The following is a 115,830-nucleotide window of genomic DNA, read 5'->3' as shown; positions in this document are numbered from 1 at the left end:
ATTTGAGAAACACTGCTGAATGTGATGTTAGTTATTAAGGTTTCTTCTGTCTCGTCTGGCCGTTTATATTCAAAATGTCAAAAGTAGGACTACAGTGCAGGGAAAAAAAGGCCATTGTGACTCGCTTTTGTCTGAAAATGTGTCATAAAATCTTTTTCATTGAAATGCAGCCGACGCGAATGGGCCTTTAGTGCATTAATTCACTTTTAGTCGAGGCATGCACTTACCAAAACTTTCCTATAATTAATAGCAATCAGTGATTTGTCATTTTCTCTTCATTTTAAGACTAATTTACAACATTATGCTGTGATTAAAAAAGTCTCAAGTTGAGGTAACGAAACGAAAATATACAAAATGACTTCTAAGACGAACAAAACACACGCACAAAAATAATAAGACACAGAAACATAGGAAAATTACTCCAAAAACACAAAATACACAAAAGGATAATGAAAAAAATACACTAAATGACATCCAAACAATCGGCAAAATATAAAAAATCATGACAAAATCACACAAAACCACTTCCAAAATGACAACAAAAATATCAAAACAATCTATGCAACAAAATGCACAAAAACAGCACAAAATTACAGGGAAAACACACAAAAATAGTACAAATACACAAAAATAGTACAAATACACAAAATGACTTCCAAAGTGACAACAAAAATAACACAATACACAAAAACACTCCAAACACATACTAAATTACAGAGAAATACTGGAACACAAAATTATACCAAAATAACAAGAAATTATACAAAATGACACCAAAAATGAAAAAGAAATACTTAAAAATAAATAAATAACATAGAAATGATGGAGAAGTAAACAAAAATAACAGAAGAAAATGGAAACATAAAAATACACAAAAGGATAATAAAAACGACGACAAAACAATATAACAAATATAAAAAATGTTAAGGAAATTACATAACATCACTTCCAAAATGACCACAAAAATATCAGAATAATCTATACAACAAAATACAAAAAAATGACTCAACAAAAATATACAAAATTACAGGAAAAAAATGGTAAAAATGCACTAAAAAAATTCAGAAATGACAACAAAAATAACAGAAAAATCTACACAACACAATACACAAACATATCCAAAAACTTATAAAATTAGAGAAATACTGGCAAGGCAAATGCATTTGTATAGCACATTTCATACACAAGGCAACTCATTGTGCTTTACATGATCAAAAAGTGCAACAGAAAACATTCAACAGTAAAATCAGCAGCAAAAACATTTAAATGGTACAAAAAATTATACAAAAAATAACAAGAAATTATACAAAATGACACAAAAAAAGCACAAAAAAACAGAAATACTTAAAAATAGCAGAAAAATACACAAAACAACTCAAAATAACATACAAAATAATGGATAAATAAACAAATAATTACATAAAAATATACTAAATGACTCCAAACACACAGAAAATGAGCAGAAATAAAGACACAAAGCTCAGATTGGTCAAATTAAAGAAAAGTTTCAAGATGAGGTTTTAGTTTTCACTTTTGTCAAAAATGATATCACCAAAAACCTGAATTACGTAAATTAATAATATTGTAAAACACTTAAATCTGGACAAGAAGTTGAAATCTTTTAATGAAATGCATAATCATGGAGGCTGCAGTGAAACAGAAAGCAGGCGCTGAGTCATAACCGTCTCTCACACACACACACACACACACACACACACACACACACACACACACACACACACACACACACGTGAGTCACAGAATGAACATGCACTCACCTGTAAGAGGCTTTAAACCAGCAAACATTAGTTTTGTCCCAAATAATCATCTTTGGAACGAGTCAAATGACATTTACACAACGTTTAAACAGAATCATTGTATATTTTAAGTTAAAGTTTGTTCCCAATGTTAAAACACAGGAAGTATTATGTATTTTTTATGGTTTACGCTGCAGTTTATGATGCCCAATTTAGATTTTTTTTGTTAAATCCGATCTTTTTATGTTATGTTGTCATTCACATTACAAAAGACAACAGACAACTGAAACACATAAAATGAAAGATTAATATACAAAAATAACAACACAAACACAAAAAATAGCAAAAAAAAATACACAAAATGACTAAAATTACACACAAAGCAAAAACACTCAAAATAACTGCAAAAATGACACAAAACAAAAACACAAATATTATGAGATTAACATACAAATCAACAACAGAAACAGACCAAATGAGAGATTAATATAAAAAATGACAACACAAATGCACAAAAATACACAAATTTGCTTTAAAAATACACAAGATAACTATAAAATATGCTGAACCAAAATAAAAATACACAATACAGAAGTTTTCATCCAGGAAACATTTGATATGGTCAGTTTTTTTTTATCCCAAATGATCTGCTTTGGAACTCGTTAAAAGACATTTACACAATGTTTAAACAGAATAATTGTATATTTTACGTTACATTTTGTTCCCAATGTTAACACTCAGGAAGTAATATGTATTTTATTTTGTGGTTCACACTGCAGTTTATGATGACCAATTTGAATTTGTATTGTTAAATCTTATCGTTTCATGTTAGTCGTTCACATTACAAAAACAAATGTGACTTCTCATGTATTTGTGAAGAGACCCACATGCACACAAAACACGACGTCACATGTCGCAGTGTTTGTGGAAGTAAAGATGTCCCCCATAGCGCCCTTTATCACGACTCTATTTTGGCTTGAATGAGTGGTCTCCGCCCATATATTTACAGTTCTAAAGCATTTTCTTTTCCTTCATCCATCATTGCTTTTCACGTCCGTCTGTTTTGTCAAAAATTGTGATGTTTGTCGCCTTTTGATGACGTATAGACAGATGTGTAGAGATTACTGAGTACCCAAAGTAAAAGTCACTAATTACTTTCACTTTTTGTCCATTTTTGGTAATAAATCTTACCACGGTTCCCTATAGAGTAAACGTCTCAGGTATAAACTTAAAAAGCAATTTAAATTTAAATGTTGCACAAATGGAACTTCATTTATTTTCCACGATAGGCATCTGTATAAAATAAAAGGTTTGTCAAAGTGTACAATTTTTGTTTAATCAAAATAAAATTGGGGAATTCTATTCAAAAAAATAAAAAAAAATTATGTATATTAAGTATAGCGTAATTTATAAAACTCTAAAACTGAAGAAATAATATATTAAAAAAAAAAACAGCATTTGGTGCATTACACTTGATCTGGATGCATCTGATTGTTGTCTGGTTATTTCATTTTTCTGTAGATTGACAATATCTGTTGATCATTTTAAGACAAAAGTGATAATTTACTCAGTAATGGTTGGGTGTAGAAATGTAAAAAAAACCCCACTTTATTTCATTTAAAATCTACTTAAAAACAAATCAAATTACTGATTTAGAAATATACTCTAAAAAGTACAAGTACCTGTAAAAGCATCTTAATTACAGTAACGTGACTACTTCATTACATTCACCTCTGACTGCTGCTCTATTTATATTCTACTTTTCATGTTGTCACGCTGTTCTCAATTTTTATTCACGTTCCCCAAACACAATTTGCGTATCCTGGGGGAACACGTACCCTACTTTGGGAACCTGTGAGCTAAGACCTTTAACCTTTGTCAACACATTTCAACCTTTTTAATGCTTATTGTAAATGTTCAGCTGTTGCTAGGTTAATGCTTAGTTAATGCTAGGGTAATACCAATGCTATTGCTAGGCTATTGCTAATGCTAGGCTAATGTTAACGTTAGGCTAATGCTAATGCTAGGCCGATATTAGGCTAATGCTAGGTTAATGTTAACTTTAGGATAATGCTAATGTTAGGCTAACATTAATGTTAGGCTAATGCTATTGCTAGGCTATTGTTATTGCTAGGCTAATGTTAACGTTAAACTAATGTTAACGTTAAACTAATGTTAACGCTAGGCCGATGTTAGGCTAATGCTAGGTTAATGTTAACTTTAGGCTAATGCTAACGTTAGGCGAATATTAATGTTAGGCTAATGCTATTGCTAGGCTATTGCTAATGCTAGGCTAATGTTAACGTTTGGTTAATGCTAATGCTAGGCCGTTGTTAGGCTAATGCTCGGTTAATGTTGACTTTAGGATAATGCTAACGTTAGGCTAAGCTTTCCCTTAAATATCCAAATATCTCACAAACTAAAGGTTTATTTTATTTTTTATATTTCTGTTTTGGTTTTAAGTCAGTAAAACAAAATAACCACACCGTTTATTTGTTATTTTGATTTGGTTTTAAAACGGAATAACCACGAACACGGGAAAAGCTTCCTCTTCTTTTTTCTTTTTTCTTTTTCTTCTTCTTCTTCTTCTTCTTCTTCTTCTTCTTCTTCTTCTTCTTCTTCTTCTTCTTCTTCTTCTTCTTCTTCTTCTTCTTCTTCTTCTTCTTCTTCTTCTTCTTCTTCTTCTTCTTCTTCTTCTTCTTCTTCTTCTTCTTCTTCTTCTCTTCTTCTTCTTCTTCTTCTTCTTCTTCTTCTTCTTCTTCTTCTTCTTCTTCTTCTTCTTCTTCTTCTTCTAGCATGATACATTTAACAGCACGTGTGAGTGTGCGAGGCTGCTCGCGTGTGTGGGTGTTGCAGGAGCAATAAAAGCTTTTTCGGTGTAACATCCTGTGTGTGCTTTTAGCTCATTAGCATGCTAATCATCCACACTATGAGGAGGTCTTCATCCAGCTGTGCTTCAGCAGCGTCTGGTGCTACACTGGATCAAATGACCACTTTTAAAACAACATGCCAGGGCACAGGTTTTGATAAATCCATGTTACAGCAGAGCATGAATTACATAATGGTGCAGAAAAAAAAACAAAAAAAAAAAACTTGCACCTGAGATACTTTTCCACGCACACACACGCGCACACACAAATTATTCATGCATTTCCATACATATGACATGTTCTCCAATTCTCACTAAAATATTTACAAAGACGTATAATGTTGCTGAATGGATGAATGTAATACACTGAATATCTGATTTAGACAGTTTTATACATTTCTATGTAGAATAATTCGGATTTTATTTTGAAGTTTAAATCAATCACTGAGGGGAAAAAGCCCAAACTAGTGACATATCTTCATCATCAGTGACATTTCCCAAAACTCATTAAAAGCAAGTTTGGAACAACAGGCTGCCTCATTAGCACGAGTGACCAGTTTAATTCATTTTTAGTTTTCAAAAAAATCAGAATTGATTCATTTTTTTTTCCCCCACAGCAAATTAATTAACAGCAAGTTCAAAGAATTTGATCCCGAATCCAATTTTGAAAATGTCAATCAGTTTCCCACCGTCATCAGCTTTATTAGAAACACGCTGTAAAAGCACAATGTGGGATGAAGTATCTCAACTTGAAACAAATGTGAGTTCCAGTGCAATTAAAATGTGCATGGAAGGCCTAACATATGGTATGTTTAGCCAAAGGGTTAATAAAATGCTCGCCACAGTAAATAAATCAATAATCTGTGATTTATTTTTATTTTTCCTGCATAAAAATTTGGGTTTTATTATTTCACTTACTATAGCTATATTTTATTATTCCAAACCCTCACTTTTCACCTGTTAATTTGGAAAATCTGAACTTACAAAGTAACTCTACTGTAGTGCAAGGTTTGTGTTTAACAATACAGTTTGTTCAATAAATGCATAATACTAATACAAGCTTCCTGAAGTGTGAAAACATTTACTACGAAAGCTAAACGTCAATTGTCATTTGTTAGGAATATATAACCGTGTGATGTCATCAACCCACAATGCTTTGCGAGTCTCGAACTTGCTGTAAGTCCCATTTTTAAAAGTTTTTAAGACTTATTTTTGCTATATTCACAGCAGGGTTTATTTTAGTAAATTTAGAAGTGAATGATTGCTTTTTAGTCATTTTGTCAAATTTGAATTTGATTGAAAGAGTGAAATGTGAAAAGCTTCGTGTGTTTAACATGATTGGCTCTAGTACCCCCTTTCTCTTATTTCTGAACCCAGAATTCTGTGAAAAACACCTATAGATCATAATGATGGAATGAATGAGTGATAATACACATTTTAAAGAATCTCATTTAGTAAATGAGTCTAAAACAGTATTTAGTGCCTCCTGAATAGATTTATTTTTATAGTTTTTATCATTTATGGTCATTTTGGTGTCATTTTGTTGTTGTTTGTCTGTTGTTCTTTCAATATATTTCTCTTATTTTGTGTGTTTTTGACATATTTTGTTCTTTTTATATTCAGTATTTTTTTTCTCTTATTTTGTGTGTTTTTGACATATTTTGTTCTTTTTATATTCAGTATTTTTTTTCTCTTATTTTGTGTTTTTTGTTATTTTTTTTGCTCTCACCTAGTGTCTTGTCGTTTTGTGTGTTGCTGGAAACTGTTTTTCCCTCTTAGTGCGTGTGTTTTTAGTATAGTTTTGTGTATTTTCTTGTTTGTCAGTTTTAATTATTCAATACATATTCTCTTATTTTGAGTGTTTTTTTTTTGTTGTTTTGTGATCGAGTTGCTGGTAATATCTAGTATTATTTCAATTTTTAACTAAAAATAAACATTATAAAACACCATATTTTCAACGCTTTCATTTGTAAATGTTCCCCTCTCTCTCTCTCAAGTACCCCCTGTAGTGGTATACGTACCCCCATTTGAGAAACACTGATTTAAAGTACTAAATCTCCACATGGGCTACCATGTATTATATCATTGAATCACTAAAACAGTCGGTTTGTGTGTGTGTGTGTTACTATAGTGTGTGTGTTACTATACTATGCTGTATGTTTTTGTTTACAGCCTGTATTTTTCTACATGGGGGGTAAAGGGATAAGTGTTCCTTAGCTCACATCAGTGCTCCTATTGCATTGTGGGGGAGCAAAGGATATGGGCGTTAGGTGGAGTCAGGGCGTTGAACGTGAATGCTGACGAGGATTGTTTATTTTTTATTAATTATTATTATTTTTATTATTGCAAAAATATTTACCCACCGTCATTAGGACAGCGGTTCTCAATCTTGGAGTCGTGAGACACTGTGAGGGGGTCGCCAGGTGCCTTTAATAAACTAAGAATATTTATTCAACAATCCGAGCCAAATTTTGCTTATTTTTACCCTTTTTTTCTGTAACTACACCAAACATGTCATATTTTAACCCATTTTCATCCCTTTTTCTTGCCATATTTTTGCTCCTTTTAATGCATTTTTTGTTGTTGCATTATTACTCCTATTTCTGCACATTTTTTCCACTTTCAAGACATTTTCAGCACTTATAAACCCTTTCCACCATTTTTCACACCTAATGTCTCATTTGTTGACCCATTTTTGTCACTTTTAATCTCTTTTCACCATTATTCATGCTTATTTTTGCCATTTTAACCACATTCACCAAGCTAATTTTTTGCCAGTTTAAACTAATTATTCCTACTTTTCTGCTACTTTCAAGCTAATATTGACACTTTGAACCCTTTTTTTAAATCACTTTTTCTGTCCATTTTTGGCCACTCTAATTTGCAACTTTTAACCAATTTCTGTGGTTTTCAAAATCCCATTTCACCACCTTTTTTACCATTTTTAGTCACTTTTAATCCATTTTATTTCTGATTCAAACTAACATTTACATCTTTAAGATGAATATATACTATGGCACAAATAATAATAAACTTTCTGGATAAAAGTGGATATTATACAGATAAATAAATTAATGTGGTTATCACAGATTTATAGAACAATGGACCATCATTTTGCTGACTTTATGGATGGACCCCACAAATCTCTCCTTTTTCTACCCTTCAGGTACAGTGGGGGTCCCCGGTCTCTGGGGCCTTTATTTTAGGGGTCGTGGCCTAAAAAGGTTGAGAACCACTACGTTAGGCTACTGAGTAGAAAACAAGTGGCCACATAATTGAATACAGTGTTCCTGACTCAGTTGTCGGCGCTGCAACAGGGGACCATATGACAACAACAAGCCTGGTCGTTTCCATGGCAACAACTGCACCATCGCTAAGGCAACAGCTGCAGAGTGCTACAACAAGCAGAAACCTTGGATGTGCGTTTCCTCCCGTTCCCCCCCCCCCTCCTGTTTTTGGCGCACAGCGGTTCCGTGCTCTCGTGTTGATCCGGTTCGTCTTTAAGTCGTTCTCGCCGCGCCTCCTGCTGTCTTTCTTTTCTGTGATGCATATGTAATTCACACTCTCCTCCTGAACACATTCTCTCTCGGTCTAATTCCCTCTGTCTCCACACACACACACACACACACACACACACACACACCCACCCACCCACTCTCTCTCTCTCCATCACCGATCCCCTCCCTCGGTCCTTCATCTCCATCCTCCACCGTTTTGCTGTCTTCTTCTCGCTTTTCTTTTCTCCTTTCCCTTCCACAGTGTGACTCCTTCCCCTCTTTTTTTTTTTTAATGCCACCACCACCACCACTACTTTCCATTTTCATCCCCCCCTTTCATCTCCTTTCCTTTCCTATTCACCCCATCTTCTGTTTTTTATTCGCCCTATGGAGAGACATAGAGAATTTGGGATGCTCTCACCCCGTTTCCCTCTCTAACCTTCAACCCCTCAACCCACGACCACCCTCACTCTGCTTTCTCTCGTTTCTTTGCTAACTCTCTCTGTTTCCCTCTGGCCCTCCCCCTTCCCTTTTTATGCCCCCCCCTGCACCCCCCACCCTCTCTCCCTCCATCCTGTCCTTCCCTTGCTGGTTCAGTTAGTCAAAGAAGAGACTCACGGAAGGAGAGAAAAGGGGGGAAAGGCAGGACGAGAGTGAGAGAGCAGGAGTGGGGCAGGCTGGGGAGAGGGGTGTGGGGTCTCAGCCTTCTCTCTTGGGGGGTTGGGGGGGTTGAGATATATACCCCAATATTTTGTCCTAAGTACCATGGACTGCCTCTGCATTGTGACTACAAAGGTAAGCCAATCTGTTGTTCCTACTCCAGGTGTGTGTGTGTGTGTGTGTGTGTGTGTGTGTGTGTGTGTGTGTGTGTGTGTGTGTGTGTGTGTGTGTGTGTGTGTGTGTGTGTGTGTGTGTGTGTGTGTGTGTGTGTGTGTGTGTGTGTGTGTGTGTGTGTGTGTGTGTGTGTGTGTGTGTGTGTGTGTGTGTGTGTGTGCGTGAGATTTGCCACAACTGTTTCATCACCACAGCGACGAAACAAGCTACAACATCTTCAACGTATCGTGTTGCATATTTATTCCGACACGCGACCGTCGGGTTCTTTTTAGGGGTTCGTACTGGATGTGTGTCCTGCTTTGTGAGTGGATGACCTGCGTGGATGGAGTATAAAACAGCCCCAAAGAGAACTACTACTGATGCTGCTCAGGTTGCATGGACGGCGGTGGGGGTGGGGGGTGTCAAGCCTTGCTCGAGATGATGCTGGACATGTCAGAATGTGAGAATCCACAGTGGCTCAATACACCAACTATTTTTTATTTCCCTCATCCAAACGAGCACAGCAGGGGCAGGAAGTGATGACAAGCGAGTGGGAAACACACACACATGACGAAGAAGAAGAAGAAGAAGATGACTTAGACTTATAAGGTATTTGCCAAGCAGACATGAGAGCAGCTGGCCCCCAGTGTTACATAAATTTGTGCTTAACTCTGGCACATTACCTTCATTTGCTTATCACGCTCTCCGTTTCCGTAGCAACAGAGATTATTGGTCAGTTAAACATAGATAAGTGGGTGCAGTCACATTAGAGAGAGAGAAAGAAGAGAAAGAGAGAGAGATGCACAGCAGAGGTTCAGAGACGAGAGAAACCCATAGTTTGTGTTGCATGATGGAAATGAAGCGAGTCACACAATAATCACACCTTCCCCCCCGATGACATCACTTCCTGCACAGGTGCTCGTTAGCTCTTTTTTTTTTTACACCTGTTTTATTCATCCAACACAAAACTGTGCAATGATCAATTCACAGGATGTTTGAGACGAGATCATGATGACCTCATTGGCTTTTCAAGTGAATCTATTCAGACATTGGCTGTGTTGCAAATGTGCCACCCCATACTATTTAATACAAACTCAATGAGTACATACTGTCGACTATACACTGTAAGTATGATTAGAATGATGAGCGTTCCCACTGAAATATACTTCCGAGTTTCCCAAAATGCATTTGGAACCTACAAAGACAAAAATCACACTGAGGATAAATACCTCTGTTGATTCTGCACCTTTACTTTGAAAGTTCTGAAAACATTTTAAGCGAGAAAGTGACCAAGTAGAATATCAACATGTGCTCTGTTGATCCATAAAACTCATGTCTATACATTTAATTCCCACATTTCAGAGGTTTTCAGAGACCCACCATTGTGCTACTGACAAAACTTCCTGTTAACTTCAAAACAAGAGCCCTATTTACAAAAGTGTTCAAAACTGATGGAAGACAAGAGATGCTTTTGTTTTGAAAAGGGGATGTTTGATTAGTCGGTCCCAGGATCAGTTTCATTCCACTCACAATGCATCATTGGGTGGTTGAGTATGACTAATGTGCCCGCCGTACATACCCGATATAGTATACATGCGGGTATTTCTCACGTACTCAGACTTAGTGTGAGTAGTACATTAGTATGACATTTACAACACAGCCAAAGTAAGAAAGGACTTAAGGGTACTGAGGCAAGAAGTGTTGGGAAAAAAAGTCTGACTTTGGTTGAAGTTCACTGTGCATCTTTGAAAGAGGAATTGGACGTTGGTACAGGTTCAACAGCTGCTCGACTGCATCAACAACAAAAAACGCGTGTATAAAGAAAATATTCATAGACCAAACACTAAATCGGTGTGCTTAATGCTGCATGCCTCATACTGTGAGTAAAATATGTTTAAAGAATGAAGCTTAATCTGTACATTAGTGGTGAAACATGGTGAAGATACTATGATTTAATCTCTTGACATTGTTGGGTTCTGGTTCTTCAGTGAATAATTCATTAAAATGATGATATCACAGACTGAGAGATTGAAATCTCTTCTCTGTATTGTGATCACAGGAAAAAGACCCATTAAAAAATAAATGGTTCTGAAATAAAGTATAGGCCAGGAACTGAAATGTTTCAGTTTTTACTAAATCCGGCCCAAACTGAATGTCCATAAAATCTAACTAATATATATTTTATTTTTAAATTGGTTTTGGAATACAAAGCAAAATATTAAATCTAAATACATTTTGTTGTATTTTCTACCAATTGATGATAAAATATCATTAAAATGCTTAGTTTTTAGTAAAACAGTATCAAAATGTCTGCTTTCACCAGGAAGTTCGACTCACATTAACATGTGGACCAACGTAAACCTGTTTGGTCGTGATGTAGTTCTGAACACCACATTTTGAAGGTCTCAGTCGATGGTCGATGGTCTCTACTGATCTTCAGTAGAGACCATCACTGATCTGCTATTCTTCAACTTCATTGCTGTAACAATAAGTAGAAACACTGAACTATTCCTGATGAATTCATGTTGTAGTTCAACTTCGAACATTTTAATTCTGAACTTATCAATGGCTTTTAAATACAAGAATTTGGTTTTTGCAAGAATTTAGTTGAAATTTGGTTGAAATTTTTGCATGTTTTGCTTTAAAATACTTGCAGACACATCAAATGTATTTAAAGGAAAACTAAAATTAGAGAGAGCGAATAATGCACTTTAACTGTTGAACCTTGTCATGGTTTTTCAAAATTGATTTTTATGATCTTGACTGGGTCTGGACACCTAAAAGGTCTCGTCTTGGGTAATGTGTGTGGTGTGTCACAGATTTCAGATGGGCTTTTACATTTGAAATGAAATGGAAAATAATCAGAAACCATCTAATTACAGTGGATAAATGTGTGTATTTTGGTAGCACTTTAAATATACAAGGAGAGCTTCAAACATGTGAGACATTAGGTTATCCACTCATCTTGTGGACTTACTATGTTTTGGCCGTGGCATGTCCCTTTAAATGTGAAGTATTAAACTTTAATAGCAGTTGGCTGCATTGCAGGTGAGGAGTGTGGCTTGGCTTCATGTAGCAGATGATGGGTAAGTAGCTCCCTGAGCGAGCTGCTCGGTGACTCCCACATACTGAATAACAAGTTATGTGAACAGCGTTGCTTCCTTGTGTAAGGTCGTGCACAAAGTTTCGCTGTGTGGGTGAAGCCACAGACGAGTAACTGATGGCGCTGCGAAGTGCAGCCAATTGATTCACAAGCACTCGTGTGCTCAGTGATAACGGCGAGTTCATGCTTCACCTTTATTGTCCTTAAAAGTTCAGATAAATCCTACAGGAGACATGGCCAAGTATCTGGTTAGATTGAGTAAGTTAGAGAATCAGATCCTTACTTACACCTCCAATTAAAATGCTTTTCTCTTAGTGTTATCTTCTTTTTTTTCTTCCAACTTAGAGCTTCAAATAAACAGAACAACTAAAGAAATGGAAGTATGTTTTGGTCTAGCTTTGTTCAGGATTTATCTCCATTGCTGTGTGGAAGTACTTTGAAATTGATCATATAACTTGTGTTTAAGTTTATCTACAATTTTCATTATGTAAAGCCGTGGTTCCCGAACTTTTCAGTCCCGTACCCCTTCAGACATTCAACCTGAAGCCATGTACCCCCTACTCCTGCACACTTCAGAAATATAATGTAATGTCATATACAATTTAGCCCTACAGTGAAAAGTGTCCCTGAATTGTACCTATCCTGTTGAGGAATTAATGAAAAAAAAAAAAAAAATCATGATAATCTGCAAGCAAACAATAAAACATCTTATTCAGAATTATTTGATTTATTTAAATAATTAGCCAACTGACATTTTCGATAAGAAACAAGTTGAGTCTAAACAAGTTTTAAATCGTTCTCCACATAAAGTTTTGTTCTGTATTTCTTTTCATGTTTGTCAAAGCTGAAAATTGTCTTTTACACAAATACGTGGTTGCAGAGGGTAGCACGTTTGGCTAGCACAAAGCAATGTTGGTCTTGTCATATTTGCGCTTTTTTTAAATGCAATGTTTTTCTGTGACCACTAGAGGGCAGTCTAACTGAGGCCAATGTTTGATTTGAGGCAATGCATGGAGGCTCCTGACTGCTGCTCTATTTATATTTTAGTTTCCAATGTTGTCACGCTGTTTTTTACTTTTTATTCACGTACCCCCATGACATTGTGCATACCCCTGGGGGTACCCGTACCCCACTTTGGGAACATAGGATGTAAAGCGCATTGAATTGCCTTGTGTATGAAACACCCTATGCAATTACATTTGCCTTGCCTTAAAATAATCAACAGAAAATTTGCATTTTGGATCAGGTGATGGTCACCACCTGGTGGACCTCCATCTGCTGTAATCTTCTGTGCATCAAACCTACTAAATTACAGATTTCTTGTCGTGGAATCACGTTCATCAACAGTGTTTGGCCTAAGGATGTGGGTGCTAATAGAGTTGGGCCAAGTAAAGATGGCGATCCTGGTTATGTGTGGTCACACGTGGTCTGGATCTTCATCCATCATGAGGTGGGACTGAGTCACAGCACCTGGTCCTAATCCTATGATGGTGGTGTCGTGAACATCGAGACGTCGGCAACGTTCTGAGCCATCAAACCACCATCAAGCACACTAATGGCGCGTATTCTGAGGGTGCCTTTATACCTGTTTAGTTGTGGACTTGACCTAACGCCTTGAGGGCGCCGATTAGCAACTTCTAGGCAGAGAAACAGAAACCCAAAGAGGCTCTCAACTATGGGTCAAAGTGAGCATTTGAGTACGCAGAAACTTCTTCCTTCTCCTTTTGTTCTTTCACAACAAGCAACAAGTTGTCATGCTTTTGGTGGTTTTAAAGTCCTGTTTAGCGCTATCGCCAGTTATTCCTGATCACCCACAACGCCAGGCGCTTTACCTCATCACTGATACTTCCTGTGTTTGACCCGCTCTGAGAGGGTTTGCGTTCATGGCACTCGAGGTGGACTATCCGAGCAAAGGAATCCGAGATCCTTCGGTGTGAATGCACACTAAGATTTTGAGTAAAGCGTGACATTGTAAATATGCAGTAAACATTAAAAGTTAATAGGGATGTAACGATTCACTGAACTCCCGATACGATTTGATTCACAATACTGGGTTCACGATACGATTCGCTCACGATTTATTTTACAAAATGGGACTGTAGACATATGATGACTGAAAAATATTCCTTTATTTTTTTTTGGGTTCAAAACTATAAAAAAAACTACTGTTTTCCTTTTTTTTTTTCATTGTCAAAATAATCACTTGATAAACTATTCAAAACAATACAATTTAACTAAAAATAAATCTTGAATTAAATAAATAAAGGAATAATACAAATGAAGAAGAAGCCTATTAATTTAAATTCTGGTTCTATAGTAAACAATGCAAAACTGCATAATAGTTTTTCTTTTTAAAAGTGCAACTGAAAATGTATTTTGTGCCTTAACAATTGGACTTCAAAAAAAAATATTGCGCTGTATTTAGGTCAGCTATTTGTTTGGACCAGCAGAGGGCGCTGGTAACCCAGTGGTCGGTTGGCATGCAGATATCTTGCAGTGAAGAAGAGATGCTATACTAGCAGACAGAGCTAATAGAAAAACGTGATTTCTACAGATATTCATGTAATATTACAGATATTCTTTCAGTGCTAAAGGGGTAAGGAATCATTTATGAATATGTTTAAGAGTAGAAGGCGGCCAGAAAGAAAGTAGTAGCAGATTCCGCCCGCCGCCGACACTTCTGGATAGCGCCCTCTGCTGGTTACAAAAAGTACTATGATTCAATTTTCAAAGTATCGATGTGAACAGTGATACCTATGAATCGATTTTTCACTGCCATACGATTAATCGTCACATCCCTAAAAGTTAGCATTTGTTTTTATAGACCCCAAATACGTAATTTTGTTGTTCAGAGACAACCCTTTTTTTCTTTAAAGATCCACATTACAAATGAAGCATTTGGTCTTCTTGAGGTAATGGCGGTGAACCTCTATGAGTCAGTCATTGAATACTGTACTAGAGATTGTAATTTCAATTCATTCTGTTGTGAAGGTTTTTCTGTCCAGGGTAAATACGCACAGGGTTAGAGCTCCTTACGTACATACGATCCACAAACGTAGTTCATTTGAGCTTGATGAGAGTGATCAGGTGTGTATTGTGAGGCAGGGCAGAGTGTCTATGACTGTATAAAGGTTTGGATGAATAAATGGTCAAATCTGCTCCGTGACCCTGGAATATTTTTCTGTCTTTTACAAGTTTGAAAGAAAATATTCACCATACTATTTAACAACTCTACTGCTTATGTAATGTTCTGCATCTTCCTACACTCATACCTCAGAATAAAAAAAACTAACAAGTTGCAATGTATGATGGCAATGAATAAAGTATTTTACTCCATAATTAAAAAAAAGAATTTTTTTTTTTACTTCCACAGCGTCTGATTTTTTCAACTACTTCAGACCTATCCATAGATATAACATGATTTATACATTTCAAACCTTTTATGCAGTGTTTCCAAAAATGAGGGCCAAAGTGAAATATTTGTAACGAAAATATTATGGCCTTGACCCTGTCAGTAATTGATAGCAGAATTGAATTTAATGCATTTATTATCCCCCGCCACAAAGTGTGAAGGGGGATATAGGTTTGAGCTCCATGCGTCCGTCCGTCCGTCCGAGTTAAAGGGGTCAGCCTTTCTCAGAAACCCTTTAAGATACGATGACCAAATTTAGTGTATGGGTTCAGGGTATCAATTCCTTAATGGAGTATGAAAATGAGAAGCGCGAAAATATTTTTTTTTGAGTTATTGCCCTTTTTCGTTTTTTTTTTTTTTTTTTTTTTTTTATACTCTGTTCGAGGTATCTTCAAAGGGGACAGCTTTTCTTAGAAATTGTTTAAGATACCATAACTAAATTCAGTGTGTGGCTTTAGGGTATCAATGCCTTGATGGAGTTCAAAAATGAGAAGCGCGCAAATATTTTCTCTTGAGTTATTGCCCTTATTTGTTTTTTTTTAATCTGTTTGAGGTATCTTCAAATGAGATAGTTTTTCTTAGAAACCGTTTAAGATACGATAACCAAATTAGGTGTGTGGCTTCAGGGTATCATTACCTTGGAGTTCAAAAATGAGAAGTGTGCAATTATATTTTCTTGAGTTATTGCCCTTGTGCCATTTTTTTTTTGTTTAACTCTGTTTGAGGTGTCTTCAAAGGGGACAGCTTTTCTTAGAAACTGTTTAAGATAGGTAGTCATTTTAGATTCTGATGTGATAATATTTTCTTAGGTATACATCTAAGTTCTTAGATTTAGGACATTGAGGAAAAGGTTGTGAGTTATAATGACAACCAATGTGACGAGGGATGTTGATGACTGTCTTATTTTTGGCACAAAGACAGTTTTAAAGAAAAAATTACACTTGTACACCTTATATATTTTGCAAGATAAGAAATCCGGTCCTTCACTGAAATTTCCCTTTAACTTTTTGCGATGGTCTCTGGTTGGTAGGTGGTCATTACACCTAAAACATATTTTCCCCTTTATTTTAAAGGTAGAAGCTTAGATCTTTTAGGTGTTATTGAAAAAGCATTATGTCATGATTACAGTATATAAATATATTTGGTTACAATGGGAGTCAATGGGGCAAAGTTGGTCACAACGTTACCAAGTGTCAATATGATGCATATCTCCTTTGCTATACATTTCCTATACACAGGACTTGGGAATTAAGCAAAGAAAAATGTAAAAACAATAGTGGCAAAGTTTCATACAGCTAGCCTTTAAAATGACTAGAATATTGAGAGGCAAACAATATTTTTGCCTAAATGGTCACAAAGATGCTTCGAGCAGTGGAGACAAGAGTGAACCGCTGTGGAAGCTGTGTTGCCAGGTTGGGTTTAGAGTGTACGGTATAGGCTACATATTTGACAGTTTATGAATTAACAGCTTTTCTGGCAACGCAGAGCAGATTGCATCATGTGGGAAGTGATTCAAACAAACAGCGATGCATTGCTGAATTGAAAACAGAAGCTACTCATTCATGGACTTAAAATTAATGTATTCATTACTAAATGGCTTGATTAGCGCTCTGTTGGTCAATTTAAACTAAGGGTTTGAAATGCGAAATGAGCCTTTGGTTGATAGCTTTAGCAATACTTGAGCTAGCATCAGCCGGCTCATAAAAAAAGATTGAAAAAAACAGTTTTTAACGCCAAAGTATAAAGATGTTATGTGATTTGTGCAGAAAATAACTATTTTGAATGTGAAAAGTATTATATTTAGGAGGAAAAAAAGAAAAAAAACCTCAACCCTGTGTTGTTCACACCAACTGCTAAGTTAAATTCTGTGCTATTTTTAAACTGTACTTGGCAAATCTTTCTGATTCTGAGAATCCATATTATGTTAAGGTTTCGTTTATTCAGACAACTTTTTTCAGGAAATTCACTTTGAATTCCAGACATGTTTCGACTGTCAATTGCCAGTCTTCCTCAGAGGCGTAGGCTTATTGCTTTAATATGTCCTTGACTTCTGCGTAATAATTCCAGCAAGTTATTTCCCTGTACTTTCAGCAAAACACATTTTATTTGAGGAAAAAATATTATTGTAGCTGAATGAAACTTTTCATTAAAACTGAAATATTTGAAGGCACAGTTTGTTGGTTTGTTTACGTACAGCTTGACCTCTCAGTTATTTTAAGTTTTGGGTTAATATTTTTCAGTCACTAGCTATGAATCATCCAAAAGTGTCCTTACATAAGACTTACAGCTGGAATATTAGGGCATATCAGCTTAAGGAGACGTCACAGGGTTTATATTTGGTGGTGAGGTCGGATACACCTTTGTCTCCATGTACGGCACTGAGTAAACGCCTGTTTGGTTTGTGGATGTGAGGACTGTAAGTGATTATATTGAAAGCACCTCCTCCTGTGGGAAAGGAGAGCATCCACTCCTCTGTTCTGCTCTCATATTCCCTCTTCCAGAAATATTTTGGTCCCTTACGTCTCCTTTTCCCCTCCATAATCCCTCTCCTCTCTGCTCATTTCTTTCCTGCAGCCCTTCCTTTCTGCCCTCTCCTTCACTTCCTTCCTTGGTTAGTGCTTCTTCATAATGAATTATACATCGGACAAGATGTAGTCAAAGTCAGCAGTCCTGTGTGCACATTACTAGTTCAATGTGTAGCGACATGGTCCAACATGAACATGCTTTTTCTCTCAAATGGGCTTTTGCACTCACATTTGTCATTATTTTTTTGTGCCAGCAGCAGCAGCAGCAGCAGCCATTCCTACAGTTCAATATCTATGAATATTTATATCTTGTCAGGCTGTGTTATTCTGTGAAGCTTAAAGGTCTGCCGCATCTTTCCTCAGCTCCGAGAGTCTCCAAAATGGAGTTGAGCTAAAACTCCATCTCTCAGTTTAACTCCTCCATCCTTGCCTTCCACACTCTGTGTGTGTGTGTGTGTGTGTGTGTGTGTGAGTGACATGCAGTAGTACAGTATGCGCACTGCGTAAGGATTAGTGATCCAGTGGCCAGCTCTCCCATGATCTTCTCCACTCAAGGGCACGAGTGTCCGTCAGGCGTTGGTGTGCAGCCACGGAGACATTGATCCTGCCAAGCTGCTCGCAGGGCACAGTGATCGCACTGAGCAGCTTTGCCCCAGTGTCACAGCCTGATGCCCCACCCCCCGCCATTAATGTCCAAATCAGGGTTAAACTCTACAAGTTCCCACATTTTACTACTGAAGCAAAATGTACCACTAGTTAGCATCATATGCTAATAGGCAAATATAGGCTTAGGGTTGGTTTTAGACAATATTCCAACCAATCAGGGAGCTGGATTTGGTTATAATCCCTCCTACTTCATTTACATTAGCTCTACTAGTACTACTAGTGAATATTATGGTTTTACTAGCATCACTAGTGGAATAAACAGTCTACTTTTAGGTACTAGTAAACAAAGATTTGGCGTTACTAGTGTGTGAGTAGACGTTACTAGTAAAGCAAAATCCTTTACTAAAAGACAACTTTGTGTTACTACTACTAAAGCTTTGTAAGCAATATATTTTAAGTTTACTGGTATTAATAGTACTACCGGCACTTTTATGCACTAGTGAAATGTAATCGCGCACTAATAAACCAAAGTTAAGTACGTGTAGTAATAATGATAATAATAATAATAATGGCTTAGATTTATATAGCGCATTTTTCGAGGCGCGTTACAGAAGGTACAGAAACCATTATTCATTCACACCAGTCACTAACATCAGTCATACCAGTGGTGGTACAGAAGCGTGGTTGCCATTTTGCACCTACGGCCCCTCTGACCATTAGGTTCTACTAATACTACTAGTTAGATTTTGAGTTTACTAGTAGCACTAGTAAACAAAAATGTTTTACTAAAGGTATTTGGCACTGTAGTGCTTGAGTATATCTTACTACTAAAGCAAAATCAACTACTAGGCAATTTTGTTTTACTAGTAGCACTACTTTAGCTTAGTTTTTACTGGTAACATATTGCGTCTACTAGTACACTCCCTAGTACAGGGGTCTGTAACCTTTACTCTCAAAGGAGCCATTTTGCCTCATCTCGCCTGGATTAAAATCCTTCCGGAGCCGAAAAATGATCTGCTCAATGAAGATAATACTCGCCACAGCTGCAAGGAATGTTGATGATTTGTAGATGTTGTAGGAGGTGAACTAGGAAGGTGGATGAGTTATGGCACAATGTGATTTATTTTTAGATTAATTAACTAATTTATCATCATTTTATTTGTAGTTATTTTTACTCATCAATCAATACCCTCTGGAAAAATTATTTATTTATTTTTTAAAGCTACAGGGAGCCATTGCAAAAGAGTCAAAGAGCCACATGAGGCTCCAGAGCCGCAGGTTGCAGACCCCTGCCCTAGTAGTACTATTAGGCTTAGACTAGAAGAAGATTGTGTACTTGTACACCGTAAACCATTACTAGTAAAACAATGTTTTATGTACATTGTACCAATGTACCAAACTAGCCACGGTACCACTGAGCGACAGTGGCTCAGTGGCAGAGTAGGTCGTTTAATAACGGAAGAGTTAGGGGTTTGAATCCTGCTCTATCCAAGTCATTGACCACAGTTACATGATTTTTTTTAATTCTGTTCTGAATTCGTTATTCCGAGAGGAAAGGAGATAGGAACCAATCACTGGTAAATAAAGCCCAGTAAAACTCCGGAAAACAATAACCACTAATAAATATTTGCTCCCTGGTAAAGTTAGTAGCTCTAATAACCAATAAAATTATAAACTTGGTGATATTACAGCCTGTGCAGCAGTATAGGAACGCATTTACTCCGTCTCCGGGTTTTAGTGTCACCCGTCCGGTGAATCCAGCTCCGTTTGCTGATCTTCTTGTGTGTAATAAGTCCATGTGTCCGTGTTAATTTCCGCACGTTTATGCCTCCGTCCATCCACTCTTTTCAATAGATTCATGTCTTTTAAGGCTATTATTAGTATTATGATGTCGACTCTAGTTCGGGCGGCCATGTTGGACTACGTCGTCACCAAACGCATCATTGCCGCAAGTCGCGCACGTTAAGTGTTATCTCTTTACATGAAAGAGGAATTATTTAATACGGAATTAAAAATGGAATAAACCATCGACCTATTTCGGAATTAAGTGTTTACAAGGTCAGGTTAAAGAGGAATTAACTATTAGTCCGCTTTAAAGAGGAATTAAAGCTCCCATGTAAACGAGGCCATTGTGCCCCTGGGCAAGGCACTTTACCCAAATTGCCTCGTATGAATTGTGCATGAATGTTGGTGGTGGTCAGAGGGGCCGTAGGCACAAAATGGCAGCCACGCTTCTGTACCAGCACTGGTATGACTGATGTTAGTGACTGGTGTGAATGAATAATGGTTTCTGTTCCTTCTGTAATAGTAACACAAAGTTGTCTTTTAGTAAAGGCTTTTGCTTCACTAGTAACGTCTACTCACACACTAGTAACGCCAAATCTTTGTTTACTAGTACACTCAAAAATAGACTGTTTATTCCACTAGTGATGCTAGTAAAACCGTAATATTCACTAATAGTACTAGTAGAGCTAATGTAAATAAAGTAGGAGGGATTATAACCAGATCCAGCTCCCTGATTGGTTGTAAAAATGTTCTAAAGCCAATGACAAGCCTGGGTTGGCTTTCCCCACCCCCTTATTAGCATATACGTCTTACTAGTAGTACTAGTGACACGTGTTGCTTCACTAGTAAAGTGTACTCTTGCACTAGTAAACCATAATTGAGTACATGTGAAGTTTAACTAAGGTTTATATCACATTTATCATCAAATATGTTACCTTGTACTGAGGGACTCTTTAAAACATTTCTTGGAAGCATTATGATTTCATTTTTGTGCATTTTAAGAAATAATTGATCAATTTTTGTGTAATGTTGATTTATTTGCGTCATTTTTTACGTGTTGCATTACTCAACCACGCAATAAAACCGTGCTCTCGAAAGAAAGTCACACACCTACGGCATGTTTTAGCTTCTTTTAACTTGGAAATTATTACTAAATATGCCCTAAACAGGCACATTTCTCATTTTATCATACTTTTCCCCATGCTTTCATTAGGTATCTCTATAATAAACAGTGTTATCTGATGCACTGAACTTGTTTTTTTTTTTAACTATAATCTTTGGTAAAGTTTCATCATTCTGAGGAAAAAAAGAACTCTTCCTATTTAATGTCATCTGTTCATTGAAAGAAAACATTTATGTAACATGATAAACACGACAGCATGTGTGTCATCCACCTGTGACGCCTGTTTACAAGGCCGTGTGCTTGTCAGTATCACTGTGCGTCTTGGAATTGTCCATATGACAGGTGACAAATTGGATCCATCATGGCTTGTTTAAGGCTGGAGTCTCTGTCGGCTCACATCCACGATGAAAGATAATGGTGAAACACGAGCCGGCACAGGGATGGATGAGATGAACATCACGTTGTGGCTTTAATTAGACAGAAAAAGTTGCGTATATTCACAGGAATGATGACGACTTGGTAAACTTCAGGATATATTTAACCTGCGGAGGCTCAGTCATGGAAAATAATCACAGAAACAATCATGTTTAGTATGGAATTGCTAATAGAATCAATGCAAACAGCGAGTCTATTTTTGCATCAGCTCCACAAATGGGATTAGAATGTGTTGTGTATGTGTCAACCCAGCCTTTCAAAATAAAACAAACTAACACGTTTTGGCTAGATTGAGATATAAAAAGAAACCCAAGCACCATTCCATTTTAGAGTAATACTAGATCATCCCAAGATGTCATCCACAAAGTTTTGGACCAATCTGATGTGGCATGTCAAAATAAAAGCCCCCCAAAGTAGCATATCTGGGGTTTAATCAACATAACTTCAAATAATGATCACAAAAAATCCTTCTGATATTACAAAAACAATCATGTTTAGCATGAAATTGCTAATAGAATCAATACAAACTGCTATTCTTTTATTTTATCAGCTCTAGAAATGGGATTAGAGTGTCCTAACATTAAACCAGCCTTTCAAAATAAAACAAACTAATATGTTTTGGCTAGATTGAGATTTGAAAAAGCAAAACAAACAAAACCCCAAGCACCATTCCACTTCATACTAATACTAGATCATCCCAAGATGTCACCCACAAAGTTTTGGACCTGTCTGATGTGGCATTTCAAAATAAAAGCCCCCCAAAGTAGCAAATCTGGGTGTAATTCCTATAACTGAAAAAATATATATTTTTAAAAATCCCCCTGCTCGTACAGCACCATTCCTCTTAAAACTAATAGTAGATCATCCCTGGATGTCATCCATAAATGTTAGGCCAATCTGAGCTAGCATTTCAAAATAAAAAAAACCCCAAAGTCGCACATCTGGGGTTTAATCAATATAACTTCAAAAATGATTAAAAAAAATCCCTAATATTGCAAAAACGTTTATGTTTAGCATGAAATTGCTAATAGAATCAGTACAAACAGCTATTCTGATTGTGTCCGCTCCACAATTGGGATTACAGTTTCTTAACATCAATCCATACTTTCAAAATAAAAGACCTGTATATAATATATATATATATATATATATATGGTGTGCCATTTCAAAATAAAAACCAGGGTAATTGAGAGCATAATTTTAATCGACTTTCAGGCTAAAAATATAATTGTAATTTTAATTGTAATTGCAAAAAAAGCCAGTCACTGTCATCATAATTGACTTGTAATTGAAGATGTTATTGTAATTGATAAAAGCCCCCCAAAGTAGCATATCTGGGGTGTAATTCCTATAACTTCTAATATTACAGCACCCTTCCACTTCAACCTAATACTAGATCATCCCAGCATGTCACCCACAACATTTTAGACCAATCTGATGTAGCATTTCAAAATAAAACTCCCCCAAAGTAGCATATCCCTTGTGATATTACAAAAACAATCATGTTTAGCATGACATTGCTAATAGAATCATTGCAAACAGCTATTCTATTATTGTATCAGCTCCACAAATGGGATCAGAATTTCTTGGAAAGCTGTTGTAAGTTTGTTGAACACACAGCACACAACGACCCCTTGTGGTAGTTGATCAAACTACAGCACAGGAGCTTAAAATAGATGTACTGTACACATTTTTATTTCCAGACCCATCAATTCAAGCATTTGGAGCACATCATACGTCGCCTGCTGATTGCTCACTGCACAGACTCCTCTGTGTTCCTTTATTATTAATAGAAAGCAGGCATCTGAAGGCTTGAGTCAGTTATTCATGAGCACCCCCCCCCCACTGTCACATGTTTGCTGTATCCATCCTAACCTTCAGTCCAGCACCGAGCACATGGCTGCGAGGCGGCTGAAAGGGAACAGTCACGTCTGAATTAAAGCGTGTGTGTGTGTGTGTGTGTGTGTGTGTGTGTGTGTGTGTGTGTGTGTGTGTGTGTGTGTGTGTGTGTGTGTGTGTGTGTGTGTGTGTGTGTGTGTGTGTGTGTGTGTGTGTGTGTGTGTGTGTGTGTGTGTGTGTGTGTGTGTGTGTGTGTGTGTGTGGCCTGTACAGACATGGGCGGGCGGGAACAAACGCCCGAATGTGTCACCGAGACCTGCACGGTAATTCACATGTAGGTATGGATGGTGCAGCATTTTTATTTGTTTTATTGTGTGTGTGTGTGTGTGTGTGTGTGTGTGGTTTGTTTTTCTCTAGCCTTTTTTTTTTTTTGTCTTCATGTTCTTCTTATAGGTGATTTCAGTTGCTTAGCAACCACGCAATCAGGGCCCCGATTGTTGCCATGACAACATGGCAGGGGTATCATCATGGAGAGAATAGAGAAGAAAGGAGTGAGAGAGAGGAGAGGAAACAGGAGAGATAGAGATGGAGAGAGAGAGAGAGAGAGAGAGCATCCATTGAGCAGTGTTGATCATGTGGAGCCACAGTGAGCAGGTAGGAGGAGGATGACCTCGGTGTAGGCGGCTGCACAAACGCACACACTCTCTTTGCGCTCTCGCTCTTGTGTGGCTGAGTTTTTGCAGGTTGCACTAGTGGACGCCCGAAACAGAACTCCGGAAGTGGATTAGGCCCAATTTTGATGGAGGGAATAATTTTGGTGCAAATCAAGAATTAAGTCAAGATTAAAGTTGAAATTTTGCAAATAAAGTTGAAAAATAATGTAGAGATTAAAGTCAATATGTCAAGAGTGAAGTCGAAATGTCAGAAACACAGTCGAAATGTCTAGAATAAAGTTGAAAATGTCGAGATTAAAGTTGAAATGTTGAGATTAAAGTCAAAAAGCTTGAGAATACAGTCGAAATGTCAAGAATAAAGTCAAATGTTAAGATTAATATTGAAATTTTCAGAATAAAGTTAAAATATAATGCCAAGATTAAAGTCGAAATGTCGAGAATAATCGAAATATAATGTTGAGATTAAAGTAAAAAAGATTTGATTAAAGTTGAAATTTTTAGAATATAGTCAAAATGTTGAGATTATAATTGATATTTTAAGAATAAAGGTGAAATATAATGGCAAGATTAAAGTAAAAACAAATGAAATTATTCTCAACATTTAGACTTTAAAGTTGAAACTTTGAGAATATTGTTGAAATGTCGACAATAGTCGAAATGTAATGTTGAGTTTAAAGTCGAAAAGACGAGTTCAAAATTGAAATGTCGAAAATGTCAAGATTGAATATTTGAGAATGAAGTTGAAATATGTGATTAAACTCGAAATGTTGTGAAGAAAGTACAATTGAGACTAAAATTGAAATTTCGAGATTAAAGTAAAAGATGAGATTGTTCTCGACATTTTGACTTTAAAGTCAAAATGTCGAGAATAAAGTTGAAATATAATGTTGTGATAAAAGTCAGAAAGACGAGATTAAAGTAGAAATTTTGAGAAGAAAAAATGATATGGTGAAAGTCAAAGGTTTGCGAATAAAGTCAAATCTACGGAAGCTGACTAGGACCAATTCACCTTATGATAACAAACATCAGATCGTGGCCATCTACAAGATGCTGTGTATTGATTAATGTGTTAAACTATACTTTAAAGTTGGGTTTCATAACAAAGATTATTTCTCTTTTAGCTCATAAACACAGCGTTGTAATCGATTTTAAAGACTTTGAAGATGTTTTGCCAAAAACTGAATCTGTTCAGAAGGAAAAACCAGTGAAGTTAAGAAGTTATTTTGAGTTTGTTTTCGAAATTTTTTCTACAATCTTGTCTTTTCAACTTTAATCTCGACATATTTCAACTCTGTTCTCAACATTTTGACTTTATTCTTGATTTTGCCCAAAATTATTTTCTCCATCAAAATTGGTCCTAATCCTCTTCCGTACTAACAGACTTTGGCTCCAGATGGGAACGCCGTAACGGGCTCCAGTCGTCATTAGACGGACGCTGGAGGCACTTTGGGGCTTAACCTCTGCAGGTGTCACAGCACATCCATCACCCAATGGGCAATGTGGCCAATCTCACTGGGTAATGGTGCGTTTCTTCTGTTTATTCTCTCTACCCGCTTAACACAACCTTATAGCACAAAGAGACAAGGCCTTGGACGACATAGTGACAAAACTACACATAAAGAAGTCCATTATATTAATCTATGGGCAGGAAACATGAGGGAACAGAAACACGTCAACGCCTAAAGAAAGTGTAGATCACAATGTAGAGATGTGAGTCACGGTTTGCATGTTCTCCTTTTGTGTACATTGCTTTTGTTCAAGTTGTTTCCTGTGTGTGTGTGCGTGTGCGTGAGAGAGATAGGCAGGCATTTGCACACAGTCAGCTGGGATTGTTGAATGAATGAACTGATGATTTAATCCAGTGGTTCTCAACCTTTACAGCCCGCGACCCCCCAAAATAAAAGTGCCCGAGACCAGGGTACCCCATATATTCATCTTAAAGATGAAAATCATTGATTTAATCAGAAATAAATTGGTTAAGTGACTAAAAATGGTGGAAAAGGTGGTGAAATGGGTTTTTCAAAAACCACAGAAATTGGTTAAAAGTTGCAAATGAGAGTGGCCAAAAATGGAAAGAAAAAGTGGTAAAAAGGGTTCAAAATGTCAATTTGGCTTAAAAGTATCAGAAAAAAGTATGAAAAACTACTTTAAACTGGCAAATAATGGGTTAATGTGGTTAAATTGGCAAAAAAATAAAAATTAAGCATTAATTATGGTGAAGAGGTTAAAAGTGATAAAAATGGGTCAACACACTGTATGACACGAGGTGGGGAAAAGTGTTGGAAAGGGTTTATTAGTGCTGAAAATGTCTTGAAAGTGGAACAAATGTGCTGAATGGGCATTGAAATTTGATGGGGAAGTGTCAGAAATGGGAGTAATGTAGCAAAAATGTGTGAAAAGCAGCAAAAATATGGCAAGAAAAAGTGATGAGAATAGGTTAAAATATGGAAGGTTTGATGTAGTTGCAGAAAAAGGGTAAAAATAAGCAAAAATGTGCTGAACTTCTTCATAAAATATTCAAGTTTCTTGAAGGCATCCCACGACTTCCTCCCAGTGTTTCCATGTTCAATTACAACTAAATTGATTGTTGACCTGCCTTTTTTCCAATTACAATTAAAATTATTATTTTTCCCCTGAATTCAATAACAATTACATTCTCAATTACTGATGTTCAAATTAAATTATCGCAATTACTGAGCCTTTAATAAATAACCCCATTAAATGTAAATGTGACCTTCCTCTTGTGTTAGCTTTCTGTTAGCATCTCTTGTTATAATGTTTTATCCCTTTATACCTCATTAGGCTTCCTAATCTATTAGCATTTTGGTATTAATGTTTGTGTTGTGGGCATATTTTCTGTCATTCAGTGTACTTCTCAATTTCAATTTCGTTAAAAAAACAAACAGAAAAAGATAAAATGATGCTCAAGAGAACTGAAAAGTCATAGGAAAACTTGATATGAAACATATTTTATTTAACTTTATATGTATAAGCTATAAAACTGTCACATGGTTCCCCATTTGTTTCCCCAGTTTTTATACAATTTCCATGACATGTACAATTACAAAGTCAATTATATTAACTTAATTACAATTTGATTAGGATTACAACAGCAACAGATGTTTTCAATCACAGTTTACACTATAATTGTAATTAATTATCAATTACGCGACGTTTTCCACCACCAGTGAGTGAGAGAGTGGTAGTGGAGACGCACACACACTCCTCCTCAATTAACTGATATAGTATACATTTCTTCTTCTTCTTCTTCTGTTTATTCTGTGCACTTGTTTGGCAACGTTCTTCCAAAAAAACAAGATGTCACCTAAAACGAGCACATCAAAGGCAGCCAAGTATTTCTGAGAGACGTTTGACATAGTTATCTCTCCATTATGCAAGCATGAGAGTATATTTACATATTTGTTTCTCTGCTCGAGCATCTGTGGCAATGAAACACTCACAAAGTGCAGTAGAGGCAATCAAGCAGAAGTGTTTTAGAATAGCTACTGCCTATTGGTTCACGCAAAGATGGGAATATTCTTAACATTTCCTGGCTTTATTATGGTCATTTCTAGCAAGATTCTTTTTTTTTTTTTTTTAATCTTTTTTTGGGATATTTATTAATTCAAAATTAAGACAGAAAGAATCTTGCTGGAATTATTATGCAGAAGTCAAGGAGACATCAAAGGAAACATCAAAGCGATCAGCAGACACCTCGAAACACAGTGGAAACCATAACATATTATTATGGTCAGTTTCACTTCTTTTCTTCTCCATCATAAACACCTGCTTCTTAAAATTAAGTTTCACAATTATGAAAAAAATCAATTACTCTCTTCTTCAAACAAAAGCATCGAAAACCATCAGTGATGAACTTGAATGTAACACCTTCTGTCTGCAGCTTAGTAACCATCACACCTGACGATGCCTTCATGAATTTAATTGTATTTGGCGATTGAAAATTTCCAAATACTTACATAGTTATTGTAGGAGTTATTCTTCTTCTTTCGTAACTCCTTTGTTGTGGAACTCCTCCGAGGCTATTAATGCAGCACTAATGACACGTCTGTCATCTCATAGGGACAATGTCGAAGATGTGCAGTCGACCTTTGTTGGAGCCAAAATGTCAAGGTCGTGTCAGGTGTCAAAAAACAAATATTCCATATCAATATTCCATACCTCTACAAGCATTTATTGTACAAGTTTGATGCTTACATTTATGAAAAGCTCATCTCAAGTGGAGTATTTTATTTCATTGTACCAAAGCTGTACGACCTACCAGTAAAAAGATTGGTAGGGGTCAAAATTCATGACATCTAAAAAAAAAAATCCTTTTTTCCTATAACTTGGCCATAAATTGAAATACAGTGCTCAGACTGGTACCATTGAACAACATTTCCTTTCAATGTGTGACCTACCAGTAAAAAGATTGGTTGGGGTCAAAGTTCATGATGTCACAAAAAAACAAAAACGTATTTTTTTTCCCACTATAACTTGACCACCAATTGAGATCCAGTGTTCAAACTGGTACCATTGAACAACATTTCCTTTCAATGTGTGACCACGACTTTCACTCAAGGTCATATTTCAGGTCAAGGTCAGTCTTCTGTTATAACTTGTCATTTTTGCCAATTTTCAATTACCAAATACGTATTCGCCTTGTGAATACAGGTCTTGCCTTGTTGACTTTGTAATTGTAATTGGTATGGAAATTCTATAAAAACTGTCAATTGCAATTTAATTAAGTGCAAAATTTTGGGAACCATGTTGCAGTTTTATGTCTTACACATACATAGGGAAATATTGTTAAAATATGTTTCAAGATCATTTTACCTTTAACTTTTATTTATTTATTTATTTTTAATATGGGGTACACTTACAGAGAAAAGGCTTAGATACCCCCACCAAAATTATTAATACTTGAATTGATTAGGAAGACAAGGTAACCAAGAGATGAAAAACAAATTGGATGATACATTATATATTTTAGTGTATTTTACAGCTGATTTAAGGGTCAAAACTAACCCGTTAGCGTAAGGGATGCTAACAGAAAGCTAACACAAGAGGAAGGCTATGATTTAAAGGCTTATTTATTAAAGGTTCCGTCATTGTGATTAATTGAATTTGAACTTTAGTAATTGAGAACATTATTGTAATTGACTTTCAGGGGGAGAATAATAAATGTCATTTGAATTATAATTGGAGAAAACGCAGGTCAACGTAATTGTGACCTGCGTGAACATGGATAATTGGAGATGTACGCTAAATTATGACACCTTTGGAGCTATGTTGGCATTTTTTGGGTTAGGTGGAGAGATCTAGTGGGGTTAGGGTGACGAAGGACACTTAATGACAGCCTTCATGACACCTTATGGATGCTCATGGCAACGTAATGTCAGTATTTATACATAAAACTTGTAGTAAAGTGTTCTCGGTAGGTGTAATGAATTTCAGGGGAAAATAATAATTGGAAAAAAGCCAGGTCAACGTAACTGTAAATTGAGTTGTGATTGCACATGGATAATTGGAGATGTAATTGTAATTGAAACATGTAATTGACCCCAACCCTGGTGTGTGTAGCTAGAATAAACGGAAGATATATAGTATACTATAGCAGTTCATTGGAGGAGTGTCTGCCTGTGTGTGTCTGTGCTCCCACTCCCACTCTCTCTCTCTATCTTACTGGTGGTGGTGGAAAACATCATTTTTATGAGTCACGTCTCCAAAGCTCCTCCAGTTCTCACCGCCGTCTTTAACATTAAGATATACCCATCGTCAACAACTCTGGCTTCCAGGAAAACTCTCTCTCTCTCTCTCTCTCTCTCTCTCTCTCTCTCTCTCTCTGTGTCTTCCTCTGGTGTGGCTCTATCCTCCTCCTCCCTCCCTCTCTCTCTCTTTTTTATTTCCCCCTACCCATCCTTCTCTCTCTCTCTCTCTCTCTGTCACTCCCTCTCCTGTACTGCGGGTGTCTGGGAGCTTGTTTTTCCTCTGTCTCTTGCTCATGAAGGGCCGCACTAAGCTCCCTTCTCTCTGCCCGTGTGTGGTAGGTAAATTCCCCTCTCTGTCTGTCTGTCTGTCTGTCTGTGTGTCGTGTCTCTGATGTGTGTGTTTTTTTTTGCATGTCAGCTGAGCTCAAAGTCTGCTATAGATAGTTGCTCTGGTCCTCACAAGGAAAGGAAAGGTCTGTCTGTGTTTCTGCGTCTGCCTGATGCATCAAACGTGCTCGTCCTGAGTGCGTTTTGTCATTGATTGATCAGAAATCTTATTGATGAGGGATGTTGAAGCTTGCTTTGACCGTGTATTTTGAATAAGTGCGTGTGTACCTCACCCTGTCACACGTGCAGGGGCTAAAAGTGCCGTCGACTTGTTGAATAAAGCACAACAGACTGATCTGTGTGACGACTTGTCACGAGTTGCAGCAATCTGCATTGTTTGTCGTCATGTTTTTCATTTATTTTGCCACTAATAATAATAATAATCATCATATGAATCAGTGGTTTCCAAACTTTTCACCTCTCGTACCCCTTCAAACATTTAACCTGAACCCATGTACCCCCACTCCTGCACACTTAATAAAACATAATAACGTAATGTCATATACAGTGTCGCCCTACAGGGAAATGTGTCCCTGAATTTAATCTATCCTGTTGACAAATAATATATGATGATAAAAAATTACAGCGGTGACAAGGAACAACTCTTACATTTTAAAAATGAGCTCGTTACTTTTCAGACCTTAAAGATGACGTCGCGACGTAAAAAGATGCAAACCGCTGCATTTTGCATTTATTTTGATAGTTTTTTGCTTTTTTCCTGTTGGGCAGGTCCCTTAGTTTTATAGTAAACATTTTCAAGTTTTTAAAACTGTTAAACTCTGGCTTTTATTGAGCTTTTCCTTTTTATTTTCTTGACATTTTATTCACAAAATGTATTTATACTGAGTTCTAAATTCTCCAGGTGTTCAAAGGTAACAGATTAAACTTGTTTTCATGTACCAGTGTTCTAGAAGATATTAACAAATAAATGATGTGGAATTTGGTTTAAAAAAAAAAACAACCTTGTGTTATTATTGAAGGGACATTTGTTTTACTTTTAAATGTTTAACTTAAGTGCATTTAGTAGCATTTACTTTTTTACTTTTACTCAAGTAAGGGAGCAACTTCAATACTTTTACTTTTACCAGAGTCATTTTTTATTAAAGTATCGATACATTTACTTGACTACTGAAGACTAGTACTTTTGTCTGGTTATTTCATTTTTTGATCATTTACTCAGTAAGGGTTGGGTGTAGAAATATTAAAAAAAAATACTTTACATCATTTAAAACAGATTTAGAAATAGTATACTCAAAGAAGTACATCAATTACAGTAATGTGAGTACTTGTAATCCATTACTTTCACCTCTGCTCCTGACTGCTGCTGTATTTATATTCTAGTTTTCAATCATGTCACGCTGTTCTTAAATACCAAATAACACAACTTGCGTACCCCTAGGGGTACCCGTACCCCATTTTGGGAATCTATGATATAAATCCCTCTTTTCATTTGACATCTGAGTCTTTGTTAAACATTCATTGCTCATTTACAGTTTAAAAATGTTCCAATTTCTTTAAATTCTGAGAGAAATAATGCAAAGAAGCAGCAGAAGTCATCCTTACTTAAAATAAATAATAAAAAAAAAAAATCAATCTTTAATCAGGAAGAGGAATAATGAGGCTTGGCTGACGCTGTTTGGAGAGTTTTGGTGCCAAGAGGCCACTTAATCCTGCTTCACAGCTCCAAAGTGTTCCACTCAAGTGCCCGTCCCCGTGTGTAGGTTAAGTTTAAAGGTTTTCAACCAGAATAAAAAAAAAAATCTGCCTTTTGACGTATTCAGTTCACGTTTTGCCCTCCTGACACAAAATACCTTCACGTTTTCTTTGAAACACTGATTTAAACATTGATTTTAATGCATCTTTAAGCTGAGGCTTGTTAGTATAAGTAAACATTAAACTATAAGAAGTGTGACAAAAAAAAAAGAGATTGTAATGAATCATAAACGCCAAGTGATATAGTGTTCCATGCTGAGTCATTTATTTGTAGTTTGTTTACTTAATAAAAGTAATAAAAATCATTTTTAATAGAATAGAATATCCTGTTATTGTCCTTGAACAGGGTACAACAAAATTTGAGTGCAACTCCAAGGTGCCAGTGAGAGAAAAAAATAAAAATATGTATATAAAACACAGCAAAAACAATAAAAATTTAAAAATGACACAATAATATGTACCGACAAATACCCAGATAAATACACAGATTGCAGCTTGAATGTACAGATCTACAATAGCAGCAATATGTTTTATTGCACAAGATCAATATGATCAGTATATGTGAGCGGATTTGTTTATTACAGTGATAGCTCTGGGAAAGAAGCTACTGTATCCCTGAGTCTGTTTGTCCTGGTTTTGTGTGACCTGTACCGTCGGCCCGATGGTAACAGGTCACACAAGTGGTTACTGGGGTGGGAGGAGTCCTTGATGATGTTGCCTGCTCTGCTGAGGTAGCGAGAGTTAGCAATGTCGTCCAGGCTGGGCAGGGAGCAGCCAGTGATCTTCTGGGCTGTGCAGATGACCCTCTGCAGCGCTCTCCTGTCTGCTGCTGTGCACCCTGCACACCACGCTGTAATGCAGTACGTCAGGATGCTCTCTGTGGTGGCTCTGTAGAAGGTCACCAGCAGCCTCTCCTCCAGGTTGTTCTTCCTGAGCACTCTCAGGAAATGGAGACGCTGTTGAGCCTTCCTCACCACCGCTGTGGTATTTGCAGTCCAGGAGAGATCATCGGAGATCTGCACGCCCAGGAACCTCATGGTGTGGACCCTCTCCACTTGGTCTCCGTGGGTATAGAGAGGGGCTGGGTCCGCTCGGCTCTTCCTGAAGTCCATAATCAGTTCTTTTGTTTTTGTGGTGTTCAGTTGGAGGTTGTTAACGGAACACCACGTAGTCAGTCTGCGGACCTCATCTCTGTAGGCAGACTCATCCCCCCCTGAGATGAGCCCGACCACGGTGGTGTCATCTGCAAACTTTATAATGGAGTTTGATAGATGAGTCGGGGAGCAGTCGGATGTGTAGAGCGTGAACAGGAGGGGGCTCAAAACACATCCTTGTGGAGAGCCAGTGCTGAGTGAGATGGTGCTGGACATGTGGGGGCCGAGTCTGACAGATTGTGGGCGGTTTGTCAGAAAATCTTTGATCCAGAGGCAGATGGGGGTGGAGACCCCCAGGTGACTTAGTTTCTGGACCAGGATATCTGGGACAATGTGGTTAAATGCTGAGCTGAAGTCCAGGAAGAGCATCCTGACGTAGCTTCCCTGATGCTCCAGATGACTCAGCGCAGTGTGGAGCGCTATGGTGATAGCGTCCTCGGTGGATCGGTTTGCCCTGTAGGCAAACTGGTGGGGGTCCAGAGTGGGAGGCGAACGGGACCGGATGTGCTGACAGACCAGTCTCTCAAAGCACTTCATGACTATAAAGACAAAGTATATTTTAATAAATCAAAGATTATTTGCTCAATAAAAGGTAGAAAATTAACAGTTTGTTTAAATCTCCACTGTAAACACGCTCTTATTGACACTGTTGGAAAAGTTTCCCGCATTGCATTGTGGGATGTGGGGTCCTGTAGATGGATGCATAGAAGCGTTTTTTTTTTTTTACTAAATGCTTTCAGTGATTTCTTGTCTTTGGCCCCAAAACCTCTGATGATTTCTGGTGTTTTCATGGAAAGTTGCAGCAAAAACGATGGTGTTGGAAAAATCAGAATGTGAGCAGATATGACTGGGAATACTGGGAACAAACTACAACAAAAATGTAGTCGTCAACCAATCACTGTGCTTCTTGTCTGGAGGAGAAAGTAAAAATGACAGAAAACATCATGTCAATGAAAGTCAACAATATTTGCAGGGACTCAAAGACTCATTTGTTAAACTGTTAAAAAAAAAAAATAATTTTTACAAAATCCTTAAAATTTCCTCACATTTTGACATATTTCCCTTAATTGAATAGAAATTGGTTACAAAATCAAGGAAATTTAAAGTGAAGACCCTGTTGTGACTGATATTTATCACTTATTGCTTGGATATGGTCGGTTTCTTACATATTTTGTTTTTTATGTATACGTAAAAGTGCAAACAAGGGTAAAATAATGTTGAAATTACTCATTTTCCCGCATTAAATCTATGGCCCACTTCAGATGAAACTGTTCCATATTTGGCCCCTGAACTAAAATGCGTATGACGCCCCTGTATTAAGTGATTAATCTACTGTAATATTAATTTTTCTGTTTACAATGACACAATTTGTTCATTTTTGTCTCTGTGTTTCTCCCTCTTTCACACAGAGGCATAAGCTCTTCCAACTTGTTAGCAGCCTTAGCACAGGCTTTGTTTTTAGCATGTCTTAAGCCTTAAGCTAAGCAGTACCAAGCTGAAGTGTGCACGCTAAAACGTGCACGCTAAAACGTGCAGGCTAAAACGTGCACGCTAAAACGCTCGTGACTTTCTGAGCCAAACACCTAGAAATGACCTGTGGCCGTGGGCAGCATTTCATTAGATACGACTCTAATAAATGAATTAATGTATCTTTTCTACTCGTTCTATTAAAAGCAACTAATGAACATCTAAACTTGGTCCAACGCTACAAACCCATCATTTTAAACGCTTTAAAACAATGGTTCACAACCCTTTTTGGATCCTGACCCCATTTGGATTTCACTCATTTCTGGTGACCCCCAAAGATGTTTTTTTTTCTTTCTAGAAATACAGTATATAATTATATATATATAAATATATATATATATTTATCATGAATAACTCAGATTATTCTATACTGTATTTTATTTGAACTTGATTTATATTCGAGAAAGTGAAAGTATAGAATACAGTTGTTTAAGAGAGTGTGTAGTGTTTTAAATAAAATAATTTATTGATAATAGGAATTTAGTACTTAGAAAAAAAAAAAAATATATATATATATATATATATATATACATATATATATATAATCAGTAATTAATTTTGTATTTTACTGTGAGGCTTTTTGTGTATTTTTGCTGTCAATTCATACATTTCTGTGTTATTTTTGTATATTTCTATTTGTCTTGTGCAACTTTTGTTTAATTTTGTATATTTCTGTTGACATTTTATTTATGTTAGTGCTATTTTTGTTGTCTTTTCATGTTTTTTTTTATATAATTTTATTTTTTTAGTATTTATGTTAAAAATGTATAAATTGCTGTTATTTTTGTATATTTCTAGTTGTTGTTTTTGTTATTTTTGTAGTTCTTTTGTGTTTTGTTCCTTGATTTTGTCTGTTTCTTTAAACAATGTTGTGTGTTTTTGTTAATTCATACATTACTCTGTTATTTTTGTTTATTTTTAGTCGTCTTGTGCAACTTTTGGGTAATTTTGTGTTTTTCAGTTCACATTTTAGATTTATTTTGTTATAATTGGGTATGTTGTCCTTTTCTCTAGTTTTACAAATTTTCAGACATTTAGTGTATTTTTCTTATTTTCTACATTTCTGTCATTTTTGTGTTTTATATTTTTGTGTTTGCTTCTTTTAATCATTGTATCCATTTACTTTGGGGGCCACACTGAGCTCATAATGATAAAATGAGCAATATATATATTTTTAATGAGTAATTACTAGACATTTCAGGTGACCCCACATGGGGTCACGACTCCAAGGTTGAAAAACACGGCTTTACAGTGAGATGTGTTGACCAAATGTTTATAAGGCAGTTGATTGTGTTGATTTGTGCGTGAATGCTGTCAGGGTGTCGACAACAGAGGAAGTGACACAATAAAAGGCGGTGTTTGGAACCAACAATCAGAGCTTTTATTGTGGTAATTAAAGCCTGAGTGTCAGTGTTGTGACACTTGTTATCACATACATTACCATAAGCATCATCTCCACTTAAATGTCATTTTCACTCAGTATTAGGACATCAGATGTTGTGTATATATGATGCAACGTTTAGTAATTCTCAGCCCACAGAATGCATTTCCCAGCGATGATCGTTTAGTCCAAAGGTTCTCAACCTTGGGTTTGAGACACTGGGAGGGGGTCGCCAGATGCCAGATTCCAGAACAATTTGAGAACATCTTTACTTGTTTTTTTTTTTACCCTTTTTCTGCAACGACACCAAACGTTCAATATATAAACCTATTTTCATCACTTTTTCTTTCCATATTTTTTTCCTTTTAACACATTTTTGCTACATTATTCCCACTTCTCCTTCAAATTTAAATGCCTTTTCTGCACATTTTTTCCACTTTGAAGACATTTTCAACATTTATAAACCCTTTCCATCACTTTTCCTATTTAATGTCACATATACTGACTCATTATTGTCACTTTTAGCCTCTTTTCACCATATTTCATGCTCAAAAAAAAAAAAATGAAATTGTGTACAGACTGTTTGACCAAAGAGACAAGCTTTGATGTAAATTTTCTGTGTACAAAACAGGGGACGGGACTTGGATAAGCAAACTGCTTCTCTCGTCTCCTTTTTCGGCATGTACAAAAAAAAAAACAAAAAAAAAGAATAACAAAACTTCTGTGAATGCAACCATGTCGGAAATAAACTGAATAAATAAATAAATAAATAAATAAATAAATAAATAATTTGCCAGTTTAAAGTAAATGTTCCAATATTGACACTTTGAACCCTTTATGCCTTTTTTCTGTAACTACACCAAACTATTTTCATCACTTTTTCTTGCCATATTTTTGCTCTTTTGAGCACATTTTTGCTACTATATTCCCATTGCTGCCACTTCTCTATCTATATATTAATGACTTTTTTGCATATTTTCCCTTATAAACCCTTTCCACTTTTTTTCCCACCTAGTGTCACATATGTTGACACATTATTGTCACTTTAACCTCTTTTCACCATATTTCATGCTTATTTTTTTTACCAATTTAAGCACATTCACGAGTTGTCATGCCCATAATTTGCCAGTTTAATCTAATTATTCCTATTTTTAAGCCAAATATTGACACTTTAAACCCTTTTTACCTTCTGTTTTTGTCCCCTTCTATTTGCAGCTTTTTGTAACTTTCTGTGGTTTTTAGAATCCCGTTGCACCAACTTTTGCACTATTTTTGGTCACTTTTAGGTTAAGCCCATTTTATTTCTGATTAAAACAAGGATTTACATGTTTAAGATGACTATATACTATGGAGCAAATAGTACTGAACTTCCTGGATAACAGTGGATATTATTCAGATGAATAAATAAATGTGGTTATCACAGATTCATAGAACAATGGACCATTTTACTGACTTTATGGTTGGACCCCAAAAATCTCTCCCCTTTATTCCCCCTTATAGATGGTCCTGTCTCCACATGACTGTTCTTCAATGTTCATGTCTGTGTTCAACCACCTTCACCTACAGTGGGGGTCCCCGCTCTCTGGGACCTTTATTTTGAAGGTGGCGTAGCTGAAAAGGTTGAGAACCACTGGTTTAGTCAAATAAAATCCAACAATTAAATGTAGCGTCTAATAATAGATGGACCTGCACTCCCACAGCAGGGCAGAGATAGAAAGCCTGAGTTTAAACTGTAACTGCAGCATCATCCACACCTACTGAAATAGCTGTGTGAGCTTTCCTCTCACAGTTGTCACAGGAACTAAAGCAAACCTTATCGACACCATGGAAACGAGACATGAGACGCACTTGAAAGCACAAATATATTAAAACATTAATACAATAAAGTAGATGTGGTAACTACTCTGTTTGAACTATCAATACCTGTTTTTCTGCCTGAAGTTTAATAAATCTCTGAAGTTCTGCAGCGGTATCTGCAACAATATTGATAGGTTACGTAAAGGTAAAAACTACACACATAAAATTACAGAAATATAACCAAAAAAAAAGTCAAAAATGTATACGAAACCACAACAAAAATGCACAAAATTAAATTAACATAGGGCAGGATGTATAAATCAGACTCCATAGTGACACCACGGTGGTTAGTGTAACTGTAGTCATCAGCTGTGTAGGACCAGAGCACAGCTGATACTGTGACTAGATGATGGACATGTGACGGCACCGGACGGGTCGGGTTCTGACAGATATTTAGAACTGGTGGTCGTGTTGGGTCACATGGTGTTGTTTGCACGCAGCGTTCTTCATTTCCTGCTGCAGCTGCTGTAGTCCTGAAGAATAGGATTCACAGTGGAGGACAATTAGAAAGGAAAACACTGTGGAAACATTCATTTTTCTACACAATAACATGGATTACCTTGATCTCTGATACATGGATTATGTAAATAGATCTGATGGGTCTCTTGCGTGCACTGCGCCCCTTTTTATGTGTGACGTTCGCTTGTTGCCCGTGCACTGATCTGATGTTGACATTGGTTGTTTTATAAAATCGGTGTTTACCACTAAAATAAACGTAAATGTGTCATTTCTATGAGAAAAAATGAGGTTTTTTCACTGTTGGGTCGGACTCAGACGAGAAAATGCTTCCTGATCAGCTCTCTAACTGTGACAGTTATTTATTTACTGATCGTTCATATGACTGTTTACTGTAAGACCTGTGCACATGCCTCTGCGTACGTCTGTGGAACCAAACAGTACTTTAGTCCACAGTGCTTGTTTTCTTTTAGTCTCCAAGTCGTCGTCTTCTCATTCTTTCATATGTCCGGTATTGGGACGCCTCTCCAAGCCGTCGAGAACGCGCACCAGCGTCATTTGACTTCACGTCTGCAGAACTGCGTGGGAAATTTGCATCCAGAACAGCAGAACAAAATGTATCACACAATCTGTTCAATGCAATAGGGAGAAATGTGTGTGGGCTGGTCATCTTTGGTTTTTAGCATTAAAAGTCCTATGCTCCTTTAACTGAAAAACAAACAAGACGAATACAAGTACACACAAATAAGAGTTAAGTATGACTAGTGTGCCCACTGTGCATACTTTAAAAAAATGTAGTATACATACATCCTGGTATTTCTCACGTACTTAATCTTTCCATACTATGTAATGTGAATGCACTACATACTAATTTTTACATCAGACGTAGTATGTTAGTATATGACATTTATAACAGCCTTGGCTTGGCTTTTTGAGTGTATTATTAAAATTTATATAAAGGTTATACACTATAATCAGTTTGACATCTCATTGGCTGATGTTAAACTTCAAAGGAGGGTGCATTTCCAACTTGTGTCTGATAGTTAGGACTGGGAATGGAGTGCTTGCATAATGACTAGCTAGTGGCTATAGCGAGCATGCTACATTAGCACCTCCACCTACAGACTCCAACTGTAGTGATAAAAGCAAAGCCTGAGGAGGCTAAACGGACCTTTGTCGAGCTCTTATTCATGTATAAAGCTGAAATTTCCCAAAGGTTAACCACAAAGGTGACGCTCAGCTACAAAAGCAGCAATAATACACCAAGAAGAATTAAGCCTGAAGCTAATTCTGGCGCATTTGCATGATAAGCTTTCACTGCTTTTAAACACAGAGGAATACAAAGAGAAAATGAAAGGATATTAAAAGGATCCTCCACTGTTTTTATAAATGTGGCCTAAAACCTTTAAAATGTCCTTATTAGAAGATCTATGCCTAACAAAAAGCATTCTTTTGCACCATATTTGTTTTATTAACTTTTAAAAATGGGACTACTTTACAGTTTTAGAGCCTGTGTTCCTCCATCTTGAAATTTAGCAGCTTTTTCAGTCAAAATGGCAACTTGTGCTGCTTTTGTTTGCTCTAAAAAACAGGAAAAGTTAAAGATGCCGATGCAAACTTTTTTTGTTTCTTCGAAAAAGGAGAAAAACAATGTGACCGCAGGCGGCGACAATTCCAACTTTGTGGTTTGGTCATAGACAATGAAGCAGAGAAGAAGAGCTCTCCTAAAGGAAAACGTGCGCTGACACGCTCTGGTGGCTGACATTACAGAGTAAATCACGGACTCCAACACTAAACACTTCTATTCTCAGGCTTTGTGTGTTTTTGCTGCTGTTTTGGAAATTCTTTGGTCCTTCTGTATATTTTGTGGTTTTTGGGAGGAATATTTTGTTCTAGTTTTGCATAATTTTCTGGTATTTTTGTGTACATTTGTAGTGGTTTTGTGTGTTTTTAAACCAAATTTGTTTATTATTGTTGTCTTTTTTCACATTTTTATTTAATTTTGTATGGTTTTTTTTGTATTGCTGTGTATTCTTGTTGGTGGTTTGTATGTTTTTTTTTTTTTTTTCCAACATTCTGTGTATTTTTGTTGTTTTGTGATTTTAGTGTAAATTTGTGTGTACTTTTGTTGTTATTTTTTTCAAATTTTCTGGTTATTTGTGTTTATTTTTGGTGATTTTGTGTGTCTTTGAAGCAAATGTGTGTACTTCTGTCGTCTTTTTGTTGTTGTTGCATTTTTCTGGTATTTTGTATGTTTTTTATTCATGTCATTTTGAGTTTTCTTTTTTTTTGTACTGCTGTTTTGCTTTTGTTTTTTGCTGATTTTGTTTGTTTTTTTTTCTGTCACAATACAAAAGGACTTCTATTCTCAGAGTTTGTGTGTCTTCAACAGTCTGTGATTTAGTCGCTAACTTCAGCCACCAGCTTTATTCTCTACTACCAAACCACAGAGTTGGAGCTGTCGCTTCCTGCGATCACAGATTTTTCTCTGGTCACAACTGTTTTTATTCTCTTTTGATAAACATAGGGTTACATCGACATCTTTAACATTTGCTGATTTTTTTAGAGCAGGGGTGTCAAACTTATTTTTGCTCAGTGGCCAAATATATAATTTGCGTTTGTTACAGCCACAGAAAAAAAATCACAGATAAAAGAATAAAAACGTTTAACAAAGAGGAAAGAAAGAATTAAACGTTAAATAGGTGTATAATTAAGTAAAAGACTGTCAAAAATAGGGATCAGATACACACATTACAGGAGTAAAAAATAAAGTAGGATAGATAATACTAATAATACAAATATGGTACAGATATTTACGACAATCAAGCTGTGAGATTACAGTGATGCATTATACTTTGCTTAGAAAACTATTTAAAAACAACTATAGATCATAATGATGGAATCAATGAGTGATAACACATTCTCATTTTGTAAATAAATAGATGAAACAGTATTTAGTGCCTCCTGAATAGATTTATTGTTATAGTTTTATCATTTACAGTGATCTCCCTCCTGATGTGTGACCAAGACTGACTCTTGTATTTTCAGTTCATGTTCTAATCGAGATCATTTCTATCATTATTTTGTTTTTGCATTTTTGTGTCATTTTGTATATTTCGTTGTTTTATCTCTTTCATTATTCAACGTATTTTTCTTCTGTTTGCATGTTTTTGTTGTTTTATTGAGTTACTGGTAATATTTAGTGTGACTATCATTTTTAACGGTTTTGGCTCCCGGGCCTTAATAATAATGATATTAATACTAATAATTGTGCATTTTATTTTGATAAGAAAAAGATAAAAACAAACATTAAAATATACAATGACACGTGATTTAGAGCACCCAGTAGTAGCACAAGTTGTTATTTTTCACTTAAAAATCTGTTAAATGATCTAAAAATCAGGCTGAATGTTTCACTCCAATAGAAAACAATGGGATGTTTACAGGCAGTGGGGCCGTGTGACATCATCAATCACATGATTTCAAAATGGAGGAACACAGGCTCAAAAACTGTAAAGTAAACCCATTTTTAAAAGTGATAATTAAACAAATATGGTGTGAAATAATGTGTTTTGTTACATAAAGATCTTCTAAAAAGTACATTTCAAAGGTTTTAGGCCATATTTGTAAAAACTGAGGAGGATCCCTTTAATCACAAATTAATTTCACCAGCGTGTCAGAATTGAGATTCTTTTGGTTTTCCTCCACAATAATTTGTCAAATTTTGCATCTTTTTACTGGTTTGTCTTCTCAGCCACTGGTGGTAATGGGATTCCAGTGCTAACGGGAAGAATGGATATAACTAGTGTTTCCCACAGGAAACAAAAGTCCTTTAAAAAAATCCAAAAAAAAAAAATCACAAAACACCTATAAGAATATACAACGACAAAAATAAACTAATTTAATTCAAAAACACACAAAACCACTACAAATGTACACAAACTTACCAGAAAATGATGCAAAACGAGCACAAAAATACACAAAATATTCACGGAAAAAATGAATGACCAAAATAATCAAAAACAGCAACAAAAACACACAAACCCTGAGAATAGAAGTCGTTTAGTGTTGGAGGCCGTGATTTACTCTGTAACTTCAGCCATCCAGGGCGTGTCAGCGCATAGTTTAAGGAAGAGTAAAGGTCCCTTAGGAGACCTCTTCTTCTCTGCTTCATTGTCGACTACCAAACCGCAAAGTTGGAACTGTCGCCCCCTGCGTGCACAGGTTTTCTCCAGTCACAACCGTTTTTTTGGTAAACAAAAGAGGTTTACATCGGCATCTTTAACATTTACTGATTATTTGGAGCAACCGAAATCAGCACAAGTTCTTATTTTGACCTAAAAAGCTGCTAAATGATCTAAAAAGCTGTGTCGAGTGTGTCCCACATCCTTTTGGATTTGGTTTTGCGACACCTTTTTGGCAACTATCATCAAAAACTGCCTTTTTCTATTCTTTTCCTTGTGATGGTAAAAAAACCAAAGGGGTGTGCGTGTGTGCGCGTGTGTGTGTGTGTGTGTGTGTGTGTGTGTGTGTGTGTGTGTGTGCGTGTGTGTGTGTTTTCCTGGTGTCGCCTGTCATGGTAACAGCACTGGACACCTGCTTTGTGCACACAGTCCACATCTGACACATCCACCCATGTCATACAATATAGAAAGTGACCAGAGAGCGGCAGACTAGGACGGGTTTGTTAGGGATCTACCACCCCCTGCAGATGTTGTCATGGAAACACTCTTTTGGGGTTTCCTTTCTCTCTCTCTCTCTCTCACACAAACACACACAATGCACCATGGTTTATCTTTCCATGTGACTGTCACTCTTACATAACGCTGTAGTAAAAGGAAAACGCCACTGACAGTGTACGTTACCCATAGAAATGAGCCTGTGACACTGTTGGACCAGAGACCTCCTATTACAGGGGGCCCAGAAAAATGTGATTGTCTGATCCGAGGGCCACATTATCAACATTCATGTTAGCATTCAGACAGACCCGTCGCATCACTGACAGTTTCATACTCAATAAAATATATGCAGAGGCACTGATTTGATAATTGGCACCAATAGGAGCACATACACGTTTTTTAACAAGTGGCTTTTAAAAAGAATACGTTTTACTACAATAGATGTTGCAGTTTACCCAGGATACACACACACACACACACGCTCTTGCGCGCACACACCAACATTCTTGCGGGCGCACATTAACGCTGTTGGGGGCACACACCAACATTCTTGCGGGCGCACACCAACGCTCTTGGGGGCACACGCCAACATTCTTGCGGGCGCACATTAACACTCTTGGGGGCACACACCAACATTCTTGCGGGCGCACACCAACGCTCTTGGGGGCACACGCCAACATTCTTGCGGGCGCACATTAACACTCTTGAGGGCACACGCCAACATTCTTGCGCACACACACCAACATTCTTGCGGGCGCACATTAACGCTGTTGGGGGCACATGCCAACATTCTTGCGGGCGCACATTAACGCTCTTGGGGGCACACACCAACATTCTTGCGGGCGCACACCAACGCTCTTGGGGGCACACGCCAACATTCTTGCGGGCGCACATTAACACTCTTGAGGGCACACGCCAACATTCTTGCGCACACACACCAACATTCTTGCGGGCGCACATTAACGCTCTTGGGGGCACACGCCAACATTCTTGCGGGCGCACATTAACACTCTTGGGGGCACACGCCAACATTCTTGCGGGCGCACATTAACGCTCTTGAGGGCACACGCCAACATTCTTGCGCACACACACCAACATTCTTGCGCGCACACGCCAACATTTTTGCGCACACACACCAACACTTTTTCGAGCACTCCAACACTCTTACGCACACACACCTACACTTTTGCGCATGCACCGACACTCATCACAATTGGGTTGGCACAATGCTTGTGCTGGGTGGGCCACGCCCCCCATCGCCCACCAGTAGCGACGGCCCTGCCTGCATTTAGAATAAAAATCAATCTGAGCATTAATACAAGAAAGAACAAATGGTTTTGTCTTTGTCTTTTTTTTTTGACATTTCGTGTTTTTCAATTTATTTTGTTTATATTCTTGTCAATAGGGAGAATTTTTGTTGCCATTTTGTGTTTTTCTAGTCATTGTTTTTTTTTTTTGTTACATTTCTTGTGTTATTGTTGTATTTTTAGATATAGAAGCTTCTTTGTCATTGCACTGAAAACAATGCAACATATTGTTGGCAGCAGTCCATCGTCATACAGCAGAAATATTAAAATACTTTTCAAAATATGTGCTCATTAATAGAAGTAAATAGTAATAAATAAAGACAAGTGTTAAAAGTAGCGACTAAAAGGCACAAGCCTCTTAAAACACATTATATTTGTCTTTGCTCTCTTAATGTCAGTGTATTATTTGTGTCATTTTATAATGTTTAAGTGGTTGTTTAGTGTGTCTTTGTCATTTTGTGTACTTTTGTTGACATTTTGTGCATTTTGCTGCTGTTTTTCTGGAGTTTTGTGTGTTGCGTTTGCTTTCATGTAACTTCCAAACTCATGAATTACAATTTGGTTTTGAGGGTCTCCAGTTGCCTATGTCTGCATTTCACTGATGACAGACACATTCAGAGCTCTGCTAGAATCTGTTAGAACCTCCACAGCATTTATCACAGTGTGATTGTGTCTGATATTTTTTAATTTAATTTTGTATATTTTTGTGGGGTTTTTTTTCCACATTTCTCTTTAATTTTGTGTTTTTCGCATCACTGTGTATTTTTGCTGCTGTTTTGTATATTTTTCTGTCATTCTGTATATTCTTCTTGTTCTGTTTTTTTTTTGTTTTGTTTTGTTTTTGGAGGTTTTTTGCGTCAAATTTTTTGGGGTATAATTTTTGTTTTGTTTTTATGTTTTTGGAATTTATTTTTGTTTTGTGTAATTTTTGTGTATATTTGGTGTGGTTTTGTGTTTCTAAAGCAAATGTGTGCATTTTTGTACTTTTTTTTTTTTTGTGCATTTTTCTGTTATTTTGTATGTTTTTTTCATGTCATTTTAAGTTCTTTTGTTGTTGTTTTTGTACTTTACATGTAACTAAATTGGACCCAGGGCCCTACGTGGCCCCTGGGGGACCAGGTGCCCATGTCTGCTCTTTAATGTATCTAAGTTCCAATATATGCTTTACATTCATTTAACCAATTACTCAAACTCATTTAATCTCAGGATTAACAACTAATTGCACATCACAAAATTAGCTATGATTGAGTTTAGATTACCATTGTATAGTCTTTAATTTTTAACAAATACGTGAAATAATAATTTTAATAATTTTAGTCTCAGTTACCGTCTTTCCTGCTTTGGTTTGCTTTTACACTAAGACACGTGTCAAAGTCAAGGCTTTGGGGCCAAATCTGGCCCTTTAGATCATTCAATTCGGACTGCAGAAGAAAATAAAAATGACTGAGAAAAACGTAATAATTCTTTCATGAGAAATAATTCAAATTTCAATATCTCCCAACCTCGAAATTTACAAATTCAATGAAACTCCAAAGTATTTGCAGGGGCTCAATATTTTCCCGTGCTTTTATCACACGACTACAGTCATTTTTAATCACGATTGTCAAAAGAACGCTTCGGTTTTCAAAAAATAATCACAAAATCAAGGTTTTTTAAATAATTGCTTGTCAATTATACATAAAAATGTTAAAATAGTTCTTTAAATCTGCAGCCCATTGATACCAAACTATTCCATATTTAGCCATTGAACTAAAATGAGTTGGACAGCCCTACTGTATGACGTCTGAATGGATTTGTTGGATAAAAAGTGTTGATAATTTTGATGGAACAAGTCTCGACTAAAAGTAATTTCCCTGATATGTATTTGTTGAGAAGTAGAATAATTCAGCAGGGACATGGAAGTGCAAATCAATAATGCATCAAGATGCCAGATAAAATTAGTCTTTTAGATAGAAATATGTTTTTTATTTTTGGAGTACTTTTAAACCTAATTAATTCATGCTAAAGGATTTTTGTGTTTTTATTGCTAATGACATTTCCTGTCCCTGTAGTAACCACCATGCGCTTAACAGACTCATGCCATCAGTTTTAAAGGAAAAAACACCAACAAAAGTGTGTGACTGAGTCTTTTAGGGTTTTTTGTTAAACATTATGAGCATCAAAACAAGTTTATAATCACTTTATATGAAAATATATGTAAACTTGCAAATAAACGTCATACTTTTCTGCCATTTGAGCTGAATTGTAGCATAAAATTATGATAAATGGAAGATTTCATGCTGAAAAATTGAGATTGAGAATAAAATACAAAACTAGTAACCAAAAAACTATGCTTGACTACTAATTAGCCAAAAATATGTAATTTGTTAATGTGTTTCCATTCTTCTTTAATTAGGTTTGTAGTAAAAATAAATACATTCAATAGTTAAAAATGAACCAATCAGGGTTTCTTATACAGCGTTTAGGGGAACAAAGCATCCAAAGGTGTTCAATCCCTTTCTTTCTAGATGCTCTGCTGTTGTCATGGTAACAGAGCCTCTGTGATAATGACCCTGTCCTGACCTCAGGCTCAGTTCACGCTGACTTTAATCAAAACGTTCACTGCAGGATGAAGATGGAGAAAAAAACTTGCTTAACATTTGACTGCATTCTTTATTATTATTATTATTATTATTATTATTATTATTATTCTCTCTTAAACCAGCCATTGAGCACTCTTACTGTCTGTTTTTGATACTGAATAGATAACTGGACTTGAGTATCACAGAAATTATTCAGAAAATATTTAAAATGACAGAAAAATCTACAAAATGCCAATAAAAATTCACTGAATTACGGAAAAATAAACAAACGTACTCAAATAACACACAAAATGACATCAAAAAATCAACAAAAATATAGAAAAATTCTTGAAAAACACACTAAATGATAATGAAAAGTAGACTATTCGCCTCAAGGACTGCGTTTGGACAAACCTGATTTAAAAGAACCACCAAAATGAGCATTAATAAGGGAAAAAAATGACTTTACTTTACTCTTACTGCATATTTTGATACTAAATATATCACTGGACTCAAGTATCACAGACCCTCAGAACAAATACACAAAAACAACTCCAGAAATATGTAAAATGGCAAAATAAAATACACTAAATGACAGAAAAATACACAAAATGACAGAAAAATACACAAAATGAAAACATAATAAACAGATCTATTCAAATAACAAAAAAATACCCAACAAAAAATTACAAAAGTACAAAAAAAACATATCAAAAGTCACTAAATGATAACAAACACAGATTATTGTTGTCCATGACTGCGTTTGGACAAACCTGGTGTAGAATAAAGACCAAGACGAGCATTAATAAGGGAAATAATGAAGGGTTTTGTCTCCTTTTGTTGTCATCTAAGACTTTTTCATCTCATTTCGTGTGTTTTAGGAGTATTTTTGCTGTTTCTTTGTGTATATTTTTTCTAATTCTGTTTATTTTGTGTACTTCTTTTTGTTCTGTATGTTTTTTGCAGTCATTTCACTTCGCAGGGGGGGGCACACAAAGTCAAACCAGGGGGCCACATTTAGATGGAACGAGTGACGCATTATTACATTTTAAAAGTAAATTTGTATCATTTGTGCAAATCTGACCAAAGTTGCAAATCAAATCATGTAAACATTTACATGATTTAATGTTTTATATTTCTTTTGTCAGATTAAAATGAACAAACGATATTTGGTGAATGTGTTTTAGCACACTGCAGGTTTTCCTGGTATATCCCCACAGTCTGGGGGGGGATGACGTAACGCTGACGTCACACACGCAGCTCTGAGCCCTGCACCGCAGTAGGTCCTGAGATGAATGCACAATATTCAAATGTTGATTAACCTGGTTCTCTCACTCCACCCTGTGGGCTCAGCATGTCAGCACAGCTACACACACACACACACACCATACTATTATATTTAATAACTACTGTTATTTGTTTTTATCTTCCGTCTGCGTTAACTCCTCCTACACTGTTTGTCCCATTTTGAAAATGACAAAAAGTAGAGTTTTTAATTTGCATTTAAAGGCGTTTAATACAAGAGTTTCTCTCAGATCTGCAGACAGAGCGTTTCATTTACTAGGGGTGTAAAAAAAAAAAAAACAGCCTCTCCTGCCTTGGAACGTACTGTATATATGCAAACTCCACTACCTGTAGTTCTATCTGGTATATAACTTATTCACATACTGTATATATCATGTATTGAGGAGCAAAGGCCATTCTGTGCCTTGGAAACCAGTATTAAAATGTTAAAATCAATCCTGCTTAGTAGTGGATGCCAGTGGAGAGATCTGAGGACAGGGGTGATGTGTTGAAATGTTTTACATCTAGTCAGGAATCTAGCAGCAGCGTTCTGACTCAGCAGTAAATCAACTATTACAGTAGTCCAGTCGACTTCAACTTGTTGAACAAGTTCTTCAGATGATAAAATACACATTTTGTGATTTGATTGATGTGGCTTTAGGAATTCAAATCGTTGTCCAGTATCACTCCAATATTTAGTTTTGATTTTGATTGATAGTTTGAGTTTAAAGAGATTAAATTGAGATGAGCAGCGACTTTTTGTCTTTGAGTTTTTGGACCAAAAATGATCATTTCTGTTTTGTTTTTGTTGAGCTGAATAAAATGATCTGACATCCAAACATTTAGTCATCTAGACACTGAGTAAAGGACTTTATAGAGTACTTGTAATACATTACTTTCATCCTCAGTGATGTCACTCTTAGAAAAATCAAAGAATTCTTCAGATTTTACGATTTTTCTTCAAATTTTTCCTTGTTAGGATAAAAGTACTTTTAAGAAGCCTAAAAGTGTCTTAAATAGACAGAAACAAAGAGGACGGCGAGAAATTCTCTGTATGTTTAACGACAGTAATTAATATATTATATTTATTATTATTATTATTATAGTGTTTCTGGTTTATTTTCACACCATCCACCAAGTTGTATTGTTTTAAACTTTAACTGGCAATGAAATGATTCTGATTCTGAAGTTTCTCACGCTGCTAAACGTAATCGTCAACCTTGTATTGCTGCGTGACTTGTGCACTGCCTTCTATTGCAGCAGGTAACAGCGCTTCACACAGGAGAGGGAACGATGCGTTCAGGGCCAGTAATCACAGTAATCACTGACAGCTGTGTCTGCTCCACCATTTATATCAAATACATAAAGCGATAAAATTACCAACGTGGACGGTTTACGACGTTGAGTAAATCAATATAATAATCGACATGTGAACGAGGTAAAAAAAAAAATAATAATAAGCTGTGTACAAGTTAATTTAATTTTGCTGAATTATTATTATTATTATTTTTTTTTAAAATAAAATAAAAAATATAAAAATTTTGCTGAATTCAATTAATTTCATGATTACACATTTCTTAATGCAGTCCAGTTGATTTTATTCTGCATTTATTACGAGGAGCACAGAGACAACCAATCACAGCTCTTTGCAACGGGGTCAACCCCACCTCCTCACTAAGATCAAAGTTTCTGTCCCTCTTTGCTCAGAGTTGCTCTCAGAAACTTCCTGAATGACTGTTTAAGCTAAGATTCCTTGCTAGGAATGCCGAGGCTAAGTTAGGAGTTCTCTTCATGAATACAGGCACCGTGGACAGCTCCTCGTGCACTTCTGTGTTTGTCCAGCAGGGGGCGGAGCTATGCCATGAGGTCTCGTGGTATCCGTAGTGTTGCCTTTTTTTTTTTTTTTTTTTTTGTAATCACAGCATTACTTGTTACTTACTGGGAATGGTGGATTTGCTGAAGCTGTTGATTATTCATCATTTTTAGCTGCACTTTCAAGACAAACTTTACGGCCAATCAAATGAGGAAGTAGCCTGAGGAATGAGAGGCACACGCTGCTGATGGTGATGATGATGATGATGATGATGAAGAATAGGGTTCAAACCTAGCAGTGGCTCGTCGGTGCATGGACGCACATGAGGGTGAAACGTTTGTGAACCCTCCTCCTCCTCCTCCTCCACCACCCGCCTTCATCTTCATCCTCATCCTCATCCTCAGTGTAGGAGGGAGACACGGAGGCAGCGGACCCGGTGCTGCTGCTGCTGTGAATCTGATGTCTTTGCCTGTCAGGAATCTAAAGTGTCTGTCACCGGTCATGTGCCAGTGTAAGGTCATCTGCAGCAACCGAACCCTGTCTCTTATGTTCGGGTGTAAGGTAGGTAAAGCCCAGGACTACATCATCATCATCATCATCATCATCATCATCATCATCATCATCATCAGCAATGCTTGGTTCACTTCATGCATTCTGCACAGAAAGGAGAAATATTGAGGAACGACCGATGTTGGAACAGCTTTATATCTGTATCACTTTAAAATGCTTTAATATAGTAATGCACCCAAGTTTTTATTATTATTATTATTATTATTATTATTATTATTATTATTACCTACACATGATGCTGCTGCTGCTGCTGCTGCAGCATTAACAGAGAAAGGAACAGATTCTCCTCCTTACTCTGATTTAAATCATGCATCTCCTAACGTGCATTTATATGATCCACTGCTCCACAATCAGCAGCCTGTGAATTTGACCTTGGGAAATGTTCTTCCCTTGTCTCCTGGCCACAATAAACACGATGATCAGAGAAACCTTAGCCAGCAGCAGCAGCAGCAGCCGCTGAGGCTGAGAGGCTCATATTAGAGAGAAGCAGGAAACATCAGGAGTGATGCTGCGTTCAGGGTCGCATCAGCATCACAGCAGAATGTACGGAAGGGGATTAGGGCCATTTTTTGATGGGAAATTTTGGGCAAATGGAGATTAAAGTCCACATGTCTAGAATAAAGTCGAAAAATCGAGATTAAAGTTGAAATTCCGAGAATGAAGTTAAAATGAAACGTCAAGAATGAAGTCTTAAAGTTGAAATATAATGTTTAGAATAAAGTCGAAATGTCCAGAATATAGTCAAAATGTTGAGATTAAAGTCGAAATGACGAGATTAAAGTTGAAATTTTATTTTAAAATTAAAGTAAAAAAGATGAGAAACGGACTCAAAAGACAATATCGTGATAAAACTCGAAGGTTTGCTAATGACGTCAGATCTACGGAAATTTTGACTTTAATCTCAACATTACCATTCAACTTTATTCTCAAAATGTCAACTTTATTCTAATAAATAAAGAATGAATGTCGTAATGTTAAGAATAAAGCTGAAATATAATATTGAGATAAAAGTCTAATTTTGCTAATAAAGTTAAATCTACAGAAGCTGACTAGGACCAATGCACCTTATAACAAACGTCTGTAAAATGCCGTATATCGATGAATGTGTTAAACTATACTTCAAAGTTGGGTTTTAATAGCAAAGAATTACTTTGTCTTTTAGCTCATAAACACAGTGTTGTAATATCTTGGCAAAAACGTAAGCTGCGTTCACACCGAATACGTCTTCTGTGGCACCAGACGCGTCAGCCGCACAAAACGTTGCGCACATTTCGCAGGATCAAAAATGTTCCCATTCACTTCATATGTGCATTTGAAGCGAAGCCCCGCCCACCAGCGACACATTCAACTCGGTGAGTTTCACTGCCTGCTGAAACGAGTAGCTGCGCTCCCTTTTCTCCTCTCATAAACATAAACCACCAGTGAAAAAAGCCGGTGTGATTAGCGGCTAATGCTATGCTAGCTCAGTGCTACAGAGAGGACTTTTACCTGCTACTACCACCTCCTCGCTGATTCTCCTCCACACCTAATCCTGGTTTTAAAGACCGTGTCATACAGCTCCAGGTGGTCACACACAGCTTCTACTCCATGGTTGAATGGGTGAACAGACCGGTGTGTGTGTTGACGGCCTGACGTCATCGTCAACAAAGACTCTGATTGGCTTTCGTCATGCAAAACAGTCGCAGGAGTTCAATATTTCCACTCGAGCGAATGTGTGAATAAGACGAGAAACCGGGAGGTGGAGCTTTCACTTCTTCTACGGAAACACATTAGGTCCGGTTTAGATGGAGACTATTGTCGTATATGGTGAATTGGCCCTAGTCAGCTTCTGTAGATTTGACTTTTATCACCTATTGTATTTTGAGTTTATTTCCCAAATCTCGCCTTTAATCTCGTCTTTTCAGCTTTATTCTTGATTTGCCCATAATTATTATCTCTATCAAATTTGGCCCTAATCCTGTTCCGTAGCGCAGCAGATTGGTCGTTCTACAAAGATGAGTGTGGTTCCTCTGCTCACGGCTCAGAGGTTCCCACTTCCCTCCATATGGCTCTGCAGTTTGTGAACGACCATTGCCAACATTTGGCCACACTTTCCTGTCCAGGCTTGAGACGTTCTCTCTGTTTGCCAAATATTATGTGCAGTTGATTTCTAGATCAAATCCCTCACATTTCTTCTTCTTTTCTCTCTGGCTCTCACTTGATTAGTGTCGTTGAATATCTTTCAGCTTTCTTTCAAAGCTGCTGCTTGAGATTATTGTGCTTTGTTTATTGTATACAATTACCAGATTATAACAGATCATCCCACGTATCCTAATCCAGAGGTTCTCAACCTTGGGGTCGCGAGACACTGGGATGGGGTCGCCAGATGCCTTCAAGTAACTAGGAATATTTTGAACTATTTTCTTAATTTTGCCCTTTTTCTGCAGCTACACCAAACTTTAAATCTATTTTCATCACTTTTTCTTGCCATTATTTTGCTCCTTTTAATGCATTTTTGCTGCATCATTCCCATTTCAATGCCCTTTCTGCCCATTTCATCCACTTTCAAGACATTTTCAGCACTTATAAACCATTTCCACCACTTTTCCACCTAATGTCACATACGTTGACCCATTATTGTCACTTCAAACCTCTTTTCACCATATTTCATGATTATTTTTGCCAATTTAACCACATTCACGATTTGTAATTCCCATTATTTGCCAGTTTAAACAAATTGTTCCTACTTTTAAAATGACAAAATTACAATTCCCAAACTTTGTTTCAGGGTTTTTCCATTTCCACGTTAAGTTACACTTTTCCGTTTTGCTTCTGTTTCTTTGTCTTTCCTTTTTTAAACGACTTTACTGACGATTAAACTTCCTGAAATCGTACCAAACATTTTAAGTAGAGTTAATAGAGTGAACAACCATTATGAATTACCCTCATGTTTTACATGAAATCCCTTGCCTCTGTGATTTTTAACAGGATTATGCGTGGAATTGGACATATTTGTCCATCTGTCACACTTTCTAGACATCCAGTCACCCGTGCTCTGATGAAAAATAGCGTTTAAATGCGTGAAATTGTCCCAAAACGAATCATCTGAACTGCATGTTCATCACAGAACATTAACAACACACTGCTCTGCACATGATCACTAGACAAACAGGATTATAGGTAGATTTTTACATGTTTGACAGTAGTAGTGTATTTTATTTTGTATTACACTTTAGATTCCTGAATGTCAACATGCCAAAATCAACAATAAAAAGTTAAAAACAATGTAAATCACTGAAAAACACCAATAAAAAATCAACAACAACTGCCAAATGAAAAAGTGAACAAGTCTAAAAGCAGATTCCACAGACTGGGAGCATGTATTGGTTTGTTTGTCACATTTTTAGGCTTAAGTTATTTGTTTTCTGGTAAAAATATCAAAGAAAATAGCATGTAAATGTGTGATATTGTCCCAAAAACATGCATGTGATGCATTTCTGTTTCATGTTGGAGCCATGTTGTTTTTTGCTTCAGAAAGCTTTTCCTGATCATGGAAATTTGGTTTCCCTGCTCAGAGATTCATCACAAATGATAAGATTGTTTGAAAAGTCTATTTATAACACAATGATCCAGTCGGTGATGCCAAAGTTAATTGTGTTCAGTGTGTCCCATCGTTCAGAGCACGGCGACGGTTCCAGGATTGAAGCTTAGCCTCTGCATTGTTTTTTGCTGCCCGAGGAGCTGCCTGTATGTGTGTATGTATGTAAGTACAGTGTGTGTGTGTGTGTGTGTGTGTGCCAGCTCATCTCTCTGCAAAGGTTTCTCATCATCGTTAGCGTTGTTTTTTAAAGCACAAATCCACTCTGTCGTTCTAAACTCTGCGTCCTAATTAAAAGTCTCTTTGCGTTCTGCACAAGTTTAATGTTCTCTTTTATGTTTTAACGCTCGCTGATGATTGCACGACGTTTAATCAAAGCGTCCTCTCTTTAACTTCGTCTTTAGCTTCTCTGTAGCCGGAAGAGAGTTTTGAATGGAATCCAAGTAAAAGTGCGATGAATGATTTACGACTCCCCAGGATCGGCGCGCCTTCATCTCAGTGACGCGATCAATAATCAGCTGCACCTCGACCATTGATTCTCAGATGTCTTTACTGGAAAAATAGACAAGAAAACCAGCCGCTGTCACTCATTACCAGCCGACTAATCAGATGACAGAGTGTAAAAACTCACAAGGTGATCTCAAGGAGGAAGTGGTGGGATTTGATCTCCTTTTTTAATGTAAATACAGCACATATGTCAAACTCAAGGCTCGCGTGCCAGGTTTGGTCCACCAGAGCATCTCGTCCGGCCCACGTTCAAAGTGAAAAATACAGCAAAAAACAGGACTTTTTGTAAATGACCTTATAAATTTTAGGTAAAATACGACGAAGCTTGCTTTACTACATCATTTACAGCAGTGTTTCTTAAATAGGGGTACGTGTACACCTAGGGATACGCGGTGGCACTACAGGGGGTACTTGAGAGAGAGCGAGAGAGTGAGGGTAAAATTAACAAATCAAAGCATTAAAAATATGATGTTTTATAATGTTTATCTTAAGTTAAAAAAGGATAATAATGCAAATTGTTACCAGCGACTCACAAAACTACAACAAAAACAAACAAAATAAGTGAAAAATATACTGATTAATTTAAAAAAAAACAACACACACAGACAGATAACAAAATACACAAAAATGACACTAAAAACACACACATTAATAAAGAAAAAAACTTTTACCAGTAACACACAAAATGACAACAAAGACACACTAAATGAGAGAAGAATACACAAGATCACTGCAAAACACACAAAAATAACATACAAAATGACACAAGAAACAACCAAACAACACAAAAACACACACACAATGAGATAGAGTAATTTAAATAATGCCAAAAACGACACCTTAGTAAATATTCATTGGTAAACTAAGCTAACTAAGCTAACAAAGCTACGGTAACTTGTAGTAAATGCAGAAGTAGCGGAGTTTTGTCGTTATTAATCATTTTTTAACATGTGTGTTAACATCAGAGCCGCAGGAGTTAACACAACTCCTCCTCTGCAGGAGCTCCATACATGAAATGTATGTAATCAGCACAAAAGTGTGTGTGTGTGTGTGTTTCCATGGACTGTGGGGGAGGGTTGGTATGACGACAACTGCTGCGTTCACACCTGACCTGATAATTGTAAAAACAATGGGACATTCTCTTCAGATTTTTTTTTTTTTTTTGAATGACTATGTTTAGCTGTGTGACAGGAATAACATTTTCATAACTTTGATTCAGCTTCAGGGGTCAGGTTTAAAAAATAAATAAATAAATAAAAATACAAAATATCATGTACAACTTTTTATTTATTTATTTTTTATAAGAAAAAAGCAACAATTGGACGTGTTTTGTGAGGTGTAGAGTACAAATATGTGATGATACAGTCAGGACTGCAAGGTTACACCCTTTTTCACCAGATACTGTCAAGCAGACATGGGCAACAGGCGGCTTGGGGGCCACATGCGGCCCTCTGAATATTTTTGTGGGTCCGCCCAATGTAAACACACGAATTGACCAAAAATATACGCAAAATGACTATAAATATACACAAAATGACTAGGAATATACTAAATATACACAAAATAATTCAAAATATACGCAAAATGACTTTAAATATACACAAAATGACTAGGAATATATGCAAATAAACAAAAGATCTATGCAAAATGGCAAAAATATACACAAAATGACAAAATATCCACAAAATGACTAAAAAATATCCACAAAATGACTAAAAATACAAGCAAAATAGCTAAGAATAAACACAAAAAGACAAAAAAAACTACACAAATATTAAAAATAAAACAAAAATTCCAAAAAACATACAAAATGAGAGTAGTAATGGTGCAAATCTCCACCAAGATCAAAATCTCCTCTTTGTTCTCAATTATCTGGACTATTGATCCAGATCATTGTACTATGATATATTGGAATATTTTTTATCCCCATTAATAACCATAATGTATAGGTCCAAATGTATGGACACGTCCATTGTTTTTAATAAAAATCACAATAAAATGGTCAATTTTGATCAGATCCAGATTAAATTTGGCGAAGTAAAGCCAACCTGACATAACTGAGTCAAATTTCATAAAGATCAGTGAATTACAAACCGAGATATGAATTGATTTGAAATTTTGCCAATGATGGGAGATTGTAATTATTCCATTTTTGAAACTGATCCAGAATCAGTAAATTGATATGGATTCCCTCCAAATTCTTTTCCAAATGAACCATAACTGCCTTGTAGTAAAAAACAACAACCCAAAAACAATACTAAATAATAAATATTCCTATTTTTCAAAACATTTTGACTTTTTTAATGCAGTTTTTCATTTTACATCTAAAAACATGATTTGTTGTATAATTAAAAGCCATTTGTTTCATAGCAGGGGAACATAGTGAGACCAACTGGAGCTGGTCCAGCTGTAAAAGTAGAACACACATCACTGGAGTCAGAAATAGAAGAAAATCATCCAATTTTTATATTGTTTCATGTTTCCCTGTTCTACCACAAGTCTCTGGGGGCTTGTTCCACGCAGGTGTTCCTTAGTCCAGAGCTGTTTTTTTTAATCCAGAACTTATGTCATCCTAAGAGTGTTTCTGTGTTTAATCACAGTTGACGACAGATCTTGTGAATGTTTTTTAGGCCACTTTGGACACGTGGATTATCACAGCGTGAAAGCGCAGCAGTGCATCCAAGGTGGCGTCCAAAATGAAACACCTTCACGCCGTCAAACCAGGAGCGGCGTTTGGATGTGAGCAAACCTAAAGCTGCTGCATTAAAGTTCAGATAAAAAAATCACTTTTTTACACGCAATTCGGAATGATTCCATGCACAATATAAAATCAAATCAAATGTACACTGAATAATATTGTACAGGCCTGTAACTGACTGGGTTGCTGAAAGCAGGAATAATTCAATGTTCTCTCACTGAAACACAAAGTATATTTCAGTTCTTGAAGAAGAGCAGCTTAATGTTGTTTAATGTTGTATCTGCAAGAGTTTATTATTTTTTTAATTGTAATGTTATAAAATATGTAGTTATCTGATTTCTTCATCAGAAAATTGAAGCTAATGTGAAGTTGCTGTTGCACTTTTGCTTAAATGTGGTTAAAGCTTGAAATTGTTGAATGACAGAACCTCATTTACTTTTGGGATTGTTCTATGCATTTTAACTCTTGACGACAATTACAGCAAGATTTTTTATGAGGCAAAATCGCCCAGCTCTACGACAGGATAGCGTTATGCTGCGTTCACACCGACACCGGATGTGTCTGCCGCACGAAACATTGCAAAGTTTTCGCAGGATCAAAAATGTCCCCGTTCGCTTCATTTGCACTTCTGAAGTGAAGCCCCGCCCACCAGCGACACGTCCAACTCGGTGAGGTTCACTGCATGCTGAAGCGAGGAGCTACGCTCCTTTTTCTCCTCTCATAAACATAAACCACCAGTGAAAAAAGCCGGTGTGATTAGCGGCTAATGCTAACCCAGCTCAGTGCTACAGAGAGGACTTTTACCTGCTGATTCTCCTCCACGTCTAATCCTTCCTAATCCGGTCCTGGTTATAAAGTCCGTGTCATACAGCTCCAGGTGGTCACACACAGCTTCTACTCCATGGTTGAATGGGTGAACAGACCGGTGTCTGTGTTGACGTGACGTCATTGTCAACAAAGACTCTGATTGGCTTTCGTCACAGGAGTTCATGATTTTCAGCTCTTGCAAATGTGCGGATATGACGAAAAATCAGGAGTGCGCTCGCACGGCCAACGCTCTTGATGCGCGGATCAGACCACACGTCCGCACAGGAAAGATTTCGCATCTGGGACACGTCTATCCATTGACTTTATATGTAACCTGGACGTACGGACATCTCGTGACGCATTTGGTGTGAACGCAGAATTAAAGTTGTCCAAGTGTTGAGCAGAATCATCTTGGAGAATAGTCTGAACTTAGTTCACATTGGTGGCAGAAGAGTAAAATCCTCTCGTCTGAGGCTCACATGTACATAAACACACAGTTGTAGCGCCAAGTGTAACCCCCCCAATTTTCACCGGATCCGAACCTGCTCCAGCACAGCTGCGCAACTGCTGCAGCATTCTGGATTCCTCTGCAGCAAATACGCAGCCCTTTTATTTTTGCATCGACACAAAATAAAATATGAAAAACTTTGTGTTCAAACGACTCGAAAAACATGTACAAAACGGCAACAAAAATATACACAAAACAACAAAATACACAAAATGACTCTAACAACGTAAACAAAACGGAAATAAAAATACAAAAAAAACAACAAAACTACACAAAATTACTCAAAAAACACACAAATAGAAAAACATGCAAAAAAGACAGAAAAGCTCAAAATGAATCCAAAACACATAAAACGACAACAAAATCACACAAAATAAAAGATGAAACAAAGATTCACTAAATGACAAATAATACACACATAGACTACTAAAAAACATATTTTTAATCATTTTAAAGCATATGCTCACATATCTTAAAATGCATTACTTGAAATACATTAAAAAAATGTTGCTCCTTTGATATATTTGAAACTTATTTGCACAGTAACAAAATAACGGGACGTAACAAAGCTTTGACAGTGAGATATTATCGATTGTATTCTTAATTAATGATACAATAAGCTTCCTCAGCTGTTTCCAAATTATTATTTATCATCTGGTCATTGATTTTCAATCAGGAACACTTTGCATTCTTGTATTGTGTGCGTCTCCAGCCTCACAGTTCACTAGGATAGTAGCGTGCACACGTAATTGCCACTCCAGAAGGACACTTTGCAGCATATCTTTGAATTGAATGTCACATCCCCCACTCGTGGGACAGAAGGCAGCGTTGGTCATGCAGGAAGGAATGGGGGAGGCGGGGGAGACCACCACAGAGCTGCTCACGGCTACTTTAAGCACTCATTCACGTCATTTTACTCATCTTTCCTGGTTTGGAGGTTGTTTTTTTAAGGCAAATAAATCCCATTTTGAAGCATTATCTAATAGTGGAAAGAGGGGATTTATATTTATATAATTACAGTACAGTTACATAATGCTGAATTAATGTTTATATTAGTAGTATACAGTAGCAGCAGTGTGTGTGTGTGTGTGTGTGCGTGTGCGTGTGTGTGTTCCAGTGCTGAATATGGCGCAACCTGGTGATCCATTACCAACGTGTATTCTTATATTTTTCAATTACAATTACGTCTTCAATTATTCATGTTCAATTACAATTAATTTCTGATTACGTTGACACGCATTTTTTCCAGTTACAATTAAAATGACAATTATTTTTCCCAAGAAAGTCAATCACGATTACATTTTCAATTACTAAAGTTCTAATTCAATTAATCACAATTACTGAGCCTTGAATAAATAACGTGACCTTCCTCTTGTGTTAGCTTTCTGTTAGCATCTCAGTTTTGTCCCATGTATTAAATCAACTGTAAAATACACTAAAACATATTATCTATCATATCTAATGATAGATAATATGACCTTGTTAGGCTTCTTAATCAATGAAAAATATTGGTATTAATATTTCTAGATTAATTACATTTTTTATTTTTTTAATGGTAAAATGATACTCAAGAGAACTAATGGGTAAACTTGAGTTTTTATTAAATTTCCTTGCCAATTACGATTATAAAGTCAAATATCTGAACTCAATTACAATTCAGTTATGATCGCAACAGCAACCTATTTTACAGTTACATCATACTTGTAATTCATTCTCAATTACACAATGACAACTATAATTGACCCCAACCCAAAAGTTGCTCCAGTGTGAATAAAACTCCATATTTTGATAAATCCAACTCGTGTCGTCAGATAAACACCATTACACATACCCATCCATTTCACAGCCGAGAATTCCGTCCAATGAGTGCGCAGTGCTCGTGCATAAAATGGCTGGTCCCTCCTTTGTCCATCTGTGATTGGCCAGGGCTAAAGCCCACCCCCATAGTGTTTTATATCACTCATTTCTACAGGCTTTCAACTTTGTAACGCTGTGTCAATCATTTTGTTCGGTCAAAGTATTGCTGAGTAAAAGTCATGTGTAACGCCACCAAAGAGTGGAACGGAAAGTTAGCGTTACGCATGGCACCGCAAAGACCTCAATAAAAATGGATGTGTGTTTATTTCAAGCCAAATTGCAACACCTAGTGGTCAAACATAAGACTAACAATGATTGGAATCAACTTGACTGACATATTACAGTTACAAACTTGTGGAAAACTTTGGCACATTTGTGGCAAAGTGGGCTTAGCTCCGCCTGAACTTTTTTGTACAAAAACATATTTATCTTTGGTCTAATGTTTATTATTATCATCAAACTTACTGCAGTTGATGTCCATACATTAGTTCAATTATTTCTGCTTTTATAGCCTTCGATAATGATAATTGGCTTCATAATTGATTGAAATCTTGGACTACACATTTCTGTATTTAAAACATTATTTATTGTCACTTAGTATAATATATTTCCAAGATGTCACATCATCTGGGACTTAAGAGGTTAAGTTTATACATGAGATGTTTACTGTATGTAAGGGAACCATGGCAAGATTTATTACCAAAAGTAACCAGTAACTTTTAGTTTGAGTACTATTTCATTGAGCATCTTTTTACTTGTACTTGAGTACAATTTCAGTAGGGTATATTGGTACTCTGTACATCACTGGTTCACTCCCTTTTCTTTTCTTTTTTTTGTATTGATGATCTCACCCTTGTTTTGTCCTCCATCCTCGTCTCTGTTTCACTCTTTTTTTTTGCCGTCTCGCTGTAATGTGATCCAGGGCCGATACGATGCTGCTCAGCCCCAAACTGTGCCACTGCAATCTCTTCTCTGCCTCCGGTTGCTAGGCAGCGAGTCTAAGATGGGGTTGGGCGGGGGCAGGCACGTCTCACCCAGGGGGGAGGCAATCAGGGTGGGAGCAGCGATTTTAAAAGAGAGGGTGTTCTAAGGGTAGGGCAACTGCCGAGTCCCAATTTAGTTTATTTAACTTAATTCACTAAAACTTGTCCAAAAGTGGCAAAAACGTTGCAAGAAAAGAGTGAAAAGTGACAAAACAAATTGACAAAAAGAGGAAACAGGTGGTATGTAGTTGCAAAATGTAGCTTAAATTAGCAAAATGTGGCAAACAATAGTGAAAAAGGATCATTATGTGTAACATATAGGCAAAATATAGAGAAAAAAAGGAAAAAAGTGACATTTATTGAGCAAAAGGTAGCATATTTGGATGAAAAGTGGCTAAAATTTGTCAAAGAATTGACAAAAAATGGATAGAAGTGTCAAAAAGAACTTTAGGAATTAGGAAAAAAGAAATATTTATTGGTAAAAGGAAGCTAAAATCTGATAAAACAAAAATGTAAGTTTTTGTGGAAAAATGGGACTAACAAAGTTGCAAAATGGTCAAAGAAAAAGGTAAAAAGATGTTAAAAAGTTTCCCCCTTTTAAGGTTTTTTGGGGTAATAATAATTCAAATGAAGATAAAGAACTACATGTTGAGAATCACTGACTTGATAACAGCTTTATCATAGTTTTCATGGAAAATAGTATTCGTGGAAAAAGCTGTGAAGGCTCAAACAGTGGGCTATTGGCAGGATGCCCAGGTGTGGGATATCAGCAGGAGAGCAAGGTTGCCAGGAAAAAAAAGAGAAAAAATAAAAGCGACGTGATCTGCTACTGTGAAGCTGCTGTGATGAGTCATGGCTCTGGTGTTCTCTGTGTCGAACAAGTTAGATTCGCTCAGCGCTTAAAAAAATGAATTCTGCGATATATCTATATTACACCATGTGATTATCATATCGATCCAAAAAATATCTGAATCAAATTTTTTAATAAAATTCTAATAATTGCTCTAACATTTGCATAAGACGTTAACTCCCGGTCACTAGGTGTCAGTGAACGCACCGTCAGACCTTATTAAACTACATCACTCCTCAATGACTTTTAGCTGGAAGTTGAATGCATTTTATTTTCATAAAAACTACTGAGAACTTTGATAGATGTATGTGGTTACTTTAAACAAACAAACAAAAAAGAATTTAAGAACTGAAAAATGTAATTTGACAGTTTGATAAACATATCAATTGTTTTTAACATTGGTACCGTACTTGAATTACAGTTAGTTACCATTTACTTGTTCTTGCAAGTTTAAAAATAAATAAATAAATTGCATTTCATGCCATTTTGTACTTATAAATGTGAAATTTGCAATTATTAATTTTGCGATACATTGCAGTGTATATCGTATTGTTTAGTACCGGGATATCGTAATCGTATTATATCGTCATATTCATGGCAATGCACACCCCTACCACGTACATCATGTGATACGCAAGGTTTGCAAATAGACAAACGTTATTTTCTGTTTTTAAATTTCCTAAATTCTGTGTTGGGATTTACCCATTCCCGTCCCGCGTCACATTAATGACATTTTTCGGTTTCCGTTTCATCTTCTTAAGCTGTGTTTCCGTGACCCCTGGAAATGCGCAATAATCTATATAAGCTCAATAAAAACTGGTAATAGAAACACCGGAATTTCCAAAAGAAACCGCAAATATTGTTTCAAAAGTTTTTATGCTTTCATGAGGTTTTTCAGATGTTTCGATATTGAAAAAACGCAGTGGAAACACTTTTTCACATGATGTGACGGACCTGGTCACATGACCACTTCTCTCTGAGGAAACATGGTGCGGTACGTGTAAAGACATTTCTTCATGTTATACTTTAAAATTATTAGTGCCTCATTAGACGTGAAACAACAAAGGAATAAAGTGTTATAAGGAGGTTTGGAGCGTCCATTAGTCTGCAGAGAAGCTTCACGGGATGAGATTTCACCATCATCATGAGTTTCATGACTCCAAGACGACCTTCAATGGAAAAACGTTCAAAGCGCAATTACAATTTCATGAAAGTTTCGAAATATTGCTATTATTTTGTGAACATCTGGAATAAAAACGCAGCTAACCTCTGTTTAGATGACTTTACTGGCTATCAAACTTAAAGTGGACATGTTATGCTATTTTTCATTCATCTCCATTTGTTCTAAAAACCCCAACAACAACCTGTTTTCTGGAGTTCTAGCCTCTGAAAAGTCACTTTCTGATTAGTTCTAAAACCAGGCTGTTTGAGTGGGCGTGTCTATTGACGCTGACTCCACACAACAGCTGATCACTGGCGACTTTCTTTTGCTACACACACTCTTGTTATGGTTTTCAGCCAAAAAACTGCACATTACAGAAAAACACATGGACATTTAAGCGGCTATTGTGATTGTGAGTCAGAAAAACAGTGTTTCATGATGTGTGTGCGCTGTGCAGCTAAAGCAGCTGAGTCGGCTGCTTCAAACACTTACCGGAGCTGCTACGTTGATTTCTTATCATCATCATCTCATTACAGGAATTGTCCATTCACGGTGATAGTCCGACCGCTGCGTCACATTGTGTCACAAACACGGTGTTGCCAGATTCGTGGTTCGTGTTTGGGCTGTTTTTATTGGAATGGGCGGGTTCTAAGATGTGATTGGGCTAGAAATTGTTAATGTGATCTGGCAACGCTGATTCCCGATTTCACTTGTGACGTCACAAATATAGAAGATTTGAAACGGAGCAAATTTGTCTGCGTTATAAGACTTGCACAGACCACAAACAAACCGGTCACCAGGTAAACTGATCACCAGTTCAGCTATTACACCATCAGATAAACCTGTCTTTGTATCAGAGCCTTTTCACATTCGAATGCATTCATAATAATCACATTAAAAACACACCTCAGACAAAGCTCTGCATTTATTTTCAGTCACAGGATAACATGATCACTACTTAAGCCGTAACACTTAGCAAACTGGATTTTTAACAGCATTATGGGTGGAATTGGACATTTTATCCATTTGTTGCACTTTCTAGACATCAAGTCACATGTTTTCTGGTGAAAAATAGCGTGTTAATGTGTGAAATTGTCCCAAAATATTCACGAGAGGCATTTCCGTGTCGTGTTGACACTTGACTTTAAATAAAACGTCAGTTTCAGAGCATGAATTCAGTTTTTTGACATTTGGAAGCCCTGGAATGTTGTGATTTACTCCATAATCAGCTCTGGTGGAGGCAAACTGTGCCTGTAATTTACTCGTTATTAACCTTTGAGACTGCTAAGGCTAATGTGTGTTTGTGTGTGTGTGTGTGTGTGTGTGTGTGTGTGTGTGTGTGTGCAGAAGTACAGGTACCAGGATGAGGAGACGCCCCCCTTGGAGCACAGTCCAGCACATCTGGCTCCAGGGAAAAGTGCAGAGATGCTTCACATGAGCGACAAGAACCTCGCCGCAATGGAGGCCATTCACGGCTATACGCCACACACACATATCTCTCCTGTCAAGGTACAACACACACACACACACACACACACTCTCAGACACACTCACTTATTGTTAATCAATACGTTACACGATTACAGGAGCACAATGCACTCAGCTGCCAAAGCTTAGCAATGACTCCTCTGCTGTGCTTCAACACTTCCTGCAGTACCTCCGTTATTATCTATATATATATATATATATATATATATATATTAGAGAATGTCAGCAGAAAGCCCTAATATGATTTATTTACAGTAATTTATCCCGAGCAGAACTCGATATGTACGATAAGTCCTTTTATTTTACACTCTTCACTTTCTATGAAAAGAGGGAAAAAAACTAACAAAAAATGCACAAATCATCCATTAACCGTTCACAAATTTTGCCCAAACAAAAAAAAATACACAAAACCAACAAGAAATACCAAACTTGAAGCAAAATACAGATATACTTTACAGTAAACCAGAGATGGGCCACATTTATCACAGCCAGGGGCCACAAAAATGTGATTGTATCTGATCCGTGGTTCACATTCATGTCAGCATTTAAATTACTGACCAGTCTGAGCATTAACACAGGAAAGACCTAAAGGTTTTTGTGTTTTCATTGCAGATTTTTTGTTACTTTAAAGGAAAAAAAGCTCCCATTTTGTGTGCGTTTTTTGTGTTTTTGGATTCATTTTGTGTATTTTACCTGTCCTTTTGTGTGCTTTTAATTTAATTTTATATATTTTTCTCTCATCTTTCTGTATTTTTTGTTGTATTGTGTGTTTTTGAGTCACTTTGTGCATTTTTGTTGTGATCTTGTATATTTTTCTGTAATTTTGTGCATTTTTGTTGTCGTCTTACATGTTTTGGGAGTCATTTGTGTATTTTTGTTGTGTTTTTGTGTTTTTTTAAATTAATTTTGTGTATGTTACCTGTTCTTTTGTGTGCTTTTAAATTCGTTTTGTATATTTTTCTCTCATTTTGTGTGTTGTTGTTTTGTGTGTTTTTGAGTCACTTTGTGCATTTTTGTTGTCATCTTGTGTATTGTTTTTGTCATTTTGTGTATTTTTGTAGTCGTCTTTTGTGGGTTGTGTATTTTTGCTGTGTTTTTGTGTATTTGTCTGTAATTTTACATGTTTTTTTTATTCATTTTATGTATTCTACCTGCCAATCTGTGTGCTTTTAATTTAATTTTAGATTTTTCTCTTATCTTTCTGTATTTTTTGTTGTATTGGGTTTTTTTTTTTTCACTTTGTGCATTTTTGTTGTGATCTTGTATATTTTTCTGTAATTTTTGTGTATTTTTGTAGTGGTCTTGTTCTGGGAGTCATTTTTGTGTATTTTTTACTGTGTTTTTGTGTTGTTTTTTTTACAATATAGTTTTTTATCATTTTGTATTAATTTTGTGTATTTTATCTGTCCTTTTGTGCGCTTTTAAATTAATTTTCTATAGTTTTCTCTCATTTTTTGTTGTTGTTTTATGCTTTTTTAAATTCATTTTGTGTCTTTTACTCTCATTTTGTGTGTGTTTTGGGTTTATTTACAGTAGTTTTGTTTTTATTCTTTGTTCTGACAAATGAATGAAGAAGCAAAATTAGGATAAAATATCGAACACTAAACAACACGACGTTAAAAGAAAATATGTAAACCTTTTAAAAGAAAACCCACAGCAAACATACATTCTTAAAACTATATTAAATAATACGATTTGAATAAAAGCAGTTCTACATTTAAATAAAATAATGAAAAAAACCTTGTACATTATTTGCTGTATTATTTCCTGCTTTGTGCATATATCTATTGATAATCTTGGTGTTTCTGTAACTCCAGATAGAAATACAGTCATAATAATTGAGTTAACTTCACTCTAATCACCTTCATTCAGAGACATAACATGCTCTAAGCTTGTTAAATGTACATTACACGGATCAATTATGTGCCATAAGTCTATACTTAAGGTGATGTGTTGTCTCCAAAGAAATCCTCATTCCTTAATGTAAGCACTTTGATGGGAGTTTAATGTATTTATGAGTATGAATTACAGCCTCTTGAAGCTCCGCTTTCCACCTGTGTGAATGTACTGGTGCATGCTGGGCAATGTGATGTCAGAACGTTTAGCAGGAGTGGACCCAGGAGTGTGATTATGATCTAAATAGCTCAGGATGTCTTCATTTTAATCAGTGATTACAGTATAATTCATGTGCAACCTGCACTACTTCCTCTGTTTCTGTGTTAAATACAGTGAGTTAAGGTCACATGGTAAAGGATCTGTAAACACAGCGACGTGAGGCGTCGCAATCCTCTCAAAATGTCATTTAAAAAGGTCACAGAGGAGTATTTATTTAGCTTAGATGGGAAAGTAATTTCAGAAGACGGGTTTGGACTCATCTATGATGTGATCAAATGTAAAAGTATAAATTAATTACCAGGAACTCTGGTTTTTCATTTAAAATTCCTTCTATTTCGTTTCAGCATTTACAGCACATTCATGTCAGCATTTGAATTAAGAACCAGTCTGAGCATTAACACAGGGAATAACGTTTTCTGTTTTCATTGTAGTTGTCTAGATGTTTTGTTAATTAATTTTTTTTTTTTAAATCTCTAATTTTGTGTGCGTTTTTTGGTTGTTTTGAGTATTTGGATTCATTTTGTGTGTTTTACCTGTCTTTTTGTGTGCTTTTAATTAAATTTTGTATATTTTTCTTTTATATTTTAGTATTTTTTGTTGTTTTGTGTGTTTTTGAGTCACTTTGTGCATTTTTGTAGTCGTTTTGCATGTTTTGGGAGTTATTTTTGTGTATTATTGCTGTGTTTTTGTTTATTTTTGCTGTGTTTTTTGTGTATTTTTTAGAGTCATTTTGTGTATTTTTTTAGAGTCATTTTGTGTATTTTACTTATCCTTAAAGTTCTGGGTGCTTTAAAACTAATTTTGTAGATTTTTCTCTCATTTTATGTGTCGTTGTTTTGTCTGTTTTTGAGTCACTTTGCACATTATTGTTGTAATTTTGTAGATTTTTCTGTCATTTTGTGTATTTTTTTAGTCATTTTGTGTGTTTTGGGAGTTGTTTTTGTGTATTTCTGCTGTGTTTTGTGTATTTGTCTGTAATTTTATGTGATTTTTTTTTTTTTTGTTAAAAAGGCCACAGAGGATTATTTATTTCGCTTAGATGGAATATTTAGTTCAGAAGATGAGTTTTGACTCATCTATGATGGGATAAAATGTCAAAGTTAGGATTTGTCTTATAGATTAATTACCAGAAACTCTGATCTTTCCTTTAATAATAATGTTTCAGATTTGAACCATTTCTGTTTTTGTTTGCGTTTCATCATCTTTCCCTATTTAGACAACGTCACGGGCTATTAAACATAAAATCATCCTAAACTATGGAGAGAGATTTGTTTCTAAAATATCCACAAATATATCCACACGTGTTTTTTTTTTTATTTTCACGTGTGTATTTTTTAGATTTTCACGTGTTTTAAACGTGTTTTTCATAGAGACTTGTCTCAAAAATATTTACAAAGACAGTCCCCTACAAAAGTATTGGAACGGCAAAGTCACTTCCTTTGTTTCTGTTGTTTACTGAAGACATTTGGGTTTCAGAGCAAAACATGAAGTTCAGAATTCCAGCTTTTATTTCATAGTATTTACATCTCGATGTGTTAAACAACTCAGGACAGTTTGTTTGAACCCGCCCACTTTTCAAGTGTGCAAAAGTATTGGAACAGACATTATTAAATGAACTTAATTAAGTGTATTCTTCTTAACGCCAATATCTCAGATTTGCAAAGTTCAATACGTTGTTACTAGGAAGGACGTTGATGACATCAGAGATGCTGGTAACACGGCCATAAGATCCGTCTGACATCAGTGAGAACACGAGCACTTAGACTTTAAAGTGCATGACGAGCATCTGCTGCAGTTACAGAAGTACACGTGTCATCTATAATGATCCGTCTCATATAGACACACATTGGTCAGGAGCCTCTCTTTGTATGAACACCTAAAGCTGCTGGGACGATAAATAACAGTAGCTGTGTTTCCATTACCCTCGGAAATGTGCAAAATTTAAATAGTACAATAAAACTGGTCATGGAAACACCACAAGTTTTTGCACTTTCATGTGTTGCAAAAGCGCCATGGAAACACTTACGTCACAGGACGTGTCGTACCTGGTCACATGACCACTTCTCTCCGAGTAAACATGACGCGGTACATGTGGACAGAAGAGCAGACCTGGGAATTTCTTAGCGTTATACTTATAAAATTTTAGTGCCACATTAGACGTGAAACAAAGGAATACAGAGTGTTATAAGGAGGTTTGGAGCGTCGGTATTTCTGGGCCGAAGTCTCGTGGGATGAGATTTCATGGGAGTTGGAAGACTCCTGCCCAAAACGACGTTCACTGGAAACACGTTCAAACCGCAGTTATACGTTGCCGACATTTAGAAATACAGTAGTCCCTCATTTATCGCGGGGGTTACGTTCTAAAAATAACCCGCAATAGGCAAAATCCGCGAAGTAGTCAGCTTTTTTTATTATTATTATTATTGTTTTTTATTATACACACTTTATACACTTTTCTCAGACAGGAATTAACATTTCTCTCTTGTTGAAACACTCTCAAAGTTTGTAGATTTTAAAACAAACATTTTTCAAACATACAGCACTTCAGAGTCACACTGCTAGCGATCAGACATTGATGCCCAACGCATTCAGAGATGCGTCAGGCCGTCACACGGACACCGGTCTGTTCACCCATTCAACCATGGAGTAGAAGCTGTGTGTGACCACCTGGAGCTGTATGACACGCCCTTTATAACCAGGACCGGACTAGGAAGGATTAGGTGTGGAGAAGAATCAGTGAGGAGGTGGTAGTAGCAGGTAAAAGTTCTCTCTGTAGCACTGAGCTAGGTTAGCATTAGCCGCTAATCACACCGACTTTTTTCACTGGTGGTTTATGTTTATGAGAGGAGACAAAGGAGAGCAGCTCCTCACTTCAGCAGGTAGTGAAACTCACCCAGTTGGATGTGTCGCTGGTGGGTGAACGCAGCATTAGCCAATCAGGTCGCAGAACGCAACACACGTTCATACGCTGTAAAAAAAAAATGCATCCAAAATTGCACTATAAAAAAATCTGCTAAACACCGAGGCCACGAAAGATGAACCGCGACATAGCGAGGGACTACTGTATCGCTTTTATTTTGCCAAAATCTGTAACGGAAACCCAGCTAGTTTGAGCCCAAAAACTCTGACTAAGTCACATTTCTGCTGTTTTCATAAAGTTGGGCCAAAACAAGGGTTTGTAATGTTGATATATCACGGCCAACACGATAAAAAAAGAACCACAACAACTTCTGGTGAAGAAATAAAGAAATCTAAATACTTCTTTGGTGCCATCGTTTACATTCTTCTACAAGACTCAAAATCCCACAATGCAATGCGCAAATATTTCCAGAAGTTTAAGTCACATTGGCCCTTATTTATAAAGCTTTGGTACGTTCAGATTTGAGCATGCAACGTGTATTCGACCAAATTCACGCAAGCTTCGGTATTTATCAATTGTGACGTAAGTGTTCGTACGCTACGATCAGATCTCACTTCAGGTCTGAGCTTGTATATGATAATCTGAGTGGATTAGTGGTTCAGTAGCAAGATGTGAGTGAGACTGAAAGTAAAGTGTTGAACAAGTAGGACCTCATTCACGCTTTTATATATAAATAGTTTCTTAAACTTTTACAAATCCACTGCAGTAATTGTTAATATGATGATTTCTCTGTGAAATTGGTTGAATTTAGCATAATAAACACAGACAAGGCTTTTTTTTTAAAGCATTTCATTATTTATTTTTAATTTGATATTTATTATCCAAGCGTGCAGACTCTGGTCAATATAAATGTCATATCTGTGTGTGCGTGCGTGCGTGCGTGCGTGCGTGCGTCTGTCTGTCTGTCTGTCTGTCTGTCTGTCTGTCTGTCTGTCTGTCTGTCTGTCTGTCTGTCTGTCTGTCTGTCTGTCTGTCTGTCTGTCTGTCTGTCTGTCTGTCTGTCTGTCTGTCTCTCTCCAGGATCTCTGTTGAGAAGTTTGTTCTCAGCGCACACAGGGGGGCAGACGTCTCCTGCTCAGTAGCTGATCCGAGAGCGTTAAAATGCGCTTCTTTAAGTCCAGTTTTTCTACCTTCAAAAAGCACATCTTTGTTTTGCTCCACCTCAGATGTGATGATAACAGTTTTCATCTTGGAAAAGCTTTCTTTTCCTGTTTGATCTCAGTGGGCGGGGCCTCTGAAACAAATTAATGATGATGGAATTCAGCCGCAGGCTTTATCAACACCTGATCATTTATACGCTGGGATTGGTCAGATATGACACAAAGTGCACTAAGTTTTATACCCGTTCTCACGCTACGTTGCTGAATGAGGGCCAGTGTGTTTACGATGGAGTCGACAACAATTTCAAGCTTTATGACTAAAATAAAGAAATATCTTTGATTTATTGATCTGTGAGGCTTTATTTGTGTTTTTAAAAAGATAATGTTGGTTATCGTCCCCACAGCTTTAGGGTCGTCGTAGTTTATTTGGTTACTACGGGAATGACATCCACCGTTAACCAGTAAGATGTCGGACGAACTTTTATTCACCATATTATCGTACATCTACTCCTCATAAATGCTTTATACAATTTTGCGGCCCCCAATTATGGAACTCTCTCTCCTGACAAATCCTTAATAAATCTTTCTACAAACAAAACATTTAGAACTAACCTAATTCACTATCAATTTGTCAAAGCAATAACATAGAATATAATGAACACTGTAAAACTCCTGTTTTCATTACAATACAGCTTTATTCTGTTGTCTTTTTTCTTTTCTTTGCTGTTTCTTTTTAAGAACGTTTAGTAAATTGTGTTTTAGAGGGGAGGATATTTTATAAGCCATAAAGCTTCATTTCTTTGCTGCACAATCCTTTCTGTGTTATCTTGACATCATGTTTCTTCAAATAGAAAATTAATAGAAAGAAAATAATTCAGTCGAGGCCATTTAAAAACCTTCTAATGAGGAGTGAGCAGAGGCTGACAATAATCCTTACGATTACAATAGGGTTCCTAGCACCGCTGGTCCTAGGAACCGCGTATGCTTACATACGCGGTTCCCTGGCCCCGCGGGCTTGGGCCCCTAATAATAAACTAGCGCAGTATAGCCTCAGTCATCAGATAGGACACGACCAGTGGTTCATTATGAGGCTGAGTGTGGACACTGTGCTCCAGTGTAAATGAGAATCAAATGAGTGCGTCATGGGAGGAAGGCTGATTAATGGAGACCAGAGGGAGAAAAAAAAACAACACACACTCAAAGGTGCCACATCCACACATTACTGTAGCAATCACCTCATTACACACACACACACACACACACACACACGCAACTAAAGCTGTGATTTCCCTCATGGGCTGGACTTTGGTTACACATTAAATGCATTTATGTTTCATTATAGAAAACAATGTTGTGATATGCAAATCAGAATTTTAAATGCAAATGTCAATATTCCTGAATTACAGATTTTCCTGCCTAAAGCTGCTGAAGTCAAAGACATTGTATCAGGAAAAAAAAAGCTTATGAATAAAAGGTTAGAAAAATGTTATTGCTTAAAAAAAAAAGTCATTGAAAAAGCAAAGAGAAAATAATAGAAAAATGCTAAAAACAAAAAGACTATTGAAAAAGCTAAAAAAAAAAAAAAAAAAGTTTCAAAAAAGATTATAGATGAAGTAATTGAAAAAGCAAAAAAAAAGTAAAGAAAAAAAGGTTCTAGAAAATGCTAAAAACAAAAAAGCTATTGAAAAAGTGAAATAAATGAATAAATAAAAAAGCTTAAAAAAGGTTATAGTTAAAACTTAAAAGTCATTGAAAAAGCAAAAAAAGTAAAGAAAAAGGTTCTAGAAAATGCTAAAAACAAAAAGTTATAGAAAAAGCTAAAAAAATAAATAAATTAAAAATTTGAAAAAGCTTAAAAAAGGTTATAGTTAAAACTTAAAAGTCATTGAAAAAGCAAAAAAAAAGTAAAGAAAAAAAGGTTACAGAAAATGCTAAAAATTAAAAAAAAAAAAAAAAAACAAGTTACAGAAAAATAATTTAAAAAAAAAAAGTTAGAAAAAAAACTAAGAAAAAAATTAAATCGAGACATTTTTTTCAAAGCGCATACAAATAACATAAAATGTGCAGTCACTTATTGTAGAACAGTAATAATAATAAAGAAAGCCAAACAGTTTAAAACACTGCTCTATAGCAAAATGCTAATTTTCACGTCCACGAGAGGCTTTTAAAGGTTGAGGATTTAAGAAAACTAAGTGAAAGACAAAGACACCCTCACACAGTAAGAAAAGGGAACTAAGCAGGTCACGATGACATTAATTCCTTCATGCAGGAATGTTGGGTTCATAAAAACTGCACGTTTCTAATCTCTGCAAGATTTTTTTTTTTTTTTTTAGCATAATTTGCATGAAATCGCAGGGACTTTAAAACCCAAATGAATGAATAGATGAGTCCCAGTTCTCCTAGAGTTTCTTTTTCCACATTGACACTAATGAATATCTGATCTTTACCCAATACATCAAGTAAAAAACGTCAGCTAGGTCATGGGTTCTCAACCTTTTCCCCACATGTATTTATTCACCTGAATAATATCCACTGTTGTACAGGAAGTTTACTATTATTTGGGCCATAGTATAAAGTTAGGGTGCATCAAATGTTTAATAATCAATCTGTTCCTATAGTCTAATTATGTTCCAATGACCAAAATACGAAGCCTTGCAAAATATTTGATAAATTAAATTATATTTACAAGGTCCACATCAAGGTTGCACTTTTTACGTATGCCCTTTTATGAGCGATTTTTACATTTAATATTTGTACTGGAATAAATTATATACTTTGTTTTGGATATTGAAGCCTAATAAGGCACTATTTACACAATTAGCATGATGAATTGATGAGCGAGCAGAAATTTTTAATGTAATTTGTAATTTTTGTTTTCTTGTGTTCTTCAGGAAAATAACAAAATAATGCATATTTTCTGTTTTTATTGGTGTTTTTCTTTTGAATTTTTTCACTGGCTTGGTGGACCCCATAAGTAATGATAGAAGTGGGTAATGTTTTACCTGGTTTTCTTTTTTAGGTTTTGGAGCAAATTTAGATTGGGGACAGAAATATATTAAAAATCACATTTTATTATGTGGGGTTTGATGCACCCTTGTATATAGTTATCTTAAATATGTAAATCCTTGTTTTAATCAGAAATAACGTGGGTTGAAAATGGTGGAAAAGGTGGTGAAATTGGATTTTAAACTCCATAGAAATTTGTTAAAAGTTGCAAAAACAGGCAGAAAAAGTGGTAAAAAAGGGTTCAAAGTGTCAATATTGTAACAATTGGTTTAAACTGGAAAAAAAATGGGCATCACAAATTGTGAATGTGGTTAAATTTGCAAAAATAAGCATGAATTATGGCGAAAAATGGATAAAAGTGACAATATTGGGTCAACATGTGACATTAGGTGGGAAAAATGGTGGAAATGGTTTATAAGTGGCAAAAATGTATTGGAAGTGGAAAAAATGTGCAGAAAAGGCATTGAAATTTGATGGAGAAGTGGCAGAAATTAGAGTAATTTAGCAAAAATACATTAAAAGGAGCAAAAATATGGCAAGAAAAAGTGATAAAAAAAATAGGTTCAAATGTGATAAGTTTGGTGTAGTTGCAGAAAAAATGGAGGAAAAAAGAAAAAATGGGCTCAAATTGTTCAGAAAATATTCTTAGTTTTTTTAAGCAATCTGGGGACCCCATCCCAGTGTCTCACGACCCCCAGGTTGAGAACCCGTGAGTTATGAGTGTGTTATGTGAAACAATGGGTGAAAACCAGCTGTTCTAAAAATGAAATGGGAACAACTAGTGCAGATTCTTTTCCCATCAAATGAAAGGAAGCTGATGTTGTTCACTGTGTTGTGGGAATCAGGACTGACTTGGTTCTATTTCTGGAATCCTGTTATTATTCATGACGTTTAGTGGTTTTCTTTAGGGACGGCGGAGTTCTCCGTCAGGTCCAAATGATTTACTGTGCGTTAGCGTCACTGTAACACACGCATACATGCACAAACTGTAACTCAAGTCCACACACACAACTACACAAATACACAAAAGATAAACAAACAAAAAAACTATCAGGAAAATGTATAAAACTATAACAAATATACATTAAAAGGACTCCTTTGAGCACAAAAATACACCAAATGATTAAGAAACAAAACAAAATGACATCAATAATACACATAGATAACAGGAAAATGTTTAAAACGACAACAGAAATCCAGAAAAATGACTACAAAAACACAATCTAACAACAAAAATACACTGAATATACAAAACGACAACTAAAATATATGAAATTACCCACTGAAAAACAACTGAAAAATGTATATAAAAGAACAAGAATACATACAATTAACAAGAAAATATACAAAATGACAACATAAATAACTACAAAAACACAATTTAACGACAAAAATACACCAATTGAAAGAAAAATATACCAAACAACAAAAATGCTCAAAATAAGAGGAAAATGTATAAAATGACAACAGAAATACACAAAAAGGACTCCTCTGACAACAAAAATGCACCAAATGACGGAAAAATAAACAAAACGACATCAACAATGCACAAAAAATTACAGGATTATGTATGACACGACAACAGAAATACAGAAAAATTACTACAAAAACACAATCTAACAACAAAAACACCCTAAATGACAGAAAAGTATACTAAATGACGACAAAAAATATGCCAAATGACAGAAAATAATACAATACGACAACTTAAACACGCTAAATGATTCCAAAAACACAAAAATAACTGAACAATCTATATAAAACAACAAGAATACACGAAAATAACAGGAAAATATACTTGACGACAACAAAAAATGCTCAAAATAGCAGAATTTTTTTTTAAAAAACAAAACGACTTCATTAACACCAAAGACGGCTACAAAAATAAGGGAAAAATACCCAAAAGTGACACAAAATTACAGTAAAAAAAAAATACAAAATGCTAATAAAAACCCTTAGTTTTTTCAAGTGTTAATGCCCAGATTGGTTATTACTAGAAATGCAGACATGAATGTTGACAATGTTGATCACTTGTGATAAATGTTTCCCATCTCTGCAGTAGAATATTGTTTCCATTGATGGAAAAAAGCACAATATGTTCAGTGATAATGTGAGCTGAACATTAAAACTCATCTGTTTATAATCGTTTTAGAATCATGTGATTATAGAAGCCAGTCAGGCCACAGATACTTTTTCTGTTGTACTAAAGATGATGATTAGTCTTCTAAAAACCATCAGGTTGTCTCATAATAGTGAGTGATATTTCACTAATGCATATGTGCAAAGGTTAATTCACAAATATTCAGTTTCCTGGCTGTTTTTCCATGATTAAGATGATATTTTAATGTGTTTTCAAGGTGAATTCTAACTTCTAAACTGTTTTTTTCACCGCTGTAACTTTTCAGTGTGACATTGAATCAATGGAATCCTCACAATTAGTCCAACAACTCATGCTATTATTTAGGAACACAATAAGAATATGAATACATGGTCATTTAAGAGTTATTTTGTGCAGTGAGATGAATCCGAGAGTAGCAAACACAACGTGTGTGTGTTAATGGTGTGCAATGTGCAAGTGTGTCATTGGTGAAGTGAAGTGAAGTGTCTCCTGACGCGTAGAAGTGCTGCAATGCTGCCATTTGTAAAATTCATAAGCCTGTACAGAGAAACAGTGCCCGGTAATATATTCAGCTTTACCAGGCGTGAACAGCGCTCACTATACTGGTTATATAGGCTTTGGTTCATTTATTATTGTTTCCTCTATGACCTTTACTATGCGTTTTCTGCTGTTATTGGTTTACTGTGGTAATAAATAACTAATAATGGTTCAAAAAAAAACATTGGAAAAAGATTCTTTAAATAAGCTGAGTTCCCTACAGCAGCGATGGCAACTGCACACGGCCCCGAGTTTCATTTTGTGTTGCCCCCCAAAGTAGACGTACACAATGACTAAAGAATCCACAAAAAGACAACAAAGACACACAAACATGAGTCCAAACACACAAAATGACAGAACAAGACATAAAAGGACAGCAAAACATTCACAAAAATGTTAGACAAATACACAAAAGCACAACAAAGATACACAAAAATGAGTCCAAACACACAAAATAACAGAAAATTACACAAAAGAACAAAGATACACAAACATGAGTCCGAATACACAAAATGACTCCAAAAGCACAAAAAATTTCATATAAAGACAGCAAAAATTCAAAAAAATGACTCCAAAAGCACATAAAATGTCAAAAAAATACACAAACGGACAACAAAGGCACACAAAATGACAGAAAAGAATCACAAAAATGAGTCCAAATACACAAAATCACTCCAAAAGCACATAAAACGACAAAAGATTCCACTAAAGGACAACAAAGATACACAAAAATTAGTCAAATACACAAAATTACTCCAAAAGCACACAATAATTACACAAAAGGACAGCAAAAAATTCACAAAAATGACTCCAAAAGCAAACAAAATTACAGAAATTTACACAAAAGAACAAAGATACACAAACGAGTCAGAATATACAAAATGACTCCAAAAGCACATAAAATGTCAAAAAAACAAAAAAAAAAAGGACAACAAAGGCACACAAAATGACTCCAAAAACTCACAAAATGACTGAATGACTGAATGAAAAATGGACAAAATGACAGAAAAGAAACACAAAAATGAGTCCAAATACACTAAAGGACAACAAAGATAAACAAACATTAGTCAAAATTTGCAAAAATTACTCCAAAAACACACAAAATGACAGAAAAATACACAAAAGTACAACAAAGATGAATAAAAATGACTCCAAATACACCAATAAGCACCATAAATACACAGAATGTATCCAAAAACACACAGAATGACAGAAAGATATGCAAAAGATACAAAAAAAATACTAAAAAACACACAACAGCAAAAATGCACAAAATGACACCAAAAACACATAAAATGAACAAATGAAGATGTTTAGAAAATGACAACAAAATTATGGGCAACTTTAATCCCAACATTTAGAATCTAACCAATCTGAACAATATTATTGTATTTTTTGGTGTTATTTGTGTGTTCTGGGTATCTTTAGTAAAGTTTTCTATTCATTTTGTGCGTTTTTATTGTTGTTTTTTAGTCGATTTGTAAAAACTACTGTTATTTTCATGTAGTTTGTAAATTTTCTTGTGTATTTTTCTGTCACTTTGTGCATTTCCCACGTTTGTTCTACACAATGACCCCGCCTCTGTTTGTGTTGCAGCCTGTGTTGATGTCTACAGGACACACTCCAATGTACACCTCGGCAGTTTCCACCCTGGTAAGATCCCAGCACTCCATCATCATCATCATCATCATCATCTTCATCAGTGTGTTGTAGTGTGCGTCCACACACCACCATGCAGCTGTCCATTTATCAGCTCTTTATCTGAGCTGTGGGAGCATGAGGTCATCTGTTCTCTGATCATGTCTCTGTATTTGTTCTCATCTTCATCCCACGGATCCATTCTGCTGCTAATGCTAATGCTGCTAATGCTAAAGCTGCTGCTGCTCAGACACTATTTATGGGTCTGAAATAACAAACTGGAAGTTTCATTTAATGCTTTATTATCAATGTTCCATAGCTGACTGTAAATAGTGAGTCTGACAGAGATCGTTGATTATTTAAAAAAAAAAAATTACAGAAACGTGTTATCGGTCTCCAAGGTAGAAATGCTGAGTCAGCTGCTAAAGCTAATGCTGCACACAAGCTAAAAAAATCAGGTTTTTTCTGGCTTTTCAACAGTGACCAATCAGCTGATCAGTGATCGGCCTGTCTGTCTTGTGCACTTCCTTCAAATATGTAAAATAATATCTTAATAAAAATAATCATGGACCTGGTTAGAGAATGGTGTACCTCGTAAATGTGAGAACTCATTCTGTGCGCTTTACTGTCAATAATAACAATACGTTTTATTTATAATCACATTTCAAAAACACAGTTACAGTTGTTGAAACTAAAAAAAGTAAATAAAATAAAAAACTACCAAAAATAAAGGTAAGTAGAGGAAATATAGGAGTAGGAAGCAGAGGAGCTCTAGCTATAATACTGCTTCTCACATAGGATATGAGTATCATCAGCAAGAACTAAAAAAAAAAAGTGGCTCCCCCTCATGTGGTGCCTTGTTTACAGCTTAAGGATGGGATACACTGTGCGATTTCTTCAATCATTGTTCTCAGCTCCAGCTCAAACTCAGACGCAGAGCCCGAATGTGCGCAGCTCACGATTCACGTTCTCACACTGTACAATCATACACGACACGTCGGGGTCTTGTTTACGGAAATGCAACGTACAATTTAGAAGAAGAAGAAGAACACTGGAGCGTCGCCATTAAAATAGACGAAGAAGAAAAACCCGGAAGTAGAGAGACGCTCACGAATCTCAGCAAAAAGAGCTTTAAAAAAGAAAAGACGGCGACGTGATGGACCAGGAGCTGGATGGACAGACGTGGGCGCTACAGTCCGTCAGTTTTACAGCGGTCCTACGGTGTGAGCGTTTACGGTAAGCCGGTCCGTGGCACTGCTTCAACTGTGAGATACCCTCACGAGGAGATACTGGATTTTAAACATGTTTGAAATCCTTACGACCTACGATTGCTGATCGGGAGCTGGTCGTGAGGTGTTCATCGCTTCTCGTGACCCATGTATACTACACGATGCACGACACACGATCTAGCAGAGACTCGCACGATCTTACAAAATAGTCGCACGAGTCGAAAATCAGCTCAAAATGGGCCAAAAATCGCACAGTGTATGTCTGCCTTTAGATAAAAGCCTTCAGCTCAAGTGACCATTCTGTGGGCTCTATAGGTATAAATATAAAATGACCCATCAGTGGCGCTTCTAGTGCTCGTAGACTATAAACAGTCTACTAGAACAACTAGTGTACTAGTAGAACTAGTAAACTATATAAATAAATTACGTTTTTTGAACAATAACGTCAGCGGAAATGCCAAATTAGTACATCAACTCCAGGTCCAACACTTCGAGCAATCCGCCATTTTTATTTCTCGCTTTTATTTTGTAGTCCAAGCTCCAGGATGCAGAAGTTCATATTTAATCATATAATTCCATAGTTAATCATGTAATTAATGTTACTATAGTTAATCATATAATTAATGTTACCATAGTTAATCATATAATTCCATAGTTAATCATATAATTCCATAGTTAATCATGTAATTAATGTTACTATAGTTAATCATATAATTAATGTTACCATAGTTAATCATATAATTCCATAGTTAATCATATAATTCCATAGTTAATCATATAATTCCATAGTTAATTATATAATTCCATAGTTAATCATATAATTCCATAGTTAATTATATAATTCCATAGTTAATCATATAATTCCATAGTTAATTATATAATTCCATAGTTAATCATATAATTCCATAGTTAATCATATAATTCCATAGTTAATCATATAATTCCATATTTAATCATATAATTCCATAGTTAATCATATAATTCCATAGTTAATTATATAATTCCATAGTTAATCATATAATTCCATAGTTAATTATATAATTCCATAGTTAATCATATAATTCCATAGTTAATCATATAATTCCATAGTTAATCATATAATTCCATATTTAATCATATAATTCCATAGTTAATCATATAATTCCATAGTTAATCATATAATTCCATAGTTAATTATATAATTCCATAGTTAATTATATAATTCCATAGTTAATCATGTAATTAATGTTACTATAGTTAATCATATAATTAATGTTACCATAGTTAATCATATAATTCCATAGTTAATTATATAATTCCATAGTTAATTATATAATTCCATAGTTAATCATGTAATTAATGTTACTATAGTTAATCATATAATTAATGTTACCATAGTTAATCATATAATTCCATAGTTAATTATATAATTCCATAGTTAATCATATAATTCCATATTTAATCATATAATTCCATAGTTAATTATATAATTCTATAGTTATTTATATTATTATTATTGTTTGCAGAATGAAGTGAAACCTGTAGGTGTCAGTGTTAGACTTATTTTTTTAACTATACTTCATCTCTGTTCTTTATGTGAACACTTTGACCATAATGCATTCTGATTGGTTAACTACACACTATAGTGTACACACTATTACACAAAACCAACTGTCATCAGTTCAAGGAGCAAATCCTTCTGCAGATGTTTGTATTTCATTTTCTGTTTGGCTGAAATATGGACGATGCATCGCTGCAGCGCCTCTTTCTCTCTGTGCGTGTGTGTGTGTGTGTGTGTGTGTGTGTGTGTGTGTGTTGGTGATGTGTCGTCACTGTCAGTCTGTCTCTTGTTATTGCTCTAATGGTGTGGGCTTTGCCAGCAGCTCTCCAGGCCTCATTGATTTATTGCTAGGATCTTGTGATGCAGAGCAGCGTTTCTTTGGGTCATGAACAGGATTTAGCTTGAAATGACATACATTTTAAAAACTCAATGTGTTCAATCCTTAGGTTTTCTTGACCTTTGTGCTTTACAAGACTTTTATATCCTTTTGAATATTTCTTATTATTTTGTATATTATTTCTCATTTTGTCTGAGATTTTTGTTGTTTTATATGTGTTTTGGGGTCATTTTGTGTATTTTTTGTTTTGTTTTGTATATTCTTATTTTGTGTGTGATTGTTGTTGGTTTTTGTATGTTTTTTTTAATCATTTTGTGTATTTTTTGTAAATCTTTTTTTCTGTATGCTTGTTTTTTGTAATTTTTTTTTTGTCATTTTGTTTTGTGTTTTTCTGTGTGTTTTTTTGAGTCACTTTGGGCTTTTTCTACTGTTTTGTATATATATTCAATTTGTGTTTATTTGTTTTGTGTGTTTTTCCGAGTTATTTTGTGTATTTTTGTTACTGTTGTGTAATGTATTGTAATTTTGTATATTTCTGTATCATTTCTGTATTTTTTTTTATAGTTTTATCATCATCTTGTCTGGTCTTGTTAGTGATATTGGTTATTTTATTTGTGTTTTGGGTATTTTAGTTGTTACTTTGTGTATTTTTGATATTTTTTGTCATTTTTTTTCTGTTACTTTCGTCATCTTGTGTGTTTTTTTTCTCATGTTGAGTGTGATTGTTGTTTCTAGACTTGAGTTATTTTGTGTGCGTTTGTGTTGTTTTGTGTATGTTTTCTATTGTTTTGCGTATTATTTATATCATTCTGTGTTTTTTTGTTTTTTGTATGTCGTCATTTTGTCTGTTTTTTTTTTATTTATATTTTTGATTATTTTATTTGTGTATTTTTGTTGTTTTTTAAAAAAATCTGTAATTTGTGTATTTTTCTCATCATCTGTTTTTTGAGTAATTTTGGTTATTTTTGGTTCTTACTTTGTGTATTTTTGTTGTAATTTTTTCTGTTATTTTTGTTTTTTTATTTGAATTTGGGTATTTTTTTATACTGTAATGTATTTTGTACTTTTCTCTAAAGTAATTTTGTGGGATTTTTTTGCAGTCGTTTTGTGTGTCTGAGATAAACTTTAGCTCGTGTATAGAAATGTTTGTTAATGGTGAGGGTTGTAAAATCCAGATGAGGCCAATGAGTAGAAAGTCTCATGACTTCAGTGTTGCTTCAAAGGTGTTTATGTGGGAAAAATACTGAGCTAACATCAGCTAGCGTTAGCGTGGAACAGGGGTGGAGTGGCCATCTGTCATACCGGGCATCGTTCCGGTGGGCCATCGACCCAAAGTGGAGGCAGACGTGGCAACAGGTGGTCAAAAATGGCAAAAACTTGGCAAGAAAAGAATGAAAAGTGACTAAAATGGGCCCAAAGCAGTCAAGAGTGGCAAATAGAGGAAACAGGTGGTATTTAATGGCAAAGGGTAGCAAACAATAGTGGAAAAAGGCAAAAATGTGGAACAAAAAGAGGCAAAATGTAGGGAAAAAGGAAACAAGTGGTATTTATTGGGCAAAAATGTGCTTATTTGGATGAAAAGTGGCCAAAAAATTTAAGAATGGACAAAAATGAATTAAAAGTGTCAAATAGAACTTAGGGGAAAAAAAGAGGAATTTATTAGCAAAAGGTAGCTAAAGTCTGAAAAGGAAAAGAAGGAAATGGCCAAAGGAAAAAGGTAAAAAAGGGGTTCAAATGTTTTCTGGTGGATTAATAATTAAAATTAACACATAAAGAACCACATGTTAAACATCAATTAATAACGCTCAAGTTCTACATAGTGTCACTGGTAATGCCGTGGGCTGGTCTGGACCCCAAAGTACAACAGACAAAATGACTTTATAGAAAAGTAAAAAAATACAAAACACAAAAAAGAAAAACTTCCCAAAAAAACAACAAAAATGCACAAAAGACAAATTAAAATGACCAAATCACTCGAAAACCACACAAGACGAGAATAAAAATATGCAAAAATAGAAAAAAACAAGAATAAGAGAAAAAAATATTTTAAAAAACCCACAAAAATACAGAAAAAAACAACAAAAAAAACTATAAAAACAACAAAAAGACACAAAAATAACAGAAAAAACAACAAAAATAACAGAACAAAACTATAAAAAAAAAGCACAAAAATAACAGAAAAAAACTATAAAAAAAAAACCAAATAAAAACCCACAAAAAATCACAAAAATAACAGAAAAAGTATAAAAAAACAACAAAATTGCACAAACAACAAACGTAACAGCACGGTTAGCTCTGCGACAGGTCGTATCTTTTCTCCTCTCCTCATGGAGGTATCTTATATCTGTGTTTAAACTGTGACAAAGGATGAATCCCATTCATTGTCACAGAAAGCATTTCCACAGCTGCATTTATCACAGTCTTTTATCCACCTAACGAGCACACGGTGACAAGCAGCCGACCCCCCGAACGCTTTACGTTACATTCTTTCTCCTGATTCATCTCACAAATCCTTTAAACAACACACACACACACACACACACACACACACACACACACACACATGCGCTTCATATCAAAGACAGATGTGCTTTATGTAACAATTGAATTACTGTTGTCTGAGGTGTTTCCTCACTATCTGCTTCACAGGTCGGTGTCTACTAGTTCCTATCCTCCTATCCTTCTATTTTTAAAATAAGTAAATGTTTAAATATGTCCCTGAGGCTGTGGTGTAATTACTGTGCAGCCTCAGCTCAGCTCAGCTCCTGTGGGACTGAGAGCGAGAGAGAAACATGAATAGTGACTGTTTCACCGGTGGAGGAAACGAGCAGAGGAGGTTTTTTTATGAAGGATGTCGACCAACAGCTCGTCCTTCAGCTATTGTCCTTGCACTAGTTTATAGAATAATAAAGCTTGTCTGTGCATGTTTGGCACTTTTTTTCACTGGAAGTAATTGTAATATTGTATCAACCTTGATGAATATGATTTTATTGGTACAATTTATTGCCTTTACAAAGTGTGAAATTTGGCAATGTTGGTGCAAAAATTGTGTTTTTTGAATTAGTATTAATGGAGACATCTCTGTTTAACTAATATGTGAAGCCTCTCTTCTCAGTTTAAAGTAGGGATGTAACAATTCACTCAACTCCCGATACGATTCACGATACTGGGTTCACGATACGATTCTCTCACAATTTATTTTACAAAAAAAAAAAAAAAAAATGGGATTGTACATGAATGACTGAAAAATAATCCTTTATTTTTTTTGGGAATATACTGTACTATTTTCCTTTTATTTTTTATTGTTTAAAGAATCCCTTGATAAACTATTCAAAACAATGCAATTTAACTAAAAATCAATCTTGAATGAAATAAATAAAGGAATAATACAAATGAAGAAGAAGCCTATTAATTTAAATTCTGGTTCTATAGTAAACAATGCAAAACTACATAATAGTTCCTTTTCTTTTTAAAAGTGCAACTGAAAATGTATTTTGTGCCTTAACAATTGGACTTGTTTTAAAAAAAAAACACACACACAATCATTTCACTGTATTTATATCAGATATTTGTTTGGACCAGCAGAGGGCGCTGGTAACCCAGTGGTCGGTTGGCATGCAGATATTCTAGCTGTGAAGAAGAGATGCTATGTGCTAGCAGACAGAGCTAATAGAAAAATGTGACCTTTACAGATATTCACGTAATATTACAGATATTCTTCCGGTGCTAAAGGGGTAAGGAATCATTTATCCACATGTTTAAGAGTAGAAGGCGGCCAGAAAGAAAGTAGTTGCAGATTTCGCCCGCCGTCAACACTTCTGGACAAGAGAATGTTGTTTAAAAAAAATTTCACAGTATCAATGTGAAATGTGATTCCGATGAATCGATTTTTAACTGCCTTACAATTAATTAGGAACACAGGCTATGTTAGACATAAATCTAATCAGGAGGCACTAAATATGGTTTCATTCCATTTATTTACAAAACAAGATTCTTTAAAATGTGTAACAGTCATTAATTCCATTATTATGCTCTATAGTTGTTTTTTCATAGAATTCTCAGTAAAATGTTGTAGATGGACAAAGGGGGTACATGGACTCAAAAATTAGAGAAAGGGGGACTAGAGCCAAAAAATGTGAGAGAACCACTGATTTAGAGAAACCAAAAGCAGCACAAGTTCTCATTGTGACATTGTGAAAAAGCTACTAAATAATCTAAAAATCAGGCCGAATGTTTCACTAAAGTAGAAAACAATAGGATGTTTACAGGCAGTGGGGCCTTGTGACATCATCAATCACGTGATTTCAAGATGGAGGAACACCGGGTCTAAAACTATAAAGTAGTCTCATTTTTAAAAGTTAATAAAACAAATCTGGTGCATAGTAATGTGTTTTGATAGGCATAGATCTACTATTAAGTACATTTGAGAGGTTTTAAGCCACATTTGTAAAAATATCCCTTTGAAGCCGTTCTTTGGAGGATCCAGTCCAGTTTGAGCCGCTTGACCTTCTTATCGTAGACCCCCCCCCCTCATTTCTCCAGCGTTAAACACACAAAGACAGCTAAGTAATTGCCATCAAACTTTCCCCTGTGCTCCCCTATCCTCAGCGGTGATGGGAGGGGTACAGCAGAGCAGCAGCAGGGATTATGGAACTGGATTCTCACTAAATACAGACCATTAACAGGAAGATTATGAGGATCTGTTGCGTTGGTTTTTCTTCTTCTTCTGATTTTATAAATTCTCTAAATGTGGACAAACCTTGGCCAAGCAACTGGATTTCCTTTGTTTTGTGCTCTTTTGGTGATTCTGGATAAATAAGTTCTTCATTTTGAGATTCTTGAGGGTTTCACTGTTTCTATGGCAGAGTTGAAACCCACTTCACTAATAGTTGGAAGTGTTTTAGATAAAGGAAACAGTCTAGAGTGCTATAAAAGTGACCTTTCTGAGGGTGGTCAGGGATTAACGGAGGGACCGAGGTGTGGTGTTCATGTCTGTGTGCTACGCCAAAAGGATGGCTAGCCGATTGCTGCACAATGTGCGGAGAACCAAGACACATCCACATGGTTTGATGGTACGCAGCCGTTTGGATCAAAGCTTTTCACATTAACCAGGAAAGACGTGGATGTGGGAAGCAGTTCCACTCACTCATTAGTCCTTCTTTTATGCATTGCTGACAGTGTTTCACAGGTTCAACATGTAGGTTTTTACATCGTTATCGTTGCTCATTATCTCGCAGGCGTTGGCATGTTGAGAACTGTTCTGCTGCTTCTGCAGGAAACCTTCTCTAATATCATAATCATTCCTCACATTTATAATGACCTCTACTTAAGGATGCAATATTATCACACATGTTTATCTATGTGTTTGTTTGACTTTTAGCAGGATTACTTAATGGATTTTGATGTAATGTTAACCACATGTAGACCATAGGTCATGTGTGTCAATCTCTTTTTAGTTCTGGGGCCAAACACAGACCAGTTTGATCTTAAGTGGGCAATTTAAATATTTTTATACTTCCATGTATAACTGATATACAGTATATGAGGCACTAATTCAAGCAAAAAGTGACAGATTTCAGGATCTTCACTTAAATTTCCTTTATTTTGTGACTAATTTTTTATTTGGTTTGGTGACATTTTGTGAATTAATGAGAAAAATCACAGGATTTTAGAAAAATTTGGAGACTAAAAATGACAGACATCATGTGATGTACTGTAAGCATTGGTAAAAATGTGAGAGCTGTAAATATTGTGGAGTTTCATTGAGTTAGTGTATTTTGAGTGACTGAGATATCTACAACTGAATGAAGAGTTGCTAATTTACACATTGATTCTAAGTGTTTTTTGTCCCCGTTCTCCTGCGGGTCAAATTGGATGCTCCAAAGGGCCAGAACTGGCCCCCGAGCCTGAGTTTGACCCCTCTGCTATAGGTGATATTATAATTTTATATATCGTCAAAACCAAAATCCTGACTCTTGATATATTGCCCAGTCTTAGATTTAGATTAATATCATGTTTCTGGATTAGTTTAAAAAAATCTGTATTTCTCATTGTTGGCGTAATTTCAAAAATTCATAACTCGGCTTGAAATTTATTCAATATTCATCAAATTTATGTCAGGTTGGTAACTCAATTACAGCACTGAGTTTCATCCAGATTGGAGACAGATTGTCTATTTAATCGTGACTTTAAAAAAAAATAGTGTCCATACATTGTGACCTACTGTAGGTTGTGGTTATTAATGGGGATATACGTACATGTCTTCCAAGTCTTTAAGCAGTGAATAATGATCAGGATTATTGATCCAGATAACTGACAATATCTGAAAAAGATTTAGAGATTTTGCGCTCTTGTTAAAAGTGAATTTGGAGACAAAAATTCAATAATTACTGAACTAAATATAGACTCTTAGATCAAGTTTTTCTCTCATTTTTCAGTTGAAATATAATATATAACATGCTCTGTTAAAAGCATATTACTGCAACGCTATTCTCTCTCAATGTGCACACTCCTCAGCAGCAGCAACAACAACACAGTGTCACTTACAGCAGCCCACACGGAGGCTGCTGCACGCACATGAACAAACACATGCACCACAGAGTTCTAGTGTAACAATTACAAATCAAACATAATGTAAATCAAGCAGCAGTAATTACGTTTCAAGCAGAAAAGTCACCAATTCTATCTTCTACTCCTCCAGACCGTACACTGTAAAAAAGATGGCGCTCCAGCCCCGGGAAAGGGACGGGGCCTGTGAGAAGCAGGGGGCGGGGCTCAATGAGTCTGTTTTTTTCTCACAAGCTACTAGTTTGATGTAAATCTGTCCTTACATAGTGACAGCTTTAGTAAATATGACAAAAAGTCACTTTTATAAGAGTTGCAGACTGCACCTTTAAGTTGTCAACATGTTTTTTTAACAAACCCGAGACCAAGACCGGTCTTGAGTACTACAACACTACTCAATACTACTAATAATATACATCTATTTATTATTCTCTCAATACAACCTACTCATCACAGATTATAGACCCCACAGGTGATGCTTTTTAAAGGAAGGGGCGGAGCCAATAGTGCTTGTTTATGACGCAAGATGGTCCCAAAACGTCACAGCATCTCGTTCTCAGCCAATAGCAAAATGAAATTGTAATATGTTTAACCCCTAGAGGGCAGTCACGCTGACATTTTAACAAAATACTAACATGTTTAGAGTTGGACTAGAACCAATCAACAGCACGATTACTTCATATACAAATACATTTTAGGGTTTAGTGACTCTTTAGGAAGGCATGGCACAAAAACACGTAATATACAACAATGACCAACTATGACAGCTGATCAGCTGTTCCCTGTGAGCTCTTGGGTTTATTCACATTGTTATTTTCGGTGCTTTAATCACACTAATGTTTATTGTGAGCAGAATGCCTTTTCAGGATTTTAAGATGCAAAATGTTTGAACACGATGAAGAGCTGAACTCTTTTGACCGACATGGGCCTCATTTCATGTCTTTTTTTTTTTTTTTTCTACAAACATGTAATCCTGAAACGAGTCCAGCTGGGTCGTGTTTGACGTTCAAATGCACAGTCACAGTTGGTTTTTAGTCACAATTTGGAAGAAATCAAATTGAATAACCAGGGTTGTTGTCTTCTATACTTAGAAACTGTTTGATATCTGTGTGGAGTTGTGTGTGTGTGTGTGCGTGTGTGTGCGTGTGCGTGCTGTCATGTCTGTGAAGGTCAACAGGCTGATATAACGCTGCTGTTTGCTATTCTGTCGGCTCTTTAGAAGCGTAGCGTCTCTTCCATGTTAATCAGCTGGGTAAAGCACAGCAGAAGAAACAAACAGAGCTCAGTCAGCCTGACTGTACATAACGCTGCTTCCTGTCAACATCTGAAGCATCGCTCAACACACGAGTAAAAATAGGTTAACTGTCACGCTTTAATGATGATAAAAAGTGTGTTATCAGAAGGCAGGAAACATCAAAACCTTTTCTTAAACTGTTTACTGTGTCGTTGTTGTTGTTGTTATAATACTGTGAAGATTTAGTTTCTTGAAAAAAGGCGCATAACTTTTATATTTTTCTGTCATTTTGTGTGTATTTGTATGTTTCTGTAGGCGTTTTGTGTGTTTTTATTATAATTTTGTAAATTTTTATGGTCTTTTTTTATGTTTGTCATCATTTTGTGTATTTTTGCATGTTTTTGGAGTATTAACACAGGAAATGACAGAGAGTGTGTGTGTGTGTGTGTGTGCGTGTGTGCGTGTGCCTGTGTGTGTTTTTGTTGTATTTTTGTATTTCTTTTTGGTTATTTTTTGTATTTTTTTTTGTCGTTATTTTGTATATTTTTCTGTCATTTTGTGTATATTTGTATGTTTATGTAGTTGTTTTGTGTTTTTGTTGTAATTTTGTATATTTTCGTGGTCTTTTTTGTATTTTTATGTTTTTGTCATCATTTTGTGTGTTTTTGCATGTTTTTGGTGTAATTTTGTGTATCTTTGTACATTTTTGGAGTTTTAACACAGGAAGTGACAAAGAGTGTGTGCGTGTGTTTTTGTTGTATTTTTGTATTTCTTTTTGGTCATTTTTGGTATTTTTTTTTGTTTTTGTCGACATTTTGTATATTTTTCTGTAATTTTGTTATGTGTTTGTTTTTGTTGTCATTTTGTGTATTTTTGTTGCAGTGTCATGTATTTTTCTGTCATTATAGGCACTTTTGTCGTCGTTTTGTGTGATTTCGTCTTCATCTTGTGTGTTTTTGGCTTCATTTTGTACGTCAAAATTAAGCTGAGGGCCACATGTGGCCCCCGGGTCGCCAGTTGCCAATGTCTGCTTTAGTGAGTTGGTACTGAATATACAGTAACTTCTGCAACCAAAATAACTTCATTATCTGTGATTCTGCTCATATCACCACTGTGTTCTGTCTGCGTGCGAAATAGTGAGTCAGTTTTTGGGGGATTGCTACTCGTTTTCATCGCTTTGGTTTGAAGAACTAATTTTTTTTGTTCTTCACTGACGGACGGTAACAAATGTTTGTGACGAGGCTTTCCATCGTTAAGCAGCGCGGGAACATTGTTATCACATCTAAGAGCTGAAATGACCATCCGCCTTGGCTCAGGCTGCACCGGGGGCTCGTCCAGGATCCGCCTCATATTTGAGTGTGTGCCATATTCCTCTAATGATAATCCTTCATTTCTCTTTCTGCCTTCAGGGAAATTCTCCTCCAGTGGTGGTGAACACAGACACACTCGATGGTTCCCCATACGTAAGAAACATTTCTCATATCTTAATATTGAGATTAACAACACAGCTTGACACCAATTCAAACCATTTAAGATGATGTAGCAACAAAAAACATTAAAAAACATCACATTTTGCTCATTTAAAACCCAGTTGACAACGTTTAACTATTGAATTTTAATAAAATAATGTGTTTTCTTTCTCTGGCAGGTGAATGGGACAGAAGGAGAAATTGAATATGAGGAAATCACACTGGAAAGGGTGAGATTATGAATGTAATTGTGTCTTTTTTGTTGTTGTTTTGGATATTTTTCTGTCATTCTTTTTGTGTACGTGTATTTTTGTTGTTTTGCATGTTTTCTGTCATTTTTGTATATTTGTTTTATGTATTTTTTGTGTATTTCTGGATTGATTTTGTGTGTTTTGTATATTTTCCCGTCATTTGTGTAATTTTCTTGTTTTTGCATCTTCTTCTCTGTCATTATCTGTTTTTGTTGTTTTCTGTGTGATGTGTCATCTGTCATGAGTTTTTTTCTCCTTTTTTCTTTAACATTTTTTTGTCTCTATTTTGGATATTTTTTTATGTCTTTTGTGTATTTTGTAGTCATTCTATGTATTGTCATTTTGTATATTTTCCTGTCCAGTTTTTGTTATTGTATATTTTTGTTGGTTTTGTATATTTTTCTGTCATTTTCTATATTTTTGTTGTATTTTGTGTCATTTTGTGTATTGTTGTTGTTGGTTTTTATGTGTCATTGTATTTTTCTGTTGTTGTTGATTTTTTTCAGTTATGTGTCATGTGAGTCTTTTCTTTTTTTTCTTTTCATTTTCTGTCTCTTTTTTGTGTGTTTTGTCATTTTTTATGTATTTATGAGTCATTTTATGTGTTTTTGGAGTTAATTTGTGTGTAGTTGTTGTCCTTTTTATGTATTTTTTGGTAATATTGAATCTTTTTGTTGAGATTTTTTGTATTTTTGCTCTTTTTTTGGTGTATTTTTCTCATCATGCTCCTGAATAAAGTGTGTTTGTAATGATAATAATGTGTTTCTATCAAAGGGTAACTCAGGCCTGGGCTTCAGTATAGCAGGGGGGACGGACAACCCTCATGTGGGCGATGACCCCAGCATCTTCATCACCAAAATCATACCTGGAGGAGCTGCAGCTCAGGATGGACGGCTGAGGTGACGACACACACACACACACACACACACACACACACACACACACACACACGATGGTGGAAAAGGTGGTGAAATTAGATTTTATAAACCACAGAAATTGATTTAAAGTGTCTTAAAAATTGAAAAGTAGGAACAGTTCTTTTAAACTGGCAAATAATGAGCATGACAAATGGTGAATGTAGTTAAAATGGCAAAAATAAGCATGAAACATGGTGAAAAGAGACAATAATGGGTCAACATGTGACATTAGGTGTGAAAAGTGGTGGTTTATAGGTTCTGAAAATGTCTTGAAAGTAGGAAAAAGTGTGTAGAAGTGCCAGAAATGGGAGTAATGTTGCAAAAATGCATTAAAAGGAGCAAAATATGGCAAGAAAACGTGATGAAAACAGGTTAAAATATGATAAGTTTGGTGTAGTTGCAGAAAAATGGTAAAAATAAGCAAAAATTGGTTCAAATTGTTTAAGAAATATTCTTAGTTTCTTGAAGGCATCTGGCGACCCCCTCCCTGTGTCCACAGGGTCCTGACTGATGCCAAGGTTGAAAACCCCTGCTCTACACAACTCCACATCCCACAATGCATTGCACCAAACTTTTTTCACACTGTTAATAATAAAGTGTTTCCAGTGGAGATCAGAACACAAGTTTAAAGCTGCAATTTCAAGCGTTTACATCATTTTTCCAGGCAAATGATCTTAGATTTATTGATCTATTATATTTATGTGATCTGTGAAACTTCTCTTTCTCTTTTCTTTCCCACAGTGTAAACGACTGCATCCTCTTTGTGAATGATGTGGATGTGAGGGAGGTGACACACAGCCAGGCTGTGGAGGCCCTAAAGGAGGCTGGTGCTATCGTTCGCCTCTACGTCCTCCGCAGGAAACCAGCAGCAGAAAAAGTCACTGAAATCAAGCTAATCAAAGGGCCCAAAGGTAAGCTAGCTATAGCAGGGTGCTTCCTCACAGGTGTGACGTATCCTCTGCTCTGCGTTTGTCTCAGGGTTAGGTTTCAGTATCGCTGGTGGAGTGGGAAACCAGCACATACCAGGAGATAACAGCATCTACGTCACCAAGATCATCGAAGGCGGCGCCGCCCATAAAGACGGACGTCTGCAGATCGGAGACAAGATATTAGCGGTAAGTGGAAAACGTTTAGAGAAGCATACGTGCACACTGGCATTGTGCCTTTGTCACATAAAACTGGTGAAACGATGAGCTAAGATGGTTTTTAGCTGTAAATATTATGGCATGACTGCATAGATGGATGGTAAAATAGTTCACTGCTGCCACCTGCTGGTGAGAGCAGAGTTGTACACTTCTTTTCTAGTTAAGGCACCAGTGTGAAACTCAAGGTCCGTGGGCAAAAGTCCGGCCCTTTAGAGCAGGGGTTCTCAACCTTTGGGGTCGTGAGACATTGGGAGGGGTCGCCAGATGCTTTGAAGAAACAAGAAAAATTTTGGAACAATTTGAGCCCATTTTTTTTTATTTTTACCCTTTTTCTGCAACTACACCAAACTTGCCATATTTTAACCTTTTTTCTTCACTTTTTCTTGCCATATTTTTGCTCCTTTTAATGTGTTTTTGCTACATTTCTCCCATTTTTGCCACTTCTCTATTAAATTCAATGCTTTTTCTGCACATTTTTTCACTTTTCAAGACATTTTCAGCACTTATAAACCATTTCCACCACTTTTTCCACTTATTGTCACATACTGTATGTCGCCCCGTTATTGTCACTTTTAACCTCTTTTTACCATATTCCACTCTTATTTTTGCCAATTTAACCACATTCACTATTTTCCATGCCCATGTTTTGCCATTTTAAAGTAATTATTCCTACTTTTTTCTGCAACTTTTAAGCCAATATTAACACTTTGAACCCTTTATTATCTTTTTTTCACTCTAATTTGCTACTTTTAACCAAAAAACTTGTTTTTTAAAAAAAAAAATCCTGCAAATTTCCTCAATTGATTAAATTAAAAAAGATTTATAATATCAAAGAAATGAAAGTAAAAAATAAATGTCAGGTCTCTTAATGCTTAATGGTCTCTTATATACTTCATTTGTAATTTATACCTGGAAGTGAAAATTAGGGAACATTAATGTTTAAAATGCTCTTTTTCTGCCTAAAATATGAAATCAAGCTGGTCTCTATTTGACCCCTGAACTAAAGCAAGTTTAACACCTCTGAGTTAAGGGTTTTTTAATGAGACAGCAATGAAATATGCAAATATGCATAAAATCCTTGAAAGTTTGTGCACGTCTCTTATATTTTAGTGTTCTTTTAGGTGAACCTGAGTTTAGAAGTTACAAATAAAAATCATATTTTTTTTATTTTTTTAAAAAATCACGTTTTATGTTTTTTCCTCCTCCTCTTCGTCAGGTGAACAACGTGTGCCTGGAGGATGTGATGCACGAGGATGCGGTGGGGGCTCTGAAGAACACAGCCGAGGTGGTTTACCTCAGGGTGGCCAAGCCCAACAACCTGTTCCTGACCAACTCCTACAACCCACCAGACCTCACCAGCAGTAAGCCCCGCCCCCCGCCTCGACGTCACCGTGATTTACCATAAGAAAGGAGTCAGTGATAGTTTTATGAGAGGAAATTGTTTTCAGAAGATTTTTGGTGATGTTTTAAACCAGACATGGATGTCGGTCATATTCTCATTGTCATGTGGTCCCCCAAAAAATATGTCAAATTCACAAAACGTTAACTGAAACACAGTCGTTAACAACAATAAACAAATTCCCATAGTGACAAAAATACAGGAAATTCCTTTATTTTACAAAGATTACTCCAAAATTACACGAAGCGACAACAAATTTATTACAAAAATACACAAATGACTAAAAAAAATCCTAAAAGTAAAAAAAAATTGAAAATGTCAACAAAATGCACAAAATAACAAAATTATATAAAAAGAGATTCCAAAGACACATAAAATATCTAAAATCATAAACTAAAACAGACAAAATGATTCCATCACAAAACAAAAAACCCACTGAAATAATGAGTTATTTTCTGTATAAATCCTCAGATTTGTCATTATTCTAAATTCTACATTTTTTATGTGGCTCTGCTGTGATAAAAGTTGCCCATTTTTGCTCTAAACATTTAAAAGCTCAGGGTTTGATTGTGTTAATCGTTCAGTGATTGTTGATATGTTGATTATTCTAGATCTAATCCATATATAATTATATATATTTTTATTTAATTTGTTTATTTATTCAAAGGACAATGGACAAAAATAATAACAGAAAAATGCTAATATCACAGCCAAGCGTGTATAGAACATTATTCTGTTACATCATGTTCAGAACAACCTAAGAATGTTTGACCAGAGAGACATGTACAGTAAACCCATGTACATTTTTGATGTACAAAACAGGGGACGGGCCCTAGATAAGCAAACTGCTTCTCTCGTCTCCTTTTTCGGCATGTACAAAAAAAAAAAAAAAAATGTAAAAAAAGTGAATGTAACCATGTCGGAAATAAACTGAATAAATAAATAAATAAATAAAATAAATCATGTTAGATTCAGTTTCGTTTCATAACAAATAACTGATACTTTCTGTCTTAGCTGCAGTCATACATTGAGAAACACTTTCATATTAAAACTCATTAATCAATACTTTCTGTATTTTCCAGCATATTCTCATATGGACACTGAACTCAGCCACCCCAACTATCTTGGGTCGGATTACCCACAAGCCCTCACTCCCACCTCCCCGAGTCGCTTTTCTCCTGTTCTGCACAGCATGATGGGAGATGATGACATCCCCAGGTCAGCACTGGTCCAGTGCCCTTCATTTCTCCTGACATGTTTAGCATTAGAACGTAGAACACGGTTAGTAATAACTCTGACTCCGCCCCCCCTCTGCAGAGAGCCTCGGCGGGTGTTGATCCACAGAGGATCCACTGGTCTGGGCTTCAACATTGTTGGAGGAGAAGATGGTGAGGGCATCTTCATCTCCTTCATCCTGGCAGGTGGACCAGCCGACCTCAGCGGAGAGCTGCACAAGGGCGACCAGATCCTTAGCGTAAGAATAAGAATTATAATATTAATAATAATAAAACACACTAAATGATTCCACTAAATGACTAAAAAAAATTAACTGAAATGACAGAAATACACAAATAGTCTCCAATTTACAAAAATTATTCCAGAAATACACAAACTGTCAAGAAAAACACACAAAGTGAAAAAACTGAAATACATTTCCTAAAAGTTAAAAATACATGAAATGTCAACAATTTACAAAAATGAGTTCAAAAATAAACAAAATGTCAACAGAAACACACGCATTAACAAAAAATAAATAAATACATTCCCATAATGACCAAAATACACAAAATGTCTCCAATTTACAAAAATTAATTCAGAAATAATTAAAAAAAAAACAGAAACATAAAAATGTAACATAAAAAAGACTACATTAAATTCCCATAATGACAAAAACACACAAAATGATTCAAAAATATACAAAATGACAAAAAAATCCTGAAATAACACAGAGATACACAAAATATCTCCAATTTACAAAACATTATTCCACAAACACACAAAGCGACAACAAAAACACACAAATTAACTACAAATACACAAAAAATGACTGAAATACATTTCCTAAAAGTTAAAAATAAACAAAATGTCAACAATTTACAAAAATTAGTCCAAAAATAAACAAAATGTCAACAGAAACATAAAAATGTAACAAAAAAGAATACATTAAATTCCCATAATGACAAAAATAGACAAAATGTCTTGAGAAATACACAAAATGTCTCCAAAAATAGACAAAATGTCAACAAAAAAACACAAAATGATTCCAAAATATACAGAATGACCAAAAAAAATCCTGAAATGGCAGAAATACAGAAAATATCTCAATTTACAAAAAATTATTCCACAAACACACAAAGCGACAACAAAAACACAGAAATTGACTACAAATACACAAAATATGACTTAAAGAAATGAACTAAAACACAAAAATACACAAAATGATTCCAAAAATAGACAAAATGTCAACAAAAACACACGTTTATAGTCATCCAGCTACACACACTGCTGTTCTCTATTATAGCATGTATTGATTCTGTAGAAAGCAGCCACTGACTGTTACTGTGTGTGTGTGTGTGTGTGTGTGTGTGTGTGTGTATCAGGTAAACGGAGTGGACCTGCGCATGGCGACACATGAACAAGCAGCTGCAGCTCTGAAGAACGCTGGTCAGACAGTGACCATCATCGCTCAGTACAGACCAGACGGTAACACACGCCACTCATTTACAACATGTTGTTATCATTTGCTTTTTAATTAAATTCACCCTTTATTGAAATAATTACGTCCTTCTACAAAGGAAACCAGGCTCTGAGAGAGAGAGAGAGAGCAATGCAACCAGTTCAGACAGAATTTAAAAATTTCACCTCAAATTCAATGTAAAAAGGACTTTTTATGAAATATAATTGAGTGTAACATTTAGATCAGAGGTGTTAAACTAATTTTAGTTCAGGGGCCAAATACGGACCAGCTTGATCTTAAGTTAGGTGGTGAAAAACAAACAATTTCAACATTAATGTTCCCTAGTTTACACTTCCAGGTATAAATGACATATAAAGTATATAAGAAACAAGCATTAAGTGACCTTAAACTGAAATTATTTTACATTTCCTTGATATAATGAAACAATTGCTATTTAATTTTGTAGAATAATTTAAAGAAATTTGCAAGATTGTGAAAAAAAATTAGTTTTTTCATAAGCATGGGAAAATTGTAAATTGGTATCCATGTGTATTATTTGGAGGGGCTGAGATACTGTATCTACAATTGAAATATTTTGTAATTTACACAGAGATACTGTACATGTTTTTTCTGTCATTTTTACTTCCGCCCAAATTAGATGCTACAAAGGGCCGAATTTGGCCCCCGGGCCATGAGTTTGACACAAGTGATTTAGAACAACACAAATCAATATTAAAGCTGCTGGAGACGTTTATTTATTTTTTTATCAGATAAAGACAGGTTGTGTTATAAATATCACACAAACGTACTACACACTACAAACTCAATGAGTATGTACTGTTTACTATATAAAGTATACAAATCGACAACACACAAATAACACACATATATAAACACACAAAACAAGAACCAAAATACACAAAATGAAAAGAAAAGAACGTTCAAAATTACATTAAAATACAAAATGAAGAGATGCTTTTATTTTGAAAAGGGGACTTTTGATTTTTAGCTTGAAACCGGTCCCAGTACTCTTTGACACTCAATGCATCATGGGACGGTTGAGTATGAATAGTGTGCCCACCGTGCATACTTCAAAAATGTCTCCGTATGGCAGACATAGGCAACTGGAGGCCCGGGGGCCACATGCAGCCCTCGGTCTAATTTTATGCGGCCCCCGATGTAAAATAATTTTACAATAATAAAAATACAAAGAATTACAACATTGCAGGAAAATACAGTAAAAGACAAGATAAAAACACAGAAAATACTCCAAAAACACACAAAAATGAACAAAACGACAACAGTAATACAAAGAATTACTACGAGAACTATACAAAATTACAGAAAAAGACAACAAAAGTACAGAAAAAGACAACAAAAGTACAGAAAAAGACAAGTAAAACACAACAAATGACTCTGCAAACCCACAGTACTAACAAACAAGCAGAACGATAACAGAAATACACAAAAAATGACCCACACACAAATACACGATGACTCCAAAATCACATATTTTACATGAAAAATACACAAAAGGACAACAGAAATGCACAAAATGCCTCACAACGAGTAAGACAACAACAAACATACACAGAATGAGAGAAAAACACACAAAATAACTGTGAAAACTCTTTGTTTATTCCTGTATTAATGCTCAGATCACTCATTATTCTAAATGCTGACATGAATGTTGATCATGTGACCCTCTGATCAAACAAACACATTTTTTCGGCCCCACTGTAATAATAGTTGCGTACCTCTGGTATATAGTATACATCTGGGTATTTCTCGCATACTCAATCTTCTCATATTATCTAATGTGAATGCACTTAGTATGAGCAGTATGTTATTTGAAATATTTATTGATCAATGATGCCTACACTATAAAACAATTATCCTCTCCTGCAGCTTTAAGATGAACACACCTTATAATTATCGATGAAATTATTGACCAAAAATCTATTTATTCCAATATTTTACGTGTTTCTTTTGAGGATCTTTTCATGGACCTAAAAAAAACCACAACAAATGAACAATATGATCATTTTTTTATGAATATTATTATTAATTTATAGTTATTTTTTGTGAGTGTGTGTGTTTTTTGTCCCGTGTCAGATGACCTGTGTTTGTGTTCCAGAGTACAGTCGCTTTGAGGCAAAGATCCACGACTTGAGGGAACAGCTGATGAACAGCAGCATGGGCTCAGGCACCACCACGTTAAGGAGTAACCCCAAGAGAGGCTTCTACATCAGGTCTGCCTCCTCCAATCACAGCAAAGCGCTTCATTCTGTCCACTCCCTCTACTCATATAACGACTAAAGTTTATATTTCAACTACTTTTAAACCAGGGGTGTTGAACTCATTTTTGTTCAGGGGCCAAATACGGAGCAGTTTGATCTCAAGTGGGCCACAGATTTTACTCTGGAAACATTATTGTGCCACAGTTTGCACTACTGCAAATACATAAAATACTAAATATATAAGAAAGTGACCATATTTAAGCAATAAGTGACAGATTTCAGTCCCAACAGGGTCTTCACTTTAAATTTCCTCAATTTTGTGACCAATTTTTATTTAATTAAGTGAAATATTATGTCATAATTTAAGGAAAATTAAAGGATTTCTGTACAATTTTTCAACAGTTTAACATTACCAGGATTCCTGCGGATCCTTAAAAAGTCTTAAAAGGGCATTAATGTCGTGAATCTAAAAACAAGGCTTTAATTGCCATTAAAATGTCTTAAATCAATGTTTCAGAAGTATCACATTTTAACACATAAGTATAAATTTATGATTGTAATTATTCTTACATTTCAAAATAAATGGTAACATTAGTTTTTTTTTTTTTTTTTTTTTTAAATGTAAGATTGATTTTTTATTGGTTGTATTTTTGTTAATATTTTTTAGATTTCTGTCTCTTTTTGTAGTAATCTTGTGTGTTTTTGGAGTGATTTTGATTAATTTAGTCAGATTTTTTTTGTGTATTTTATTGTCATTTTGTGTATTTTTGTGTTTACTTTGGGGGGGCGCCAGTTGCACGTCTGCACTAGATAAAAATGACCCTAACCCTATGTGATTGATGTGGTGTGTATTTATTTATTTTTTGGCAATTAAAAGTTTTGAATGTAATTGAACTAAAGCTGTAGGAACCCTGATTTAAAATGACTAATTATGTGATTTAAACACAGGGAAGACCCTGCAAATAATGTAAAATGAGTTTCATTGTATACAATGATTCATTGTTTCTAGGGATGTAACGATTAATCGTAAGGCAGTTAAAAATCGATTCATAGGTATCACGGTTGATATCGATTTTCTGAAAATTGAATCGCAGTACCTTTTTTAACCGGAAGTTTTGGCGGCGGGCGGAGTCTTCTAACACTTTCTTTCTGGCTGCCTTCTACTCTTAAATATGTTAGTAAATGATTCATTACCCCTTTAGCACCAAAAGAATATCTGTAATATTACTTGAATATCTGTAAAAGTCACGTTTTTCTATTAGCTCTGTCTGCTAGCATAGCATCTCTTCTTCACTGCAAGATATCTGCATGCCAACCGACCACTGGGTTACCAACGCCCTCTGCTGGTCCAAACAAATATGACGTAAATCAGTGCAATGGCGGTTTTTTTCCGTCCAAGTCCAATTGTTAAGGCACAAAATACATTTTCAGTTGCACTTTTAAAAGAAAAAGAACTATTATGCAGTTTTGCATTGTTTATTATAGAACCAGAATTTAAATTAATAGGCTTCATTTTCATTTGTATTATTCCTTTATTTATTTAATTAAAGATTTATTTTTAGTTAAATTGCATTGTTTTGAATAGTTTACCAAGGAATTTTTTTGACAATGAAAAATAAAAGGAAAATAATATAGTATTTTCTAGTTTTTTTCCCAAAAAAAAAATTTGTCTACAGTCCCATTTTGTAAATGAAAAAATCGTGAGAGAATTGTATCGTGAACCCAGTATCGTGAATCGAATCGTATCGTGAGTTGAGTGAATCGTTACATCCCTAATTGTTTCATTTTTAATTTCTTCTGCAGGCCAAATTGGATGCTGCAAAGGGCCAGATTTGGCCCCCGGGCAATGAGTTTGTCACATATGTTTTAAACAAATAAATACCTGAAAGAGACAAAAACTACTGTAAACAGTAATATCCTAGATGATTTCTATAACTTTTCTGATGCAATTAATTGAAAGTTTTTTTTGTTTTAACTTGTGGAAAAACAAGTTTGACCCCCTGATTATTTATTTTCATGATACGGAGAGGCTTCATCTGTTGTGTTTCTATATTCAATTTATTTTTGATGTACTTTTTGTTATTGCAGGGCTCTTTTTGACTACGATAAGACGGCGGACTGCGGCTTCCTCAGCCAGGCTCTGGGCTTCAGGTTTGGGGACGTGCTCCACGTGATGGACTGTGGGGACGAGGAGTGGTGGCAGGCCCGGAAGGTCAGCCCTCAGAACGAGGCCGAAGAAATGGGATTCATCCCCAGCAAGCACAGGTGATGAAAACGATCATATATTCAACATTACAGACATGGGCAACTGACCGCCCAAAGTAGATACACAAAATGACTGAAAAAAACAAACACAAGACGACTACAAATGTGCTCAAAATAACAGAAAAATAGACAAAACAACAACAAACACAAATAAATTCAGAGTAAAATACACAAAATGACAAAAAACACTCACAAATCTGCACGAGAAATACACAAAACGACCACCAAAAAAACCCAAAATAACAAAGAATTATACAAGTCGACAAGAGAAATACACAAAAGGACTCTAGAAACACAAGAAATACACAAAATTAAAAGACAATGATGCAAAAATACACAAAATTATCATTATGAATTTTATATTTTGATTGCGCTATGAGATGACGTTTGTTGTAATCTGCGCTATATAAATAGTTCAGTGGGTAGAGCGCCCGCCCCATGTACGGAGGCTATAGTTCCTCACCTGCAGCGGGTCCAGGTTCGATTCCCGGCCTGGGACCCTTTCCTGCGTGTCATTCCCTGCTCTCTCTGACCCCCTTCCTGTCTAGCAACTGTCATATAAAGGCCACTAGAGCCAAAAATATCCTTTAAAAAAAAAAAAAAAAAAAGATTACAAAATATCAGAAAATATACAAAATGACAACAAAAATACACAAAATGCCTTCAAAAAAACAACAAAATAACAGAGAAAATACACAAAACGACTACCAAAATAAACATAAGTATTCAATACAAAAACACACAACACCCTGTGTTGTTTCCTGTATTAATGTTGTTATTGGTCATTATTGTAAATGCTGTGAAATAAGAAATATTAAACGATGTGACCCTGAGATCAGACAATCGTTTATCTTCGTTTCTCAGAGGTTTGGTCATTGTTATTTTGATTTACATTGTTGTTGATTATGTGAACTGGTAAACATTGTGCATGTGAAATAAACACCTCAGTGCGTGTGTGTGTCCACCGTGTGTGTCCGTTGAGTGTGTCCATTGTATGTGTCCGATGTGTGTGTGCACTGTGTGTGTCTGTTGTGTGTGTCCATTGTGTGTGTCTGTTGTGTCTGTCATGTGTGTCCGTTGTGTGTGTCCGTCATATATCCGTTGTGTGTCTGTCATGTGTTCGTTGTGTGTGTCTGTCGTGTGTGTCCGTCGTGTGTGTCCGATGTGTGTGCACTTTGTGTGTGTGCATTGTGTGTGTCCGCTGTGTGTGTCCATTGTGTGTGTTTGTCATGTGTGTCCGTTGTGTGTCTGTTGTGTGTCCATTGTGTGTGTCTGTTGTGTGTCTGTTGTGTGTCCGTTGTGTGTCTGTCGTGTGTGTCCGTCGTGTGTCTGTTGTGTGTGTCTGTCATGTGTGTCCGTCGTGTGTGTCCGTTGTGTGTGTCCGTTGTGTGTGTCCGTCATATATCCGTTGTGTGTCTGTCATGTGTGTCTGTCGTGTGTGTCCGTCGTGCATGTTCGTTGTGTGTGTTTGTCGTGTGTCTATCGTGTGTCTGTCGTGTGTGTCCGTAGTGTGTGTGTCTGTCGTGCGTGTCCGTTTTGTGTCTGTCGTGCGTGTCCGTTTTGTGTCTGTCGTGTGTGTCCGTTTTGTGTCTGTCGTGCGTGTCCGTTTTGTGTCTGTCGTGTGTGTCTGTCGTGTGTGTCCGTCGTGTGTGTTCGTTGTGTGTGTCCGTCGTGTGTCTGTCGTGTGTGTCCGTTGTGTGTGTTTGTTGTGTGTGTCTGTTGTGTGTGTCTGTTGTGTGTGTTTGTTGTGTGTGTCTGTTGTGTGTTTGTTGTGTGTGTCCGTTGTGTGGCTCTAAGTTCACAGTGTGTTTCCCACAGGGTGGAGAGGAAAGATTGGTCTCATGTTAACACCAAAGAAAGGGTGAGTCCATTATACTGAGGAGAGTCTGAATGTGTTCTCTGTTTGTAATTCTGCTCTGTTTCTCCTTCCAGGACCACGGTCGGGACAGCCTGGGTCCTCTGGGTAATTAGCATCAATACGCTGTGACACTGGAAGCCTCTCATACCTATCATAGTGACTTAAGGAGATTATCTTTGCTGCTGCGGCAGCATTAGAACACGTGTTAGCGACACGCTAACTGCTCACGTCTGCATTAAAGTGCAACTCCAAATCCTCCGTCAGGTACAGTTAGAGGTAAATTCATCCCAGGAGGGTAACGGAGTAGAGCAGCTCTGTCGCTTTGACCTCAGGTGGGACGCACTTTAAACCAGTCATTTCAAACGTATTTTGGCCTGGTTTGCACTTCCACGTATTAATAATGCATAAAGTATGTGAGGCATTGGCAATATTCAAGCACTAAGTGACAGATATCAGAGAATATTATGATTTTTAAACGCAAGTTAAAAACATATTTCGGTCTGGCTTTTAATTATTTATGCTTATTAGGGTCCGAAGGCCATACTGGCCGTAGGAACCTATTGTTCTTGCTTTTCTTTAGTATTTTTGGTTTTGCCCCTCAGGATGCCCAAAGTCTCACCAAAATGTTCACGCACCTCAGGCCTGCTGAATAAATAAAAAATGCGGGCATGGCGCGCTTTGTAGATGCCAAAAATACGATGGAACCGCGCGACCGGCAGGTTGTCCCGATTCACACGTAATTTGCCACATGGATCCTTGACCCCAAGATGAACAAAAAGTTACAAATGTCCCTCGCCCATAACCAAACAGGAAGTCAGGAATCTTGAGTCAAAGGTAAAAAATGGTGAAACGCGTTTGCATAAACTAGACTGAGGCGCTCCATCCGATTCGCTTCAAACTCCACCAGAACACTGAAGATTAAAAATAAGAATTGCACATGAATTGCATATTTCGTTTTAAAACCGAATCAAAATAACAAATAAACGGCGTGGTTATTTTGTTTTACTGACTAAAAATCAAAACATAAATAAAGAAAAATCAAAAACCAAACAAACAACATTTTTCTGTTTTAAAATTAAATCTTATGTTTGTGTGATATTTGGATATTTAGGGGAAACTATGGATGAGAGCTTCATGTTTTCATCTCACCACACGGGACACACAGGGGGGCGGACTTTTACTCTCCTGTGTTTGATAAAATGATCTTGTTGTCCACCTCACACTGATGGCAGAGGTGTAATTTCCAGATAAACTGGTGACTGACTATCAACTGTGAGGAACAATAGATGTTAGAACTTCTACCATTTGACACTTTTTTAAAAAAAAAAAACAGTTATAGCTCTTTTGAGGGCAGTAAAAATATATATTTTGCACGTTTTAATACCGCTAGCCACTAACGACAGCCGTCAACACACACGTTGAAGTTGATCACTAGCAATGAGGAGCACCAGTAGATTCATTACACCACTTCTGGTTCATTTAATCTCATATTTTACGTAACGTCCATTTTTTATTTTTTGGGGATTTATTTATGTACAGTATTGATAACATTTCAATTCACCAGTTCATCAGTAATGTGACTTACTGTAAGTTTTGCTCCTTTTTTTGTCCGGTAGTAAAAGTCCGCCCCCGTCTGTGGGTCCCCTCTGTGTGGTGAGATTTAATTTTAAAACCAAAAAACGCTGCTTGTCTGGTTTTTGATTTTTCTGTATTTATGTTTAGGTTTTAATTCAGTAAAACAAAAATAACCTCACTGTATATTTGTTATCTTAATTTGGTTTTAAAATGTAATAACCAAAGAACAAAGGGTACACGGATTGTTTGGCTTTTTTATCACAGAATATCTGCATGATGTTTTTTATCTCCATAGAATAAATTGGTGTTGAAAACATATGATGCGTCATATAATTTCTCTTTTTTTAATCTTCTGTCACCAGGGAGAGATAAAGCCTCACACAGTTATGAGACGGTTACCCAAGTGGAAGGTAAGATTAAACAATAAATATGTTCTTTTATGTGTTTGGATCAGTGTGTACGTCATCACTGACTGTCTTTGGTTCCACTGCAGTACATTACGCACGGCCGATCATCATCCTGGGCCCCGTGAAGGACCGGATCAATGACGACCTGCTGTCTGAGTTCCCTGATAAGTTTGGATCTTGTGTCCCACGTGAGTAATTGTGACGGAGACTTGATCCCTTCTCTGGAGCATTTCTTATTCTTATAAGATAATCAAAACTATATTTTGTTCACATGGGACGAAATCCAATCAGATTAAATACATTTTTGTCGTCTAAAGGTTTACGTTGACCACTTTTTTTAAAGTGACAATAACTAGACTGAATAAAGATATTACATGTTTACAAAAACTATTTGAAAATATATTTACATTTTTCATTAACTAATAAAAGCTAAACTGTGTTTTTGTTCAAAGGGCTGAAATCCAATCAGAACCAGTGGTAATTTTGTCGACTAACAATGTTCCTCGTAGTTTTTGTCGAATAAATTTTTTGAAGTCACAATAACTAGTCTATGACTTTTATTTTATTACATGTTAACGAAAACTACCGTATATCAAAAAAAAAAATTCTTCAACTAACAGGAGACGAAATCCAATCGAAACCAGTGTTAATTTTGTCGACTAAAAATTTTCGTCATGTTTTCAACCACTACATTTTTTAAGTGACAATAACTAGTCTATGACTTTTATTTTATTACATGTTAACAAAAACTACCGTATATCAAAAAAAAATTCTTCAACTAACGAAGACGGAGACGAAATCCAATCCAAACCAGTGTTAATTTTGTCGACTAAATATTTTCGTCATAGTTTTCGTCGACTACAGTTTTTAAGTGACAATAAGTACACTGACTAAAATTATTAAATGTGAAAAATGATATCAAATATATAGTTATTTTTTGTGAACTTTCTCCTTCTGCGGTTGCCAGACACGACGCGGCCGAAGCGCGAGTACGAGGTGGACGGCAGAGACTATCACTTTGTGTCTTCACGGGAACAGATGGAGAAAGACATCCAGAGCCATCGGTTCATCGAGGCCGGTCAGTACAACAGCCACCTGTACGGCACCAGCGTGCAGAGCGTCCGCGAAGTCGCTGAGCAGGTCAGTCACATGTTCACACTGAAAAACAACACGTTTCCATTTAAAGGTCCAGTATTACGCTATTTCACACACATCTCCATTTGTTCTAAGACGCTTCTAAAAACAGGCTGTTTTCGGGCCTATAGATGCTCTTGGAGTGGGCGTGGCTTGCCCTAATATTATACTGCGTCTGTGTTTGGTGTCTGGGATTCAACAGTTGATCACCATAGTGATTTTCTTTTGCTATCCACACACTCTTGTTATTGTTTTCAGCCAAAAAAAACTACACATTACAGTAAAACACATGGATATTTAAGCAGCTATTGTGATTGTGAGTCCTACAAACTCTGCTTAGTGGTGTGTGTTTATCATTAAATAACTAACTGTCAGCTGTTTCAAACACTCACATGAGCTGTTACGTCACTATCTTGTCCTCCTCACCTCTTCTAACCACAGGAATAGTCAATTTAAGGTGATAGTCATTTGATTTGTCCAACCGCTGCATCGCATTGGGTCACAAACACATCAGATCATGTCATAAAGGTGATACGAGACGATGTAACGGCTGCTAAAAGTGAAACTGCTTGTGAGCGCTTGTGCTGTGCTCCGGATTATCTTTAAACTGAACGTAAAGATATTAACTGTGATGTTAACTAGGGTTGCACATCTCCCTGTGATAAACGATTCGATATTCATCTCGATACACACGATTAAAAAACGATATCCTTTTATTACGTGTAGGAACTATACGATTTGTTTCTACGGTAAACATTTGTTGTAGATATTTTATAAAATAAAGAAGCCATTTCTAAAGTGACAGTACAATATTTTCTTTTCCAATATGTAAAATACCACATATCCCCTAGCATTGTGGCTTTATGGCACTGGCAAAACAAAAACAATACAACAAAATCATGATCGATGTATTTATTTTTAGAAATGGACCAAAAAAAAAAGGTCTGGCTGACTCATTAGATGGAACTCCAGAGGTAAAAATAGCTCAGAATACTAACAACAAAGTGCAACATTTCAGCATGAGCATCGTGTTTTGAGCACTAGAGATGGAACATTTCAATGTACACACCTATAAACAAACCATATAACAATTACCTTATAATGATGACCCCTGGTGGTGGCCTCAGACCTGGGGAGCTCGAGTGGGAGGACAAAGCAGCACCCACATTCTTATCTTAACAATGCTTAAAATTATCATCACATAATTGTTTTCAAACCTAAAATCTGCTGTGATCATCAGTTATTATTGTGTTCCAAGTGCTCATTTTTCTGTGCAGTTGGTTTTTAAATAAGTTATTTGAGATTGAATAATGGGATTTGACGTCATATATGATGATGATTGACAGCCGCGGGTCTTGCGTAGCTCTTTTTGTGAATAGCAGTTACGTCGCGAAGGAAAGCCGAGACGCCATTAAACTTTTCCGTTCTGTTTTCCTAGTACTAGTACTAACCTCTATGATCTGATCATCTGAACAAGAATTTCCAGTGGGGAAAGACACATATGTTCGTGGCGTAGCTGGGCTGCATAAGTCATCAGGGCATTACGCTAAATGGGTGGGGCATGTTACCAGGGCTCCTCCCGCCGGACTCTACTGCGCAGACTCCGGTTCCAAATGATGTCAAATTTGCAAGATGGAAGCGGCCCTAAGCGCCATATTTTGGCATCAGGAACGTTGAGTGGGAAGAGCTACAGTGCACGCCCGCGATACCCGATCCATGACTCTACAACCGATTCATTTTGGAATTAATGGATAATTCCTATCGATTGAGGAGGCTGCTACCGATGCATCCGTATCGCTCACTTGTTGAACCGGATATCCTGCCTTCGCTATGTTTGTTTTAGCTGTGAGGTAGTTTGAGAGGGAGGAGCTCACATTCTTATGTAGGGTGGGAGGAGCCCGGATTGTCAGGAGGAGGAGTTTTTGCCCCTTTATGAGTCATAAGGGGATAAAAATCCAACTGGTCCGTTTGGAGCTGAATTTATACAAAATGTAGAATAACAAGGGAGTGAGGAAACAGAACTTTTTTAACTTTAACAAAACCATTATAAAGTGATTTTTTTTTTTATAATACTGCCCCTTTAAATCCCACAGCAAGGAAAACACTGCATCCTGGACGTGTCGGCCAATGCCGTGCGCCGACTACAAGCCGCTCAGCTCCACCCCATCGCCATCTTCGTCCGACCCAAGTCTCTAGAGAATGTCCTGTGAGTGTTCAGAGCGTTTGGTTTACAGACTAAGTGTCTCAATGTGTAACGCACATTGTGTGTTTTCACAGAGAAATTAACACTCGTCTGACTGAGGAGCAGGCCAGGAAAGGAATGGACCGAGCTCTGAAACTAGAGCAGGATTTCATCGAGTGTTTTTCAGGTACGAGCATCGATCACTGCTAATACGCACGCTCCAAACTGATCTAGTACAGTTTGACTTCCACTGTACACTGCTTACTAAACAGTTTGATTAGAAATAAGAACAGAAACCGCCTCTCTGTCTAATTTTGTGCAGCCCCCCAAAGTAAATGCACAAAGTTTACTCCAAAAACAAACAAGATATTAAAATAATCAAACATGACTCACAAAAAACACACAAAATCTCAAAAAAATTACACAAAATGAGAGAAAAATATACCACAACAAAAATATACAAGATGACAAAATATACCAACAACAAAAGAGCAAAAATACAAAAAAATCACAAAACACAAAATCAACAAAAAAAAAACTATAATTAAGAAATAACACAAAACAAGAACAAAACTGACTTAAAAATAATCATACACAGAAAAACATACACAAAATGACTCCACAAACACATAAAACATTTAACAATTTACCGTAAAAAAAAGAAAAATAATGCAAAATACAGAAAAAACACACATAATGAGAAAAAAATACAAAATAACAACAAACATACACAAAAAGGACTCTTAAAACACACATAATGACTACAGAAATACACAAAAATAACAAGAAAATATACAAAACTACAATGAAATAAAAAAATACACAGAACTGTATTAATGCTCTTGGTCATCATTCTAAGATAAATGTTACGTGTTTGTGGCATTAAAACTTGTTTATCTTTGCTTTAATTTTTTTAGAATATGGTTTATATTTTTGGGGCCAGGCTCAGCTCAATGTTGTATGAAACATCCTTTAATTCCCTTTTTCCTCCATTCTTCTTCTTCTTCTTCTTCTTCTTCTTCTTCTTCCTCTTCTTCTTCTTCCTCTTCTTCTTCCTCTTCTTCTTCTTCTTCTTCTTCTTCTTCTTCTTCTTCTTCTTCTTCTTCTTCTTCTTCTTCTTCTTCTTCTTCTTCTTCTTCTTCTTCTTCTTCTTCTTCTTCTTCTTCTTCTTCTTCTTCTTCTTCTTCTTCTTCTTCTTCTTCTTCCTCCCGCCCCCTACAGCCGTGGTGGACGGCGACAGCTTTGAAGAAGTTTACCACAAAGTAAAGACAGTGATCGAGGAGCAATCAGGGCCTTACATCTGGATCCCTACACGGGAGAGGCTGTGATGCTGCACACACCCACCACCGTGTCTGTCTTCTTACATCCACTCAACCAACCACTCAGCCAACCCACACTCTTTCTAACTCAGAGCCAAGCCTGCCTGTCTGTGTGTCCTCCAGTGACGTCGACAACAGAGAACGAGACAGAGACAATTAATCAATATTACAGTATTTCTGTTCAAACTTAGCATCAAAATGCATTTGGCCTTTTGGGGTCTCAGTGCTTCATTCATCGTGTGCGTGTATGCGTGCGTGCGTGCGTGTGTATATATATATACGTTCGAATCAGCGACAACAAATGAAATCCTTATGAAGAATATTTTCGATGCGTTTTGGTGCTCGGTGTGAACAGCGCTTATTTATGTCGGAAAGAAAGGGACGACCTCGACCTTGACCTTGACCTCGACCTCTGATTCCACCGTACTTGAACACCTTCCATGTGTCTGAGAAGAAGAAAGAGGAGGTGCCTAAAAATGACAATTACGTCTTCTTTCACGACGGGGGAGGAGGAGGAAGTTCGACCACGTGTCTTTTATCAACCAACGTCCACTTCATCATCATCTTCTTCTCTTTTTTTTGATTTTGGATCAGGGCGTGAAATCCGAGAGAATCCTCAGTGACTAAAGAATGACATTGACTCAATCGTTCATGTTGCATATTAAGCAATTTAAGTCATTATTACGACGACTCATGTGCTGAATTCGTGCATGCATCCTCAGAGACACTGGAGACCAGAGACAATGAGTGGGAGAAAGAAAAGAAAAGAAAAAGAAAACTAAAGTGAGTGATTCAAATGGGTTTTTTAAGCATGTGGTAGATGGGCGTGGCCTCACAGTTCAGCCTTTACGCTCTCGTTCACACACACACACACACATATACACATTCATACTCATTTTCAATCAGCAGCAACACACACCAGGGTTGGGGTCAATTACAGTTTTCAAAATATTGTAATAAATATATTTGTATTTTTCATGAACTAATAAAAACAAAACTATTTTTTGTTCACATGGGCTAATTAAAAAAAATACATGCTAACAAGCTAAACTAAACTGTATTGTTCACATGGGATTGTGTCCAATCAAAAGTACTCTTGTTGTGTGGAAGGCGGGACAAGTCGATATGTTGTCCAATAGGAAGTCAGCTGATTGTGTTTGTGGACGTATATTTTAGTCGACTATATCTGTGATAGATTTAGTCGACTAAAAGTTAAACTATAACTGAAAAAGCTCTGACGGCTAAATTGTGACTGAAACCAAGTCATACATTGTTCAATTACAACTCAATTACAATTATGGCATTTTTTCCAATTACCTTCTCAATTACTTAAGTTCAAAATCAATTAATCACAATTAATGAGCCTGAAATAATTAACCGCATACATTCAAAAATCTGCTGTAAAATACACTAAAATTAAAATATTGGTATTAATATTCTTGGTGTGGGCGTCTGAACCTATGTTTCTTCATATATGGTAAATATTAAAATGGTCTCAACAGTGAAAAATCTCTGGAATTTAGGAGTTTTTCCACATTTATTTTTTTATTTTTCATGCCTTGCTGGATTTTCACTCCAGTTTGAATTATGCTCATCATATTTACACTAGTTTTTATGATTTAATGATAACCTTATCTCAGAAAAAAGGCCCCAATTTTTCCATTTTTAGTTGGCAATGAGTTTTTATAGAATGTTTTTGCCAATTACAATTACAGAAGTCAATTATCTGAATCCAATTACAATTCAGTTATGATTAACAACAGCAGCAGATCTTTTTCAGTTGCAATTACGATTATAATTACACCATATTTGTAATTATTTTCCAATTACACGATTACTTTTTAATTATAATTGACCCCAACCCTGACACACACACGTGCACAGATTTGTAAAGTCCTAGCTACTCCTCAGCAGGGGGCGTGGCCTAACTGCTGCTTCCAGTCCCAGGAACAAGCCATGCCGTGTGTGTGCGTGTTAGTGTGTGTGTGCGCGTGTGTGTGTTAGTGTGTGTGTGTGCGTTAATGTGTTTGATTCTCTCTTCCAATTCTCACTGTTTTTTTCCTTTTTGTGTTCACACAATTTAAATTTTACACACGTTTAACAAATAAATGCCCTATATATATAAATATAAATATATATATACAGTACATATATCTTTTTTATGAGAATTTCTAAATGAACTAAAAATCTGTAAAGTTCAACATTTCCAAACTCTGTCCCATTGAATTATTTTCATTTATTTATTTATTTTGGCGTTATTTAAATTTGGTTAATACATTGACTTTTATTCCCATTTTCATCAGCTAAATTTACTCAAATTGATCCCAACATTACAGCAGGGTTAGTTTTGTTGACTAAAAATTTTATTTTATCTTGACTGACTAAAAATATAATAGAAATGATATAAAATCTAATAATATTTTTTGTTAATTTTGTCGACAAAAAATATTCGTCACAGTTTTTTGTCGAAAATGTTCCTTTAAGTGACATTAACTAGACTGACTAAAAGTATTATTGTGTGAACAAAAATTATTTCAAAATATATTTATATTTTCTTCAACTAATAAAAACTAAACTACAATATTCACATGGAACGAATTCCAATCAAAACCAGTGTTAATTTATGTCGACTAAAACTATTTTTTTATGTGACAATAACTAGACTGACTAAAATATTACATGTTAACACAAATTATATCAAATATATTTATATTTTTTGTTAATTAATAAAAACTAAGCTACATTTTGTTCAAAAGGGTTCAATATAGTTTAGTTTAACATGTAATTTCTTTTAATTAGTCAAGTAATTGTCACGAAAAAATGTAGTCGACGAAAACTATGATAAAAAAAATTAAATTGACAATAACTAGACTATGATAAAACATTTTATTTTATATTTTTATTTAACTAATAATAACTGAACTATATTTTGTTCACGGGACAAAATTCAATCAAAACCACTGTTAATGTCATTGTCACAGTTTTCGTCGACTACATTTTTTAAGTGACAATAACTTGACTCGTTTTAAAAACTACATGTTTACAAACTAAACTATATTGTTCACCAACTATGTTTATTTTTTTATTTTTTAATGTGTCCAATCACAAGTCCTTTTGTTGCGTGGAAGGCGGGACAAATATTTAAGTCTTCCACTAGGAAGTCAGCTGATTGTGTATTTACAAACATTAATTAATCACATATCAGGTTTATCAATGATCATTTAATATTTCTGTTGTAAAAAAAATGCATAAATTCTTGTGCTTTATATTTTAGTCGACCATATCTGGGATGGATTTAGTCGACTAAAATTTAGACTATAACTGAAAAAGTCCTGACGACCACATTTTGACTAAAACTAATTTATATTTTAGTCATAAAATCATATCTTTAGTGTTTCTGTCTACACTGGTGAAGGTGTCGCGTTGACATTTTGCTGCTTGTGAGTGTGAATGTGTTAGATTTCATATAAAGATGATACTCTATGAAGGGGGGAGGGGTTATAATGTATAATACATAAGTGTCTGCGTGTGTGAGTGTGCGTGCGTGTACACACGGAGATGTAGTGCAATACTGTCATAAGTTTATGCAATGAAGATGGATTTAAAAAGGTTATGTGTGATGTTTGCACTGATGGACTCCAAACTCACCACTTTTAGAGCATGTGTTTCTATTTAATTATGATTTGTTTCTAAAGCGTGAAGGTGGAATGTGACCATATTCATATTTATTATCATTCCTTTTGTTTGAATTTTTTTTTTTTTAATTTCACACACGTCACTTTACTGTCTGTATATTTTTTTAATATATATATTTTTTTGTTTGTTTGTTTGTTTTTTTTCAACACTGAGAGAGAGCCTGTGGATGTTGGCCATAAAAAACTGTAAATATTACAGAAATGTTGGAGTGCCGTGTGTGGCCACACACACACACACACACACACACACACACACACACAAACGTAAAAACTCACTTTTTCATAACCGACATATTTTCCTAATTTTTCTTTCATTTGAGACAGAAATTAATGTAAAACAGCATGTTTTATATTACTGTTAAAAGCGTGTACACGTGAAAAAAAGTCTAAACGTAAATGCTAAATGTAAATGTTAAATCTAAATCCATCCATTTATCCATTTGCAGACCTGCTTGTTATTTGGTATATTATATTTAACTTTTACATTTAGATTTAGCATTTACATTTAGATTCAACATTTACATTTAGATTTACATTTAACATTTTGATTTACATTTAACATTTACATTTCACTTTCACATTTAGATTTACATTTAACATTTATATTTGCCATTTAGATTTAACATTTAGATTTACCATTTATATTTAACATTTACATTTGACATTTAAATTTACCATTTATATTTAACATTTAGATTTAGACTTAATATTTAGATTTACATTAAAAATTTGGATTTATATTTAACATTTATAGTTCACTTTTACATTTAGATTTCACTTTTACATTTACATTTAACATTTAGATTTACATTTAAAATTTTGATTTAGATTTAACATTTATATTTCACTTTTACATTTAGATTTAACGTTTATATTTATAATTTACAATTAACTTTTACATTTAGCATTTAGATTTACATTTAACATTTATTTTGAACTTCAACATTTAGATTTAACATTTCTATTTAACTTTTACATTCAGATTTATTTTTCAAGTGCACACATTTCTAACAATGATATAAAACATGCTGTTTTACATGAATTTCTTTCTCTAGTGAAAGAAAAATTAGCAAAATTTTCAAAATATGTTGGCTATGAATCAGTGATTGAGTTTCTACATTCATCACCACATTGACACACACACGCAGCACGTGCACACACACACACACACGCAGCACATGAAGTTTCCTTCACATGTTGAAAGCGTTTCAGAAACACATCCATATGGAGTGAATCCAATCCTGCTTTATTTGAGGGTTTGTATGTATTTCTAAATCTCTCTCTCTCTCAGCCATCCGTACCATAGTGTGATCATATCCCTTATAAAGTATATGAATTTTTACAGAAAAGACTGAGAACAAAGTGACGACAAAAACTGATGCAGAAGAGTATATTTAACAAAGACTACGATATCGAGCAAAATAAATAAAAAATGTTCCCGTTCAGTGAAGCGCTTGTTGTAAATTAGCTATAAAATAATAAAATTAATTTAAAACTGCTTTCTGAAAAATGGACTCTGGGAGATTCTTTTGTTGGTTTCTGGTTGTTTGTTTCCATCAGTTCCTCGGGGGGGGGTTCTACTAGTACTATTACTATTGAGGCAAAAAGTGTCACTGGTACGACTAGTTACTCAGTAAGCATTATATTCTAATGAGGGGGCGGGGGTAGACAAATTCAGGCTTGCCA

The 115,830-nt window shown here is 35.8% G+C and overlaps 1 protein-coding gene across 4 annotated transcripts; it reads left to right on the top strand.

Annotated features, from left to right (window-relative positions):
• The first annotated feature begins 8,214 nt into the window (after positions 1–8,214).
• On the top strand, positions 8,215–112,157 carry LOC114475468 (disks large homolog 4-like). 4 transcript variants are annotated; one of them, XM_028466293.1, is made up of 22 exons: positions 50,563–50,826; positions 65,132–65,293; positions 78,666–78,722; positions 91,021–91,074; positions 91,260–91,310; positions 92,106–92,230; positions 92,990–93,159; positions 93,227–93,363; positions 94,610–94,754; positions 95,875–96,010; positions 96,110–96,266; positions 97,393–97,495; positions 99,607–99,721; positions 101,798–101,974; positions 103,793–103,835; positions 103,907–103,937; positions 105,770–105,817; positions 105,901–106,002; positions 106,782–106,954; positions 109,042–109,154; positions 109,226–109,317; positions 110,352–112,157. In XM_028466293.1, the coding sequence occupies exons 1-22, from the start codon at positions 50,578–50,580 to the stop codon at positions 110,456–110,458; spliced, it is 2,547 nt and encodes an 848-aa protein (XP_028322094.1). In that variant the 5' UTR covers positions 50,563–50,577; the 3' UTR covers positions 110,459–112,157. The 4 variants fall into 4 exon arrangements, with proteins under 4 accessions (XP_028322096.1, XP_028322095.1, XP_028322094.1 ...); XM_028466295.1 differs by lacking the exon at positions 50,563–50,826 and adding an exon at positions 8,215–8,918 and having other exon boundaries at positions 95,875–96,266; XM_028466294.1 differs by lacking the exon at positions 50,563–50,826 and adding an exon at positions 30,394–30,481 and having other exon boundaries at positions 95,875–96,266.
• The last annotated feature ends 3,673 nt before the right edge of the window (positions 112,158–115,830 follow it).

This window comes from Gouania willdenowi, chromosome 14, assembly GCF_900634775.1.
Source record: "Gouania willdenowi chromosome 14, fGouWil2.1, whole genome shotgun sequence".
NCBI lineage: Eukaryota > Metazoa > Chordata > Actinopteri > Blenniiformes > Gobiesocidae > Gouania > Gouania willdenowi.
This window is presented reverse-complemented; position numbering and strand designations above follow the sequence as displayed.

What these genes read in the sequence shown, in the direction of transcription:
- LOC114475468 (XM_028466292.1), top strand. Translation starts at nt 50,578, where the DNA reads ATGGACGCACATGAGGGTGAAACGTTTGTGAACCCTCCTCCTCCTCCT. An exon ending in CCTCGGCAGTTTCCACCCTG is followed by an intron (nt 78,723 to 91,020) that starts GTAAGATCCCAG and finishes TTCTGCCTTCAG; the next exon opens with GGAAATTCTCCTCCAGTGGT. An exon ending in TCGGAGACAAGATATTAGCG is followed by an intron (nt 93,364 to 94,609) that starts GTAAGTGGAAAA and finishes CCTCTTCGTCAG; the next exon opens with GTGAACAACGTGTGCCTGGA.